We start from the raw sequence: 144179 nt of genomic DNA, 5'->3' as shown, positions 1-144179 counted from the left end.
CAGCACGGAATGTACCTTTTCACTGGTTCAGATGAGGATTTTGGCCATGAGCTGCTCAGTGATTTATAGACAGGTAGTGCAATTTTGAAGTTCTTTCTTTCAAAGACTGGCATTGAAGAGATCTGGGTTTTGGATTTATATGCAAGCTTTTTTCGGTCTTTGTTACAACCTTGGCAGCGTCTACCAGTTTGTCATAAGGGGACTGGTTGAGCACAGGCCTCTATGAGATAAGCCCCATGACTAGATCATGTTCTGATGTCAAGTCTGATTCTTGGATCATTGAAATTCCTCTGCAAATGTATCAAGGAAAAAAAAAGGATTTCGATGGAGATGCTTAAAAGAAGTAAGATTTGGAGAACTTGAATTCAGTCGAGGCCCTCGGTCCTAAATCACTCACAGACTTCAGGCTAAATTTCAAACAGATTTTCATGTACCTTCATGTAGCAACACATTGCTGCACTTTGATATTGCACTAAGTAAAGAACAATATAACAGGAACTTTGCCTGCCCATTATATGATTTGGTGCAACATAAGAATAGGGAACCACAGGTGTGGAGGTATAGACCAAAGTAGCTCCTGCAGCTGGTTGTTGGTTCAAAAACCGGTTGGAAAATCTTCTTTAGTTGTTAAGTATTTCATGAGGTGTGGCAGGGTGTGGGTGATCAAAGTGTCACAATGAGGATCTGAACTGCTCAAACAGCCAAAGAAGTTGGCCAAGATGGACGAAAGCTTTTGTAGCAACTGTGATCTGGACAGAACCAAAGCAGATTGAAATAAAAGTAAGGCTGTTAGTGCCCTGGTAAACCAACACACGATTGCCCAATTATTTCTAAATATTCAGCAAAACCACTCATGACACAACAATAAAGTTATATAAACCGGAAGAGCCAAAACAGAAAAAAAAGTTTGCAAAGTGACTTCTAGGGCATTTTGTGGTTTCTGACAGCACCAAGCTGTTACATGATATCAACAATCTTTCTATTCAATTCAATTCTTCACAGCAGTCACAATAGTGCAGTAATCATTCATATCTTTAAATTTCAGCTCCTCAGTAAATATTTCCGGAGATAATCCTAGCTATATGCATCTTTTACATGTGTACACAAGATAAATCAAAATCATCCTTTCATCAGCAGATTCTAGACAAATTATAATAGCTAAATCACAGAAGTTACTGGACTCTTAATCACATTTGAAGTATTACAAACTTAATTATGTTCGAGTTTTGCGTCAGAGTGCATTCCCCCGAGAAGGCAACTGATGCTGGCCATCTGCTGGGATTATAAAGTATCCCTGATGCTCCAGACATGTGCTTTGTACTGTTGATTGATGATGTTGCCGATGTGTTCTTCTGACTTGCATAATAGTAGATTAAAAAGTAGTCTAAGTTAATGGCCCCCTTGGTATCTGGCTGAACATATCCAACGATGGATATGGAGGTAAGGCTCGATCTTAAGGGCGGTTACAGTTGCTGTGGTGATAAGGTATAGAATAAGAGTCTTCTTCTTCTTTCGCCACAGCGAATCAACTTTCTCCATCTAACCCTATTCTCTGTATCCTCCTCTCTCACACCAACTACCTTCATATCATCTCTTGCTACGTCCATAAATCTTCTCTTTGGTCTTCTCGAGACCTCTTGCCTGGCAGCTCTAATTCCAGCATCCAGCTACCAATATATTCTCCATCCTTCCTTGGTATATGACCGAATGATCTCAGTCTGGCTTCTCTGACCTTCTCCCCAAAACATCTAACATGTGCTGTTCCTCTGCTATACTCACCCCTGATCCTATCCATCCTGGTCACTCCCAAAGAGAACCTCAACATCCTCACCTCTGCAACCTCTAGTTCTGCCTCCTGTCTTTTCATCATTCTATCTGTTTCTAGGCCATACAGCATCGCTGGTCTCACCACAGTCTTGTACACCTTTCCTTTCATTCTGGCCGATAGTCTTCAATCTCATAGTACCCCCCGACACTTTTCTCCACCCATTCCAACCTGTATGGAACCGTCTCTTGACCTCTTTTCCACACTCTCCGTTGCTCTGGACTGTTGACACCAAGTACCTGAAATCCTCCAACTTCTTGATCTCCACTCCCTGTAGCCTCACCGTTCCACCCGAGTTCCTCTCATTCACACACATATAGTCTTGCTGCGACTAACTTTCATTCCTCTCCTTTCCAGAGCATATCTCCACCTCTCTAGATTTTCCTCTACCTGCTCTCACTACAGATCACAATGTCATCTGCAAACATCATAGTCCATGGAGATTCCTGTCTAACCTCATCGGTCAGCCTGTCCATCAACATTGCCAACAAGAAGGGGCTCAGAGCTGATCCCTGATGGACTCCCACCTCCACCCTTGAACTTCTCTGTTACCCCTACAGCACACCGTACCACTGTCTCACAGCTAGCATACATGTCCTGCACCAGTTTAACATACTTCTCTGCCACTCCAGACTTCCTCATAAAATACCAGAGCTCCTCTCTTGGCACCCTGTCATATGCTTTTTCTAGGTTTACAAAAACACAATGCAGCTCACTCTGGCCTTCTCTGTACTTCTCTATTAGAATTCTCAATGCAAATACTGCATCTGTAGTACTCTTTCTAGGCACGAAGCCATACTGCTGTTCACAAATGCTGACTTCTGCTTTCAGTCTAGTTTCCACTACTCTTTCCCACAACGTCATTTTATGGCTCATCAACTTTATCCCTCTATGGTTGCCGCAATTCTGCATATCCCCTTCATTTCTAAAATAGGCACCATAACACTTGGTCTTCTCAGATGACACATCAAGTACTCTCCTACCTGTCTCCCTGATAAAACCAGCTGTTGTTGTCCAAACATCTGGGAGCTCACCTTCACCACCCAGAGCCTTTCTCAACTCCTCCCTGAAAACCATACAACACTCTTCCGTTTTCGTCTTCCACCACTTTGTCCTCTGCTCTGCCTTTGTCCTTTTGATCTTCCTTGTTACCAGAGTCATCCTACAGACCACCATCCTATGCTGTCTAGCTACACTTTCACCTACAACTACTTTGCGATCACTAATCTCTTTCAGGTTACCTCGTCTGTGCAAGATGCAGTTTACCTGTGTGCTCCTACCTCCACTCTTATAAGTTACTCTATGTTCCTGTTTTTCTGGAAAAAGTTGTTCACTACAGCCATTTCTTTCCTTTTTACAAAATCAACCACCATCTGTCCCTCTGCATTCCTATCCTGTGTACCAAATCTGCCCATCACTTCTTCATCCCCTCTATTGCCCTCACCAACATGTCCATTGAAGTCTGCGCCAATTACCAATCTCTCATTTCTGGGAATATTCTGCATCACTTCATCTAACTCATTCCAGAGCTTCTCCTTGTCTTCAAATTCACATCCCACCTGCGGGGCATAGCCACTAACAACATTGAGCATCACACCTTCAATTTCCAGTTTCAGACTCATAAGTCTATCTGACATTCTTTTCACCTCCAGAACATTCCTAACAAACTCTTCCTTCAAGATACCTCCTACTCCATTTCTCTTGTCAGTACCATAATAATACAACTTTAATACTACTCATAAGCTTCTAGCCTTACTACCTTTCCACCTGGTCTCGTTGACACACAGTGTATATCCACCTTCCTTCTCTGCATCATGTTGACCAACTGTCTACCTTTTCCTCTCATAGTCCCGATATTCAAAGTCCCCACTCTCAGTCCCAGGCTCTTTCCTTTCCTACTCTCTCGCGGCTTCTGAACACGCACTCCCCCTCTTTTTCTTCTTCTTGTTCTTCAACCCACAGTAGTCCAATTTCCACTGGTACCCTGTAGGTTATCAGTACCAATGGTCGTTGTTACAGGTATAAGGCATAGAATAAGAGTAATATAGAATAATTTAGAATATAGTATATAGATTAAGAAGTAAGAATGCAAACCAGAAAAGGAAGTGAAGTTGCTCAGAGGAGTTTTCCAAAAGACAAACACAATTTGTGTATACTTGTAAATAAAATTATCCAAACTTCCCTTCTAAATGTCAGATTGATCAGATGAGGTATGAAAGTTGTTTCTACCCTGTAATGACAAATGGAAAATAGAGAGACCAACTTCAAACCAAATAACCAGCTGAAATCTCAGCAAAGCCTTGATTTTTGGTTTCCTTGCGTTCAAGTTTCCAAATTGTCAGCAATAACCTCATATTGATCAATTGTACCGTTGAATATATTCTGAATGACTTGCATGTTCTGAGCCCTGGGCCCTCTTCAGAGGCTGCAGCTGAACAGGATTTTGTCATTTAGATTTAATATTTTTGAGTCAAGTGTTTACATGGGCCTGATCTAATATGAGCTGGTGTTTATATACACTAATTCAATAAGAAGAGCTGGTTTATGTCATTGTCCAAACACCACTATGGGAAAACAACACCTGGCAGCAACATCTGCTGAAGCTAACAATGCTAACAATAGCTAACAATGATAGCGGGGTGTAGAAAGCTACAACCCTACATCCACACTGAGTCAGCTGACCGATTGACTTCTAATGAATCTATACACTAACGTTATAATGAGATTTTGCTTTGTATTCAGCGTCCTTCAGACTTTTCCTGTTTTTTTTTTTTTTTTTTTTTTTGTTTTTATCCATCATTTTGCAGGAGTTCATGGTTTTGAAACATTGAAAGCGTTTCTCTCTTTTCTTCCATCTCGTCTTCCAAAAATCGTGCAAGTTCATAAGAATACGAATTAAAAAAAAATTTCCTTGGAGATCCGCAGTTTTATTCATACACTTGTTTATTCAATTTCTGTAAACAAAATGTCACTGCACACATTAAGTACAAAAGAGTACAGGCTTCAGAAAATAACACCAACTGCTTGTATCATATTGTTGAAGAAGGGATCCATATGCCTGGTGTGAAAAAGCCATTAGAGTATTTTCGTTTTTCTTCTTAAATGAATTCACAGACACCTATTGGATGTCATGACACCAGCATGTAATGTGTGTGTTAAGAGGTTGAGGTCATTTCCACAAATAAACCATTGATCATGGAATAGAAGTTACAAAATCTGGAAAAAAGGGGGGAAAAAAATTAAGGCCAGAAACATTTAAACTAATTCCCTCAGAGGGTAATAAACCTCATGAAATGTGTTGAAGTTATGAAATCCATGTGTTTGTCAGTTCCAAGAACATTTTGAAGGCTCAAGTGCAGATGAAAAGAGGAATTCTTTCAGTATTAAGTGCTTTTGGAAGCAAGCACATTGACGACTGCATTAAGGTTTGAAAGCATCCAGTGACTAACAGCGTGTGACAGAGCAGGGGTTGACTCAGCGTGCCTTCGTGTCAAGTGCCTAAAGCTTTAAAATCAGCCAAGAAAAGGATTCATGGGCTCATTGATTAAAATCACTCCAAACGGTAAAAGGGAATAAGGGATTAAGATTTCTTTGCATAAAAATACATAAAAACATTACATAAAAATTGAAATGAATTCTCATTTCAAGTATACTTAAACAAACCTAGATTTCTAAAAACCTCAGTGGAGAATATTGTGCTTTATCAATCCATCCATCCATCCATCCATCCATCCATCCATCCATCCATCCAAGTTTGACATGTCTGGAACACCTTACCAGGAAGGCGTGTAGGAGGCCTCCTAACCAGTTGCCTGAGGCACCTAATCCGACTTCTCTCCATGTGGAGGACCAGTGATTCTATTCTGAGTGCCACCTGGGTGACATATCTCCTCACCATGCGAAGAAAGCTTATTTTAGTCACTTGGACTCAAGACCTTGTTCTTTTGGTCATGACCCACAACTTATGACCAAAGATGAGGGTAGGAACGTAGATTGACCGGTAAATTGAGAGATTTGCATTTTTGCTCCCCCCTCTTCACCAGGATAGACCTCTGAAGAGTCTGCATCACTGCTGCTGCTGTACCTATCTGCCTTTGGATCTCCTGCTCCATCTATGCCTCACTCCTGAGCAAGAGTGCAAGATACCTGAACTTCTCAAATTGGGACATGACCTCCTGAGGGCACTCAGGAGGGCAGCCAGAAACACATCTGTTTCTGGCTGAGAACCATGGTCTTGGATTTAGGGATGCTGATCCTCACCCTGAATGCTTCACATGCGGCTGCAGAAATCCCGGTCCGATGAAGCCAACAGAACCACATCATCCGCAAAAAGCAGAGACCCAATCCTGAGGTCTTTAAACCAGATCCCCTCAATGCCCTGGCTGCGCCTGGAAATTCTGCCCATAAAATGTATGAACAGAATCTGTGAAAAAAGAGGAGTCTGTCTCACAACTGGCATTGCGGAGCATGCTCTGGCACGATCATGCAAAGACCAAACAGTCTGTATTTCAGGTCCACAAATGTCTTCTCCGGGTCCACAAAATGTTTTTATACTGGTTGGGCAAACTCCCATGTGCCCTCAAGAAGCCTGCTGAGGGTGGATAGCTCATCCTCTTTTCCAGGGCCAGGACGAAAACAATATTCTTCCTCTTGGATCCAAGGTTCAACGACTCATCAGACCCCAATTCCCATTATGTCTGAGTAGACTTTTCCTGGAGGCTAGGGAGTGTGATCCCCCTGCAATTGGAGAACATCCTCTGATTTCCGAGTAAGGGGTAATCAATATGCTCACACCTGTCTGCCGCCTCTCACTGGGGCCAACTCCAGAGTAGAAAAGACTCCAACACCTCTCAAGAGGGCGGGTTCTAGAGCCTGAGCCCAAGTCAGAGTGAGACTGACTATATCCAGCCAGAACCTCTTGGCCTTAAGCATTGTCTCAGGCTCTTTACCCACCAGAGAGATCCATGTTCCTAGAACCAGCCTCTGCATCCGCAGGTTGGAACGCCAAGGTCCGCTGCTCTGGCCACCACCCAGCTCACATTGCATCTGACTACCATGGCCCCTCCTAAAGGTGGTGAGGCCAAGGCAAGGGGGGGTCCAGGTTGTCCTTTCGGGCTGAGCCCAGCCGGGCCCTATTGGTGCAAGCCCAGCCTCCAGGCGCTCGGTATTGAGCCGCATCCCCGGACCTGACTCCAGGGTCGAACCCTGATGACCCATGACCAGGCAAGGGATAAACCAGGTCCATTTGTATGTTTAATAATTTTGGGGTCTTCTTAAGCAATATTTTGTCTAGTCCCTCACCCATGACCTCTTTGCCTGGGTGACCCTTTCAGTGGCACAAAGCCCTCAACAACATAGCTTCTGGGGCTTTCCAGGACACACAAATCCCTTCCACCAGGATAAGGTGGTGGCTCAAGGAAGGGAGGCAAGGAGGAGTCTTAATGAGGGGCTTTATGAAACACACTCATGCTCGACTTACAGAATAAAACCCAGGAGCTTAAAGACTTAAAGAAATGCAAAAATCACAGTGTGAGAAAGCCCAAGCATTCGTCATTAATCTCAAACTTACATTAAGTTTAAGTTGTTAAAGTTATTTTCATTGCTCTTCATAAACCATAGCTGGTTGTGAAATAAGCTTACATATATGTATATGTATATGTATATGTATATGTATATGTATATGTATATGTATATGTATATGTATACATAAATAGATGTATCGCATAATAGCTGGCTAGCTCGTTAGCAATTAGCAATCTATCTATCTATCTATAGATAGATATTTCATCATCCGTCTGCAGTCATTCAGTGCAGGTAATCTCAGCCAACTTTGTTCAAATCATAGCAGTTTGTGAATGAAATTGTAATCAAAGACCAAGGCAACAATCAGCTTGCAAAGCATCTAAAAGAACTTCCCTATGTGCAGTGACATGAGTTCGGTCAGTAGTGCCTCAAAATAATACACCAGGAAAGAATTACAGCCTCAGGAGGAGCAGAAAGATAATAGCATCTCATCTATAAGTCAGGTCCGTTGAAACGTAAATAACCTCAAAACCGAAGTTGGATTGTACTGGGAATGTTCCTTCATGGTTCAATGACATAATATCATCCCGGACCAGCTCCAATTTATTGGGAAATATTACACAATGGTCTAGAAGGTCATAAACATGTTTTTATGTAGCTCTAAATACCTCAGAAAAGCTAGTTAGCAAATAAATATGCACATAGTGAACACATTGTTCATTTTAAAAAATTCTGCGTTTGATTATTATTTTCCAGGACCTCAAGAAACCTCAGGAGCTGAAAGCTCTTTGGGGAGGACTTGGATCATGTCGCTATGCCGCGACAGCACAGAGAATCAGGTCCCTTCTCTTCTCGCTTGGCCTTCGCTGTTGGCTTGATTTACTTTGCCGTGATTCATGTAATTATTTTTAAGTTAAACTCATGTCTTGAAGTAGTGGATTTGTGTAAATACCCAGATAATGAATCTGGATTTTTTTGTATGTATGTTGGCAGCTTAAGCAAACAACCCCCCACTCCCTCTCCCTGCCACAAAAAAACAAGTCACATTTACTGATTTAGTGATGATTTATGAACAAAGTAGTTTGGTGTGTTTGTGTGTGTGTGTGTGTGTGTGTGTGTGTGTGTGTGTGTGTGTGTGTGTATGTGTGTGTGTGTGTGTGTGTGTGTGAGAGAGAGAGAGAGAGAGAGAGAGAGAGTTATTGCATGCATGCTATGGTTTCATCTGCTTCAGCCCACAGGAATTTGGAAGGGGAGCACAACAACTGAATTTTAAAAAAGAAACCATACGTTTTGGTAAATAATAAATAAATGAATAATAGCTATAGAAATGAAAACTGGAAATTTTCAAACACTAACCTTGAATTTGATGTTATCAGTGGGGTAGTCTCTTTCTCTCTTGAGCTTCCAGAATTTTCACATATTTTTATGTTTTTGTTTAATAAATGTTTTTTTGTTTTGTTTTGTTATGGTCACTGTCTTTTTATGCTGATGATATAATGTTATATATGATGTTGCTAATGTTTATTTTCTTTAAAATTTTGCCAGCCCTTTAAGTAATAACTAAGCCCAGATAGAGGGAGGGCTTAATTCATTACCAGCCACATTTTCATCTTTTCAGAGCAAGTGAATACATTAGATATATTAAAAAAGATAGACCAGTTTTTTTTGAGAATTTGAGGGAATTTGAACAATCACAACTGATCAAATCATGATCAAATAAGATTTGAGAATATTGGTGGATAAAAATCATTTTAGCAGAATGTCCATCAGAAATTAAATGTTGTTGAAATAAAGTTTTATTCAATTGAATTTCTCTCTGTTTATTTGTGTCTTTGGACCTCTTAGACTTCTTGACGCTACCTCATCACCACTGCCCTCTGGCCTGTGTGGCTGGAAGAACTGCCGAGTTTTGCAGTGAATGAGAGGAGGGGTTTCAATTGGGATGTCAGCTTTATATCAGATCCAACCATTCACTCTCAATTTAGTCTTCAATGAACTTACTGACTGTTTTTGGAACGTGAGAGGAACACAGAGAACCTGGAGGAAAACCAGAGAACATCAGAACTCCACACAGAATGAAACCCAGTCAAATGAGCCATCTTGCTGTGTGGTAGGGGCACTCATCCGTGCTGCCTATTGCATTATTTTCACTTTTAGTGGGCCTTTACCAACATGTATCTTCATTCATTTAAGTCTATTTAGTTTAGCATGGCTTCCCTATCTGATAAAGTGCAGCGGTAATTATTTCAGCCTGGGGTTCCGGCTGAAAGAAGGTGGACGTCTGGTAAAACAGCACAGGTGTCCAGAATCCAGGCTCAGATCCTGTTTCCAATTCCGAGCTCTTACATAACGCTCTCAGCAGACCCGACAGCTGCGGCCTGCGAGGGTTTTACAATTACAGAAGTAAGCTTGGATCTCTTGGATCTTGCTCCTTTTGCAAAGCGAGCGCAGAGAGGAGCATCAGAGTAGAGGTATTAAATAGTTCAAAGTTTAACCGCTTGCACATGGAGGGGTCACAGGTATCAAAGCTCTAATGTGCGAGTTGATGGCTCAGAGAGGATTCGGTTCCACCAGTCTTAATCTTACATGTTCCCCTGTAATACGGGGATCACCAACTTGGGGCTTTAAGTTATTAGTCGGATTCTTTGTATTCTTTTAGCCTCTCACATTCTTTCCAACACAATCATAGATCCTGGACCAGTGATACAGGGAGTTTTACTTTACAACGCTTCTCTGGTTCTGCCTATAAACATTGAGTTATTCCTGTGACATGACAGGACATCCAGGTGAAAATTTTTGCTCGGGGTCAGCAGACATTTTCATACTGTGAAAATATACAAAAAGATGAGAAAAAACATGAACAACAGTGATTATAGCAGCACCATATTTTTTCTATCAGCCTATCAAAAATAAAAAGAATCAAGAAATTTAAAAACAACTTTTTGATTATTTATGCCTTTCCATAAAAATATATAGCAGCTACTTATAACTCCTTGAATAGAACACTTTTTTGTGTTCTCTTCCAGGACATATGGCAATATCCTGAATTCCAGTTCAATGGTCTCAAGGTTTCACCTCCCATTGGAACTCGATTCTGGATCCAAACTCTGCCTTAAACTAATTTAAAAAGTGAGCACGAAGTACTGTCTCCTTTTCTGAAGATGAATTCGACATTCAGCGGTATGCAGCTGAAACATGTCGAAGTGAAGTCATAACAGACTTCTGGTAAAAGGGGCATCAAAGGTTTGAGTTTATTGATTGAAATCTGTTCAGCTGAGGTTTACCTTCCTCGCATGTACTGCCACCATCCAATCTTTGCAAAGTTATTTCCAATTAAGTTCATGTGAGATTCAGATTTTGGAAAGTAATTTCAGTTACCATTCAATGATGTAGCCCAGTCGGGGCCAGCGGGCTTGTGGTTTTGAGTACAAGGTCCAACTGAGGGAGAGAATCGGTGAGGTTAATTTTCATCTGGACCACCTAGCTGTACCCCTTCTCATCCTGGTCTGGTTCACTGTAAGAATCGGTCTGATCATTTCCAGAAAAAGCTTTTTCCTCCTGATTTTTCATTAGACACCAGCAGAACTGGTACTGACATTCCTGGTGTTATCAACGGGAAAAAAAAAAAAAAATTGAACAGAAATGTAGCTGCTCAACCCAGATTTGTTTTACCCACACTTTATTTCTATTTGAAATTGATTTATTAGTCCTCAACCTCATTCCGGTATTTTTTTTCGTTAATGTAATCTCTTTTGAACAGTGATTAACTTATTTCTGTTGATACTGGCTGGCCAGAGTGATGTCAGATATATTGCGAGGGAAACATCATCACTTTGGGGAAAAGTTTCTCAAAGTTCAGTATGTTTTTCTTGCCATGGTTACTATACTGCCATGGTAACTTGCACCTAATGTGCACGGTAAATTCAGAGTTTCATGGTACAAGTAAATGTGTTTTTTTAATGTACAAATTACAATGAAAACGTTGAACCCTCAATTAATAGCAACATAGTTAAAATTAGTTATGATAATACAGACTTTTGATAATATCTCCTAAAATTTACAAAAAACAGACTTGTGGGCCAGCAGGATTGGTGAGTAGCCTTCCAATCAGCTGATGGTGTCCAAATGATCTGTCTTGGTGTTCATTCCTATTTTAATTGGACAGTTAGGAGACGGCTAATTACTGGATTTACATTTACATTTTTCTGTTTGACGCTACATCCTGCATCCAATATACAATTTCTGTTGTTCTGTAAGGCGTTCAGTCGATATCAACATTGGGGATCATGTCCAGAGCCCACATCCTAGGGAATTTGTTTTACTGATGAAAATAAGGATTATATTATACGCTTTATATACACACTCTTATTCACACATTTGGGCAATTTCTCCATTTTTTTTCAATTAACTATCTGCATGTTGTTGAACTCTGGGAGGAAACCAGAGAAAACCCAAGCAGAGAACATGCCAACTTCACACAAAAAGGCCCCAGATGGGAATCAAACCAGGGACCACTTTGCCGCCCCTATTTTGCTCAATTCACTTATTAATTATTTACCTCTTCAAACCCACAGTTCCATTGAATATTCGGGGGGACTATACAGGTTACAGCACACTTCCTGTATTCATTTATTTGTTAGTTTAGACAGACTGAAGTATCGGCCATTTGGCTAACACCAGATGTAGAAACATGTATCTCTGGACCATGGCTTGCTATTTGTTCTTCATAATATATTAAGGTATTTTTTCATGTCCTAATAACTGATATTTTAAGAGGTATTAATATATTTAATAATTGAAGGAATATATTGAGTTGAATAAAAGCACCTCTCCCTCACTACGATAAGAATTTTTGTTTGACTTAAATTAGTTACTCTCTGTACATAATTGTGTTTTTTTTTTAAAGAGGGAAGACGCGTGTGATCATTCAAAGAAGCCGATGCCGAAGGAGTGTTTCTCCTCTGGGTCCTATTTCCTCCTTCTTTCTTTTGTTTGATCCTCCCTTCTAAAAAATGGCCAGCCAGTCTAAAGAGTCCTGGTATCTAGTTTTATGTTACAGAATCCACCAGGTGTTTTTTTTTGCTATGTTTAAGACCACTGAAATTCTCAGGCTTATAGGAATGTTTGCAGTTTACCAGCAAGGAAGAACCCACATTCTTATATTACAAAAGACGAGTAATCAAATTATATTCTACATCATCCTGGTAGTCTTTGGTGTCTTGTCTCCTCTCAGTTACTTTGTCTTTGATTACAATGTTTTTAATGCTTTGATTCTTAATATTTTTATTTTGAAAATCACCCATTTTTAGAAATATTTTTTTGATATTTTGGGCAGCCAAGGGTTAAAACATATGTCCAGTGTCAGTCTTTTTAGGAAAGATGCAATGCAGGTCATTTTAGTGGAAAGTTTCATGCTATTCATATAATGATGCTGGTAAGTTATTATATTTTCACTTAAGTGAAAATAAAAAAATAAAAAAATAAAATGAATTGTCCTGCTTTGACACAGTGATGTACCTTCAGCTCTTGGCAGTCAGAGAAATCTAAACCTCATTAGCATCTCGAGCATTGTGTTCTTGGAAAAAACAGTTTAGATTAATTATCTATGACTCCTGCTGATGCCTCGGATTTTTTCCAACAGTAAACCCCAGGGAATAGAACTGGACACAGGGACATATTTTCTAAAAAACATTCTGAGAGAGTTAAAACACAATGGAAGTCATTTTGAAAAGTTTATAGAAGCATGTGGGAAATTGTAAATTTTAGAGTCTGCGGTTTATGAGCAGAAAAGTCCTTATAGGAGGATCGCATTTTCCCACGTTTTGATTTGGATGACTTAATGGGAAGGATGGGGATCCGAGGAGGAAAACGATGGGAGGAGGCCAGAACACCGCAAACACAGCAGCACTTTACGAGGTAAAGGCAGGTCAAAAACAACCTCAGACTCCTTTGAACACATCCAACATTACTCAGCTGTTCATTTGGATTTGAAAAGTAAAGTCAAAATACTAAAATGCTAGACACACACAAACGCGCACACACACACACACAAATATATATATATATATATATATATATATATATAAGGGAAAGAGGCACACACACATATATATATATATATATATATATATATATATATATATGTATATACATACACTTGGGAAAAAGGGAAACAATCTGAAATGTCCTAAAATGTAAATCAGAAATTTGTGTTGGAATTAGGTTTGAATTTTTATTGTTACATATATTTAAAATCAATGAAAATAGGTGGAAACAATGTCAAAATAAACGTCTCATTTATAGCCTACTTAAGATCTTTTGCTTTATTTTGTTTTGGGTAACAGCAACAGTATTGCTATTGGAGTCTGCAATACTCAAAACAATTGAAACAAATATTTTGAATTCACTTAATAGTGATAAAATACCAGTCATTTGTTGATAGGCACATTCTCTATGTGAGCACTGAAGCCTTTTGTAACAAAAAGCACAGACTTGGCTTGTTTTCATTTCCAAAAAATCTTCACAAATAAATTTTCCAGTGGACCATTTCCTGATAGAGCCACATGTGTTTTTGAAAGTCTGGTGTGGCTTATGATGCGTTTGCTATTAGCCGTGGTTCTTCAGCGCATGTGCGTGTGTGTGTGAGAGAGGGAAGAGAAAACCACACCCAGCTGTCAAAACGGACGTTATCATCACCATGTCTGTCTTTCTGTGTTGTTGTTTTTCCCAAAAAACTCGTTAGTTTATGGTGTGTTACTGCAGTTCTTGTCTTTCTGCAACCATTTATTATTTAAAAAACTGTCAGGTATTGTGTGTGTGTGTGTGTGTGTGTGTGAGTGTGTGTGTGTGTTTCCTGCTTCCTGCTGTTTGATGGTCTCCCCGGGCTGTCTGTAAGGGAGATTAACATGCTGAGAATTTTACTTTCTCTTTCTCAATGCCCTCTCTTCTTCTCTGCGGTATTCCTGTCCAACTTCCTGCCATTGCTGACCTTGTGTCCGTCTTTTTGTCCAGCCATCAATCACAATCACGTCGACAAGCCGCTGTCTTTAGAGAACAAACTGGAGACAGACTGATACGGTAAGTATTTTGATCCGATACCAAAACAATGATCATAAGATGATATCAGTATCCAATAACAAAAGAATACAACGAATATCTCTTTAATCATGTCACAGTGAGGAAATTTCAATTCGGACACAGCAGAAAGTGTAGAGCGGTAGAGGTGGTAAATAATCACTAAGATATATAAATATCAGAAGAAATATGAAAATAGATTTTTTTTGTGAGTAAGATTGTGAGCTTGTGTGATAACAATACAATGTGATAACAAATGTCTGTGTTCACTGACATTTCAGCTTTGTAATTGTAAAAGGTGAAATGCAATGTTTTTCATGTCATTTTTTGGCTCAGTCATTGTTATCAATATTTAAGCATTAATATCTTTATCATTTCCCTCAATGAATCAATTTTTCATTGGTTTCTGGTTATCAAAAGGGTGATCACTACTTCTCAATGCCCAAGATGATGTTTTTAACTGTCAGCCTTCCACGGATGATAAACTTAATTTCGCTGAAAAGTAGTTTGATTAAAAATGAAATAAATAATCAACATTTTATCAGCCACCAATTTTTCAAGTTGACATTAGACATTGAAGTTCTGATACCTCCTTAGTACAAAACAAAAAACAGTCTTTTCTTCTTATTCTTCTTCAAACAAATTCAACTTGTGTGACAAAGCTGTGAGTCTGTGAACGGACAGGTTTCGGGGACATTTCCTGCAGTGGAGGTCGATATACAAAGCACGTTTAAAGATGATAATTTGTAAAGAAGAAGCATCATACATGCTGTCCTTTCAGCGATCTCACTGACTTAATTATTTAGCCTTCAAACAAATGCTTTTACCCTTTTTGGTATCTTTTTTTCCTGACCCACTTGAATTTATTTGGTCACATAAAAAAGGGGAAAAGGAATAACAAACAAACAAAAAAATTCAAATTTCAGTGTTAACACTTTTTTATTGGAGAAGCTAATTTAGCAATTCATTGAACTGGGAGGGACGGATTTCATTCTGGGCCTAAACTGGACACCGTGGCCTTGTGGAAGTGATCTCCTTTCACAAGCCCACAGAAAAAAAGGAATGGGAATTCAAGGGAACCAGGACAGCTAAATTTCAGAACAATCCATGGTCAGGTTTTTTGTAGTGGTTAAATTGTTGTTGCTTTTATCATATTCCCATTTGTAAAACAGTGTTTTCAAAAAAGAAAAATCTCCATCCATCCATTGTCCACTGCTAATCCCAAAGTTAGCCTATCCCAGCTGCATTTGGGCAAGAGCCCTGGACGTGTTGCCAGTCAACCGCAGGGCCACATATACAGACAAACACACATAAGGGCGATTTTCACAATTTTTTTCAAATTAAACTCCTACATGTTTTTGGACTGCGGGAGGAAATTTGAGAACCCGAAGCAAACACATGCAGACATGGTGAGAACATGCAAACTCTACACAGAAAGGCATTGTGGCAATCGAACCAGGGGTCCTTTGTTGTTGTGAGCCGCAAGCGCTAACCACTGCCCCACCGTGCTCCCAAAGTTCTCATGTAGCTCGGAAAAAAAAACAAAAACAACAAAAAAAACTAATGGTTTCCTTTCATTCCAAAGAGCACCAGAAAACCGAAGGCTTTTTGGTCCTGATTTTGAGAAACTACTCATTCTCAGAGGAATGTTGGGTATCTGGATATTATAAATTGCAAGGCTAGCTCCAACCTCCTGGTTAGTTGAGCCCCACTCTCACTTCTTCCATGATTGAATGTTACATATAAGTGGATACTTTCAAATATTTAGAGAATCAGCCTTAGATTTACTGTTGTGCCTTCGGAGATGATCCGCTCATTTTGATTTACACACCTGCCATAATCTAATATATATTCATTTTATTCTTTGTTACAGACAAACTGACCTTCATATATTTATGGTTCTCCCAGTGGAAATGCTGGCAACATATTTTCTGAGGAGCAGGTTCGTTCCGTGAAATTGATCGCTTATTTCAAAGGAACATTTTGGAAAGTTTGGATTAGTCAGTTTCACATCTTTGCACCCAAGCCGCAGTGGATAAATAACAATCAGACGTCTTTATTTCCTGTCAGGTTGGTATTGTGACTCATCCTGTTTTCATCAAAATGTTTCAGCAATATCAAAGACTGTTTGAGAAAATTGGCAAAAGATAAACTAGACGATATTTATTAACATTTTGCTACAGGACTGTAAAAAAAACATCGGACATCGCACAAGTCCTCAACAGCTCCATCATTGTGCCAAGTCAATTAGAACTCCTGCATCAGTCCGAGCAATTGCAGCCAAAGGAAAGACATCGGAGCTGCGAGAAACCCATTTGACAGGGTTGCACAACTCAAACTCCTAAGACCTCCAATTGACCAAGATGGGGCCCAATCATCAGATCGCACCAGAGTGACGATATCAGAAATGCAAAAATGCAGTTTGCCAGGGCTGCCCCTGTCCAATTTCACAGACTTTGTTGCACTCCATGTCCAGGTTAGACCTTGGGAGGTACAAGATACCAAAGCATCTCACCATTCCAAATCCTCACACGCCACAACATTGCAAAGCTTCATAGCTGCAGAGCTAGCCTGAGCTAGCAGGAGTTCAACGGAGTTCCAAGTATCAAAGTCATCGGAGCTTTTGCTCTAGTCCAACTCTGCTGCTGCAATCCTAGTCCTGAGAGCTGTGTTTGTCCACGTTTTTGGGATTTATCATGTTTAGATTAATGTAGTCACAGTGGGCTGGCCTCCAGAGGGGCTCCACATTCGTCACACACTCTGACTGTCTCTGTGGCCGCAGACTCTCTAACCCTTGCAGCCTTAAGTCGTCAGCCATTGAGTTAACACTCCTTTAATCGTTCGGACCAAAAACACACACACATCAGTAACAAATATGAATCACTAATATTTCAGCAAATGGCAGCTAAATTGATACCTTGCTCTCCACACGGCTTCATCCTGTTGTGCCAAGTAGGGGGTGGGAACGGGGGTTTTGGCACAGATCCCCCAACAACTGAGGAATTAACCTTATGTCTCTCTAAAGAGCTAAGTCTTTATCACTTTGTTCTTTACTTTTTTGTACTTAAAGGAAGCGCTGCACAATTATTGTTCAAAAATGCGGTCTTTTCTGTTGTCCAAGGGTCCTGATCAAGGTAGACGTTTATAGAAAAAACGTGACTCCTAGAGAAAAATCAACCGGTGAAAAAATCTTTCAGAAGAGAAATATAAAGGGGTTGAATCCCCCCCTTTTCACTCTCGCCAGGATTTCTATTCATCCAGAACACTGAAAGCTTTGTTCTTTCTTTTTACAAACTCCACATTCAGATACTAATTATCTTGGTGATGAAATATCGATTAGTTTGGTCAAATTCTGGCAAAGTATTTTGGAAAATGCGGGTGGAGGAACAAGAAGTTGGTAAGAACAACGATGAAGACCATGTGAGAAGAGCAGCTTCAGCAGTATAAAATCTAGATCAGGGGTTCTCAAATGTTTCAGGGCCAGACCTCATTAATTAATGGCCTGGAAATCCACTTTTTCTTGAATTTGGCTGAAGAAAACAGTACCCCTTTTATTAGAAAACTCCTGGTAATTTTTGTAATTTCTGATTTAATTCAAGTCTCGTCATGGTTTTTCCAATGATTTGCATTTTCTAACAGTTGAAGGCTAATCACTGATTGTGGATCTCTTTTGTACATTTTCTCAAGACAAACCATATAGTTACTATCTCTAATTTAGAGATCAGGATGGATTTTCCGGTCAAAAACACAATAATGGAGCTATGACTGGATCAAATGAGCCATATTTCGCCTACAGGTTGAAATTATAGGCAAAAGTCAGTTTGCCTGGTGTCCACCCCCACAACCCACAGGGATGGTAAATTAAAAAAACACATGATTATTCTTCTTAAAATGTCCTCTTTCTTCTCTAATTTATAATGAACCGTAACAAAAAAAATATTTTGCTGTTGATCCACAGTCAATAATTCTGCATCCTCTCCCAGTGATTCAGAGAGTTTCTTTGGACTGCCAGTTGTTTTTTGAGTCAGTGTTGACGCGCTTGAAAAAGTATGAAAGGTATGATTGGCTGAGTGATTGAATGTGATATGTTACCTCTTTTGATATGTGAGTGTGAAAAAGGAAAAAAAAAACTAAACAAAACAAGATAATTAAAAACGGACTTCGAGGAATAACATAGAGATCTTGCATATCAATAGAGCCTTGTTTCCTAAAATATGTTTGCAATTTTTTTAAGGGAGAACCCAAGAATTAATCCAGGGCCATTTTACTGTAAACCTTATCAATAAATCATGACAATTATTGTGAAATAATTATTTTCTGAGAATTTCACTAATTATATTGAGGATTTACATTTCAAAGATGCCAGCCCAAGATTAAACCACCTGACACATATACTGAATACATTACAACTGTAAGCAGATAAGTGTCTTTGTCCTGTCGACAGCCTTGGCAGGAGAAAAGTCAGGCTTTATTTAGACAATCTAAAGTTTATGGTCTAATAAAACATGCAATGCAGAGAAATGTTTAATCAATTCAGGTAGAGCAATCGTCTTTGGAACCAAACATTCCTGGTTTGATTCCTGGCTCCTCCGAGTGTGTCGAAGTGTTGCTGAGCAAGAAACTGAACCCTAACTGCTCCCCTGGCGCTGATGGACAGCAGCTTACTGTTCATCCTTGATGGGTTTGCTGCAGGGAACAAATTTCCTCACGAGGGATTACAAAGGACAAATTATTATTATTGAATACCAGCCCAAAGTTCAAATTAGGTCATTCTGACTCTGTCTGTGTTTTGAGAGGGAGGCTCAGGTGTTTTGGAACCATGCTTACATGATGATCCCTCTACCAGGAGGAAGATTTGACTTTTCCAATGAGCTCATAGATCCACATAGATACACACACACACACACACACACACACACACACACACACACACACACACACACACACACACACACACACACACACACACACACACACAATGATTACACCTGGATGAACAATGCAAATGCCCTGAAGGATTACCATAGTTAATACCTAATGTGAGCATGTAGCATGGAAGCAGGTGGATCGCTGGCAGAAGGCTAACTGGGTAAGGGCTAATCGGCTGGATAATGGTATGTTGACATGACTCTGAAGAAAACATAAGAAGAACGTCAGCCTAGATCAAGAAGCTGTGGATGAAGGCCCAGACCTGCAGGACAAAGCCAATGAAAAACATTTAGGAGACAGAATCACTCCAGGATATGATGGTAAAAGATGTGGACCACAGTCCCATTATTCTGTTGACCGACCCCTGCCTGAGGTGCCTCCTGTATGGATCTGAGGAGTTCAGGTGTGATTGGAACAATAACCACTCCATGCTAAAGTGAAATGGGACAACTTTCAAGGTAAAACATCACATGCAAGTGAAGGATGCAGAAGTGGGGCTAAATCATGGGAATAGGCCAAATTCTAGCACTACCAATTGAAAAATTATGCAAATAAGAACAAGAATAAGAACAACTTTATTTATCCCAAAGGAAATTGTTGTGCCAGAGTTTCAAGTAAAACATAACAATAATAAATAATAGTAGGAAGGAGGGAGAATAAGAAATACAAATAAAACTATAAAGTGTCAAAGTCAAAGGCTATAAAGTGTTTTAAGGTCTTAAAAAGAACAAAGATTTGAATATTCCCTTCGGCTGAAGGAAGAGGAATCAAAAAGTATAAATAATATAAATAATAGCTGTCATCAAAATGCTATATGCCTGAGATGCAGTAAGAGTCTGGAAATATGTCTGAAAGGACAACACTGCTCTGGCAGGGGAGCAATAACTGCCCATAGCATTATGACCTCCCCTTTTTAACGTCAAAAACAGCCCGGAGCACACAAGACACACGCTCTACCAGAGCCCTTACATTTCAGGCACAAACACAGCAACAGCAGATCTTTGAAGTAATTTTGTAATGATGAAAGACACTATCAGGGAATACTGATTACAGTGTTTTGGTCGGTGTTTTTTGTCGATGTAACATCAACGCAAATGAAAGAAATAACCTTGCCAATAGAGAATGGTTCATAACACATAACCTTCAGCATGTCCTTGTGCCTTGTGCTCCCACAGTAATCCATTTGATAGAAAAGAGGCATGACTTATCATTGCAACATACTCCATCTTTGATGATCAAATGCTCACCGTAGGTGCAGCAAACTGAGCCTTGAGACTCAGACCACAACACTCAACAAACTGTGGTGCACTTTCTTCTGACGCCTTTCGATCAGAACCAACATTGAGTTCTTCAGTCACTGAACCGTTAGATTAGCCCACAAAGAGCAGCCCGTGCTCCACACATGCAGAGTGAGCCAGGGTCAACCAACGACTTGAGTTGCAGAAGAGTCAACAGAGTTTGTGTTCAAAAAATGGACGGAGTGCAGTTGTAGGCGGGAAAAATGGCAGAAGTCAGCAAGAGACACGTAGCTTGGATTTATTGGGAAATTATGCATGAATGACCAGATTGCAGGATGGTTGGAGATAGAATGAAACACAAGGATCCACAAACAAGGATCAAACAAAGACTGAAACCGAAGTCAGGGAACCCAACTAAATGCACAATTGAAGACAGATACACCAGATGAGGACACACACGGAGCTAACTGAACAGACGCACCAACAACAGGAAGAGCTGATGAGGACTGATTTATTCAAAGGTGAAGACACTGGAAAAGGGAGGAATAAAAGTCAGCTGGGACACAAGAGGAACGGGATTTTCAAAATAAAACAGGGCATAGACAAGAGCCAGATAATCTTCAAAGTAAAACAGACGTTAAAATAGAGAGAGAAAAAAAAGGGAACGTGAGGAAAAACAGGAGCATCACAGAACAAAAATATCGCTGATAAAAAAAGAACAAAAAAAGGAAAGTAACAATCAAATGGAAAAATAAATCAGAGTCCAACATACAGAAACTAAACAGTCCAAAAAGAAACACAAGAGTCCAAAGCACTATTCTTTCTGAGAGACCAGATGCTTTATGTCAAACTGACAAATAAAACACACCGATGAATTGACAAGTGTACAGAAGCTGGACCAACAAAGGTGATGAAATCTTATCACAGCGAAACTAACGAAAACACACACAAATGAGGAAAACACAGCAAGGCACATTGAAAACTCCACAATAAAGGTTTGCATTCTAAGAGCACTATTTTTTCACTATTATTTCACCCAATGAAACTTTGTTGCTCCCCAGAAACTCCTCTGTGGTGCAACCCAGGTATCTTTTCACACTGCACAGTCTGATCTGTTCTTTCTAAAGAGGGATTAGGGGTTTATGAATCTGTCCTAGATAAATATCTGTCGGCAGTAACAGCCGCTGCAGTACAAACCCTTCTTCCTCCCTCATGATCCTGAACAAGGACTACGGCCATGTATCTTCAAAAGAATAACACTACATTTTTTTTCTGTCGTAGTTAATGGCGTTGTCTGCATCTGCAACAATATGTCAATATATGCCGCTCTGTCAGGATCAGCAAATTCTGCAGGATCTCTTCAACCCTTGGGGTTGCAGAAATATCAGCCAGACCTAATTCTTTGGCTGAAATGTTTTTACAACTTTCTCAAGTCTTGCTGATGGTATGGGTCATACAGAGGGTCAGTTATAAGCAGCCTATTATCATGGGACGCATCCTTTCGTTTGCCTCCTGCTTTTGCCCCCCCGTTTTCTATTTATCAGAATTTAAGGAATCATTGTGCTCTCCAGTGGGAGAAATGACTAAAGTAATACTGAATCTAATTTCTCATCAAGTCCCTGAAGAAAAATCTCTATTTGGTTGCTAAATAATAATTTAGAATTCAAATTATTCGCTTTTTGCCGTATTCCGAGTACTACCATGTTTAGGAAACTGCAGATAGATCATCTGGCCTTTTTAAAAATAAAATAATTGTAAATAGCAACAACTTACATTCTCATGGCCCATAATTTCACCTGTAAACATCAATAAAATTAATCTACATAATTCATGTATGTAATCCAAAGAGGGCATTATTCAAAGCAAGAAGAATCCACCAAGCAGATCTGAATCTTCCAGTATGGAGAAGTATACATTTTTTTAAATTAAATGCATAATATGTTTTGTTCCATTTGTGCAAGATATATATGCATACATAAACATATTATTTTGCAAAAATGTATGTACTTACAAATTTATTTTAATTATTATTTAAAAAATGATGTGTTGTTGATTTGATGTTTTATCATACAGATTATTTCTACAAATTTCAAGTTTGCCTCATTTGAAAAGATTAAACTCATTATTCTTCATGTACTTATTTATTTACATAAATATCTTGGGATTTTTTTTATTTCAGGCCATGAATTCACATTAATAAAGTGTAGGATGGTCCTTCAGAATTTCATCAACCTAGCCAACCCTGACCAAAACCCTAACCAAACCTAAATTAACCCCCAAATGCTTCCCTGGCGCTGGTGAACGGCAGCCAACTGCTCATGGTTCATCCATAATGGGTTCATTGCAGAGAACGAATTTCCACATGGGAAATCAATAAAAGATAATTTATTTAATTAATATTATTACATAAAATATTGTTATTATTGCAATAATTTGTCATATATATATATATAAACAGTATATATATACACACATACACACACACGCACACACAAACACATGATAATTGTTTTGTGTGGGTTTCTGATTTTTACTATTTTCCTTTTAATATGGAAAGAACATTCTTTGTGCTCACACTTGATAAGCGCTCTATAAATAAAGTTATTATTGTAAGATGATTGAATGCTCAGAAGCTACACTAGGAAGAAACACACACTCTCACACACAATCGGTGGTTAAATATGTTAAGGATCTCTGTCAAATTGCTGTTTTCACTGAATTTTCTGGATGAGAGATGATATACCATCCTTCACCAAATAATCCCAGAGGAGAAATGCTCACACGTCCTGATCCTCCAGCTGGATCAGACTCTAGTATGATCCCAGTTCCACAATCAAACACTTTCTCTGATGTCTGAGGTTTTTCCCAACAGCTGAGGTTCATTTATATTGACCCAACTAATTTTAACCCAAACATTTGTTTTATGGTGTGGGATGTTGAGTACAAGCGCTGCCCCTTTCCTTGACAGGGTCATGAATGTGTTTTATGTGAAGTGAAATTAATGTATTACTGAAATAGGCCTCTTGCCCAATGGCAGCTGGGATTCTCTCCAGCCAAACTGCACCCGTGACTGCAGTATCAGCGGTATAGACGATGAATGAATGACTGACTGAATGAATATGTTTATGCTGTTATAATTCTCATCCAAGAATAGTTTACATTATTTGTGAGGAAACATTTCATGGACAGACTTTTGAAACAAGACGTAAAGCATAGACCAATTGATTTTAGACAACTTGAGAAAAAAAACAAAATGTTTCGGATCCTGATAGTTTTGTTTTTTTCCGCCCAGAATGCAAAGACATACAACGTACACCAAAGCATGGGAAACTTCCATGATCAAATTTGGTAACCATATCAATTCTATCGTAGCTTCCATTAAAGCTCTAATTATCACTTTTGTACATTATGTAACCATAAAAAACATACCAAGGACACATGGTGGTTAAAATGGTCAGATTTTATACCTGCTGTAGCTGCTCCACTGTCACTGCAAATGGCAGCCCACCACGTATTCATCAGGGGTTTGTCTCTTTTCCTGTGAAAATATGTTGCAGAGTTTTTTTTAGTGCTCATTCCCAAATTTGTATAATTAAGCACATTGATTCTAACTTGACTCAGGTAGGAGCTTTGCAAGGGACTCCAGATGTCACTGGCATGCTGAGATAGCATCATTGAACTGCTTCTTGCTGTTTTTGTCCTGGTTCATCTCATCTCTGAAAAAGTATCATCATTTGACAGAATTTATTTATGTTTTGTAGTTATCTGTGCCCATTTTTCTTTTCTTTTTTTGTAAGAAGACTCCAGTCTGTAGAGAGCGACTGTCTGGTCCGATGCTGGTGACAGAACAAGAATAGTAAAGCTGATCTTCAGCCATTCTCCAAGAAATAAATCCACTATCTAATAAAATAAATGATAAAGGACCCGGTTAGACTTTCCTTTATGCACGAAGTGTGATGGTGCCCATTTTTAAGAATAAGGAGGAGGTGCAGAATTGCGGCAACTATAGAGGGATAAAGTTGATGAGCCATACAATGACATTACGAGAAAGAGTAGTGGTTAGCATTTGTAAACAGCAGTATGGCTTCATGCCTAGAAAGAGTACTACAGATGCAGTATTTGCCTTCAGAGTGCTAATAGAGCAGTGCAGAGAAGGCCAGAGGGAGCTGCATTGTGTTTTTGTAGACCTAGAAAAAGCATATGACAGAGTGCCAAGAGAAGAACTCTGGTATTATGTTAGGCAATCTGGAGTGGCAGAGGAGTATGTTAGACTGGTGCAGGACATGTATGCTAGCTGTGAGGCAGTGGTGCCGTCTGCTGTAGGGGTAACAGAGAAGTTCAAGTTGGAGGTGGGTATCCATCTGGGATCAGCTCTGAGCCCCTTCAGTGGTGATGGACAGGCTGATAGATGAAGTTGGACAGGAATCTCCATAGACCATGATGTTTGCAGATGACACTGTCATGTGTAGTGAAAGCAGAAAATAGGCCGAGGAATAACTGGAGAGGTGGAGGTATGCTCTGGAAAGGAGAGGAATGAAGGTTAGTCACAGCAAGACAGAGTATATGTATGTGTGTGAATTAGGGGATCTCAGGTGGAACGGTGAGGCTACAGGGAGAAGAGATCAAGAAGTTGGAGGATTCCAGGTACTTGGGATCAACAGTCCAGAGCAGCGGAGAATGTGGAAAAGAGGTGAAGAGATGGGTTCAAGCAGGTTGGAATGGCTGGAGAAAAGAGTCAGGGGTACTATGCGATAGAAAACAATCAGCCAAAATGAAAGGAAAGGTGTACAAGACAGTGGTGAGACCAGCGATGCTGTATGGCCTAGAAACTGTTACAATGATGAAATAGACAGGAGGCAGAGCTAGAGGTTGCAGAGATGAAGATGCTAAAGTTCTCTTTGGGAGTGATCAGGATGGATAGGATCAGGACTGAGTCTATCAGAGGGGAAGCACATGTTAGATGTTTTGGAGAGAAGGTCAGAGAAGCCAGACTGAGATGGTTGGGTCATGTACAAGGGAGGGATGGTGCATATATTGGTAGACGGATGCTGGCATTGGAGCTGCCAGACAAGAGGTCTCGAGGAAGACCAAAGAGAAGATTTATGGACATAGTGAGAGAGGATATGAAGGTAGTTGATGTGAGAGAGGAAGATACAGAGAGTAGGGTTAGATGGAGGAAGTGGATTCGCTGTGGCCACCCCTGAAGGGAAAAGCTGAAAGGAGAAGAAGTAAAAGAAGAAGAACAAGAGCAAGAACTTTCCATTATACCCAAATTTCCTTTAACTTCTCACTAATTCATGTTGCAGCGTTGCAGTGACTGATCCCCCTATTATGTAATACAACTCAAAAATTAAACAACACATTTTTCTAAAATCCTGTACATTTCATAACATCTGGATATATATTGTCATATTCCAAGACGCTCTTTTTGATTGTTAGGGAAACTCAGCAGCACCTCATCTTTCTTTGTATCCAAACAAAGATTGAAGCAAAGGCGGAAATGAAATCTTTGTGAAACACATATAGATGAATTTATGCCTGTGGGGCATCCATCTTGATTACATTTTTAAAGCGTTGTCTACTGGACACTGAGGAAAAGTACCTTGTTCATTAAAACATCAAAACATACAAGAGTAGTGAGGACCAAATGAACACTGGTTACACAGAATCAAGAAGAAATACAAGTGATTTTCCTCTGAATCCCCAAATGGTTTTACTGTGGTGGTGGATAATACTAGTTCTCCTAAGTGTACTTTGAAAAGCACATGGCAGTAAACACTTACAGAAAGTACTACTGAGGTGGTTTTAGTTAAGACTTCAAATAAGCTCTTTGTCAAGCTCCTATTATAATCACATCATCCTGTCAGGCAGAGAAATGTATCTGTCAATCTGGATTTGGTTCCAACCCATAATCTCTCCAAGGGTCAATGCGGGCTGTTTTTCCCAGAAATATTGAGAATCAAAAGGCAATCAAGTTGTTTTCCAAAAAGTTTGGAAATCAATGAAGCATTCACCCTCCATAAATATATATACCATTGTGATTTGTTATGTGTATCTGAATTTTAAAACCTTCAACTCGATTCTTTTCTAGAAGGAGATCTGTTGGAATGTGGAGCATCACAATACGCAGCAGGAAATCTGCTACATGGTGTTAAACATAGATGAACAGAGGCACCGACAAAATGTTAAACTGAAGTAAAAACCAAACAATGATGCAAGAGGAGACAGGCGGGTGACTTAAGGTTATAGAGACAGGAACACAGGAGAAGCAGGACAAGGAAATGAAAAAAAGAAAAACTGTGGGAAAAGTACGAGCACAGATTGGATGAAAGAACGAAAATGGTTGTAAGTCAACTGAATAAAACAGGAAGTTCAATTGTGCATGCACACTCTTGATTTCTTAATCAACAAATTTTAGCCATATAAATAAATATACACATCAATGAAAAATAAAAGTAGAGTCAGAGAGACGCGGCGGGTGAGTATGTAACTTTTATTATTTCCCCCGTTTCGAAAAGAGAGTTAACCAAATGCACTGAAGTTGTGTTTAAACATTTATTTACACAAACAATTGATATCTTTTAAGTCACTGTGTCATCTTGCGGGTAGACGGTGGCGGCGCAGCCGAGCCGGAGACAAACGGTGGAACCAGGAGCATCTCTGTCTCAATTCCTGCAATTCCTGGGGTTTAGCCCTCCAGTAGCCGTGTGTCACAAGGGAAGTCCTAGAGAGACAAGAGGAGCAGTTTGATCAGATTTCCACTTCTCTAAGAGGATGGACTTTATACTTTTTGGAATACAAATATATAGATATACATAAATATGTGTTTCAAAAGTGCATAACCTACTTAATGTTCTATAAACTAGCTACTGATGTGATTTTCATTTTGCAGCCCTCAATGCAGGTGAATCTAACAAACCTGATTCAAAATAAGAACTGGGATATCTTGAAAAATAAAATTACAATTTAGATTTAAAATAGTGAAGATTTCCGCTGCGGCTGGGCTGGTCTGTACTTTCCTCCTCCGTCACATTTTGAGGGCTGGCTAATTGATTTTTTTTGCTTTTTTTTAAATGTTGAGCTGATTTACGTCAGATTTCTCATGTCAAATATCTTCCTTTACAAAACATTGCTTCCAGCAATAAATCCACACAAATCAAATCCTGTTCACTGTTTTTCTGATGTGCACGTCTTTGCTTTCCCCGAGTCCCCTTGAGTTGTATTTGTTGGTTTGGAAGGGTCTTCAAATGGCACAAGAAAAATCTTCCAATGAAATCAGAAGCATGAGGGGTTTCCAAACAGAGCCAGATGCTTCAGTCCACCTCCTTTACAAGACAATCCCATTTAAACCTTTAAACATCACTGTTTCATCACTTTTTTTTTCTTCTTTTGTGTCTCCCTCCCTACTATGAGACAATGTTTACTATGGCAGCTGTGAGGATTTACTAGGGTCTACTGTTTTATTTTTTCGGCTATTGCAGTATCTGAGAAAAGAAGACCTACGGACAGAAACAGGCCTTTGAACATAATTGCGGAGGCAGTTTATGTAAAGAAAATGCATCTTTCAGCGGTGAGTGGAGTCCATCTCTGGCGACATGTGACTTCTCGGAATGATCGGGGTTATAGGTCAAAAGAAATCCACGACAAATGATTTTATTTCATTTGTTAAAAACGCCACAAAATGAATGAACTGTCTCCTCTACGATATAAGTTCAGTCTCTCACTCTAATGGTTGAAATATAAAAACAGTGAACATGCAAGAGGTTCATTGAAGACCCTCAATTGCACAGATTAGTGAATGAGGGTGAACCCTGTCTCTCACCCAATGACAGCCGGGATAGATTTCGGCCCCCTGCAACCCTGATAAGTGGTATGGATAATGAATGAACAATTCCTAAATTTAAATTACCAATAAAGGCTCACTGAGGTCATTATCGGTATAGTTACAAAATCCCTAAAATAGTTACATGGCTGTTAAAAATAAACTGAATTGCTTTTGACATTTTTTTGTTCTAATAACACTTTTAATTAAATACCTGTTTCAGATAATGTTTTATGCATTTGCGTTCATGTATATGTTTTGTATGTGTGAATTTATTTAAGGTTTTCCATAATTTCCAAAGTAATAAATTCAATATGTGAATAGAGGGATTTATAGGCAGCAGTAAACAAGCACAGAAATGAGACCTGCTCACATTCCCTTGTAAAAATAGCATGACTTTTTAAAATTTAAGGAAAAAGCAACTTAAAACCTCCTATTCCCTGGGGTCGACTGATGACCTGTCCAGGGTGTAGCCCGCCTTTCGCCCAATGGTAGTTGGGATAGGCGCAGTGATGTGCAGTCAGTAGAGGCAGGGGAGGCCAGGCCTCACCTGTCATAATGGAAAGAAAAAAATGCAAAATGAAAAAAATAAAATAAATGGTTATATTTATTCAGTGATTTGTGGTATAAAGTTATTTTCCACGTAGCTTCACCATTTTTTGTTATTTTTTTTCCAAAATCGCTAAAAAAGTCACATTTACAGTTCGAATATGAAGAAGAGACGTGCGGTGACGCTGCAACCAGCTGATCCCAATATGAACTGCGCAATGATCCTGCTAACTGTGCTGGCATGCTATGCACCAAGACCATAGTACTGTCTCTGTGGATGCCACTATTAAAAAACACTTAATATACTAACTAAATATCCATAGTTTAGCTGATGTGTCTAATGTTTTTTGTAAACAACTGTAACGTGTTTCTCGTAATCATAGAACGACTGCAAAGACATGTTAAGTGAGGCACGCAGTGACTGTGCCTCATGGTAGGGGACACCACTGATCCCAGGGATCTTTCTTACTACTCGGCTACAGAGTAATAGAATTAGCAATGGCAAGCTACAGTAAACAGTTGCGTCAGCATCCTCACAACCCTGAGTGCCAGATAGTACAAGGTAGTACAAGATAGTGTCTAAGTGGTCAATAATGGATAGAGGGAAAACCTCCAATAAAGTGTGTTAGCTAGAATTTAAGAAAATAGGGAACATTTGCAAGAAAAGAGGCCACCATGCATTGATACTCGAGTGATTGATCAGAGTTCAAACTAAATTCCATAACATGAAGTAAGACATTTAGTCATTATATTCAAAGACAGGCTTGTCCGCGCAGCCAAAATTGCAATATGGAAAACTGACAAAAAAAAAAAAATCACGACAAATCAAGTTTACTCTGAAAGCTACTCACATACTCTGTTGGTGTCAGTGAATGAATCTTTCAGGGGGAAGTACTCAGACTCACATCACATGTGGGTAATTACACACAATCTGATATTTCTGCGGGCAATAACAAGTCATAATAAAACAGGGAAATAAATCTCACAGGATTACACTCATAACAGACATCCAAAAACCAGAAAGTTCAAAAGGGAACCAAACACTTTTCCAAACATTTGTGTGACACGGTTCCAAATGTCACATGGGAGGACGTTTGAGTGAACGCTGTATTGCCATCATTTCAATTGAGAAGAAACAGAGCCTCATCAACCAGCATGAGACGAGGGGCTCGTATGTAACTTCATCCTATGTTGTCGACCATCCAAACAAACTTCTACAGAGGGCATAAAACACATGCAGTGCAGAGCTGCTGGTATGTCGAGCCCCTTCCCTGCCGCCAAATTCGACCCAAATCTCCACATGGGACCCCATTAACCACGCAGCAGGTCCATCTATGCAAGTCTCTCCAGCAGTCCCTTTATTAGCCAGAGAGAAGCAGAGAGCGAGTGGGCTTATGAGAAAAAAAAGGTGAGAGAATAAACCACGTCTAGGTTTTGCGGCATGAAAGGGAGGGAGGTGGTGAAATTGCCGCTCTCCACGCTGGCCATTTAATTTGTATAAATTGAAACCCATAGGATTTAGGGAGTGGTAGATGGACTAATTACTGGATGCATCACTGAAATTTTTTCTTGCTCCTTTAACTATCCGCAACCAAAGCTGGATAATCCGGTGCAGCAAGAGGCAGACAATGACATCAATTCACATTCATCTATGTTATTATAACTTAAATACTGAGAATTTAGTATCCTGCAATATCTAGTTCAGGAATGAAGGTGAGCTGCAGTAAGACAGAATTTAAGTTGGTGAATAACAGTGAAATTATAAGTCTACACTGGGAGTAGAGATAAAGAAGGTGAAGGATGTCAAATACTTCAGTGTCAACATTCAAGAGCAACAGAGACTGTGAAAAAGAGGTGAAGAAACACATTCTAGTAGGCTGGAGCAGGTGGAGAAAAGTTTTGGCGTAATGTGTGATAAAAGAGTATCAGTTAGAATGAAAGGAAAGGCATAGACAGCAGTGAGACCAGGGATGTATGGTTTAAAGACAGTGGCATTGAGGAAAAGACAGGAAGTAAAGCTGGAGGTAGCAGAGATGAGCGAGAAGCAGAACATGAATGAAAAACATTTTTTCCGTTCATGTTATAGAGATGTGTTGCTTTTCTGTTTTCATTGATTAAGCCCAGCGATACCATTGAGGTTTCTCATATTTCCCCTTGTAAAAATGAAATGTCTACCTCTGGCCCATAATACTGATCCGTGTCACTAGCAGCACTATCTGTGTATGCAAGATCTGATTAGGGATTTGTGAAAACGTTCCTAGTTTTGATGACTCATTCAGAGCCGCTCGTATGTTTTTAAGTTGTGTAGTTAAAGAACCAAAATCCAGCATCATCCAAATATCTGACTAATGATGTCAATTTTGTTTTATATCCAACAATGGCTTTAACAGTCATACTGACTTTTATTTTCAACTAGATCAACTAGAACATCTTATAAATGTCTTTTAAAGGTGACAGAGATTTTAACAACATCACCTTGTGACATTAACTCCAATATGACAATATTTTAATGTGGCATGAATTTATAACAAAATAAATCAAAATGACTTATACTTCCAGAAGTATAAAGAAAATCTGTTTTTATTTCACATAGAAATACTGAATCTTTTCTATGCCTGAGTAGATACAGATATACAGGTTGTCAGCAGATGATGCAGCCTTTCAATAGACCCAAGGTGACTTCCCCCAGAGGGATGGGAACAACACTCAAAGACAAACACAAAAACAAAACAGCAATCTTAAACCTTCAAAAGCAAGGATTTAAGGGTTTGAGCACTTCAATGACACAACCCTGGAGATCCTGTGCCAAAGGAACACAAACCTGTTTTGAATTTTCCATGTTCCTGCAAGGCTGTCAAGAGTCAAAGTGAGATTATTAGCTTAAGGACAAAAAAAAAAAAAAAACCTTCTCCCAAAGAGAGCAGAGCATCAAACGCTCAGCAGCAGAAGGTGGTGCACTGGGAAAGAATCCTAAGCATATAATCACAACAATTTTAACCGCATTATGTTACTTAAACATCACAAAGAATCCATCAATCGGACAGTCCCAATAACTTTTTGACCTGCTTTGAACAACACGCGGCCCGTGTACTTCTACCTACTAAAGATATTAAGTCAATGTTTTCCTCCCTTAGCAGCTGCTGAGGGGCTGCAGCTCTGCTGGCATTAAATCAAGAAAATAATCCATGATAAAATGCCTAAAAAATTGGGTTGATTAAAGGAATACATCAAGGCTGCGTCACTGGGCCTGTTGTAATTCATTGAAAATGATTTAGGCCTCTGGACAATCTGGACACTGTCCACAAATATTAAAGGAGCTAATGCAGTTGTAGACTTGATGCAAGGCAAACCAATAAAATGAAGTTGTTAAATTATGAAAATGTATATGAATGGAATAGCGACCGATAGGCTCAAAACGTTTGTGTCTTCATGACGTGAACAAAAACTGAAAAAAAAAAAAGGGATACCTATCCTTCTCGCAAAATGGATCTGATAATTTCTTGGTACAATACAGTTGGATAGCTATAGACAAAACAAACTCAGAAACCCCTGTATTCTAACTATCCCCACCCACATCCAAAACATTACATAATCCTCACTGTCTTGTCAAAATACTTCATCAACTAGCTACGCCTCTGGACTGGAACCTGCAACTGACACAAGTCATCGTCAATTCGTTTCACACAAAACAGTGACTGACCAGATTCCCATTTCATGGTGTATTTTTTTTTGTGCAACATGAATAATTACCTAACAATAACCATTGTTGAACAGAATACTTAGAAAGGAGAGAAAAGTATTACCATTGTGTTTTATCCTTTATACTCTTTTAAATCATTTTTGATTGATTTGTAATGTATACTGTGGTATATAGAGTAATATTACATGGGTGTGTTTTGGACTGTGAAATAACCCCATTAGCTTGTCTGAACATGCTGTTGTCTGTGGTATTATTTACAATTTTTGTACTTTTCGACCATGAGCCTGGGAGAATACGCTATTTTAATCCTCTATATGTGTGAAACGTGTCAGAATTGACAATAAAGTTGACTGACCTTGACATACTTTGTCATACATTTGTATAACACAATAAGTAATTATATTGAATCTGTAATGGAGTATAATGTATGATTACATGTCAGGTTTTAAAAGCACTTTCTTGCGGAAGCTATCACTGTTGTCATTTGGCCAAATTGTTGTTGTTTTTTAAATACATTTCTACATTTTTTTATGATTATTCTAAATTATGTTTAATGTTACTCACAGCTGGTGGAAATTTTTAAGGAACCACTATGTCTATTTTCATATATTTTTTTCTATATTGAAAAAAAAAAAAATATATATATATATATATACATATATATATATATGATCTCATAGATTGCAATGCACCTTTGTCGTGCTAGAAATAAAGCTTATTGTTGTTATAATTATAAAATTCTCAGGATGCAGATTACTATTTAATATTCCTTCATCTGCAAATTCTTATGCTCTGAATAATTTGTAAAAATACTAAAAAAATTGAAGTGGAAAAGTCTATTTGAACCATAACTGCTTGAGTGCATGGAATCAGGCCAACCATGTGCTACTGACACTTTTAAACCATCGCAACAGAGAAAGTATTTAATGGGCAGCTTCATAACGTACATTTGTAGAGTGTGACGCAACCCTGTCTGACAACTCTGCCATCAATCCCGCTTTTATTGAGCCCTTTCTCGTTGTTTTATGATCAGAAAGTTCATAATTCCACTTTATGTGTCTGTGAGTGGCATCACAGCAAGTTGGTTTGCTGCATCTGCAAACACACACATACACACACACACACATATGCACACACACACACACACACACACACACACACACACACACACACACACACGCACGCATGACAGACAAAGACACACATTATCACCATCGACTCTTCAAGGGTGTGTACATTGATTGAAGTAAACTGGTTAGGGAAACAGATCCTGTCAGATGAAGTGACAATTTGTTTGTTATGATGCAGTAATGAGTAAAGAGTTGGATTTTGGTCTGATTTCAAGTGTTAATTACAGCACACCTAAATAGAGCTAGATATAAAAAAAAATTGTAAAAAAAAAAAAAACAAAGTTGGCCTCTTCATTCCATCGGAAATGTCACTAATCATCTGCACTGTGTCTTTCCTAACATAAGGGATTAAATCACATTATTTAAATGAATATTTCCAACTAATTTAAATTATTTCTTGCTTTTTTTACATATCTGTAATATTTTTAAACCAATTTCCTTGCATACTTTTTTTTGCATTGTGTTTTATTCAATTGCCCCCAAGTTTGGACATAGAAACTGTCAATAGTTTCATAGTTTCTATCCAATAATGTTTATTTAGTAGAAAAAATTTTCAATTCAGTTTCTGCATTTTCCTACAAGTTTGCCTGACAGTGCCTCACTAATTCTTTTTTCCTTTTTCTTTTATTCGTTATATTTCAGTGTTTCACTTCTCATTATTGGACTTCAGCGTTCAGGTTTAATAGTCCAGCAGACTAATCAATTTGGATTTACTTAATGCCTGATATTGCTGTAAAAAACAAAAAAAAAGCGGGCAAGGCGGTATTTGCATTGACAGAGCCCAGATTAAGACGGCAGTGCATTCAGCAGGCCTCTACGTGTGTTTCACAGAAAACAGCTGGTGAACCGATCGTTGAGTTCGACTCCCTGACATCCACATGTTGTTGACCGGCACCATGTGGCACCACGACACTTTGTTTTTTCCTGTTTGTGGCTTATGGGAATACTGTCGAGAACCGGGGTTTGGAAATAATCTCTTCATTTTGGTTTCTTTATATCAAAAACACTGCGAGCATGGAGATGAAGAGGATCCCAAGTGGCTCTTGAAGCCTGAACAGGATCTGCATTAACCTATGCAATTACTTTGGAATAAATGTTTAGCTATAAGTCAGGTTGTGCTAAATTATATTCAATCTGTGCCAGATTTTGGGTATAGTCATAAGATTTTAGGTCATTTCATTTTTAGGCAGAATTATCCTATGTCAGCATCCAAGGCCTCCACTCCTCCCTATATCCACCTCTCTCTGTAATACACACTCATTAGACACACACCAATGCATGCTCTTGTGGACACACACCATGTGGTTGTGGGGCTCATCCTGCGTGTGCTCTCCTTCCTCTACCTCCTCGTCCTCTTCGCCCTCCTCTACTTCCTCCGGCCCCTCGCTGTTTAGTCTCTGCTCGTCTTCGTCGTCCAGGTCGGAGCTGGAGTCCCGGCCTTCCTGCCATGCCTCCTCACTCTTACACTCCTCTGCTTTCCTCAGCTCTTCATCAGCGCACACTGGGGAGAAGAGCAGGGATCTGACATGATGCTGAGAATATCTGCACTCAAGTTCACAACTTAATCAGAATTAAAGATGTGATTTCATCTTTTTTTTTTTTTTTTTTTTAGAATAACAAAAAATATGTGTTATTTTTGTTGAAATCAAGGTGAGGGTGAGGATTCCTTTTGAAAACACAAACATATTGAATTCATTCAAATTCAAGAGCTCTGGTATATGTTTGGATGTATTTTGTGGCAGATGGAAGAAATATTTCTCAGTTCTTCCCTTTTTTTTCCATCTCTTCCTACTCTTAATTCTTCCTTCGGGTGTCAGCGAAACACATCAGAATGATTAACGCCTGGATCTTTTTGTGGGATTTCAATTTTCAGTTTTCCTTGGGAATCAAGTATGTGGCTCTAACAGCAAACATGAGGATTCTATTCTGCTTCTCTTCTTCATCATCATGTTCTTCATGTTCTTCTTCTTGGACACAGTGGTGGGTGTGTGCTTTTTTTTTTTTTTTTATAAGAGCATCTTTTATAAATTTTTCTAATTGTTTTTGAAATGTTCAGATGGTAAAAATATTGTACAAAATCCTCTCCAGAGAGATGTAAATGTCCAGAAAATGTCTCATTTAACAAAAAAACAAGAAAAAAGCAGCCATAGGAAGCTAATCCTAATATGTGTTTATAATAATATTTATTATGACTATTGTTATCACTATTATTATTATTCTTTTGTACTTAAAGGTCAGAGGCAAATAAAAGTCCTGCATTTAAAAGTAAAGTGATACTCATCCGAGTGCTTGAAACAAACAAATTGAAAAATTGAAACATAAAAAGCATGAATTGACAAATGGTTTATATAGATCAACCTTTAGCTGGGCACCTTTGAAGAGGGTGTATAGTGTTAAAATGGCGGAAACACCCTATGAATTAAACGCATGCTACTGATGATGTGTTCCACAATTTATATCTTTTCTGATAGTTTCTCACTTTGCTCTAAATATCCCTCATGTAAGTGCATTCCATCTACTGGCACAACGGACAGCTTTACATCTTGTCCCATGTTTTTATGATTCAAACCATATATGTAACATTTAAATTTAAAACTAATTTGTGTTTTGATTCAAATCAAAAATAAATACAATTATTTCCCCATATTGTTACATTCATGATGTTTTGAAGCAATTCAAATACAAACAGGAAGAATCAGAGATGGAGCATGATTTAGTGTCAAGTCTTGGGCACATTGCTCAATATTTAATGAAAACATTAAGTTGTTTCACATATCTATTTACTGTTGTTTTAAGACTTTGTTTCGATCCCTTTCAAAAGAAGAAAAATGAGCTAAGTGCCTTGTACAGTACCTTAAAGGTATTTGATAGAAACCTTTGACTCCTGGATTTTTGCGCTTCTGTTACCCCTTAAAGGTGAGCATTTCATCTTTTGAGTCAACAGCACAGTCATCAAGAATAAAATGTTCTGAAAAATCACTGAGACAAATAAAGTCATAACATCACTGCCAGGAATATGTTTCACGTTAGCATTTCTGGGAGGCGGCTGGTGCGGTGATGTCTCCATCGCGAGAAACCAACTGTGCTTTACACATGAAGATGATTTTTCTCACATTTAGGAAAACATAAAAATCACTTAATGAATATATCTTTTCTGATTTCTGTTTTATTTATAGACAGACAAGCACCTGTCTATAGACGTGTGTCTTTGTGTGTGTGTGTGTGTGTGTGTGTGTCACCTTTGGCAGTGATGTGTGTGTCTTCAGTGATTTGCTCCAGTCTGCCCAGCAGATCTTCAATGTTAGATTTGATCTGAGTCAATTCGGACTTGATGGCCTGAAGCTCCGCCCCTTTCACTGTCGAGTGAGAGAGAAACCGAAGTAAGCTGAAATGTTCTGATGAAAGCAGAATTAACAGGAAATCATGTAAAGAAAAGTAACCTGATGTTTTTTTATTTTCACAAAAGTTGAAAATGATTTCATGTCAAATGCGAAAATTAGACAAAATGTCATGTAAATTGACAAAGCCGACAAACACCGAATCAGCAAGCAATTATTTAAAGAATATACTTTCAACAATAACACAGAAATCCAATTCAAGCAAAATTCATGAAAAACATGTTAAGTACAATTATAAAATGTATATGTACATACACATGAATCCATGTAAAACACTCCTTTTTCACACACAAGACAACATAAACATAGCCATCTGCACACTTAGCATGCTATGATGACATTTTATACATAATGTATATAAATACTGACATTTTAGCATGACCCTCTCAGTACACTTTCTGTAAACAATGTGTATGTGTGTGTGTGTGTTTGTGTGCATGTTTGTGTAAATATGCAAATTCCTGTTTTCTCAAAGAGCCAAAGAATAAAACTAATTCTGAGTTTCTGAGGAAAGTAAATGGCAGATGCGTGTTTTGTGCTCATGCATTTTGTTTATGCATTTAGCCTGAGGGGAAACTGCATCATGTTTCTCGCCACAAATCAGGAAGAGTTCTGCTTATTTATTCAGAATTGTTATTAAGACACCCTGGGTCACTGGGTTTCCATACCATATTTTCATTCTTTTTGAAAATGGTGGCCAGTAGGAAGAAATGATTACGTGTGAAAAAAGCTCTTGTGATGTGGTTGATGAAAAACTCATGATGGCATCATGTGTCCCACAAAATCCAAAAGAAATACATGCAAAGTCATGGAGACATGTGATCCGAGGAAAAAATACTGTATTTGAGAACAATAAGCAAAACTTTCTGTTCATCGCAGGAGATTTCAGGAGCTGATAATAATGCAGTAACAATAAAAACAACAATAATGATAATAATAATAATGTAATTTACATGTTCCACCAGTTGCACCAGAAATCCATTTGATGTTGTGCTTTTAAATGTAGAAATATGAAATGTTTAATATCTAACATCTTAACTGTGTTTTTTGAATACCAGAAACAGTGGTGTTACATTACGTATTATTATTCATAACATTACATCTATCTATCTATCCATCCATCCATCCATACACAGACACAGACACACACACACACACACACACACACACACACACACACACACACACACACACACACACACACACACACACACACACACATATATTGCAACACTACAAAGTCCCCACCTTCAAATTTGAAAAATGAAAGGTCAGAGTTGTAAAAGAAATATCAGGCAAATTATATTGAATAAAATCATACTTGACAGTCAAACACTTTTGCCCCAATCGCCCCATCCAATGAAATTTAAAGGAGAACCACAACAAGGAGGACAAATTGGCATAAATATGCTTTACATTCTAACATGGTTGTGCCATTGTTTTACTAGCACAATGCATGCTGGGCTGATGATGTAAATAGGTTGCATTGCGGTAACATTAAATTTTTTGCTGGTGTAAACCTTTGCTGTACAGAATACAGTAATAATGCCAAATTGCGCTGCTTTTGGTTGCAGTTTCTAGCCAAAGGGAAACAAACAGACTGATGTAAGTCTACACAGCTTTCCAAGGGACAAGGAGAGAAGAAAGAAGTGGGTAATTGCTTCTGAAAGTACAAAACTTCCTGGGGAACCCCTCTTTGCCCTTCTCTTTGGATGCATTTAGCCGAACTAAGCTGCTGAAAGAGCTCACAGGTGCTGGTAGTTTTAAACAGACACTAAAGCCAAATACGTTGCCTTGAGTTTTCTTTCACAAGCAGACAAAATGTCCTCTGAAAACAAGTGACGCCCGCTCAAAGAAACGCCATAGGCTGGAGATGCTGGATATTGTCCTGCAAGGATGTAAACAAACTGCTCCCACTAATGTAGCCTTTGATGACAACAGACCGGGCTCCCTCTCTCTGTTGGCATAGGAACGCAAACCGACGGCTTTGGCCTCTTTGCTTCTTTTGTTCATTATTTCTTTCGATTTTCATTTCTGACTTTTGTCATCAGTGTAATCATCCTTACTCAAGTCAAATTGGAAGGGTTGCACGGATGACAAGGTTTTGCATCTCAGGATAAAATGAATGGAACGAAGCCCAGACAGCTTTGTGACAAACAGTAATGGCAGCCTACAAGTTTAAATTTTTTTCAAATTTTATACAAACTAAGATATGTTGGGCGACATTATCGTTTTAATGTAGCCGGTACAAATATTGATTGAATAGGACAATAACGTCTTGGTAACCGGGGATCCTTTTAATGCTTAGGCAATGTTCCTGTCCAGCTGTAGAATTAAAAGACTAGCCAAGGCAGTAGCTTCTTGAAAAGACATCTGTGTCAAGTCCCATGTCTGCAGCGCCTCACTGGATCAGTCTGATTTGGAATTACTTCATCAAAAAATCTGGAGGTTCGGAGATGAGGATGGAAGAATAAAAACTTGTGAGAAAGATTAGAGATCATCTATCCTTCCATGGGCCCAAGGGCTGCGGGGGGTCATGCTGTTTTCACAGCTACACCTGTGCAACACTTTGGCCCTACTAGGGGCGACGACAGGAATCCCGGAAAACTTGGAACACCAACACTGAGCGGATGTAGGTGTTTGATGGATTCAGTTCCAGACCATTAAAAGTTACAGCGGTGACATTTACGAGTCAATGACCTGGATGTGTTTAAGGGTTTTAGCAGTTTCTGCAGAAAAGACGAGTGAGTGATTTTTTTTTTTTTTTTTTTTTTGAGATCTCTTTCCCAAAAGCCACTGGATATCTGCCGCGTGTTTTGGCCTACTTTACCATTCGCAGTGGGAAGATTTGGTGCATGAAATCCATTTTCCATGGAACACTACAACACACACACACACACACACACACACACACACAAGTAAATGTTTCCTCATAAAGAGGATTTTTCTGTATGACAGCATAAATGAATAATCCTATTTAGAGAATTCTGATATTTGTTTCAGAAAGAAAAATCTAGTTAATGGTGTCCTGAGAAATTCTGTCATAGAGATCGACAACATTTTTCCGAGGGAACTGATTGATTCTTGTAAATGTGATATTTCCTCAGCTCTGCTGCTGGTACTCACTACATGTGGAATTACCATGATGCGTGTCTTGCTAAAGAATGCATTCAAGTTGTTAAAGATATATATATCATCAAAATCCAGGGCTCAATTCATTTCCTCTCTTTGTCAAGTGATGAAAATACTCACAGCCAGGATTAGTGGTTAAATCAAGGAAATGGAAGAAGAAGAGCACTGGACACCTAAGCCACCCACATAGGCTACACTAGTTCCACAGTGGTGAAACTATATATATATTTATAAAACAAAATTAAATAAAAAGTAGTATCTTTTTATACCTTCTACATCTCAATGTAAATCAATGAAAAAACAAACAAAAATGTTGGTCTTTCCACCCACTAACCCACTATTTGGCTACTTGTAACATCAGTCTTCACACATATTATGTAGCCTCTACTTGGTTAATTTTTGTTTTAGATGTCAGGGGTCAGAAACTTGACGTATAAACACAGGTTTGTTGTGGTTGTAGATGTTTTTCTGAGGAGAAGGAGCAGACCTGGCAGGAAAAACTGCTTCACCAGTGATCCTGATTTCTGTCCTTCCCCCTGAAACCAGCGTAGATCCTCCAAATTGATTGGATAATGCCATGTGACTCTGATTATGACTTATCATGACAACTATTATTAATATCAATATCAATATGATGAATAATTTCTCTGTCTGCTGCCGCATCTTCTGGCTGATTTGATATGTTGACACTCTTTTCTGGAGGCCAACGGTCACCCCCCCATCCCTCAGCGTAATCCTCCATATTAAGGCCACATACTGTTTGCCCGTTTTTACTTTTCAGTTCTTGTTATTTACCTTGGCATGCATTGTGTTTTGCTTGAGTTGAGAACGGGTGCAGAAACTCAACAAGAAATCAAGATCCAAAGTGCAGACTCCAGAGCAGGTGGAAAACATTTCTATAATTTAACAATCAAACAAACATAAGACTTTCTCTATATGTCAATAAATCCCGTAATTCCACCCAAGACATCCAAAACAAACAAAGTCCAACTGGTGAAAAGCCGAAATAATAAATGATTCCAAACACAAAAAGTTCATGCTGATGAGTCAAAGAAAAAATTTAAACCAACCCCGAACACAAAACAGACTGAGAGGCAGAAGAGGAGCAGGGGTGTAAACATGGGCGGGTAAACACTAAGTGGACGAGTGAAACACATTCAACAATTTGTTTAGACAACCATAAAAGACCAGAAACTCCTAAGCAGAATGAGTCACTTGCAAATGGCAAGAGATCGAGACTTTCTTTGCCTTTTATGATTTTTTTCTATATTTGTTGTTCACCATCACAGGCCACGACAGGACTTCTTCTAATTTAATGCAGATGAAGAAAATGTAAGTTTTAAGTTGTAAAAATATCCCTAATGTCACGTATACTCATAGTATTTCAGCAAACAGAGATGAGGGGGCCTTTTTAACTAATTATGTTTCGTTCATGTCTTGTGTTTCTTTTTAGTACATTGAATACAAATAAATTAATAACTAAACTCCCAATAACAAAAAATTAAGACATAATCAGGACTGCAAATCGGGTGAATGTTAATATTCATATGAAAATCCTAACGTTTACTTCAGGGACTGGGAAGTTGTTTCCATTGTGTGACCTTTGCACGATTATGAGGGATTGGTTATTTAGATCTTTCCAATTTTCACATTGTATTTGAACCACAATAGTGTATAGTGAATATGTTGGTAGACGGATGCTGGAATTGGAGCTGCCAGGCAAGAGGTCTCAAGGAAGACCAAAGAGAAGATTTATGGACATAGTGAGAGAGGATATGAAGGTGGTTGTTGTGAGAGAAGAGGATACAGAGAAAAGGGTTAGATGGAGAAGGTCGATTCGCTGTGGCGACCCCTGAAGGGAAAAGCCGAAAGAAGAATTTGAACCAGAATAGTGGGTGAAATACACGCCTTATAATGGTGAGTTGTTTTGCTGATAATGTAAATACTAGAACAAGACCCGAGTGTATTTACTGATGAGTCCCAGAGCACTAATTATTTCCCGTTTGTTCTAGTCATTGGATAGCCTTGAATTATTTCAGATCTGTTACTTCAAGGAAAAGTTCCAAGTTTAAGTCATTAAACTCCTTACCGCTGAGTCATTAGCGTTTTTTCGATGCACGAAAAAAAAGTCTTTACTCTACTTACTATAGTTTGCATTGCCATGGTTACCCCAAACATCGCCAAAAGACATCCAACAAGCAGTTCAATGAACATATTGGGTGTTTGTGTAAAGCCGAAGGAAGAGGAGTTTAAATCACCTCAATCGTTGATGGTTTTCGTGAATTTTTTTGATCATTTTTGTTTCTGTAGTTCACCAAACTGCACCAATAATGTCTCCATTGTGTCCAAAATCAAGACCCACATCTCAACGTCTTCATTATTGTGATCCACGTTAGGCTGCGGGAAGGAGTACTCGGCTGCTCATGTAATACTACATACATGTACCGGATTCTGCGTAATCTAAACTGTCAGGAGGTCGTTCAATTCCTACAATAAAAACAGGTAAGTGGAATCGGGGGCGTAATGACAGTTTCACAGACCACGGTTTCCATATAGTGTTGCGTTGCAAGTGATTGACACGGAAAGGATCTTCCCCTTAGAATTCCCGGGGCCCCATCCGGGACATAATAGGTGTCAGATGCTTCCTCTGCAGGTTTGGCTGTCAGTCCAACGATTACCTTTCCATCAAAATTTAGCAACACAAAGACTCAAGCACAGGTCCACTTCCTCCCGGTGGAATAATAAAAGTCAGATGTTCCACATTCTGGAGATGAAATTATTCTTCTCAAGGCTTCAAATGATTGTGAGAAAAAGAGTGAAGGGAAGATTTGACTTTTGATGTTTGACAGTTGTAAAGTGCTCTATGTTCTGAGGACCACCCAGCCAGTCAAAGGTTAGAAGGGGGCAGGTCTGAGGGCTTGTCAAGCAGGAATCGGATGCGGGTTCGGGTTTGTCGCAAAAAAGATGGTCATAGATGTCACGATCTTATGGTGTCAGCCTGATGACTGATCCACTTTTTAACTGGTTCCGTCTGTCAGAGTCCAGTGAAAAATGATGGATTGGAGATTTGAGTTTCTCCTATTCTTTCAGGGCAGCGAAACTCAGAGGCACCAACAAGTCAATTCACCCATTCAGCTTACTTTATTGTAATTATGAGTGTTTCAAGTAGCCTTTTTTTTATGACTAGCATACACACACACGCACACACAAGTGAGCAAACCAATAATCAAAATAACTAATAAATTTTCTAATCACCAGCTACAAAGTCGAACAACCTCAGAGGATGTAAACAGGTCATTGGGGATGAAAATAGTAACTTCTTAATCCTCAGTGCACCCGTCTAAAGCAGCTAAACATGCTGAACTGTTCAAGCTACCCTTGAACACATCCAACCTCAAGGGTGAAGTGTTGACAGGAGGGGGGGGTGCAGGGTTTCCATCAGTCAGTCTATGGCCTCACAGCTGTCACTGTTTATTTAACCAGAGCTCAATGCTCTGCCTCCAAACTTCTATTGGTGATATCACACAGCCAGCTCCCTGCGAGCGTCTCAGACATAACATAACATAACATAACATTGACGAGGGCTCAACTCTCACCTGGCATTTATGATAAGATTTCTGGAAAAAAAAATAGTGAAACCTTTTTCGTGCAGGAACCGGCTCTATAAGAGGATTTAAAGAAAATAAAGAAGAAAAAGTATCAATCCTACACATATATCATGTGAGCTTTTGTGAGCTTAACTTAAGTTATTCTCACTAAATCTGAAGAACTGACAAAAACAAAACACATCATTTCTTCAGTTATGATAGGAATGAAAAATATGAACTAAACCTATGACCAGTGAAATATTTTTGTATTATCTTATGACTGGATACTAATACCACCACCTCTACTACTACTTCTATGACCTCTATTTACAACAAGAGACTTGAAAATATTTTTCTGGATTTTCTGTCAATAGTCTAGATAATCATTTGGACAAAATGCACTGTTAGTGCCATTTTCCATTTTTTGTAATTTAGTCTCAGATTTGGATATAATATTATTGCATTATATTTTGGTGATTGTTGATTATAGCATAATTATTTATTATTACTTTATTGTATTTAATTTTGCTTTTTTGTTGAGTACATGCTTGTTCATGGAATATGTATTTATGTTTATGTTAACAAAATAAGGTTCGGAGCGGGCGCTAACCTATGACGTGATCAGTTCAAATGAGTAAAAAGGTAAAACTGTTGGATTCCGTGTGTGATTCAGTAAAGGACGGAGCGAACACACTGTTTTCTACCGTTGTCAACAGTAAACACGCGTAGAGACTCGTTCTTTCCGTCTTAGAGTGGTTAAATGAGTGAATACTTTGGCAAATACTTAGAGGGAACTTTAGCCACGACATGCACAAACAGGACATTGAATAGTTTAGTATAGTAAATTTAAAAATTCAAATCTTTTGATTAGCATGCCATGGTCACTTGTAATATAAAAAAAAAGAGTCTCAAGATTTTAATTATTTTCATTTTCAGGTTGCTTATTGGTATTTTGTTACTGATTTTCAAGTTATTAAGCGGAAATTTTGAATTTTCTTTATCTATGTAAGTCAAAATAAAACCGAACCTTTCATAACTGCTAACACCTGACACAACAGCCCCTATGAGTAATCAAAATCAAATGATTAAATGGGGCAAAAATTGAATTGCGATGGAAAATGGTCAAAAGGATGATGAACAGATCAAAATCATCTAATCCATCTCAAGAGAAACAAGGAATATTTACCATAATCTGAATAATCCAATTAAAAAAAAGAAGCACACTCCAGAGATCCAGACACCTCATAATTTTCTGGTCCTTTGAGGCTCAAACACACTTCAAAAGCCCAACAATCAACAAGTCCAGTAAATTGTGCCTCCCAGTTTGACGGAAAACGAGGGGCGGCGGAAACGCTGAGTCGTCGTGCTTTGACTCCGTCACACACAGGTGGGATTTATTGCGCTGGCCGCTGCAGTAAAGGCGGCGAGTTTGCCTTTGACTTAATGGGACTCATGAAATAAACTGTCGCTCATGTTATTGCCTCCATAAAATAAAACCTGAGGTAACATGCAGAAGAAGAACAGGCATCCAGGAGCAGCTGCAATCTTCATCTGAGTAGGGCCTCTTGCTTCCATGCCACTGGGGGGGCCGGGGTCCAACCGGCCTGCTGCTGATCAGGGGCGAATGTATCACAACAGGACTACATCTCAACCTGCTGAAGGACGTGATCAGCATGCACGGTCACTCCATAAACCAATGTTGGGGCTTAATATTAGGCTAGCATCTCTAAAATGGGAGTACAGCAGCAGCCGATGGTTGTTTTCAGCAAGGCAGCCATGATGCAGTCTGCAACATGGGCCTCGATGCTAGTTCATCCATCCCTGGATGGGCTGTTTAACTTTGTTTTGTTTATAGGGCACTAAGTACCTCAAATGATTTGTGTACTTTGAGAAAGCATGATTCACATATTACAAGAAATTGAAAAATAAATAAATTGTCATTGAAATGTTTGAACTCACGTCTTTGTTTGTTGCCATTGCCGGTCGAGAGGACTGAGGCGTTTCGCGCCAGCAGTTTGACTGGTAGAGATTTGACCCGTCGTAGCAGAGGCACCGCCACCCGCGGTCGCTTGATCGGTACCACACGAGGGACCGGAGAGACTCGACCACGGTGCTCAAACAACCTGAGGAAGAAGAGGTAGAGGGAGGCAGTTGATAGGGACATGAGATGGAAACAAAAAAGAAATATACAGTATCACTTAACTGATGATTTCTTTTCTTATGCTATCTCATCTTGAAATACACTCGTCTCAGAGTGATAAAAGCACAATAAAACCTTTTATGGTCACTGAGGTGCACTCAGATATCAGTTGAGGTTTGGAGGAACCACACAGTTTGACGTCAAAGTACCACTTTTTCAATGTAAGAGCTCCTCGGAGGCTAAAAAACAACTGCAGTTACAGTTAAATAAACCTCCGTAATCTGTCAGGAGGGAAGAGGAGCCCATCTGTTTTCTCTGTATGTGGTGCAGATATACAAATCTGGCAGAAGTGTGTGAGCAGGTAATGACTCTTTGCAGAAAAAAGGAAAAGTGCTCAGTAAGTCCATCTGAGGGTCATTCTGTGAAATTATCCTTGTAATTCCTGTGTTCCTTTCCTTAAAGTACCGAGGACAGCCTGCATTAGAATGAACAGCAAAGTAGTACCGCAGAACAGCAATGTCTCTTCTTTTAAATTGAATTTCACAAATTCTGTGTTGGGACCAATAGTTTCTTAGTTTTTAATAAAGCTGCTCTCACATGGCAACTTTAGTCCAAATACCAAATCTCCTCAAATCACTAGACCTTTGCAATCACTTCACCGGCCTGGTCAGCAATTCCTCAGTAGCAAATGGCCTGTTGTCATATCAAACCTGCCCCGCATCAGATCACTAGCTGTGATAGGCCATGTATCCACAAAGTTTTCTGGAAAGTGAAATGAATGGGCGTAATGTCGAGAGGATTCCCAGAGTGAAATCATGTTAGCTCAGCCGTATTGTCCGGTTGCCAGGCTGCGGCTTCCTGTCTCGAATGTAACAAAGTCAAGATGCTAGTATGTCATCACGTATGTCATAACCCTCTGTTAATCCCTTCATCGTTGCATCGATCCCAAAAACAGTCAAAATAACTTGTGTTCTGAAGGATCTTCACTGAAAAAGAAAGGCATTCATGGCTTATTCCCTGATTTTGAGAAAATCTAATATAGTAAGTGGATTTTGGCCAAAATTAGCCAAAAGACTGGAATGTTGTGTCACATCTCCTCTTTCCGTACGAAGTCCATTCTCAGTGTTCTGTTGGCTCACATCACAATGGTCAACGGCTGTCAAAATTTACACCTGGAGGCCCACCATTTAGGGTGTTCACAGAAACGGGCAAACGTGATGGTTCTAATCAGTTAACCCTCAGTCGGGAAACTAACTGTTGTCAAGTGATTTGCGTGCAAGAGAAGCGCAGTGAAAGGGGTAGATGTTGACAAGACAGTCTAAACAGAGAGCCAAGAACAGTGAGTTTGATAGAGTTTGATCCCAGCGGGAAGCTAGTCACGGCTTTCATCCCGTTATAGTTCAACAGAAAATATAACCAGATACATAAAAAAAAACAAAAAAACGCAACAATGCTCATTACTCTACCTGCTGACTAAAGACTTTCGTTTAAAGGTATTTTGAGCAGCTGTACAGCAGACAAAGAAGGAAAGGAACAAGCATTCCAGATCACACTCGGGGGCGTGAATCGGCGCCAACCTGGTCCGTGTTTCACATCTGTTAACACAGATTCCAGAAAAGCACAGCTGTCTGGGGCTGATTTGGGATGCAGGAATAAAAAAATAAAAAATAAAAAACTCATCCAGCTCCGCATCGAGATTGGACAATCACACTGACAATCCAGTGGGATCCGTATTTGACTTTGGCCAGTGACAGGGAGACGCTGCTCCAACGGCCATGACAAACACTGCTGTCGACAACAGCCCCCACCGTTTTCACCATGTATTCTGCTCCGGAATGTCGGATTGAAAATGTCACTCGGCCACGAGACATGCTGTGGGATAGAGGTATGAGAAAAATCCCTGATTTTTTATTTTTTTTTATTAATCTGATGCCTTAGAAGTATAAGAACAGATTTTGCTCTCCTTTATTTATAGCAAGGGACAACTTTTTTATATTCAAGTTTAGTTTATGTGAACTTGTGTTGACTTTTTCATTTCATCTATATCAGGGGTGGGCAACTTATTATTACAAGGGGCCACATAAGAAACTTGAATGCCGTTGGAGGGCTGAATCTGTTACGGGTGATTCAAAGACTCAGGTGCGGAACAACAAGACACGAGCAGGACTCAGAATTTAGAAATAAATATTTAGCCAAAATACAAACAGAAATGAAGCCAAACAAAAACTGACTAAGGGACAAAGGACAACTAGCAACACTAGAACAGGTCAACTAGAAAATCTAGTGAACAGGTTAACAAACTGAAGGCGACTAGCTTTAACGCTAGTGAACAGACCTAAGTGGCGATACAAGTAAGGCAAGGATTCCTGAACTAAACGATCCTACGGTACTCAACTGGTGGGAAGGCAGTGAGTCAAGCAGGGGGTTCCAGGTAGGCAGAGCACGGTGTGTGGCGGTGGAGTTGGATGACGGGGTAGCAGACCGGTGGAATGGTCCAGGGGTTCTGACAGACAGAAGCTGAGCTGGCGAGGGGGGACTAACAAAACCGGGCAGTCGCATGTGTGACCCGGTGGTCGTCGTTGTGGAATGTAACGTTCCGGCGATTAGACATCCGGTGTGTGCGGCTTTTAAGCTGCACAGGATGGGTGTGGCCAATCAGCTGCACCCTGTTTGCTGATTGTCAATTGTTTCCACCTGTCTGCCTCACCGCCACACGACGTCACATGCCCACCTAGAATCAGAGAAGGGAGGAACAGGGAGAACACAACAGACATTGCTTCTAGCGGACATTCCTAGTGGACGTAACGGAATCGATGATAACAGTAAAGCAACGCACTTGTGTAACATGAACGGAATACATGTTTTGTCATTGTCTGTGGAGGTTGTCAGTCATCCAGGTCATGGTGAATTCTTATCGAAATCTTCTTGTGGTGGCAAAGAAGAGCTTTTGGGGATTACCCAATCCAGGCAATCGTTAGCATAAGAACCCCCTTAGCAACACAACAACACAACAAGCCACCATAACCTAGACCCGCCCAAAAACCTAACAGTTGTATTCGAAAACTCCCAACAGGTCATTACAACTGAAGCCTCTCGGATGACGGCTGAAACGTCTTCAAGTTAAAAAATTCAAGTTCAGCTACAACGACAAGAAAATTTCCACAATGTTTAGTCATTTATGTTCTGATCGACCCCACGCAGGCCGGACAGGGACGCCAAAAAGACCATATGTGACCCCCGGGCCATAAAATGCCCATGTCTGATTTATAGCGAACTTAATTTGCAAAAGCTTAGCCTTTCATCCTAATATTAATATTGAAATTCTGATGTATCATATCAAAATAGATGATGATGCCCCTTATGGTAAGGATGAGTCATGGTTCTCTAATGCTCAGCTCTTACGTTTTGTGGACTTTATGTGGCACGAAGCACTGTGTGAAGATCATTTATTACAAACGGCAATATAAGATTAACTGCATAAAGCTTGTCTTCTATGGCAGAAGCAAAGAGTCCAGTGGATGTAAAGGACAAATATTAAAATTAGCAAGTCTATACAAACAAATTACTCTTCCTCAAAATCCCTCCGTACAATATTACAGTATTACAATATTACAATATTGTGGGGGAACGGGATGAATATGTAGTTTTGAAATGACAAAGGTGAAACAGTTCGTATTACAGATAATGGTTGTGAGGCATCTTTAAATGAATAAAGACCAGCCTCCAAAAAAGGTTAATTAAATTGACAATTTCCAAGCATCAAAAAAAAAGAAACCTGGCCTGCCCTTAAGTTAATCTTTCAAACGTCTATTAGATCTGAGACCCTCAGGAGGGTTTTTAACCCCTACAGATTTAGTGATGATGTCATTACTCCTCCTTGCCATTGGGTAGATTGTCCGCCTAGCTGGCTTTAAGCAGTCCGTTCCAAACGCAGTACCTTTTCTGCACTTGGTCGATGATAATGTTTGCATTGGCCTAATCTAACCTCCACACTGAATCAATAGGAGTGGAAGCTAAGTAGCTAAAGCTGACAGTACGATTGTGCTTCAATTGCCTTCCTTCCAGTGTGTATGCATGTGTTATGTTTAAGAGAAAGTGTGCGCGTTTGTGTTTGTGTGGCTTTGAGTTTTGCATCTGCCATATTTACATGCTTTCAGTATCTTGAGCAATATTTTTTGTTGTATTAAATGAACACACATCACATTAATTAACTAATTGATTGATGCCAAACTGTCAACAAACAGTATGTTAAAAATATGCAATAAATGAGGGTCAAAGTTGGCATCTAACAATCAGAGGCTTAGTGAAAACATCCCATACTTGAAAGGAGCCAGAACCGTTCCCCGTGTGGCCCCTGTGCTCAGTCTGGTCTGCAACACAGGGGCCCCACAGGGAACAGTCCCTTCCTGTTCACCTTGTACTACATGCACAGTTCTGACAACCTCAACCTCAGACTCATCAAAGATGATGATGACACAAAATACAGGGAGCTGGTACAGAACTTTGTGGACTGGTGCCTGCAAAACTGCCTATTGCTGAACACAGAAAATACCAAGGAGCTGGTGGCGGGTTTCCGCAGTAACAGACACGCCCCAACACCGGTGAAGATCCAGGGGACGGACATTGAGAGAGTACTTGGGTGTTCATCTGAACAATAAATTGGACTAACAACATCGATGCGCTCTACAGGAAAGGTCTGAGCAGACTGTACCTGCTGAGGAGACTCAGGAAGGAAGGACCTTCTTCAACACTGTAGTGGCATCAGCCATTTCCTTTGAAGTAGTCAGCGGCTGAGGAGGGCTAGCTCAGTCTGGTGGGGGAAGGGGGTCCATGGACTCAGTGCAGAGTGCAGGTGGGAGAGAGCAGGATGGCAGCTAAGCTATTAAGCTATCATCTCTGATGAGGAACAATGCGTCCCACCCCATGCAGAACATCATGGCAGCACTGAGCAGCTCCTTCAGCGACAGACTCCTTCATCCCAAGTGTCTGAAGGAGAGATTCCACAGATCCTTCCTGCCAGCTGCTGTTCGACCATTTAGCACCCAGCTCTGCTCTCAATAGTCATCTCATTCATTCATCTGCTCAAGTGTCCATTTATTCACTCTCCCACACATCCACTCACTCGGATACCATAAGTGTTACAACTGTGCTGGTACCACTACAAGTATTGCTACTGTTTCCTGCTGGTAAATTTTTGCACATGTTTACACTGTTTATATATTGTCACATTGTTTGGGTGCAACTTCTCAATACAATCTCTACCTATTTATATATATCATCAACAGTTTATTCCTTATTCTTAGTTCTTCTATTTTTGATAACTTTTCTGACACTGTCCACTTCTGCTGTGTATGATTGAAACTTCCCCAATGTGGGATGATAAAAGCAATATTCTATTCTATTTTGTTCTATTGTAAATATCACTCATCTGAACTGGAGTCATGTAAACCAGCGGGCAAGTTGGATGCTCATGTATAATTCATGGATTTAAGGGATATAATTGTTTATTTTTCTCCTCTTGGGACAAAGTGACCCTGATGAGTTGTCTATGTTTGGGCATTTTCTAAAAATTTCCACTCAAAGACAGTTTAATGTGTCGGAATGGCAATCCATTTTCTAACTTTGAGAAACCCTGATGTGGAATGCTACAGAAAAGCCCTGTGTTGATGTTTTTCGGTTAAAATCCAAATGTCCGTTCTTCAATTGCAGCTGAAATACTTGTTTGACAGCTGGGATCAAAAGGAGGCACAGCAACTGACTTATTAGATATGGATCTAAACCCAAGAAAGAAAAATAAACACCCAACCCACCCTCCCAAGCTAATGAAGCTAATGAGGCAATCTTGCTTCGGCAGTTGCTTCTGTCTTTAAAAAATTCATGACACGACAAAAACCATAAGCCTCCAGTGTTTCTTACCGACCCCCCTCCAGTTGGGCTAACAGTCTGGCGCTGGCAAAACTGTTGCAAACATGAATGAACAGAAAGGCGGCCGGTATGGGGCGAAAAGTGACATTTGCCCATGTCTATTTGCATGGTTGTCTGGCGGGCACTTTTGACTCGACCAGCCCTGTGGAGCGGACGTCCTCATGTTATGATCGCTTTTTCGTCACAACACTCAGCAACTTTCCAGCCGCCGCTAAGTGCAATGGGTCTAAGACAGTTGTATTTGCGCGATCAAGGTGTAAATGGTGAATACAGAGCTGAAAATTGAAATCGAACATGATATATACTTTTTATTGGACAAAGACTACCGCTTCTGGATTGCAGAGAAGCGCCAGTATGATTTAAAAATCTGCTTAAATATAGTCCAAATATGGATTGAAAAATTGTACTTTTTCATGACGGCTCAGTTTTGGCATCTGTATATTTTCAAATTTATTGAGGAAAAGATTCGGTTATGATCCGTAACATCTCATCGAAGGCAGCTAAGACACACAGAACTGACTCCGAGGACTTTATTGAATAATGCAGAATCCAACAGCGGACACACAGATCGTTGTCTTTTAACTTGACTGTGCTGAGTGATAAATTCTCTATCTTTTCCAAGTTGGCGCAGAATGTGTTACCGGCGATCACAGAAGTTTGCTATAATGTGAGCAGTGTTCTGCAAAGGGGGGGTTCAGCCTTTCGTTGCCCGTCCCCTGGTTTCTCACCCACGCCACTTACATTTTGAGTTTCAGTGTCACGACGTGAACCATTAGTGACTAAACCTGTGTTAATGCTGGTAACTTTGGTAAATATTTGTATCTCTCTTCCAGTACGAATGCCTTTATGAGATGCCCAAACTGGGATTTAAATGATGTAGCGAGAAGGATTTTCATTAAGAATGGAAAGTAACAGAACAATCGACTAGATCAGGCAACACTATCATTTATCTATTAGCTTGTCTTTTGATTTTATAGGCGCCTGCAACATATTTGAAGCGGTCCACTGCTGTGGCTGGGACGAGGTAATTCAACCCATTGCCGACTGTTCCACATTAGCACTGAAACACGAGTAAGACATTTGCAACTCTGACGAGCGGAAGGTTCCAAATAATTTAAACCTGTAAAGGATTAAGCGCACAAATATCCTCTAAATGATTTTACACCACTATGGGATATATTCCAGTGGAAGCAACTTGACAGAGATAATGTTTTAGGTGTTCATCAATTCCAGTTTTGTACATGAAGTCAGATGCTTTGTAGGAATATCTGGCATTCGATTGATGGATTATTCGTCATCATGGCAGCTTTGGACTGCATCCTCTCTACTTAACAGGGAACCGGTACATTTTTCTAATATTGACCAAGGCTAGATCCAAGACCAAGTAAAGCGATCCGGTCTTAATCTACTTCTATTTTAGAATCTTTAAGCCTTGGCTAAAGCTAACCCACCAGCTAATGCTCCCAAGATGCAACAACCCTTGGTTTGCCGCTTGTAGGTTCAGAGAAAAGCAAATCACCAATATACAATTCAGTTGCTCTGGGAAAAAAGAAGAAGACAGAAATACATGCATCCTCTATTTTGTCCTTTTTCCATTCTCCATGTGTTAACAATAAAGATTCCCATGAGTCGCCTCCTTATCCACTTTGGTTGTTATACTGCTGTTTTGCCGACCACTTCTCCTCTCTTAAATTGGGTTTTTGATTCTACTATTTCAGTTTATATTTCATACAAACTGTATATTCGCACTGTGAGCATGCTAAATGCTCCTGTGCATTTTTTATGCATTTTATAATCACCCCAGACCAACTACTAACCAATGTAACTCATCCTAACTAATAGGATGATTCAAATTTGGAGGAGAAAGCTGGTGGAGAATATTGGTGGAACATTCTCACCTGTCATAGAAGTCTTCTCTGTAGTAATCATAGTCAAACTCGTAGCCACTGTGGGGGGAGAAGAATTTTTAATCATGTGGAAATAACATAATCAATGACCATCACGATCAGATTTATTTCAGGAACATTTAAAACCAAAAATAGATTAATACAATTTAGGGAGTGTTTCATGATAATATAAAAGCCGTGAAAACGCGTACGCACAAAGAAAGAAAAGGCAATAAACCCATACAAAGAAAACATTGTAAAAATAAAAAATGAATAAATTGATACATCAGTACTACAACAATTATAATAATCATTATCATGAAAATTATTATAGTAATCATAATCATAATAATAACTGTCAACATACACTGTGTGCACAATTATTGGGCAAGTTATTATTTTGACCATATCATCATTTCATCTAATTTCCAACTCAGAGCTGTACAAACTTGAATGCATATCGGGTCATGTGTATTTGTGTGCATAATTATTAGGCAGATTCTTCTCCTTGGGAAAAATGGGCCAAAAAAGAGATTTAACTGACTCTGAAAAGTCAAAAATTATGAAAAGTCCTTCAGAAGGATGCAGTATTTTTGAAATATCTAAGATATTGGGGCGTGATCACAGAACCATCAAACATTTTGTTGCAAATAGCCAACAGGGTCGCAAGAAATGTGTTGAGAAGAAAAGACGCAAATTAACCCCAAGAGAAGCGAAGAGAAGAGAAGAGAAGAGAAGAGAAGAGAAGAGAAGAGAAGAGAAGAGAAGAGAAGAGAAGAGAAGAGAAGAATCAAATATGAAGCTACCAGGAACCCATTAACCTCCAGTGCTGCCATATTCCACAACCGCAACCTACCTGGAGTGTCAAGAAGTACGAGGTGTTCAGTTCTCAGAGACATGGCCAAGGTAAGAAAGACTGAAACCGGACCACCTCTGAACAAGACACATGAGTTGAAATGTCAAAAATGGGCCAAGAAGTATCTGTAGACAGATTTTTCGAAGGTTTTGTGGACTGATGAGATGAGAGTGACTCTAGATGGACCAGATGGATGGGCCCGTGGTTGGATCAGTAACAGACACCTGACTCCACTTCGACTCAGACGCCAGCAAGGGGGAGGTGGGGTCCTGGTATGGGCAGGCATTATTAAAGATGAGCTAGTTGGATCTTTTTGAGATGAAAATTACCCAAAACAACTCTCAGACCGACTGCCAATTTTTAGAAGACACTTTCTTCAAGCGGGGGTTTAGGAAAAAGTCTGCATCTTTCAAGAAGACTATGATTTTTATGCAAGACAACGCTCTATCACTTGCATCAAAGTAGTCCACTGTGTGGCTGGCCAGTAAAGGCCTTAAAGATGAAAAACTAATAACACGGCCCCCTTCCTCACCTGACTTAAACCCTATTTAGAACTTTTGGGTCCTTCTTAAGCAAGGAATTTACAGTGAAGGTAAACGGTACACCTCTCTGAACAGTCTGGGAGGCTGTGGTTGCGGCTGCACAAAAAGTTGATTCTGACCAGATTAAGAAACTGACTGACTTCGTGAATGGAAGGCTTGTGACTGTTATCAAAAAGAAGGGTGGCTATATTGATCACTGAGGGTTTTTTTTTTTTTTTTTGGAAATTTCATAAATATTTATTTGTAAATTTTGAGTTTGTTTATTATTCTCACTTTAACAGGTGAAAATAAACAAGTGAGATATAGATAATGCTGTAGATATAGATATTCTCTTAAGAAAGCATAAACATCACTTTTACTACTTAAATGTTCAGGTTTGAGCGTTTGTATACATTTTATATTGACCAAGAGCACTGTACTTGTACAATAACAAAATGAATCCTAAAAAATACAACTTGCCTATTGATTGTGCACACAGTGTATATAAAATAGCTAATAGAGATTGATTCATTTATAAAAATGTAATCAAGTAAATATGTTGGAAAAGAATAAATATTCCTTTAATTAAAGAGTCATTATATTCAAGTACAAATCACCATTTCACAAGAGTAACATATTCTGCCTTTAAGACATTATTACCAGAACCTATAATCCCATTCTGAACACCGGCCTGTATCAAAAATCGGTCCACATGAAGAGTTTCCACTTTCAAAGTGACAGTATTTAGTCCAAAGTTTTGGATCGCAGCAAAACAGAATTGATCGATCTTTGTATATTGTTCAAGATGAGATGAGATGCAATGAGATGATCCTGGATGTTAATCCCGTGACAGAGACATTTGGAAACTCCGATATCTGCTCCACTTTCAGTTTCCGAATCCTCATTTAATAGTATTTCGCCAAGTATTTCTTTCCTCGAAACCTAATGGATGCACCCGTCGAACCCCAACTGAGAGGGAAATCGGCGTTGTTTGTGGATCCAGTGGATCCTCACTGTGTCCATGGTGATCCAGTAGAATGCCTCTGACAGAGACATGACTGCATCTTGTCTGAAAACATGGTGTGGAGTAAAGACAGCAATGAGCTGTGGCCCACTGTGTTTTCTAAGTGTTTCATTTTTCTTTACTTTTTAATGGGAGGCAGTGAGGATAGTAGCCTAAAGCTATTGGGAACAGACAGAGGTTTAAACTTGTCAGCCGAGCCAGAGCCACTGCATGTTTAAAATGAACTGGGCTGCTGCCAGATTACGGGATGGTGTTTATAATGGAGACCTCCAGCGGAAAAACACACCAACACACAGCTGTGAATTTTTTAGATGCAGTCACAGGTAATGGAAAAAAAAAAAGATAATAATAGCCGGGGATGGAAGACAGTTCAACGCAGTTCGCTAGAGGGATGAAGTGAGCGAATTAAAGTTTGACAATCGAATTGGGAACGCATCTTTAACATGGGGAAAATGCTAACCTTATTCTCGGAGGAGGGAGAACCACTGCCAATATCTCATTTGAATCCAAAAATGTGTCCAAAAAGTATTCTTAATACCACTAAACTGGAAAAAGGACAAAATTGATCAAAACATGTTTCCTGATCTGATGTTTTAAAGATGGGAATAAATAAAACTACATCTGATCGATGACCAATATTCCAGGCAAGGTCACCGTCAGAAAATTAAAAAAAAAACACTGAATGGATCATGGACTCAGACATGAGACTTGAGAACTCCTGAGAGAAAAAATAAAACTACAAACTAGGAAACGTTCTCATAAATTCTCCAAAACAGAACGAGATGGTTCTAACAGCAGAAGACCTCTTTTAACTTAAACACAGAATGTCTTCAAGTGTCTAAAATTAACTCTCGCTTTCCTGAATCCAGCTTTTCCTAGAGTTTTTGGGGTAGATCGAGGAATAGGAGGACAAGCATCAACGCCTTGCACTAACTGACTGCCAGTTGGTGTCCCAGCGGACGAAACCGGGACAGCGACTACATTGCCCTCTACTGTCCAGGCTGGGAAAACACATGTTTGCGTTTTCAGGACACACATCTGCTGAAGGGGTAAGTGCTTTACCTGCTGTTTGGATTAATAGTCCAGGTTTAAGACAAGTGAAAAGGTTCACCTATTATTTTGGGTCATGTCCAAACGAAAAAAAGGTGCTGGGTCAGTGGGGGACAAAGACTGGAAAATAACGAATTGTCACTAGTTGCAGAATCTTCGTTTTCCTCAAACTGTTTATTTGGTCTGTGTTACTGCTAAAATAAACATGTATTTAATACTGTAAATAAAAGTATGTTCCAATGTCAGTATATGACAGAGTTGACAGAACAAAACTGATTCCACAACGGAAAGGAATAAATGCCACAGTTGTAATTACATATGATGAGAGTGGGAGCTGCTCTTCATGCAGCTGATATTTACAGTCTATACGAATGAAAACAACACAATAAAAGGAAAAGAGAGAAAAAACAAAGGCAGAAAGAGACAATAACAAAGTTGGAGCCCGTGAAACCACAAAATACTTTACAACGCCTCGAAACACAAAACCAACAAAGGCGACAGAGAATTCAAGAAAATCGTGTACAACATGTTTAATGTTTACTGACATGTAGATTTATTATTTTTAGCACACATGGTGTGGATAAAGAGATGCTCCAAAAAGGGAATATTTTTCACATTCCCAAATCAAGAGGAAAAAGCTTGATTGTAAGAACCCGGAAGAGTGAAACATCCTCTGAGCTCCGTTTTACGTAGCAAACACTCTTCACTGATTAACATGATTAACATAAATGGTAAATCTGGTGACGAAACATAATGTTTGTTATCGAGATGCAAAGCCTGCGGTTCTTCAGACACTGGTCCCTACAGAGAAATGAACATTTACTACCTGTAGAGTGAGGTGGCTGATCGCTTCAGAGCTTTGGGTCTGTTTGGCCTCGGCTCTCCTGCCATGTTGATATCTGATGGGGAAGAGGGGAAAACACAAAAGGGGAGACTTTAGGAAAGGAAATCCAATTAAATCTAATTTATCCGGGAACTCGAAAAACACTGGCTTTTGTGATATTTTACTAAAAAACACTCAAAAAAAATTTGCATTGCAAGAAATTGTGTGTTTGAATTATAGAGGTGAATAGATGATGGTGGCCATAGTCATGATCCAAAACATTAGTAACCCTTTCACCCCGAACATCTGACAAAGAGACCGTAAAGGAGGGAAAAACAAACCAATCAGTGGTGAGAATGTATCGGGAGAATGAGCCAGAGCGCCGGAACAGCTGCTGGGTGTAATACTCTACTTCTGCCACTGCAGGAAGCTCTTGAGCCATTTTAGAAGAACCTCAGCTCTGCCTCCTCAGTCACAACCATAATAAATCTGCATTCAGATTCACAACATTCACGATCTGATCTGAGAAAGAAGAAAATTGATCTTTTTTTAAAAGTTGGTAAAATTGAGGTGTTCACAATTACCATTATTATCTTAATTATTTTTACTTTCTGCTGCATAATGTCTCCATTATTAAGCAAATCAGCAAACTCGAAAAATTAGCAGTTTGTTGAGTAAACGGACTAACATCTTAGCAACAAACATTGCTCTGTGTGATGAACACAAACAAACCAACAGGCACACACCAAGTTTTTTCATTCTCATTTCCACTAAGGAAAGATTCAAACCATTCTAACATTAAAATGATGTAAATTGTTTTTATTTTATATATATATATATATATATATATATATATATATATATATAATTTATTTATTTATTATTTATTTATTTATTTTATTTTTTTTCATTATTTTGCATCACATCATGACATGTAGGTATCAGTTCATCACAGCAATAGTTCAACCAGTCAAGTCAGTAATCTCCGAATTTATGTGCCAAACGTCCAGAGTGTGTGTCAAGAGTGTATTAAGTTTCTTCAGAAGGATGACAATGTTTTATGCCTGAAAAGTGTGAAGATGAAGAGGAAAGGAAGGTACCAAAGGATGAAGTTTTCAGCAGGATTAATAATTCTACACGGTTAACTCACACACACACACACACACACACACACACACACACACACACACACACACACACACACACACACACACACACACACACACACACACACACACACACACACACACACACACACACACACACACACACGCCTTAATCCAACCAAAGCTGGGGCTGACCTTCCTCTTCTTGACCTTGACAAAATTAGTTCAAACACACTCAATCACACTCTAACACACATGCACGCACAAGCACGGGCCCGTACACTCCACCTGCTGCTTCACAAGCCTCAGCAAACAGTCTCTATTCTGAAAGGGAAGTCCCTGAAAGTGGAACGCTTATTTGACTTGTGTGCATGTACGCGCACACTTCACGCACACACAGCCAGTGTGTCAGTCCCAAAAGGACAGATAGATAGATAGATAGATAGATAGATAGATAGATAGATAGATAGATAGATAGATAGATAGATAGATAGATAGATAGATAGATAGATAGATAGATAGATAGATAGATAGATAGATAGATAGAGAGATAGAGAGATAGATAGATAGATAGATAGATAGATTTCTGGGAGACTGTATAATGCCAATTGTTACAATACAAGAATAGAACAGTCACTACCCAACATGAAATTGATACTATTGTTGTGTCAGGACCTCATTCCTGCAGAAAGGGTAGGAGTTCTATTGTTTGACGACCACAGGTAAGAGAGACCTCCTGTGGCGTTCTGTGGGTGACGGGAGTTTCCCCTGATAGTGAGCAGCTTCCTTAGCATCCCTCTCTCAGATACCTCCACCAACAATTCCAGTTTTATTCCCTGGACAGAATGGACAGAACCAGCCTTCCTGATGATTTTATTGAATACTCTTTGAATAAGCTGTTCCCACAGCTGGTTGGTTTTTCCCCCTAATCAAAGCAACCATTCTGTAAGCGGGCAAAATCAGGTTTTGCGGTTAGTCTGGATTTCAAAATACTACGTTGCATTATGAATGAAAAACGGTGGCACTCGTTTCTTTGGTGCTAGGCTACTTCTACAACTGTAAACACCAAGGGGGTTTAGAATGCTGGAATCTTACATCAAGATCTGATCCGACTTGTCGTACTGTCCTACTGATCGGTCAATGTTTAAGAACTAATAGTTTGGCTGATCTGTTTTTTTGGTTGTTTTTCTTCAAAAATTTGGATTTTTTCTGAATATTCATGTTTTATGTGCTGATTCAACATGAAGTTTGACTGAAATTTCTGATTTTATCTCGATTGTAAAAGGGTAACAAAGTTACTGCCAATTCACTTACTCACTATCTTATTTCTTACTTCATCCCTACTGCTAATTCTGCATTCAGGGTCAGAGAGTGAGGAAGAGGTCACTCTCTCATTGACTACCTTGGCAATTTAGCATCTTAAATTAAGCTACTGCATGTTTTTGTGCTGTGGGAGAAAACCAGAGAGCCTGAAGGAAGCCCTCATAGAAGGGGGGAACATGCAAACTTCACACAGAACGCTACCCACTTGGCCGCCACTTGTCCAATTAGATCATTGCCTGGGAAAAAAAAGATATCCATATCAATTCAACTTTAAAAGAATACAGTGTAACATATTCACATATTCGCCTGAATCCAGGTCAAATGTCTTCACTTCACAAATGGTTATGTTCTGGGTTTCATATTGATAAAAATCCTTTGATGCTTGCAGAAGAGATGGAGGTAGGAAGTTTTAGCAAGACAGAATTTATGTGTAAGAGGGACCCAAGTGGAATGCCGATGCTACGGGGAGTGGAGATAAGGAAGGTGGAAATTTTACGAAGGGTCAACAGTCCGGAGTAATGGTGAGTGTGGAAAAGAGCCGAAGAAGCAGGTTCAAGCGGGTTGTAACGAGTGAGGAAAGTGTCAGAGGTAATGTGTGATAAAAGAATATCAACAAAAATGAAAAGATAATAATACAAGGCAGTGATGAGGCAGTGGTATTGAGGAAAAGACAGGAAGCAGAGCTGGAAGTAGCAGACATGAAGATGTTGAGGTACTCTCATAGGAGCAGGAATGAGTCCATCAGAGGGACAGCACATGTTAGCTTGATGCTGGGGTTAGAACTGCCAGGCAGGGGGTCTAGAGGAAGACCAAAGAGAGGATTTATGGATGTGGTGAAAGAGGATGCGCAAATAGTTGTGGTGAGAGAAGAGGATACAGAGAATAGTTTTAGATGGAGGAGGCTGATTCGCTGTGGTGACCCCTGAAGGGAAGAGCCAGACTGGTAAAAGGCCTACAGTGAACTGATGTCAAAGTGGTTGTGGAAGAACAGCAGTTGAAGCGGATTCAAATGGTTTTCAACCTAAAACCGGTCTCTTTGTTCCATCTATTTTCATATGTAACTGAATTCAGTTGGTCTTCAAAGAGGTGGATGACCTTCTCTTCTTTTTTTATAATTGAGATTGTAGGAAAGACAAGCACAGCGGCCGCCTATTATCCAAATACAGATAATTTTGTAGGAAAATATTTTCTCACCACGCACACACACACAAACACAGTCTCAGCCATCTGATGACTTAAGAATCTGTTACTTTTTTTAATGTGTGCATATTTCCTGGGTGCTTGTTGGTGAAATAGAGGAACAGAGGAACCCTCTGCACCTGCTTGCAAAGGCAAACGCATTTTTAGAGCAGATGCTATTTCACGCAAACAAACATGCACATCAGGGATAAAGACATTCTTATATTCTTATAACTCTGTCACACACACACACACACACACACACACACACACACACACACACACACACACACACACAAACACTGTCTCCCAGCTGAGAGAAGCTATTAAAGAAATTTGCTGTCAGTTCTGCGGTGACTGAGCATAAACAAGTTGAGCTCTTCACACAAGCAGACCAACAACTCCTCTCTGCTGAGGAAGATGAAGGAAACACTACACCGACTCAAAGGGAGCCCTGGCTGTCCTCTTTCTCCTCCTCTGATGCTTTAACGCACAATAACAGAAAGTCTGTGAGGACGGTAGGTGACAGATGTAAACGTTCACTAAGTAGATGCAACGGCGCTTGCAGATTACGGAAGGTCCTTCAGACATGTGAGCTGAGAAGGTTCGAAGAACCCAACACTGGTTAGTAAAAATACATAGATAATAATTACATAAAGGCATTTTATAATTAGCTATGGACTGAAAGTAAAACTAGATTTTTCTGCAGAAAAATGCCGCCGGAGCCTCTTTTGTGTCTACATTCGGCATCATTCACTACATTTATTTGAACGCAATATTCCAGTTATGCCCAATTTTCTTTAAACAAAAGGGGCTTATTAAGAATTACCTGTTGAAATGACTATTATTATTAATGCTTAGTTGAAGAAGTGAAGAATGAATAATGATCTCATAAGATTTAGAGAGCTACAGAATTCCTCTTCATTGTCTTTTTCTTTTTTAAAGGATTTTAGCTGTTTATTTTTATTTTTTTCTTCTTTACAAGCGGGAGTCAAGGTTCCTCAGTTGTGCGTGTACAATGTTCTGCAAGCTGGGCTTTTCACAGCTGCACGTGGACGGACTCAAGCGCAGGCAGCACATCCTTGATTCAAGGATGCAAGGATTCAAAGGATTCAAAGTGTTGATAGTCATGTGCACAGTCAGGAAACGTGTTTCCCCCTACAATGTAATTCACACTTTGCTGTCTACATGGAAGCCAGATAGTTTGCCAGGTTCTTAGCAGAAGACAAATGGGTAAATTAGTGAGAACGGAACAAAAAATAAGAGGCATGATAAGAACAGTATAGGATGTTCAACTTGAACTCTGGATGCTCTTCAGAGAAGTCAGTGGTGATCTTCTGTGCAGAGAATCCACCAATCACTGCAGGTGTTTACAGTCTAAAGCAGTCAATTGTCACAACAGTACGACGATGCACCGGGTGAAGAAGCTCTCAACAATGCCGCCGTAGAAGTAGCTGGGGCGATATGCCAAACTTCCTCAGTTTCCTCAGGAAATACAGCCACTGTTGAGCTTAACTGCGTGATATCCTCACTGATGTGAATGCCCAGGTATTTAAAACTGCTATCCTGTCTACTTCAAGCTCACACATATATAGTGGCTGGTGAGGCCCCTCTCCTTCCTAATGTCCAGTATCATCTCCTTGATATTGCCCATGTTGAAGGTGAGGATATTGTCCTCACACCATGATATTAGACTGGCCACTTCCATCATATAGGGAAGGATTTTCTTAAAAACCACAACTTATAACATATATTTTAACCTACGTGCGCAGCCATTGTTCCACTTGCATGCCAGGTTGATGAAGTATACAGGTTGCTTGTGTAAAATATGACATATACAGCTTGCTTGTGTAAAGTCTGAACTTTCGCTCGGTACAGTTTGGTAATAATGCCACATTCTGCTGCTTTAGGGTGCAATTTCCAGTCCAAGGGAAGCAAAGGGACAGCTAAAGCCAATCACTGGGCCTATAGTTTTCTTTCACGAGCATACAGAAGGTTCTCACAAAACGATTGAAGCCCGCTTGAAGAAACGCCAGAGGCAGGAGACACAGGATATCTGTGAGAATGTCAACAACCCTGCTGAAGTAGCATGACCAGGCACTGGCCGATCACGGAGGAAGTTGACGACAAATCACCGAGTCAGTCAACACAGCGGTCCATAAATCGACAGTGAACAGTGGATGACAAAAAGTGGAGCCCCTTACAACAGACGGTCTCTCTCTTTTAGCATAGCAATGCAGTTGCCGCGAGCACAATGACGACATTGGCAGCCTCTTGCCTTTCTTTATTTCTTTGTTCATCTTCATTTTGAAGGTCATTTTGATTTCTGTCTTTAGCGTTATCCTCCTCGCTCACATCTCTCAGGATCAATGTGAAGGGTTGCACAGATGACATGCTTTTGCACTGGAGGGTAAAGTGAGTTGGACCAAGCCCAGTTCAACCTAATGACGTCACTACCCAGATAGCATTGCGACGTAAACAACAATGGTAGCATAAAGGGTACAAGTTTTTACCCAGTTTTATATAAACTAAGATATGTTGAGAGATTTTCTTATCATTTTTATGTACCTGGTACAAACATCTTTGTAACCGGGGATCCCTTTAATCAGAAAATACCCGGTTCGCCATCAAGCCAATCCAGACACATGATGGCTACATGAAATGTAGCATTCATTCACTGTCAATACGGTTTATTAGGAAGATTTGCAGATTCCTCACGGAGGATACAGCGCAGATACTCATCCAGGCTGTAGTCATCTCTCGTCTGGACTCCTGCAACTCCCTCCTTGCCGGTGCCCCAGCGGTGACCATCAGGCCTCTGGAGCTTATTCAGAAAGCGTCAGCCCACCTGGTGTTAAACCGTCCCAAATTCTCCCACACAACTCCCCTTCGTATGTCCCTACACTGGCTCCCGGTAGCCGCCAACATCAAGTTCAAGACCCCGGTGCTCGCCTACCAGACAGCGAATGGGACAGCCCCGTCTTATCTCCAGGATATGGTCGAGCCACATGTCCCTACCCGTCCCCTCCGATCTGCCACCTCTCGGCGACTGTCCAACCCGTCCCTCAGAGCCCCTGGCTGCCGATCGAACCGGTCTCGGCTCTTCTCGGTCTTGGTTCCTCAGTGGTGGAACGAACTCCCTAAAAAGGTGAGAACAGCGGGGTCGCTGCCTATCTTTCGCCGTAAGCTGAAAACATATCTCTTCACCAAACACTACCCCACTAATCGCACTTAGCCCCCAACCCCCGAGAACCAAAGCAGAAGTCTGTGATTGGAATTGAGCCAGGAGCCTACTTAAAATCCTACATCCCACAAATCGGGAGTATATCACAAGTCTTACTTATGAATGAACCAAACCATTAAGTATAGATCAGGATGGATGTGAAAGGGTTGCTAAAAATAGTGTGGTGAAATACTATCAGTACAACAGCAATATAAAACGCTGCTACTGCCAAATCTGTGAATACTCCTGCGCCTCTGTAATAGTAAATTGACTGTCTTTATATTCCTCCTTTGTCTTCTCCTGTTTTGGATGCAAACATTAGCTGAAGTTATGAAATGTGTTTTCCCGAAAGCCCCTTTTGTCTCACCTCCATTCACCTCCATTTTCCTCAACCCTTTCTCATACTTAGTGTATGTGTGGTTGAGTGTGTGTGTGTGTGTGTGTGTGTGTGTGTGTGTGCGTGTGTGCGTGCACGTGTGCGCGCACGTTTCTGTGTGCTTTCAGCTAGTGTCAGATAACATGTTCAATTTGCCTGCTGTTTTGCCTGAGTATTTCCTCATTAGTCAACTCGCTGAGCCTTGTAACTTCACCGGTGTGTTTATTTGTTTGTTCTTTTAGTTTCTCCATTAAACACCAGCTCATTACCTGCCAGATGCTTTTTCTCCTGCATCCACAAACCTGACACCTCTACAGGCAGGGCTAGAAGGTGGCGGTTCATCAAATTAAAATCTCTCTGACAGTCTTGTTTTTTTTCTTCATCATGCATTATCACCTTGGGTGTTCTGTTGGTTCTGTGGGCTCGCTGAGCCATCTACAGGCCGCAGGCAAAAGTACACAGAGGGATTTGAGTATAACTTACCCTGGAGTTAGTACAGTGAAACTACTCGAGCGATGAGCTGATGCTAACTAAGCAGGAAGAGGTCATAGCAAATATTTTTCTCTTGCCATTCCACAGAAATGAAAGATTTGAACCCCCCGCTTTCAGAAAAACCCTTTGAAAAGAAAAGCAGTACTAAATAGATGCACTGATAATATAAAAAAGAAAGATGAGTAAAGAAACAATACAAACAACACCAAATTTCTGGGGGCAATATTTTTTGGTTTGTTTTTAAATGTAACTGCATGTTTTGCATGTGTGTCATTCAATTATTCATTCATTTATTCATTCACTATCTTATTTGTATCCTGCATACAGGGTCACTGGGATGTAAGTGGGCAAGAGGTAGCCTTCACCCTTGACTGGTCAGCAGCAACAATTCACCCTCTCATTCCCACATCTGGGCAATTTTGGGTCTCCCCAAAACTGACTGCATCTTTTTAGATAGTTGGAGGAAACCACAGAACCCAGAGTAAATCCACACATACATGGGGGAACAGACTGTGGGAATCGAACCATGGTCTTTCTTTCTGTGAGGGAGAAGCGCTGATCAGTACCGCCCTTCGATGTAACGTATATTCTGCACTATAAGGCGCACCTAAAAGCCTTTCATTTTCTCAAAAACTGACAGTTCGCCTTATAATTTGATGCACCTCATATATTGATCAATATTGGTTAATTACGGCTAACGTAGTCAGGGGGAGTCGCCGAAGTAGCAGCAGTAAAAACGGTTAAGGGAAATTCCAGTCCCACACCGCTTGTGTGTGTATAAAGACCCCAAAATGGCACCTTTCAAAAGACACGCTTACGGCACAGAATTCAAACTCAAGGTTATCAGTCATGCAGTAGAACATGGGAACAGAGCGGCAGCGAGAGAATTAAACATTAATGAATCAATGGTACGAAAGTGGAGGAAGCAGCAAGATGACCTGAGCGAGTAAAGAAGACTAAACAGAGTTTCCGAGGAAACAAATCGAGATTGCCACAGTTGGATGACAAACTCGAACAGTGGGTTATTGAGCAGAGAGCAGCAAGTAGAGGCGTCTCTACAGTCACAATTGGAATGAAGGCAACAGCGCTAGCTAGCGACATGAACATCAATGAATTTCGAGGAGGTTCTTCTTGTGGCTTTCATTTTATGAAAAGCTTTGAACTGTGACAAATAGAGCTGGAAAAACATTGCTTTCAACGAAGGCGGCGTAAATAAGAAGCTACTGGTAAGCAAGAGCTACCGGTACATACGGTATTGCAAATGCACTAACTTGTTTTGGGAGTTTCAAAAAGTTGGTTTGTATTCTATTAATGAAGTTTGACTGACTGACTTATCTGACTGTTTTCTTGAGATTCCCTTTAGCGCAGCTTCATCTAGTGGATGCATAATGTAACCCCACTGCAGTAGCTTCTATTCTATGTGCCTTATAATGCGGTGCGCTCTTTACATGAAAGCAGTTTTAAAACAGGCCATTCATTGAAGGTGCGCCTTATAATCCGATGCGCCTCATAGTGCGGAAAAATACGGTATGTTTAAATCAGTGGTTCTTAACCTGGGTTCGATCGAACCCCAGGGGTTCGGTGAGTCAGTCTCAGGGGTTCGGCGGAGGTCAAGACACACATTGGTGATGACATCACTGGCTGCAGGTGATCACGCAACATAGCTTGGCCTATCCGTGCTGCAGGGATTTTGGCACGCTCAGTTGTAGTAACTTGTGACTGTCGTGATGGTACGTCATGTGATTTCTTTCTTAATATTTTAATCCCTTCATACTAATTATGTCGGGCAAAAAAAGAAAGCGGTCGGAAGAATACGTACAATACGGATTCACATGTATGACGGAACGCGATTGGAATCGGTGTCCTAACTGCATGATTAGCAAAGACAAGATGAGCAATTCTAGTCCAGCACCGGCAAAACTAAGGGAAGGCTTCCTTCAGCTGCATGGAGATGGGAACTACAAGAACATAGCGCTTGCTGAATTCAAGGTGAAGGGAGCCAGATTCGATGAAAAGGCTACTCTGCCTGTTCTTTATACCCATCAACGAAACGATCCTCGATCCAATAAAGAAGGGTTCGGTGAATGCGCATGTAAAACAGGTGGGGTTCAATACCTCCAACAAGGTTAAGAACCACTGGTTTAAATGTATGCAAATGGACTCTCGAACTGTGAGGATGTGAATTTGCCTCACCCAGTGTCTGTCCTGCCAGCAGCCTCCCATTCTCTCCGATCACAGCGCCCCGGGCGTGTCGTTCACTGGCGTACTGGACGAAGGCATAGCCCTTATGCACGGAGCAGCCGAGAACCCAGCCATACTTGGAGAAGATGCTCTCAATGTCCGACTTTTTCACCACCGCCGTGTTCAGGTTGCCGATAAACACCCGGGAGTTGATGGACTTTGGGTCTGTCTTGTTGGTCACGTTGCTGGTCTGGACCTTCAGTGACATGCTGGAGAGAAGGTGGGCCGAGACAGATGAAGAATGGATGGGTAGAGAGAGAGAAAGAGGGATAGAAAGAGAGAGAGAAAGACAGGGATCTGGAGAAGAGACAGACAGCAGATAAGCGGTGTTAGTCTGAGAGTGAGTCCTTTGCAGCTGCCGTCCCTCAACTGTCTTTCTCTGACCAAACAGAAAACACAATGTCTTCATCTGGGCTCCAATCACCAAAATTAGCCACCAGTTCCTATAAAATAACTAAATACCACTTTAACTGACTTCAGCTTCAGGATGTAAAAAGGATACTTTCAGAGTTTTTCATCCTTATTTCTACTTGCCTGAATACACACACAAGGAAACATTATAGTACAGGAATATATGCTTACCACCACAACCACATTTGAATAAATGTGTTCCCGTTTTTATAAAGGGAGCTCCTTGAATAAATGGCTGAAAAGGTTGTCATATGTTTTTTGTATTTTTTCTGATCATGTGGATGACATCGCCATTCACTTACATAGTTTTACAGGAAGCTATGAAACACCTGGAGTGTTTTCTGGACCAAAAATAAATCATAACAAATCAAAAAACAGAAACTTCAGACATTCTCCTAGTTTACATTTTGGTAAATGCAGTTCCCTCATACAAGCAGACACATTAGCCTCAATAAGCCATGCACGCTGTATTTACAAGACTTAAAAATATCAAAGTGCATTATAACAAATAAGAAAAATTCAAGTCTGGTTGATGTAAACGCCAATGAATATTTGCTAGAATTGCGTGAAACCCTGACCCTGCAGAGTGAAGATCATAGATTCAATTAGTTGCTCTGAACTGAAAATAGTTGATAGTCACTAATAATCAACTCCACACTATCCATTTTTGATTTGTTTCTTGTAATCAGTACTGTTCACTTAAACAAAAAGAAATACAGGACCAAATGTTAAACAATTACATGAGTAGGGGCAGAGATTCTGATCAGAGGATTTCAAGACACTCCTTTCACTGTCATTTATGAGAATGACCTTCACCAGTCCCCCTGGAGCCATTCAGCCTCATTCTAACTCATTTATGTCTTTTTTAATTGAAAAAGAAACGACGGCACATTGGGCAAGTGCTAAATGCGCAGGTTGATGGAAGGTTGATGGTAGCAGTTTGATGGAAGCGAACACTGATTTCCCGACAGAACAGAACAACAAAATAAAAAATAAAAAATCTGATCAAACCCATTGATCAGTTTTAGCAATATTATTCTATTATTCTCATTTGAAAAAAAAAAATCCCTGCGGCATTTATCAGGGAAATTAGAAGTACAAATGTACTCATTTGCTAAAATGTCTAGATTCACTGTTTAGAAGAAAAAAGCTCACAAAAGCAGAGTTGGGGAAAAAATAAATCTTGTTGCACTTATTCACAGATGGAGAGCAAAAGCATACAACTTTGTCCTTTCTGCCTGACCTTCTTGATGACAGAGCCATCTTAAACCTTAGTAAAGCTCAAATGAATCAAATTGAGCATGGTCCCAAAGAGGTGTACCTGTGTGTGTGTGTGTGTGTGTGTGTGTGTGTGTGTTTGAGAAAGAAACGCCAATTAGCAACATTATCTCTATTTTATAGGTCATCTGTCTTAACAAGACTTCGAGGTGGGACGGCGCTCTAACGGATGAAACACTCCGACTCGGAATCTGCAGAATTCTGGAATTTACTTGTTAGCGGGGGATCGATGAGTTGACGTGAACAAAATGACCTTGCTCATACCGATCCACCCATGTTTCTGCATGTCACCACTCAGTTTGCGATTTGTTGCATGTATCCTGTTGCCTGTTAACACTGATTTTTAAAAGAGCCTCACCCCGATATTTGTAATGACAATCTTTTGACTCTTACATGGATCAATTAACCTTAAGGCTTGGATCAGGGCTGGGAAAGGAGATAACCAATCTGATGTTAAAATATGAGTAAACAAACTGAAGCAATGGGGCAATTAATATGCTGAATTGTCATATTTTAAATTAAAGCACATTCATTGCCAGCGACTATCTGATCTTTCTGCTTAAATCGAACGCGGTGCTCGATCTCCGATTCATATCAACGTTATTTCCTTATACAGGCGAGGCCAGCAGAGCCTCTGCTTTATTTTCCCATTACACTTTCATGACAACTGGAGGTATTTATAAATACATTACAATATAAATAAATAAGAAACATAATAAAGAAACATATATGTAGAAATGTTTTTGTATAATACTAAAAGCCTTGTAAAGACTTGACATTATCCCCGGCCAGCTGGCCCTGTAAACATTAGGATAATTGATGGAGACAAATGGCACTAAGTTGAGTTTTAAGCCTTAAAGAAAAAGAGCAACTGGGAAGGTGCAAACCCGGCAGAGGCAGGAACGGAGAGAATCATTCTGTGCTAACACGCATGGAGCAGGGGGGGGGGGGGCTTTGGGACAGGACTGATTTTCGCAGTGTCTGCTTACAGGTCGAGGCGATGATGGGGCGATACTAGGACTCGCCGTGGGCTTCCTGTCAATATTCTTCCAGACAGTAATGCTGAGGTTTTACCACCGAGGCGCTAATATATTCACACAGAGTGCTGACCTGAGCTTCTGAGGTTTGCATTGAAAAAAGTCTTCCCCTTGAGGAAAGACCTGGCCCGAGGCAGATGATGGAAACCATGAAAACCGGCATTTTACAAACGGCAAATGTACCAAATGCGATTTTAAATATGAAAAGGAAAGACCACATAATGGAATATTAAGGCTACAAAGAGAATTTATTTCTACATCAAAGTTTCAGGAGGATAAATTTTTAATGTAACATATACGGGGGAAACATTTTTGCCATAGGTACCTTACAGTGTGAATGGAATAATGTCAAACTATTAAACTAAAAAGTCAACCGATAGAACATTACTGTAAAAATATGTTTTATGTTTCAAATACAGTTTTAATATTAGAGCTGTTTTTCATTCAATCATGGTCCTCAGGACCCAACCAGATCCTGAACCCGAAAGCACTGGAGGCCCGATGACTCCGTGTCAACTGAGGGAAGACCCAACAATCCTCAGGTTGTGTGTGTGTGTGTGTGTGTGTGTGTGTGTGTGTGTGTGAGAGAGAGAGAGAAAGAAAGGGGGACAGCGTGCAGGCTTCAATGTGTTTGCTGAAGATAACGAGACAACGAGTAGCCCATTTCCCTCCCAGAGAAAATTAGAAAGAGAGAGACTAATTTGGAGCTGCATGCAGGCTAATATGTTTGCTGTTATTATCATGGCGTTTGGGTTTATAGGTGAATATTTGACCTTCAAGGAGAGCGTGGTAATTATGAAACTCCTCTCCCACCCACTCCCGACACTATATCACCCTCACTGGGGTTTGTTCTGTCAACCTTTAAACAAGCGGCATACAGTGGAAAAGAGTCGCTGTAATCTATGATATTTGAAAACACGATCCTCAAGTTCGTGTGCGTGCGTGTGTGTGGACGATTTTCCTGAAAATAAACAAACAGTACATTTTTGTTCAAAAATATTGTTGGATCAAAAAAAAAAAAAAAATCACTCATTAGTTTCCATTGTGTCTCAAAGTCTTGTGTGATTTGTTAACAATGACCGGACCACCACTTAGTGACCTTCCTTGCGGAAGTCCCCCATCGTCTTCGGTATTAATGGAAAGATTCACTTCAGCAACAATGTTCCTTTCATTTCATCCCATTTTGTTGTTATTTTCATGCGGCTGAGCGGGTGCCACAAAAAGCCTTTCATCATAGAATCACCGCCAAAACACTTTGAACATCAGCGCGCTGATGTGAGTAATCACGCAAAAGCTGCTTGGTTTCTAACCTCCGAACCCAGCTTTAAAAGAATAGCCATCTCCCGGGAATGTTCATGATATCCACATTGTGGAATTGCATGTGTGGCGTCCAACCTTTGACCCCAGAACAGTGTTTCCACACCACACTTACAAAGTGGAGGAGGCTGCTGAAGAGCCTCAACCTGTGAAATGAGCCATTTAAATGTTCCCATTTTATTAATTTAGTCTTATCTCCATTCATCTATATGAAGGTTAGTTTTCATTTGTGGAAGAAAGCTCGAATGAAGCAATAACATGGAGGAATTTACATGGAAACTACTTAAGACACTGAGTTTAAATCTATTGTTAAAATAATAATATTTAATAATAATGATAATAAAAAAAACATCAATATTTACCTTGCACTTATTTTTGTCCAAGTGAAATACAGTCATATTTAGAGCTCAGGTTAACACTTCGTACTTCATTCTATATAGTATTTGTGATGATTATTTCAGGTCAGTTAATTTCAGTTTGATTTGTTTCGACTGTGTTAACGCAATGTTGTGCAAGTATTCCCACCGTGGTGAGCAGGTAGAATATCTGAAGTAAGACAAGAAAAGAGAAAAATGATCAGATACACTCATGTCTGTTTCATGCCTCATTTGTACATGGAAACAAATCCAATGTAAAACAAACATCAGACAATATCTCACTCCTCGGTACAAACAATTTCCTTCAACAAATCCCCATCTTAATAACTCCCCGTGCTGCCGCCGCCACCAAAGACAGTTCAGGCACGTTGGAAGTAAATATATACTTGAGACCGAGGTAGCTTATATATTTCAATTGCGTCTGTTTCAGTCGAAAATTGTTTCCAATTCAATAGGCTTGGTTACTTTTCATTTCTAGCTTTGTGGAAAAAGATGATGTCTTCTCATTTTCATGCACACAAGCTTTAAGAAAGCGCAGATATGGATATCAGAGACGATCTATAGCATAAGCCGATAAAAGCCGACGTTGGAAATCAATCGAATGTAGGAACCTAATCAGACTAGAGTCTCAGCACCTCCGGAGTAAACGAAACCTCATTCTTTTGGTTTCATTTTCTGTTCCTGTATAATATCGGCACCGACATCACAACCTCTCCCTTCCGCTGCTGGTGCATGTGGACTACCAATACAGCCTCCAAACGGTCAACTGGTTCTGAGGTTCAGAGAACAACTGGATTTTCATCGGAGACACCTGGACACCTCCGGGCCCGTGGTTTACACTTGGCTTCCTCCTCGTCAGTTTGAACCTTCACCACCGCCTCTACAGGTTGCCTATAAATCACTGCCACCCGGGCCAACAGGCAGTAATAGAGACAGATTGTCTCTCTTAGTCTGCATTAATGAACTGTTGTTCTTGGAATCGGGACAGAGAACCGGCAGATCGATACCACAGTGCTTTCTCCTCCCCGGCCCCTCAATGCTGCTCCCCTATTAGCCCGGGTCGGTCGTTAATGAAGGGGCAATTTACCGAATCAGAAATTAATTGCATGCTGATTTTATAGATCCTTAAGAATGGACTCTTCTTCCTTTATTTTAGCGATGACCAGACGGAAGTTGGCGCTGGAGTGGAATTTCTTTGGACCAGGATCAGATACAAAGGAGACCCAGTGATTAGCAATGAATGGATGGATGAATGGCAACAGGTGCAGATATTACATTGAGTTGTCTATAATTCAGCTCCTTTCGACAGTTACAAGGATTTGAATTTCGCTCCAGGAGAACCTTTTAGTTTGTAAGGGACCACGGGAGGGATCGGTGTGATAGAAGCATCTACAACATGGATCTTAACCACCACAATCCAAAAAAGCGAAAGAAGAAAAAGAAGAGGATGACAGAGAGATTGAAGTTACCACACCAATTGTGTTGCGTGTGGTGATAATAACCATAATTATCAAATAGGACTAAGTGCTTTTATTTTCTCCTTGCACTGCTTCCCTGTGCAAAAAAACCCTGCCGTTAACTCACTTATTTTGGCCTGAATGTTCTGAATCTGTGACAGAGAAACCTCTCTTAAGCGTGGCAAGCCAGAAGGGCTTGGATTTCTTTATGGGTCCATTTCTTGTTTGTTGCACGAAATTGCCTGACCAGTGACATCAATAGATTTCGAAAATGGCGCACCGCAAAAAGTATCTGGCAATGGGCGTGGCTTACGAGTTCCACCAATCAACAAGCGCCTATGACTTCCTATGGAACCACAAAAAGACCATCCCTCAAAGTAGGAGCTAAAATGGTTCTTGGTGCTTGGGCCCAGGGTTCCTGGTTCCTGTGCTATTCCAACGTTATACTCCCTGAAAAGTTTCTCGGAACTGGAAAAAGTTCCTACAGTGCGAAATGAGCTAAAGACCCGTTGTCCTCACATTGGGACACCACTATTGGCCGACTGAAATTACACCAATGAAATGGGGGAAAAAAATTGAATCACTCTGCAGGGTACACAACTAAAGGAAGAAGAAAATAGTTAATTATTAGTATTATTACTTTTTTTCTCGGTTGGATATGAATGTAAATTTGAAAAAAGTTGCAATGAGGTTGATTAGAAAGTACGAGTTTGAGGATTCGCGAGTGGTGGAACTTAATGATTTAGCCCCTGCTGACGTTCAGGAGCAAGATTTTTTAATGCGTAGAAAATTTGGCAACGCAAGTGAAAATATATCAGAGGAAGAAAAGTCTGAGGAACTTCAGTCCCTGTGTTTCTAGCAGGACAGGAGGTGATGGGATGTCCCTCCCAAATTTGCTCTCAGTGGATCTGATAATATAAAAAACACACATTCACAGTGTTTCTTATAAACCTTGAGGAAATGCCAAACAATATAGTGACATGAAATATAATAGATCTCTGAAGAGGAAGGTTTACTCAGTGGCTGGACTTTGATACCCTGGCTCTATTTCCATTTTCTACAAGTTTTCTTGCATCACTCCATTTCCCTCCTCACTTTTCCTCTCCTTCAAACACCAAACTTCACTGTCCACCCTGCATCTGGTCCACCTCTCTTCCACCCCTATCATCCGTACAGCTTTCTACACCCTGCACTCCACTTTCCAGGCTCTCCTGTTCCGACGTCCTCTTTCCTCATCATCGGTCTTTCCCTCTATCTTCCTGCCCTTCGTCATCTTCACTCTCTTCTCACTTCCTCACTCGGGTTCCTTCTTTCCTCTCCATCTTCCAATCATTCCGAGTCAGCATGTCAATTCCTCCTTTTCACTCCCGTCTCTTTCATTTCCTCTTCCCTTCCCTCTTCTCGTTTGTTGCGCAGTTTCACTTCAACCCATCATCCTCTCCTCCACCCTATTCTCCACCTTTCCCCTGGATCCACAACCCCTTCTTCCCCTCCTCCTCCTCCTCTCCATCATACTATTTCCTTCCTTCCTTGTTCTCCCGATGATGAACGGCTGGTTGTTGCACTCATCCATCTAGTGGGCAGCCTCATCTATCTGCCCAGCGCCCACACAGACAAACAAACATACACACATAGACACACACACACAAACACACACATACACACAAAATAAAAAGGCGCAAAACAGACACAGAGAAACACATAACAGCAGTTTGGTCCTCCACACACACTCAAGGTGTCCATAGAGAAAAAGATGAAGTGTAATTTGATTAGGTGTTGGCCTTCGCACACACACACACACACACAGACGCACACACACACACACACACACACAGTGTGTCAGTGCAGCTTCTGATTAAAGAGCCTCTATAGAACATCAATACCTCCTTCATTACAGCTTCACTTCTCTCTATCCCCTCACTCCACCTCTGTCCCCTTCTCTCCATCCAGCTACTTCCAATTTCCACTTTCTCTCAGTGTAAGATATTATTTATTGCAGAGGAAATATTGTGTATAAGACACAATAAATCTAGGGCAGAAAAATGTTTTGTGAATAAACACAAACTAATACACTGTTTCACCTGGGTTAAGCGGTTCAGCAACAGAACTGAAAGGCCACCATATGAAGGGTTCCAATGTTCAAACATGAGAGGAAGAGCAGAAGTCCGTTCAAAAAATCATTCCTTTCGACATGTGATCACTTGTATTTAAGAATAAGAACAACGTTATTTATCCCAAAGGAAATTGAAGTGCCAGAGTTTCAAGTAAAACATAACACTAATAAATAATAGTAGGAAATTGTATAAACAGTATAAAAAAAGGGGAGAGAATAAGAAATACGAATAAAACTATAAAGTGTCAATGTAACAAGTCAAGGCTATAAAGTGTCTTAAGGTCTTAAGTAAAAAGATTTTGATATTTGTATAAAAGGAGGTATTTGTTAAAAACATAAAATGCCTCCTGTCTTCAAACACAGGTCTCAGGAGTGCAAAGATTTAATATCAAGAACTTCCCCCAATTGAGACAAGTTATTAATTTTCTCACTTGGTCGCATACTCCCATTTCTATAACATTTTATCGATTTAATGTCATGTTTAATACATGATGGTTCATAAAGCTTTTAAAGGAAGACTGTCAAGAATAACTTCAACATAGGAAAGTTTGATGTAAGATGAGATCGCCTGAAATCATGAAAGTAACTAAAGATAAATAAGAAACTCACCATAAATCAGCAAGCTATTACCCAAAATATTGGCCAGATCTTACTCTTGCATAAGGAGGCTGTACTTTTTTGTAAACAATTTTTATAATGTGTATGGCGATGCTATTAAAGAGTTAACTATGACATACTGATGTTGTCCACAAATTGTAGCATCGTAATTGCACGCATCAATCGGAGTAAAAAAAAGGAAAAAAAACACACACATTTAAGATTCTCCCCTTCCAGCCTTTAATAGTGTCTTATAGATTTGTTGTCTCCAAATCAGCCGCTGTGTCAGGCGGGATGGATGACCAAGATGGAAAAGATTTCCATGTTAATGACTTGCAAGTTCATGTCATCCAGATGGTTGATTACTACTATGGCGGTATGGGGAACGTCACACATCAACAACACGACGCAATACGCACACAACTTCTGTTTAATTATGGTGAATGATAGCCTTGTTGTTGTCTTCATCTGTTTGTTTTTAAAGTCCCTCCATGTATCACTCGAAAGATGGGTGTGAGGAAATTAGCTTCACGTTTGTAACTGTACCGTTTCACTGACCAACCTTAGCTTAGTCTCGTGCTCGGCTCTGGCTTTCTTCAGCCTCTGCAGCAACATCTCTGAACTCTCTTAACTTTCTTTCTGACCGTGATTTCATGCAGCTTATTTCTTAACAATTATTTAAGCAATTTTCGATTACATTGATCATTTTTTGAAAGTTTTATTCATTTCTTGTAACTAGCGGTAAATGAAGTGTCAAAGGCACAATAAATATTTTACAGTTTAATTTTTAGGAATATTTTACTTTGATATTATGTGAGTTTTATACAATATTTGCCTCGGCTAAGCTACAAATCTGCAATGAAATACCCATCTGAGTAATTTGGAACCACACAATGAGTTGTGACTGTCCATCGGGGGCGGGGGGGATTAAAATAAACACTTATTTAGGTATAAAAGCTCCGAACTGTATTTCCATACAGCTGCTGGCAGTGGGAACACAGATTCAGTCAAATGAATAAACCAAATCTGAATAAATACAAATTAATTCTCGAGGGTCTCATTCAAGAGTCGGGGCTGGTATCAGGTGAAATATAGGAGAATCACGTTTAATTGCATGGGCTCCTGTTTTTCCGGCCCCTTTGTTCATCCTGTTGCATAGCACGTTGAAATAGGCGGATTATGGGATGAACACTTAGGGCTAGAAAATGGCAAGAATTGAAAGAGGAAAAGGGACTATAACACACACTCTACCTTAACCCTGCTGTGTTTATGTGTGTGTGTGTGTGTGTGTGTGTGTGTGTGTGTTTGACTCATTTTCCAAGCTGTTAAAATGTGTCCACCCCAGCTTTGTTGTTAAACTAATGACTTCATGACTTCTGCACACATGCTTAAATAATGGTGGAGTGCACTTCATAATGATTTCTTCATGTTTGCAACTTGATTTGTTCATTTTTTATCTAGTTTTTTGTTTTTGTTTTGTTTTAATTGAAAATGTGTGTAGTGCATTAAAACGAGTTAACATTTAAACAAGTGGATTTTTTTTTGAGCTGCAGCTCTACAGTAGCTGTGTATTGTACTGTAGGTGAAAAAAAAAATCACCACTACTACACCTACTTCTACAACTATTACTACCACTGTTATTAATATTAATGATAATAATAACAAACACAAAAAGATGGTTAACATGGAAAACTTCCCAAGATTAAGCCTAGCGATAAACTGATTTAGTGGGAAATTTTTGAGAAATAAGCGAATAAAAAAAAGTATGAATTGGTGGTCTGACAGACACAATTAAACAAATAAATAAATACCAAACAAAAACCCCATCAATAGGGATATCATGAAAAGAATTGAGGGACATGTTACCACATCAAACTAGAACAAATCACCTGTTTCACTGTATGTCTGATTATCAGTATGTAAACATGGTATGGTGGTGGTCCTTCTGACTTGGAGCTCAGAGAGATGAACTGGTGTTGACATGAAAATATCCTGAGGCTCCAAGACTTGCAATATGAAACAGGAGAGTAGCTGATTGGGTGAAATATTGGAAAAACTACTAACATAGGTAACAGGAAAATTGAAAAATAATAGGAAAATGCACTTTTTCTTATGTCACTACAATTTTCTGAGCAATTTTGCACTATCCTTGGGCGTGCTTTGAGTTTTATGTTATTTTACATGCTGCTGTAAGAAAGTGAACAACATAGGACTGCACCAGGAACACTGGAAGATTAATGAGGTATAAACCCTTAGAACGTAACGTCTATACAATCAATGCAAAACAATACACTCACACACACACAGGGTGCTTGTGTGTGGTGGGGACATACATGTATGCATGTCACATGGGAAAAACACTGGATTTTATCTACCCCGATACAGCAAAACACACACACTCTCCCAAAAGTCATGTTTCGAAGTCCATTTCAGCAGGAGAGACAAACCGGATTGTCATGTGAAGGCTTGAATTATACTGGATTAGAGACTAGAAATCCAGAGCTAACTTTGAGAATTGTTCACAAAGCTGCTGCTTTGTTCAAAGACGATGCTCTTATAACTAACTAAATAAATAAGTAAATACTGACAGTAATATGCTTTTGAGAGCCAAAATTCATAAATATAAATTAAAGCAAAATTAATCTCATAACTCAATTTAAGCTCCACTGGATATCAAATTTACAAAGGAAATAAGTTAAGTTTTGGTTGTTGTGTTTGTCTATGATAATTTTGTTATGGTTTGCTTCCTACTCAGACGCACTCACACACACAAACACACAAATATTTGACCATACTACTACCTTTGGCGTGATTTACAGAATGAATTAATTCTGTTTACAAAATGATTCGACAATATCGCCAATGAAGCAAGTAAGAGAGTGAGGGAGGTTATATAAACAAAATGATCATTTTTGTTTCCTATGAAAATGCTAAATGGCTTCTTGTTCTGAGCTGCATGATGGTGCTTCACATTGATGACAGATTGTTATTTCACATCATGCGATAAAAAAAGTATAAATCTCTCAACCCCTTTCTCCTCTTTTACTTCCCATTTCTTTTCCTTCTTATCAACTCTCTCAACACCCCGATGTCTCTCCCTCTTTCTCCTTCTCTCCTCCATTTCTTTCTCCGCCTCTCTCTCGGTTTGTCTATCTCACACCCAAGCCCAACGATCAGCTCGGCGGTAAGTGGATTGTCATTGGCAGGAGGTTCCCTCTTGTCCCTTCTAACCAATTCATTTGTAGTCCAGTCCAATCAGACAGGGCCAATCCGGACGTGCAGTGACCGGGCAGCTACAGCGGCAGAACGCCGCACACAACTCTCTCCAATTATTCTCTAAATTGAGCTTGTTTTTGAGACCAGGGTGACCGGCCGCTGGGAGGAATTAGAAATTTAGCTCCGACTGTGCTTGACTCGTAGTTGATTCAAATATGCAGATGCAGATTTAGATAATGACAAAAGAAAAGTATGTCCGTTCATATCAACATGTCAACCAGCTGGGATGGCACTTTCAGAAGTCCTATTATTTCTCATTTAGGAATAGCAAAGCCTTGAATCATTATAATTCCAAACACAAATACACCGATAACCAATATTTTGTCTCTGGTCTCCATAATAAAGGGAGGAATCCATCCATCCATCTTCCACCGCTTATCCAAAGTCAGGTCACGGGGCAGCCCTGACTTCTCTCTCCCCAGCCACATGATCTAGCTCTTCTGGGGGGATCCCAAGGTGTCCCCAGGCCAGCGTACGGATACAGTCTCTCCAACATGTCCTGGGTCTTCCCCGTGGCCTCCTCCCAGATGGCTATGCCCATAATACTTCCCCCAGGAGGCGTCCAGGAGGCATCCTGACCAGATGCCGAAGCCACTTCATCTGACTCCTCTCTATGAGGAGCAGCGACTCTACTCCAAGCCCCTCCTGGTTGGCTGAACTTCTCACCCTTTCTCTAAGGAAGAGTCCAGTCTGGAAAAAAATTAATTTCGGCTGCTTGTATCCACAATCCTGTTACTTCATTCACTACCCACAGCTCGTGACCATAGGTGAGGGTGGGAACGTAGCTCAACCGGTAAATTGAGCTTCGCCTACTGGCTCAGCTCTTTCTTCACCACGACAGAGTCAGCATCAGTCAATGCTGCACCGATCCGCTTCTCTATCTCCTGCTCCATCCTTCCCTCTCTTGTGAACAAGAGCCCGACATACTTGAACTCCTCCACTTGGGACAGGACCTCTTCCCAGACCCAGAGTGGGCACTCCGCCTGTTTCAGGTCGAGCACCATAGGCTCGGATTTGGAGTTGCTGATTCTCATCCCGGCTGCTTCACATTCGGCTGCTAACCACTCCAGTGAGAGCTGGAGATCACGGCTTTATGAAGCCAAAAGAACCACATCATCTGCAGAGCACAGAGATCAAAAGCAGAGACTCGATCCTGTGGCCACCAAACTGGATCCCCTTGATGCCCTGGCTGTGCGTTGAAATTCCGCCCATGAAACTTATGAACAGAATCAATGAAAAAGGCGGAGGCCCTGGTGAAGTCCAACTCTCACCGGAAACAAATCTCACTTACAACCGGAAATGCAGACCAAGCTCCGACACCAGTCATACAGGTACTGAACAGCCCATATAATGAGGTTCAGTACCCCATATTCCCGAAGTACCCCCCACAGGATTCCCCGCAGGACACGGTCGAATGCCCTCTTCTCCAGCCGTGGATCAGACTGTCAAGGTCCGGTCGACCGCCCGACCCCCTTGGCCCTTGCTATGGGTGGTGAGCCCAGGGGAAGAGGGACCCATGTCGCCCTTTTGGACTATGTCCAGCCAACCCCCTTGGCCTGCACCCAAGGGGGGCCACCAGGCGCTCGCCATGAAAAGGTGCCCGCATCTTTACAGGGGAAAACTGGGTCCAATTGCATCCTTTATTATAAGGGTTTTTCTGAGCTGCGCTTTGTCTGATCCCTCACCTAGGACCTGTTTTCCTCAGGTAACCCTTCCAGGGGCATAAAGTCCCCGACAACATAGCTCCTAGGATCACTGGGATGCGCAAAACCCTTTACCACAATAAGGTGGCAGCTCAAGGAGGAGTAAAGGGAGGAATCTGGGAAAAAATATACTGCAATAAATACAAATAAATCGAAGAATAAATGTCAAAGTGAGAAATGGATTGGAACAAACTGGCATGAAATATTTTAAACTGTAGTGACAACAGAGGCACCTTTCTTATCAAACATCCAAAACACTAAATCTGACAGAAAAAAAAAAACAAAAGAAAAGAGGATAAAATCACGAGATTCAAGTTTAGGAGTGTAATTAACGTAAAGGAAGGCTGTGACATAGGAAGTCAAGAAGAGAAGCATTCAAGAAACTGAGTAAAAGAGGAAGTGAAAGGAATAAGAGCAGACACAGACATCGATGAAGAGCAGCACTGGGTGAATGTTATGAGAGATCGAGATAAGAAGGATTCAAACAAATCAAACTGACGCGGGAAAAAAGCGAGAGAAAAAAAAAGACAGAGGGAGAAAACTACGAAAATATAACAGGAAATGACAAAAGCACAAGGATGACCCAGGCAAAGACACAGGAAACAAAAAAATAAAATGGCACAACAACATGGGATAAATGAAACAAAACAGGAAGTGAGGAGCTTATAAATTGACAGAGAGCAGGGACTTTCAAAAAAAAAATGTTAAACTGAACTACACAAAATAAAAACCATCATACAATTGACGAATGATGCTTAATATTTCTAATTCTTAAATCATGTACAGTATCGTTTATTGATATTGATATATTGATTTGATTTATTCAACATTTATGAATTAGTTCTTCAAATTTATCCCAAACAATCAGAGAATGTTCAATCTGTGTTTTTGTCCATTCCCCTTTATGACAACATGTTTATATCTCTGTCCTTCGTCTTGATCTGTCCCTCTCATGCGGGCGTGTTTCTCTCGGTCTTTCACTCCACAGGAAGCAGAAAAAATAAAACACTGATATACCGAGACAGAACAACCTGGGCTCCTGCCAGCGGCCGCACGCTGGCATTTCAGTTGATTGGCACCGCAGGCGTTCGGCACTGAAGCTCATACTGGATGTTAATGTGAACCACAGCCCCGAGACACACACACACACACACACACACACACACACACACACACACACACGCGGGTCGTGTGGCTGGTTTGCATTGTGTTCATGACTTGTTTTTCCAATGGTGATTGAAAAACTGAGTGAAATGTGTGTTTGGATACGATCATTTTTATATTAACCCCGTCCCCCTGTGTGTTTGCGTGAGTGTTTGTGCATCTATATGAGAAATTTAAAGAATTATGACAAACAAATATCGCAACTTAACTTTTACTTCCTTTCCTTTTTTAATGGGTCGTCCCACCGGATCTGGTCACTTGAATCTGATTAGTTAACATCCCCTGTCTTGTCTCCTATAACAGATTTAAACTCCGCAGTTCATTCATCCATTCATTATATATAGTGCTTATTCTGCACTCAGGGCTGGAGCCTATCCCAGCTATCATCAAGTGAGAGGCCGGGTTCACCCTGGACTTTCGCCAATCAATCACAGGGCCACATATAGAGACCTACAACCGTTTAATCTCATTCACACATCCAATGGTGTGACTGCATGAACTATGGACTTCTTGTATTGAGGCAAAAGCGCTGACCACTGCACCAAGGTGCCCTTAATTTATGTGTTCATATCTTCAGTTGCCGAGTTACAGATGTAAAATCAGAAACAGGTAACATTCCCTGAGACCTATCTATACAAAAGTTAATTGAACCTAAATTGAAACTGAATCAACGCATCCAACAGGTGCCTTTGCCAAACCTGGTGTCTTTCACAGATCTTTCATTACATTGCAACTTTAAAATCAACATTACACAAGTCATAGATGCAATTAGCTCATTGTATCAACAGTATATTCCAAACTGCGCAGCAATGGTTCATAGTTGTGAAAATATTCCAAATTCTATAGTAGAGCCATCTTTTTCTTTCCAGCCTAATGTCATTATCAGATGTGAAAATCCTGAATTGATCACCTTTTTAATAATATAAAAGGAATCTGATTATGTATTTCATTCATGAGTGCTGAAAAATTGTTCTCCCCACTCACTATTTTCTCCTGAACTAAAAAAATTACATCAACCAAACTTAAAAAAAAGAAAAATAGTCATTTTGAATTTGTCTTGATATTACACATTTTAACCTTGGTGGTTCATTTTAATTTAAAATGAAATTACCTGCCGACAGATTCATGTCAAGGGGTCTGAGCTTTCATTATTAAAAGAGGTTCGGAAAAACTTGAGGAGTAGACAAGAGCTAGACTGCAGAGGTTCTTCAATTAAATATATGTATATGTGTGTGTGTGTGTGTGTGTGTGTGTGTGTGTGTGTGTGTGTGTGTATATATATGTATATACATATACATATACACACACACACACACACACACATGTATATATATACATATACATATATGAAGTTCTGAATATTTTGAAGACCTGGTTTAAGTTCTGACTCTTTCCAACTCTCCCTCCCTTTCTCTAACGCCTATCTTGAATTAGCTCAATATGAAGACAGGCAGAATGGAGAATACAACAGACTAAATAAAAAAGTTTCATACAGTTCAACTATAAAAAAATTAATGTCTTGACCTCTCATATTGATTTTTACCTGCTTTGGAGGAAGTTAGACCTCAAACAGAAGTTGCCATGGTGACAGGTTCTAATAAGGGCCTTGGGTGATGCTGAAAAAGATGTCATTTATCCCCATGTATAGATGACCACTCAGTTATTAATAAGTAATTCCATGAAAACATGGTTAGTTTTGGTAGTTCTGCAGCAATGACTAGCTTTGCTTTGTAAAAAACAATGTTGCTGAAAAAAATGTTGGTATACTGAACTGGAGCAGCAGCAACTTCCAAGACAATTTCTAAGTTTTCAAACAAATGTATCGTCCCTGCATTGGCCCATTTAGTATGAACAAGCAGTGACACGTTTTGTTGGTGTTTTTGTTGCATTTTTGGTTTAAAAAAGATGAAAAAAAAAAAAAAAGTATGAAAAAAACAGGATGGATGTGATTCTTCTTTCTGTGCTGAGTTTATTCAAAGGATTGAAGCAGTGAGTGAACAAAGTGTTTGGGGTGAAGCAGGAGGGATTTACTTATTCAGTACTGGTCTTACTAAGTAACTCTGAATTTAGGTCCATGCAGTCACACAGTTACAAGTTAATAAAAGGTCAAATGAATAAATACAATGAGTTTGCTGGTTTTAAAGTCCTGATGTTCTAACTAGATCTGTGTGTAGAACCGCATGAGCAAATAGTTATAGATCAGTTTGTGTTCAGAATCTGTCAAGAGAAAAGGGGGGAACGAGAGTACCGGGATGGGAAATAAAGGGAGAGACATTGATTTAGTTGAGTCAAACAGCCTGATTGACATTTGACATCAGCTGACATTTCCATGGAGAACAGGTTACCACATCAAACACGATGACTGAGGATAGAAAATGAACAAGCTGACTGAAGAAGTATTTTATGTTTTTTTCCATCAACATTATTTATGCCAGGTACTTGGTGTCAACAGTCCAGAGCAACGGAAAGTGTGGAAAAGAGGTGAAGTGACGGGTTCAATCAGGTTGGAATGGATGGAGAAAAATGTCAGGCGTACCATGCAACTGAAGAATGTCAGTCGGAATGAAAGGAAAGGTGTACAAGACAATGGTGAGACCGGCGATACTGTATGGACTAGAAACAGTGACATTGACGAAAAGACAGCAGGCAGAACTAGAGGTTGCAGAGATGAAGATGTTGAGGTTCTCTTTGGAAGTGACCAGAATGGACAGGATCGGGAATGAGTCTATCAGATGAACAGCACATGTTAGATGTTTTGGAGAGAAGGTCAGAGAAGCCAGACTGAGATGGTTCGGTCATGTACAGAGGAGGGATAGTGAATATATTGGTAAAAAGATGCTGGAATTGGAGCTGCCAGGCAAGAGGTCTCGAGGAAGACCAAAGAGAAGATTTATGGACGCAGTGAGAGAAGATATGAAGGTAGGAGGATAAAGAGAATAGGGTTTAGATGGAGAAGGTTTATTTGCTGTTGTGACCCCTGAAGGGAAAAGCCGAAAAGAGAAGAAGACATAAATATTATTTTTGCATTTTTTTATTGGAGAAGAAATAGTTAAATATAAAAAAAAATCTCACAAAAAAATTATTGAAAGCTCCTTATCTTTAAAGTAGCAATATAAGATAGATTAAAATGTGTTTTTACTTAGTATTAAGTATTGATTGGACTATACAATGCAGGGGGTAATTCCTGGTCTCCATTAAAGGCCAACTGTAACAGGACAATTCTGACACTGTTTGGTTCAAGTGTGGTGGTGATTCAGAGAAACTTTACAGGGGAGGATAGTATTTCCTTCTTCTTTTCCTTTTGGCTTGTACAGGCAGTCCCTAGCGATACTTAATGTATCAGCAAGCACACAAAAAAACCAAATCAATAAATAACCTTGATTTACATAATGAAATGTTGGTCCTTATGGTCAACAATAATTTTCCAACTGAGGAGAGTCAGGCCAGAAAAGAAGAAATTGCTTTAAAAAATCCTTATTTATTTCCTGCTATATTTTCCTGTATTTTCTATTTAGGTGAATTTCACACTTTTTTCCCATCATAATGTTTCTTGTCCTCGACTACTATGACACCTTTAGTCTTAGGGTGTCCTCTGGGACCTCGATATCCGAGTGGCATCGACAGAGATGCCAGTGAGGGGCATTATTAGCCTTGACTTTGACACTTTATAGTTTTATTTCTATTTCTTATTCTCCCTCCTTTTTTTTTTTTTTTTTTTTACTGTTGATCCAATTTCCTACTATTATTTATTATTGTTACGTTTTACTTGAAACTCTGGCACAACAATTTCCTTCGGGATGAATAAAGTTGTGCTGATTTTTATTCTCATTCTTGTTACTGGCTGTACAATCTCTGCCCTGGCCACGAACATGCTTGTGAAGTCTGCAGAAGTGAAGTGCAGAAATCTACTGTCCACGATTGCAGCATTCATGGGCTTCTACAAGACCTTGATCAGCTCATTACTTGGGCAAGAAGGAATTTCAAGTCTGAGAAGTCTGGACCCTTGGTTTAAAGGAAGGGTGACTGGGCAGTTCCGCTTCATGCTGGTAGACACAAGAATTCCATCAGTGTCAGAAAAGCCAGTGAAGAGCCTGGGCAAGTTCTTCACTGGCAACCTGAGGAACACTGCCATGCGGCAAGGCAGCAGCGATGACACAGTTCCATGGCTCTCAGCAGTGGGCAAGTCAGGACTTCCTAGTAAGTTCAAGTTCTGGATTTAACAGGATGGCATCCCCCCTCATCTCATGTGGCTACTGCAAATCTACGAAGTCCCAATTACCACTTTGGAGGGCTTTGAGTGGAAAGCGTGCCAGTTCCACCCATGATGCAGTGGAACAGGCAGAGGCAGGGCTGCATATTTCATTTTTCATTGTATTCATATGTCATTGTATTTCTTGTTCTTCCTCCTTTCTACTGTTATCTGTTGCTGTTGTGTTTGTTGCTTGAAACTCTGGCACAACAATTTCCTTCGGGATTAATAAAGTTGTTCTCATCTCATCGCTCATCATCTCAACTAAGCGCCCTGGTGGGCACAGTGGCCAATGGTTGAGCTGGACTGGGAAGCAATCCTAAACCACGCTAGAGCAAAGAGAGAAGGAGAAGTGAAAAATTAATCCGGGAAAAGGTATAGGCCGAGGTGGAAAAGGCCACTTCCGCAAAGTGATGGGCATATCTAAGCAGGGCCATGGAACAAGTGGGAGCAGACAGCTGGTCGCAAGATCAACTGTGCAGATCTCGGGAAGTCGGAGTCACAACAATTTAATGTCCTGGTGAAATCAGTGTCTGATGTTTTCCCCAGCATTGCCAATCTGTTCACCTGGGGCCTGGTGGACTCACCTGAGTCCACATCCTCAGTTGCTGCCAAATGGACTTGGGAGATTGGGGCTATCATTGGCGCCATGACCAGGTGCAGTAGGCACTGTCATCAACATCAACAGGCAGCAACACCCAGCAAGGTCTACAATTGTTTTCGTCCAAACCGGGGAGAAGCTTCAGCCCCACAGCAATTCCCAGGGGGGGTTGCTTGCAACTGCAAGGGAATGGTCGACCTAGGGAGACAGTTGAGATTGCAGCAATGTCACCAAGCAAGTAGGTGGTGCTGCTTGACCTGATTGTTCCATGGAAAGATCGGGTAGAGAGATCCCAGGAAAAGAAGAGGGCGCGAGTTACGTGGATCTGGTGGTGCAGTGTCGGAGGAACGGGTGGAAAGCCCGCTGTGAACCTGTTGAAGTGGGCTGCAGGGGTTTCACAGGCCAGTCTCTACATGGGGCCCTGGGGGTCTTTGGTATTTGCGTGCTGCATTGGTGGAGGTGAAGGTGAAGTTGAACCATCAAACACCCCGAGAGCTGCTGAAAAAGCTTCACCGTAGCTCTGGCTAGGCAGAGGGGAAACATGGCATAGTGCACTATCAGGGACTGGGCGCCCCTGGCTGGGTCGCCCGGGTAAGGGTGTCTGATTTAGAACCAGAAATACCCAATGAGCTTGGGAACATCAGCGACGATATATCCAGGTTGCACCATAAGGTGTCTTCAAGGGTTAGAAAATAGGAGGTGAGAAATAAGTGCTTGTCACAATGGGGCAAAATAAGAACAGTAAAAGGAACCTGCATCTGATGCTCATAAATGGACCGGATGTGAAATTGGAATTGAAGATGTTATGACAGGAAAATGTGCTCAGATCAAAATTAGACAATGATGGGTATGAAATATATACCTGAGCCAAATAGCCATAATACATTGGAAAAAATGGATCAAAATATATGCACATTTAGGAATATGTGAAGTCAAGTTCATTTTTCTTGGCTAAAGAACTGAAACGTTAAAGTCAAAAAAACTGCTGCGAGGGTTCTAGTTGTAGAATAGCTGGGATGAAATGTTTCAGGCTTTTCTTATTTTTCTTCCTATCTCATTCTGTGTTTCAAAGGTCACCCCATATTTGCTCGAGTGTTTTCTATAAAGCTGTCAGCAGTGGGATGAGACCTCATGTTGTCGATCAGTGTATGTGTGCATGTACACCGCTTGCACCTCTTATGACACCTGTCTGTATGTGTGTGTGTGTGTGTGTGTGTATAACCGTGTCTTAAAGCAGTGTGCAGTATTTAAGATAATGGTGTTTACACCCACCGCAGCATGTTCACAATGAAGATTTTATAATGCTAACACTTTATTTGAGGAAGCCTCTTAGATGGTCTGTGCATGCGTGTCTGTTGTCAGCAATCTCAGGGATATAGTGACTTCAAAATATAAAACCTGAATCATAATTGACCTCTGAGAGTATTAAAGGGTGCATGTTTATGTTTGAGTGCATTTATATGATCCTACAACTAATATAGCAGTTTCTTCTCCACATCATAAACCAAACTCCTCGGATGTCTCACTGCTCCTCGCAGTGCTCCTCCACTTGACCGTAAGTGTTTGAATAAAATGATGGATTTGATCTTGGACAAAGTGATTCAAGCCGATTGCGTCGGCTTGATTCACTCTCACTTGAATCACAACACAGCTCCCTCTTATTTGGGGACATCAAAATGTATCAGATTGTCTACTTACAAAAACAAATCCAAAAATGTTAGAAACTTAAAGTGACAAAAGTAAGAAAAGAACACTCACATGCAAGTATTTAACAAGTTTAAGTACTAGTTGAGCTAAAATGTATATCTTCTTATTTTAGAAACAGAGTTCAGACTAAAAGAAGATAAATTTGCATTTATCCAGATCAAACTACTACTCACTTTTACTTTTAGCTAAGATCCTCTCAAACAGTGCTTTTGAAATTTTACACAAAAATGACAGTACTATAAGAGATAAAACCAATCCTTATCACTAAAATGTTCATACCTGAGTAAAGTTCCGATAGCACTCATTAATCGCAAATGACATCTTTATGTTTCTTCCTCAGAGTTCCTACCTGAAATATTGTGATTTGTACTAAAATTTAGATAAACAAAAACAATCTCTGTTCCCACCTGCACAGATCCGTAACTGAAACCCAGAGAATGCTGCTAATGCCAGCGCCTTAGCTCCAGTGATTAAACAGGGTGCTTTTGTATCTACTCATTAACCATGCAATTGCGTATTCAAATTCTAACTTTGGTAAGTCCCTGGGTGCTTTTATTGGTACCTCTGTTCCCCCCCTTGTGTCTTCATAAAAAAAAGTTGCCTTCTCTTTTATTTAAAGTTAACTGAATATTCCCTTCCAGTTTGGAATAATTTACTTGGTTGTATATTTTCAAGACAATGGTGACTTTGACCTCTGTCAGGCAAAATGAAGCTTAGCAACAGAAACAACCAAAAGAAGACTAATATACTGAAATACCATAAACATTATGAAATGGCAGAATATGTACGAAATATACTGTGACTATCAACTGCTTTAAAAGCAGTTGTAAACACATTAATTGGTAAGAAATGGGCTTCTGAATTGAATATTCACTTAAATCACATTTGCAGCCACAAAGCAGAGACAAAACACAAACACAAGTAGGATGTTATACGAGATGAACACACGCATATGAACACATATGGAAGTGAAATATGCAAGTGTCTGCGCCTTTCCTGAATTGAGATGCCGGTCATAAAGAAATTTAAGGTCTTATGTGGATTAACACACACACACACACATACACACACACACCAAGGTCTTAACTTTGTGACTATATCAATCCTGTACATTGAAGCACCCCTCAATGGTGCTTCATCATTCTGATCACAAGCATTAACACTCATTCACAGACTTGATACACACATACACACACACACTCACCCGCATGTCAGCAGTGATGCCAGAGGTGTCAGGATGATTGACCATCCCATAAGCCACTCTGATACGAGCCTCGACTGCAGCCAATCACAGGGGGGCAAGCGATGACATTGTTGCGTAGCAGCATAGAATTGAGTGTACGTGACACCGCAGACCAACACTTGTGAAATCAAATTCATTGTTATGTGTCATGGCACCGCAATTATAAGGCTGAACCCAAGGCAAAATAGTTGCCATGGTGATATCAGGCCATTGTTTGCTTTGTTAGGACAGTGGTGCCATGTCTGCAAAGATGCAGGCAGGGGAACTGCTGGATCCTCACTTTCCTTAACTGTTTACTCCACAGAGTAAGCGGAATGACAGTTGGGGTTATGGGGGGATGTTGCCGATTGGAGAGTGTGTGTGTGTGTGTGTGTGTGTGTGTGTGTGTGTGTGTGTGTGTGTGTGTGTGTGTGTTGGGGGGAAGGGGTATGACGCATTTAGAAATGCATGAAATTCACAGTTGGGATTTCAGGTAAATTCATGAGATTAGCCAAGCTGGTTAATAATAATAAGTTCATAAAATAAAATAGTTATTTAGTTATAGTTATAGTTATAGTTCTGAAAATAAATAAGTTACAAAAAATAAAGAAGCTACTTTTACATAGCTTAATTTTTCAGCTGGCGGTTGCTGTACAGCCTTCTTTTAAATTTGTGTGACAGCTCCTCAAGCTTTTTACAGCGCTGAATATCCTTGTCCTGAGCGGCATTTTATCATTTCCTCTCAAAACCTGTCATGTGTTATTGCTCCAGGACCAAGGACAAGCTCTGAGAGTTCATAGTGGTTCAACAGGGTCATCAGATTCGTACTTTTTTTTTTTTTTTATTTTACATTTCAAACCCCAAAGTAGCGTCAATCTCTAGTTGAGACACTTTAACCACTTAAATCCCACATCTTTTGTTCCAATCAGAACTCCGCCACAAAGCATGCGGATCGTAAGCTCGAGTTGCCAAACCCTAACAGTATCTCTGATTAGTTAATAGTAGTATGTAGTATATACTCATAGTAGTATTAGTCGTCTAGTATACTACTGATTATTTTTTCGTTGTTTTCGTTGTGCTATTTTGGCATTTATAGCTCTATAGTTGAAGTTGGCCTCAGATGTTCTTTGTCTGATTCGCATTCATGCGGGGAAACTCCATTAAACATAAACACAACGTGGTGCTGTTCATAATTGCCAAACTTGTAAATGCTTCTTGTGAACATAATAGCTTTAAAAGTATAATAGTCAGAAATAATAACACATTTCTGCTATGGACTTGATTGAGCCCACACTCATGTTGTTGACTAGACAATAAATTGAGGAGCCATTTTAAATATTGTTCATTTCCAAAAAAATATTAAATTAAATCTAAGAAAAACATGACACTGCGCCAACAACAATCGCAGGAAGAGTTAATGAATTTTTTTCTTTCTTTGCAAACATTGACAGACCCTATTTATACCACAAACCCGCTGTTTAAGACAATAGTTGAATCGCAATCAGCATTTGACAGAGCTCTGCTTTTCACAGACTGTTTTTCTTTCCGCCGCCCGCAAACACTGCCAGCTCCTTGCTGTGGCAATGACGCTTTGCAGGTTTGAGATCATTTAATCTCAACAACCTTGTTTATGTCTCTATGACAACAAGAATAACAAAAAAAGGCAATAACAGGGCTCATTCAAGCAAGGAAAGGCAAATCCGGAAGGAGGGTGGGTTTACCTGTCTGTTTGCTGGTGCACTGAAGCGAGAAGGCGTGGAATCATAGGTCTAACGCACACACATTCTCTTCCATGGACACGCTAAAGAAAGACAAGAGGTGAATGTCTGTTAGGCTGCTCCAATTCCGGGGCAGGCCACCCTGCTTTCTCATGCACTCCCCTGTCAAAACATTTCATAACACATGGAAAACACACAGTTCTACCCCCCCCCCCCATGCAAAAATGAAGTCTGAACATCCTTGACACAATTAATACTCTTCCCTTTTGTTGACATTGCTCTGTTTCTAAGTCTCCCCTAATCTCTGTAAACAGACTCTCCACATCAGTACAAAACCGGTAGATTCAGGGAAAACCATGCCACGCTGGGGGCGGGATATCAAACAGGAGGTGATGCAGCGATGGTATGTCTTGGAAAAAAATTTCCAGCATCAATGCTACAAATTGTGATTATTCTTCCAGTGTTTGCTCCTTTATCACAAAGGTGACATTTTTGCATCAAAGAATATCAGATTGAAAGGTAACTGAACCCTCCTCGTTATTGGTGTGTACCAGGTTCCATATAATAATAATAATAATAATAATACATATTTTAGTTTTCGTTTTGTTTGTTTGCAGACTGAATCTGCAGGCAACCTTGCACGCTGCAATCACAGCGGTTCCATTAGATTCCAACAGAGATGCAGAGTCATGGCCAGAAAAAAAAAAAATCCTATTATCCACTGATACCGCTTTCTCCCATAAAGGCTTTTTCTGTCAATATTTCTTCTCTCAATCAGAGAACTACACAGCTAGACTCAAAACTGCTATTCCTTCTATGTTTTATCTAATTTCAAGCTTGATGTAAATGGCTATTGTCACAAGGATTCAATTGTGCTGGTTTCTTTTTTTCTTTAGCCAGCATTACTCCATTTTCAAACCCTCCTGGCATGAAGCTTTTGAGTTATAACTCCTATTTTGCCAAAGGTTAATTTCTTTCATTTTTTTGAGGCAAACGAGAGCCTAAACGAAGCAGTGTCACCCTGCTCCTTATGCCTGCATGGAGTGCTCAGTTCCAAAATCACACAAAACATGGTACCTGCACCACCCCGCTTCACCCTCTCTTGGTATCTGGAATTAAATTTTAACTGCTAATCGTAGCTCTTGGTAGCTCTGGCTGTCATAGGATGAATGAGCTTTACAGTATTTTAATATTAAATTTCTCCACTCCCTCTTATTCCTTAAGTCAGCACAAATCAAGTAAAAAAATACTCCAGACAGACTAATAAATTTAATGGGACTGCACTAGTTTGACTTGTCTCGTGTGTCTTGTGTGTACGATTGAAGAAATACATTGGATGACAAATTTGCACTTGTGATATCAACAATAAAATCAGAAGTGGATACGAAGAACTGTGTGCAAAAATACAGACCAAGTTTACCAAGACAATAATTGCAACACCAAACTTCACAACTGCTGTGAGTTCTGTGGCACCTCAGGGCATCATTAATTGTAAAAGGCCAAAAATGGAAGGGGAATACAAGGAAGAATAATTCATCACTGTAATTATTCTAAGCCTTCAAAAAGAAAACTGGAAATGTCCAGACATACTCCTCCCTGTGAAGACAGCACAAAGATGGAATGACAGAAATGAGAATATATTTCACCAGTTGGCAAATCAACACAGCAATATGTGCACGCACCTGCAATATCAGGCGGGATTGTGAAAATATGACAAGCCACAGAAAGACAAAAAGTGAAAAGTTAAATAAAAATCAAAAATCATTCAATGACATTTGTTTTACAAAGAATATACACACACATACATTATATGGCCAAAAGTATTTGCTTACCTGCCTTGACACAACTCACATATTTGCGAGGTCACACACTGATGTTGGACGAGAAGGCCTGGTTCTCAGTGTGCTCTCTAATTCATCCCAAAGGTTATCTATCGGGTTGAGGTCAGGACTCTGTGCAGGCCAGTCACCAGACTCTTTATGGACCATGCTTTGTGCACTGGTTCAGTCATGTTGGAAAAGGAAGGGGCCAGCTCCAAACTGTTCCCACAAAGTTGGGAGCATTGTCCAAAATGTTTTGGTATGCTGAAGCTTTCAGAGTTCCTTTCACTGTTACTAAGGGGCCAAGCCCACCTCCTGAAAAACAAACCTTACGCTAGAATCCTCCCGCCACCAAACTTCACACTTGGCACAATGCAGCCAGACAAGTACTGTTTTCCTGACAACCGCCAAACCCAGTCTTGTCCATCAGAATGCCAGATGGAGAGGCACAATTCGTCCCTCCAGACAACACATCTCCACTGCTCTAGAATCCAGTGATGCCTGGTTTACATCATTGCATCCGACGCTTTGTATTACATGTGGTGATGTGTGGCTTGGATGCAGCTGCTCAGCCATTGAAAGCCATTCTAGAAAGCTCTCACTGTTCTTGAGCTAATCTGAAGGCCACATGAAGTTTGGAGGTCTGTAGAGATTGACTCTGCAGAAAGTTGGCGACTTTTTCGCACTATGCGCCTCGGCATCACCTGACCCCGCTCTGTCAGTTTACGTGGCCTACCATTTTGTGGCTGAGTTGCTGTCGTTCCTAAACATTTCCATGTTCTTATAATTACACTGACAGTTGACTGTGGAATGTTTAGGAGCAAAGAAACTTCATGACTGGATTTGATATACTGTATGTTCAGGAGACCAGGTGGAAAGGTAGTAAGGCTAGACGCTTCGGAGCAGGCTTTAAGTCGTACTATCATGGCACTGACAAGAAGCGAAATGGAGTTTGAGTTATCTTGACGGAGGACTTTGTTAGGAACGTTCTGGAGATAAAAAGAATGTCAGATAGACTTATGCATCTGAAATTGTAAATTGAAGATGTGATGCTCAATGTTGTTAGTGGCTATGCCCCACAGGTGGGATGCGAATTTGAAGAGAAGGAGAAGTTCTGGAATGACTTAAATGAAGTGATGCAGAATATACCCAGAAATGAGAGAGTAGTAATTGGTGCACACTTCAATGGACATGTTGGTGAATGCAATAGAGGGCATGAAGACGTGATTTGGTGTACAGGAATGCAGGAATGTGTGTGAATGAGAGGAACTCAGATGGAACAGTGAGGCTCCAGAGAGTGGAGATCAAGTAGTTGGAGGATTTCAGGTACTTGGGGTTAACGGTCCAGAGCAACAGAAAGTGTGGAAAAGAGGTGAAGAGACGGGTTCAAGTGTCTGGGGTACTGTGCAATAGAAGACTATCGGCCTGAATGAAAAGGAAAGGTGTACAAGACGGTGGTGAGACCAGCCATGCTGTATGGACTAGAAACAGTTCCAATGACCAAAAGCCAGGAGGCAGAGCTAGAGGTCGCAGAGATGAAGATGTTTAGGTTCTCTTTAGGAGTGACCAGAATGGGCAGGATCAGGAATGAGTCTATCAGATGAATAGCACATGTTAGATGTTTTGGAGAGAAGGTCAGAGAAGCCAGACTGAGATGGTTGGGCCATGTACAGAGGAGGGATAGGGAATATATTGGTAGACGGATGCTGGAATTGGAGCTGCCAGGCAAAAGGTCTCAAGGAAGACCAAAGAAAAGATTTATGGACGCAGTGACAGAAGATATGAAGGTAGGAGGATACAGAGATTAGGGGGTATATATATATATATATATATATACAAAGAATGTAATAGAACTATATAGACCAACAACTGATTTACTATAAGTAGTTATTAGAGAATATATTCAACATTTTTGGTTTTGGCAGCCAATTGAGCTTTGCATGTAAGATAGTACAAATACAGGAGGATATTCAGTCTTTTCATGATTATAACAATCCCTTTGATAACTTTCAGTTCAATTCAAGTCATTGGGCTTTATAATAATGTTATCACGCAAAAGATCAAGACCAATTTGTAGAGCACGTGGTATAGTAATAAACGGAACTGGAAAGAATTTACCAACAAAATTATTGGAAAATTACCAAGGTATAGCAAATGAAATACTGAAAATTGGCAAAGCATTACAGGTAGACGTGCCATCCCGAGATGAAACCTCTATTTGAGCAACAGCAGCCCAGCAGGAAAAAAACTGCCAGAACAAGATTCCAGATTTCTACTGTTTCTGGGCCACAGAGAAACAAGTCTTACTCTTCAGGGTCTCTTCTCCTTGTTTGCGGTGGTTTATTTATAAAATGTGATGACATTCTAAAAAAAAAAAAAGAGGTACCTGGTGCAAATTTTTACTGCAAAAAATAAGCCAGGAAGGTGGCAATATTGTTATATTTATGTCATAAATGTTTACTATATAAAGTTTTTCAAACTATCATTCTGTCAAGCATCAGTCCAATGTGAGTCTGGCGCACAGTTTTTAAAATCAATTGATAAATAAATAAATGAGTTCAGCACACTTGCAATGTAATTCAGTGACTGTTTATTCATCACTTTGAGCCTGGAGGATCTGTACAGTGCAGTGAAACACAGATAGACTTGCGATTTTTTTCTCAGCCCTTGCCATTGCAGCCTTTCAGTGAAATTGTAGCTCTGATAAATGAATGAAATCTCAAAGACAGATCCTTGTAATGAGCAGCCAGTCATTTCACAAGCTGACAATTGTTTTGACTCATAATGTATGATCCAGTGACGTGAGCCAAAAACCCCTATTGATTATATCAATGTGTGCACTTTGCATTGACTTTGCATCGGACATTTGAATTTCAATAAGTTTTCAATTTTCTCACTATATGCATTTTAGCTCTGTGCTTAACTTGCAGTCCATTCTGGGTGAACCCTGCCTACAGCCTAGGGTTGCACCCTGTGACCTGTGCCGAGGTTAATTAACCTTTTGGATATTATATGACATGACATTGACCTTCTATTGGTGTGAGATGTAAAAACAAACTGTCTATATTATATAAGGAAGAAGGATGTGAAAAAGCCTTTGAATTATTATTATTATTATTATTATCAATAAGTCGCATGTCAACTTTTTTTTCTGAGATAATTATTTCCTAAATGGTAAAGTAATTAGTTATTGGCAGAAAATGATACTAATCCACAGGATATGATGAAATTACATCAGTGGCCCAGGCCGCCAGGGGCCTGGACAAATGAGAAATGATCAGCTCGCTGAAATTAAATGGACACTGGTTGCCTGACTGAGAAGTTGTCTCAGTAATTCAAACATTTCCAATATGGCATCCTTGGATACAATATAATTTCAGATTCCTCACACATCACTTTCAGGTATTTTGGCAAACAGCGCCAGGTGATTAAGGATTACCAATGCGAAAAAGTGGACAGCCTGGTCATTCAGAATATTTATATTGTTAAATGAGTTGGGTAAGTTAGCGAGCTAACCAGCTAACCAAGCGCTATACAATAGAGATCGTTTGACACTGTTCCAAGCACATTAAAAAACAATTAACCTTTAGGCAGTAATACTTCACTAAATGTTTGGCTGGGATGACCAACTTCTGACATGGCATGGGGGGGAGGGTTACTGCTGGACATCTGGGCTGCTCTATTGAGCATGTGACTCTCAAAAATCCTGATAAACAGGGGAGTTGGAGCCGAAACTCTTGCCAAAAATAAGGAATCTAAATATATAATATGTGGGTAGAAAGCTTCAAAAAAACAATCCCTAAATCAAGCAAAATGCCAAACCTCCTAAGCACAGTCCGGCTCTCCAGGCAGGTCACTGCAGGACAAACTACCATGCTTGTTAGCGTCCGCGCTCAGCTTCTATCGGGCTTTTGAAAGTTGAATGTGTAATAAATTTTAATAAAGCACATTTCTTTCTCCCAGCCCCCAAACCTCAACCCAGCTTATGTGTGTGAGTAAAGCCAGACTAGATGAAATAAACACACACACACATACACAAACACACACACACACGCGCGCGCGCGCACACACACACACGCACGCACACACACACACACACACACACACACACACACAACAAAACATGTTCAAAATATTAAGCTGTGTAAAGAAAGGGGTGTTTCAGGTGAGATCAATTTGAAAATAACTTTCCTGGAGGCATAAGATGCTGAAAACAGGGATAGTGGTGACTGTGTGGCTGGGAGCACCAGAACCACTGGAACCCTGGAACCATTAAAAAAAAACGCCATTCCAACTTTTCAATATCATCAGTATGTAATTTAAACTCTGACTGTTTATTGATTGTGTTGTATGTAGCTCAGTGGTAGAGCGCATTCTTCGCATGTATGAGGTCCTGGGTTCAATTTCCACTGTAAGCTGCTTTGGTTAAAAGCGTCTGCCAAATGACTGTAATAATGTTATAATAAGAATGATCTATACAGGTTGGCGAACCAGAGAGATAAAAATGGAAAGGATGTACAACAGGTCCAGGTGCTTAAGGATAGAGGGGGAAAAGTATTGACAGATGCTAGAAGAGTGATGGGAAGATGGAAAGAGTACTTTCAAGAGCTGGTGAATGTGGAAAATGAAAGAGAGGCAAGGGTAGAAGAGGTGATTATTCTAGACCACAAAGTAGCACAGATTAGTAAAAGTGAAGTGAGGAAGGCATTGAAGAGGATGAAGAGTGGAAAGGCAGTTGGTCCTGACGATATAACTGTGGAGGTGTGGAAGTGTCTAGGAGAGGCAGCATTAGAGTTTCTGACACAATTATTCAACACTCTTAGAGATTGTTCACTCTCATAGAGAGTTATAGATGTCTGAAGACTGGAGACTAAGTGTGATAGTGTCCATTTTTAAGAGCAAGGGAGATGTGCAGAATTGCGGCAACTATAGAGGGATAAAGTTGATGAGCCATACAATGAAGTTATGGGAAAGAGTACTGGAAACTAGACTGAGAGCAAAAGTCAGCATTTGTGAACAGCAGTATGGCTTTGTGCCTAGAAAGAGGACTACAGATGCAGTATTTGCTTTGAGAATACTAATAGAGAAGTACAGAGAAGGCCAGAGGGAGCTGCATTGTGTTTTTGTAGACCTAGAAAAAGCATATGACAGGGTGCAAAGGAGGAGCTCTGGAATGGTATGAGGAAATCTGGAGTGGCAGAGAAGTATGTTAGACTGGTGCAGGACATGTATGCGAGCTGTGAGACAGTGGTGCGGTGCCCTGTAGGGGCCGTAAAGGTGAGGGACAGGCTGACAGATGAGGTTAGACAGGAATCTTCATGGACCATGATGTTTGCAGATGACATTGTGATCTGTAGTGAGAGCAGAAAACTGGTTGAGGAAAATCTAGAGAAGAGGAGGTATACATTGGAAAGGAGAGGAATGAAAGTTAGTCACAGCAAGACAGAGTACGGTATATGTGTGTGAATGAGAGGAACTCAGGTGGAACGGTGAGGCTCCGGGAGTGGAGATCAAGAAGTAGGAGGATTTCAGGTACTTTGGGTCAACAGTCCAGAGCAACGGAGTGTGGAAAAGAGGTGAAGAGACGGGCTCAAGCAGGTTGGAATGGGTGGAGAAAAGTGTCAGGGGCACTATGAGATAGAAGACTATCAGAATTAAAGGAATCAGAATTAAAGGAAAGGTGTACAAGTCTGTGGTGAGACCAGCAATGTTGTATGGGCTAGAAACAGTTACACTGACGAAAAGACTTGAGGCAGAGCTAGAGGTTGCATTGATAAAGATGCTAAGGTTCACTTTAGGAGTGACCAGGATGGAAAAGATCAGGAATGAGTCTATCAGAGGAGCAGCACATGTTAGATGTTTTGGAGAGAAGGTCAGAGAAGCCAGACTGAGATGGTTGGGTCATGTACAGAGGAGGGATAGTGAATATATTGGTAAACGGATGCTGGAATTTGAGCTGCCAGGCAAGAGGTCTAGGGGAAGACCAAAGAGAAGATTTATGGACGCAGTGAGAGAAGATATGAAGGTAGGAGGATACAGAGAATAGGGTTTAGATGGAGAAGGTTTATTTGCTGTTGTGAACCCTGGAGGGAAAAGCCGAAAGGAGAAGAAGAATGCTTGTTCGAGTTAAAAATCATTACACATGGTTTCATGATCTGTAATTAAATTTGTAGCCGCCTAATTGTCAGATTCCACTTAAAATAACTCTTAATTTCCATTTTTTCTAAACTGGACTTTTCACAGTAGGTACTCCTAATATTCTGTGAGTGAAGCTTATTGTAGTACATTGCTATTTTTTGACAGAACAAGTTTAATGTATACTCAATGAAACGTAATACATATATATAAAAAGGAAAACCTTCTTAAATATATATAATTGTGTCATTTTTTTTCATGCCTTACCCGATTTTAGAATCTTTTTCCTCCCCTTTTCTATTCTTAGGCCTCAATCACAACTTTTAAACACATTGCGAATTAATGAGTTTATGACTTAAAATAATTCTCTATTCTAACACATCTAATGATTAACTTCTCAACTGGAAAATATCAAAATAAATGAGAACTGGTCTACTTTTGACAATAACTGTAGAGAATATTTCATTTCTTTATCCCCAAACATTTGCCCACATTTGCATAAACCTCAAACATTTACCCAAATTTGCATAAACCTTTTGAATCCCACTTCCTAAAAAATTCTGAACAGCTTTGTCAGGAGGCAAGTCTGAATCTGTTCCAATTTCAATGTTTGGAAAATAAAACCTTTATTAACTTTTTGATTCAGAAAAAAATACCGTCGTTCAGAGTAACGAGTAAACATATTCATATTGCCGAGATATAAAATCATCACACATGTATTATTAATCCAGATTATTTAATTATTGCATTAATATTATTCATTCATGTCAGATCTTAAGTTCTTTCTGTTCTTGCTGGTGCTCAGGTAATTTCTGAAGGATTTAAGGTCACTAATTTCCTCTTTAAACATGTCATTTTCAATTAAGGGCAAAATGCAAAGGTTCACGCAGTGCACCTGATTATATCAAATATAAATATTTATAACTACTACAACAATGATTGCTAAGAGGGTGTAGATGTTACAGACTATACACCACCATGCTATTAGCCCCATCACTTTTTATAGCCGTTTAAAGCCCTCCATCTTTTCTGAACATCATTTAACCTTTCTATCTCCGTTTCATCTCTCCAAATCTTTTGTCCTAATTCTCACTTCTCCCTTTCAAGTATATCTTTACCCCGAAGGGCAACACGTTTTAATTACCCTCCCCCCACTCCCTTCTCCCCGCGGATGAGGCCACTTCATCACTAGCAGCCCAACCATTCCATGTTACATAAAGGATCAGCGGGAGTAAAGAACTTCCGCGGCTATTGTGAATTGGATTAGATTTTTCCAGACCAATTTCCCAATGAGCTCATCAGTGTGTGTGGAATCACGCCTGGCCATTACTTTCACTTAATGATCTTAATGTCCTGGACAACTAGGTAGAAATCTTTAAATGACGCTCTTCAGAATTCCTTGGAAGCGGGGAGGGGAAGGTAGGCAGGGGATGACTTTTTGACCTCGAAGTGATGGACTCTCAGGATTAGGCCAAGGTGAAATAGTGAAGTGAGGTAAAATAAGAAAGGGGAAAGAACGGGCAGAAATGTGTGCATATTGATGTACGTGTGGGTGTTACAGAGACGGAGGAAGAAACTAATAAAGTGTGTTTGAAGGAGAATGTGTGCGTGCTGCAGAGAAGTGTGTGTGCTGCGTGGTTAGCATGCACAGATGTGAACCTGAAAAGGAACCCGCCCACAGGAACCCAGATGCCATCAGATGTGCCGGGAAATCGTACTATAAGGTGCTTTAAACCGCAAAAAAGAAAAATCTTTGTGACGATGAGGAGTCAAATGAAATGGGGGCAATTTTTAGCTTTGTGGCAAGCACATCTGCACAAAAAAAGTCTTGATATCCTGTTATTACTACATTTCTTTCATGCTCTAACCATCCCTATTTGTTGTTCATTACAAAGATTGCGACTATTGTTTCCATGGCAATGTGTCCTCATTCAAGCCAACACTTACATGCCGTGTCCATTTTAAGCTCGGAGTAAGGTCCAGTCACATTCATGGGGTCCATTTGAATCCCGACACATTTTAATCGATTTCTCTTTCACCACTGCCCATTCTGTATCTTTTTTTCTTTTTTGGGTTAGTGGCATAATAACAAAGATCTTTAATTTTGCCACGCCTTTAAAGATGCTCCAGTCCTTCCCACAACATTCAGCATTTCAAGCTGTTACAGAACATCAAAATATTGAAAACATCAAAAATATCAGCGTAATTACTGTTAGGATTCAGCATGGCAAAACAAAAATACACAGGTCTGCTTTTATTTTGAAACACCTCTTGGGATTATAAGTACACACAAGGAATATTAATGCTTTAACTTTGTTTTTCATTCATAATTCTATTAACTTATAAGGCATATTTCAGCAAATGCATATAAACATAACTGATTGTGATCAATTGCCGATGCAAGTTGACTTGTTGAGATATTGATCGCCCATAGCCAGAAACTCAGCAGGATTATTAGCATAATAACTGAGTTTTGTGTTAGATCTGTTCTTGTGTTGAACAGATGAACTGATGTTAACATGGTGAACAGGCTGAGGCCTCTTTAATGTTTTGCAAAAATGAAATTGCTTTTTGAGAATGTCAGACACGGGTGAATGAGGTTGGACAATTGTTTAACTCACTTTGTAAAATAAAATAAACATTTCTGTAGTCACAACAAAAGTATGGATTAGCTTCTGGGCTCAAAGACATCAGACATAGGAGGGAAGTAATGCATCGCCTAAATCAGAAAACTCGCTTCCAGTGGTTATAATATGTGTCATGTTTTGCACGCAATTTAGTGAAAGTCAAATAGGGTAAGAGAGATACCTCAGACTTCAGGTGAGCTGGTTAAGCCAAAGGTCAACTATCATAATTTCCGGACTATTGAGCGCACCTGAATGTAAGCCGAATCAGTTAAATAAATCGATAAATATGTGTACATACTGTATATAGGCAGCACTTGTCTATAAGCTGCAGGTTTCCGGCTGTAACATGAGATATTTATAGAGAAAGATGTTGCACAGAAACATTCTGTTAACTTAAATACATACCGGTAACATCCACCAATACATACTGGAAATACTTTTTTCAAAACAGTGCCTGTAACACGGCTGATGAAAAAGATTAATCATAAATAACACAAGGAAAAATTTTCTATTTCCACTTTGTCCTACTCCAGCTGATGGATATCTTGGTCTTCCTCCTGCGCATTATTCCATCTATTTTTTTTTTTCTTGCACATTTAAACCATTAAAGTCTTCTTCAGTGTCGGAATTGAATAGCGTCAGAATTTCATGGTAGTTTCATTGGTCCAATGTGATGGGGCTAAATGTTTTGGCAGCATGAAGCTAAACCATAAATTAACCGCATCATTGTTTAATCCCCAGTGTTCAAAGTGTGTGAAAAAGTAGCGGCTTATAGTCAAGAATTGAATTTTTCTTCCATTTTTCAAGTCACCGCTTTCTCAGTACCACCTTAAATTTACAAATTGTAAAGAGCAACATTGAAATTTTCCGTTTGTTTATTACTAAGTCAATAGGTGATCCCAACTGTCATCAAGCGAGAGGAGAGGCTGTTATTCACAATAATTTTCTTAACTGCTGCTATTATTTTTGTCAGTCCTTCTGTCTTAAAAACTGTTATTTTTGTCAGTATTGCTGCCACTGTAGATGGCATTGCGGCTCCTGTGATATTTTACGGCAATTACTGTATCAATGAAAATTATTGACAGAATTAGCATTGGGAGGTTGTGATAGGAATCCTGAACTGAGTATTACTGGAATATTTATTTTAAAAGAAATACATGGAAGAATAGCTAATGCAGGCAACATATTCTAAAAGTATGATAAAAAAAATCAAGCATATTGAGTTCCAGGGAGTTTCACCTTCTCCAGCTCTTGATGCATTTCTTTGAAGAAAAATAAATGGAAGATAATCATGGTTGAATAATCCAGGCTGGCATTTCAGTGTCTGAAATGTTTAAGGGAAGTCCTTTATCTCCCCCAAAGTACAGATTAATTAGCACAAAACTGAAAAACATGCTATGGGGTTCCACTCTTTTACAATTTCATTAATTCCTGCCAATTATTTTGGGATATAGCATGATGAAGGGGGTGCAGAGATAGGCAGGGTTTTATTAAGAAAATAAATGAAAACAAAGCAAAAGGTAATTCGAATGCTGACGGTTGGACGAAAAGGCTAAGGGGATATTCCGCCCATCCCCATCTGACTGTACACAATAGACATTTACAGTTTGAGTGAAAATGGGTGAGCCAGCCAATGATTGAAATTCTATGCACAATTATACGGCATGCAAACAGGAAGAAGCAAGCAAACAACAGAGCTAGTGTTTGCTGCTACATTTCTAAAAAATGTGTTTAGGGACAAAAAACACTTGCTTGCATTAGTCGGAGTCCATTTGGTCCTCGAAAAAGACAAAAACTGAACCACTAAAAAGGACAACGATGCTTGTATGAATGATAATTGTTGGTGGCGTCAATATGTGCTCTTCTGTTTATCTGGATTTTTTTTAAGTGTCAGTAGTGATTGTTTTTTTTTTTCTTTTTTGTTCATAACATCCAGACACTTTTAAAACTCAAGAGATGAAAGCGAGTGATTTTCATCCTGTTATTGTATTTGTAGTGTCTGCTGTGTGTTCGTGTGTGTGTGTATGTGTGTGTCAATGTGCTTGTGCAGTTTGGCATGTGATGATATGTCCTGGCAACACACATGAATCCAGACAGTTTCTTTGGGTGCTAAGGACAGCTGGTAGGAAAAGGCATGCAGGTTTAGCTTTAATTAATTTCAAAAAATAAACACTGCCCTTCATTGCCTTTAAGTTTAAGCTTTTTTTTTGTTGTTTGATAATTGCAGTTTGATGCATCTGGACCAATTATTTGCATCTTTGCAGAAAAAAAAAGGCTTTTGGAAGACACATACACTTTCTTGTAATGAAAGAATAAAAGGTGTCTTCATTTTGCTGATCTTTGTAAGAGTCAATTAAGGCACACAGCTGCTCAATGCTACTCTTCCTCCCTTCACTTTTGAAACACAATATGAAATCCTTGTTGTTTTTCCATCTGGCTTCATTGCAGGTGATACTAAGAGGAAAAAAAACGGAAAAATGCCTCAGCTGACTTCCTTTCCTCAAAAGAAATGACTTTTCAGTTCGAAGTTAACTTACATCATTAAAGCGTAACTGAAAAGTGTTATTTCCAGGTTTTTAGCGAGGGAGGTTTTAAGCTGAAAGCAAAGAGAACAGACCTGGACGTCAACCAGACGAGTGGTCCGCAGTTGTTCCCGTCATTGCTGACTGAACACAGAGTCATACTGGTTTTGTGTCACGAGAATTAAATACACTAGTGCAACATTTGTTATACAATATTAATCTGCCGCACTATGTTTTAGTTGTGAACAAGCAGATTCACTGTAAAAATTCTGCACTAAACTAAAGTAATAATAAAAATAAAACCGCTTCTATTACCACTTTATATATATCGGTGGTTCGGTTGTTCCAAAACAAATGCAGCATCAATAAAGGCAACTTACGTGAAGAGTGTCCACCATAACTGCACTAATTATTCATCATTTGAGATCCAAGCTTAACTTTAACATTAATTTTTATTTTTCCGTATTTCAGGTTGGGGGGGAAGGGGAGGATATTAACAACTTAACTCCATATGTTTTTGAACATGTAATTAAATGCATTCATGTATATGTGTATGTGTGTTTGCACTTTATGTCATTAGTACTCATGTTTGCACTAAACACCAACGCCTTTTAACTGGAGATCTTAGAAATGGATCATGTTAACCGTACATTGCGTGTCAGTAGAATAAAATACAAAACGTGCAGAAAACTCTAAATCTCATTTCCATGTCAGAGGACTTTGGACTGTAATACAGATGCCAGAAAATGACAACTGGTACACCTGGCAGTGATTTACACCAGGCGGAGGATCTTGGTTTACAGCTTCAGTAGCATTCTTTATGCTTATAGTTGATCTCATTACCGCGACAGTCAATCTAAAGCCCCAGCTGTTGTGTTTGCGTTTATTGCTTTTTCAGAAAAGCCAGACGAGCATTATGAGAGTGAACCTCAGTTCCTCTGCTTGCGATAACCTTTCAAGACATCTATGTCTGTTCTGTCTCCTTGCTGAAGCTGCATCACCAAGTGAAACACATTGGAATTTTGTAAAGAGTCTGTAACTAAGTAACTACTAACTTATTCATAAATGCGATGGTCGGAGGATCTTTGTGTAACAACAACAGCTCACACGTGCATGCAGACAGACATACTCGCTTCAAACAGGAATCCCTGAGCTAAACCGCACAGGTATTGCACACAGGCTTTAACAAACAATGAAACCGGGACGCCTTATCGCAGATCGCACCGTGGAAACCACATTGGATGGCACTGGGAATGAAATGAAAACGCAGCCAACCCAAACCCCACGATGAAACCTGCGAAAGCTCTGAAAACATTCAGTTAGGGAAACAAATATTTCATGATGATTGTCTGCACGCAATTTTCTTTTTTATGAATATGTAAGTAGAGGTATGAAGATATAGGTCTTCCAAGTATTTTGAGCAAACGCTAACCATCATGGCTTGATGTGAAAACCCCGGAGGAAATGGGATGATATAGTAATCGAAACATCTTTGAATATGGGAGCCAGCCGGGTTCAATTTAAGATCTTTTGATCCTGATAAGATTGGAGCATTAACACCAGCAACATGGCAAGGGGGTTTACAAGAGATGCGCTCTCTGAACAAAAATATACCGAAGTTTTTATCCTCTCATCCAGGTACAGTTCTTTTCCAAATATGTAAATAACTCCTGTCTTAGAACAGCCCGTCCAATCAGAGCTTACTTTATTAACTTGACGTGAATAAACCCCTTGTGACCCTAAGAGGGGTCGTCTTCCCAGGAAGACTTCCAGTTGAGGAAATCTTCCTATCATGATGTTACCACCTTGCTGCTGCTTGCCAAGGATTGTGATCTATGATAAACACTAAATTATACAGCGGTTTAATCTAACACATATACAGAGGGTTACTGTATTTTTCCCATTTCATTGCTAAACTAGTTCTTTGCAAGTGGACATGTTTTTTTTTATTCGCAGCGAAACGGGATCAATGATTTGTGCTTCTACGACTGCTCGTCTCATCTCCAGTCAACAGACAGTTTGATGGGGCTGCACCGACCGATAACTCCCCCGAACTACATCTCTGTCAAAATCAACAACACTATCGACATGGTAGCAATAAGTTTTCGTCCACCTCCTTTCTGTTCCCCCAATGAAAATTGCCACTTATTTTGTAGCCTTTGCCATGATATCTATTCTGAGGAATTCCACTCTAGATACTAATTCCTGAAAGCAGCAGTACCAGCTATATGAGAGAGGCTGCAGATACTGAAACTGTTAGTTTGAGTAGAAAATGCTGCTTAATGTTGCTCTAATGGCTCTTACCCTGGGCGGACGTGCCTCTTGTAAAAGTTTTCAAGAAAATACGTGCAGGGCTCATACGAGGTCCTACTAACAGGCAAATGGGGGCTTTCATATAACCTCTGCAAAAATAATGAAATAAATAGATAAATAAACAGCAGATTTCTGAGCATTTCCTCCTGTGACATCAACCTCTCCCGCATTTAATGCAATGTGAGAGCAGGAAACGTCCTCCTGCGCCCGGCTGAGCCCCCCCTCCCCCACTCACATCTGAGCGGCATTCAGGCAGAGACTCTTGTCAGCAGCAATGTCAAGGCGACACATACATATGCTTACAACACAGCAGGGAACATCTCATGAAGGATCCTCATTAAGAGTCTCTGCGTAACGTAACGTTCTCAACCGTAAAAAAATGTGGTTCATGAGTTCAGCTGGATCTTGATACACGATGGAACTTTGACAACAGAGAACGTTGAATAGCTCGGTACCTCTGCGCCAGCGCTTGGCTCATGATCCTTCCTGATTACAAGGACTGTCAAGGACTTGTGCTACATATCAGCATTATATCAGCTATTACCATTTCATAGTATACCTGAAGTAAGATGCTATTTGATACTGAGTTTTGTGCTATTTGATTCAACTGCAGGTCCAAACGGGGACAAAATCCCTGACCAGATTGGCAGCCAAGAAACATCCATCCTTAATGTTGCGTACATTGTTAACCCTCATATTATGTTAAGGGTCAATTTGACCCATTTCACCCATTGACCCAATGGGTCAAGTTGACCCTTAATATAATATGAGGGTTAAGATCACTCCAGATTATCAACTGTAAAAAAAAAAAAAGATTATCATGGGCAGGAAGTTACCAAGCTAGCGGTTAATCGACCAACACGCTAAGTTGAGGGCTCAAAGACTGAGGGTCTCCCACCTTGTGCTAATAATTGAAGCCTCTGGAGAATTTTTGTCAAAAAAAAAAAAAAAATACACACACACACACACACACACACACACACACACACACACACACACACACACACACACAGACACACACAGACACACACACTACACACACAGGTACATTAATTTTTTTTCTCTTAAGGTGATGCTGCAAGTTCTTGACATACAAGTTCTGGAACATCTTGTTTTCATTTCACTTCATTTATTCAGGCTAATGGTTTTGGAGAACTGCGGATTTGTGCCCTTGTCGCAACAGAGAAATGACAGAGGTAATATTAATTCAAAAGAAAATTAAATTTTAGGTTATTAAACTTATTAAGCTCAATTTTGATATGTATTTCAGTAAATATTTAGCCACTTGGTGCGCATTTTTCATTTAAATGATGGGAAAATACTTACAAAAAAAAATGAAAAATTCATAAATACTCAATAATGAATTGCAGTGAAGGGTGACACTGAATAACTTAGCATGATGGGGCGACAACACTGACTTATTAGTGTGTTGAATGTGTCGTGTTTTTTTTAAATACATGATTATATCTTTTTTGTTCAAGCACACATTTGAGATGGGTCATTGACCAAAAAAACACAACGAATTTCAGACAGTTGGTGACTCTTGTGTGAAAAAAGGTCCATTCTATTTGTTTTGTTCTCACTGTTCAACCCCGGACATTTCCCCCTGCACATTAGTACAAGACATAAACACACTTTTGATTAAGTGAAGCTGACAGTAATCAGATGCATCCAGAAAGGTCAAGGCCTTCCCATTTCCATAAGGAGTCTTTCACTGCCTAAACACATTATGCGGTGGATTAAATCCAATAACCTCATCCACACAAACACACACACGATTGAGCAATCCATATTAACGCTGCTCACACTATGACCTCCCTTTCATGTGTATTTATGATACACCCAGCTCGGTGGCAGCTTGTGTTAAGGCATGTGTGTGTGTCAATTTGTGTGTGTGTGTGTGAGTGTGTGTGTGTGTGTGTGTGTATTCATGTGATCTGAGCTTGAACTTTGCTTGCTAACGTATCAAGATGAGATTTCTGAAACATTTGATGACCATTATATTCCAGTCGATCAAAACAAACTTCTGATGATTTTATAACAAATCAGCATCAAAGATTTAAAAGTATGGAATTTTTTATGTACCTTTTATAGGTTTCCTGCCGACGACTACATCTGATTAACGTCAATAAAGGCATCAGAACTGATACACACTAAAATCTGTGTGCCTCTACACACTGACACAAGAAAGAGGAGGAAAAAAAAATAATAATAAGCAGAAGAAAAAGACATATATATAAAAACATTGTGTATATGTGGTTGATTCATAGCTTTAGGTATGTTTGTGTCCAAGTCGATCGGAATCAAACGTTGAATTCTTCACCTATTTCATCACCACTCATATGTACTCTACTCAAAATGGTCAACGTTCAGATTCATTTCCAATCTCATGAAAGTCCTCCGCGTCAGTTATTTTTTTTCCCCGTGGTCTCGCTCAGACAGCAACTCAGGCAGCATTAATGGGACCTGGTGGCGTACGATAGGGAGATGCTCTGCATGCATGCGTGCCCACATTTTCACAACAACAGGAAAACAGCGGAGGGATACGCGGGCGATGGACGTTTAACGGCAGGACTCTCAAACTGCACACCGTTGAACTTCAGTGACTATCACGCTGCTTAAAATTTAAGGTGGCAAAGCATGGGGCATCAGAGGCCCTCAGAAATATGAAGGTTCGATATTATTGTACAGTACTTTTTTGCACTTCACCACTTTCCTATTTTTCTTTTATGAAAGCCTAAACACACGTACTCTCACTTATCAAATGGTACCTTCTGCTCTCTGTTCTGACCTTTCAGTTAAAGCCAGCCTCTTCTAATCTTGTCAGAGCCGTAGGACCAGGTTCAAGGACAGAAATGGCAAAGATTTTTTTTTTTTTTTTTTGAACATCTCATTTATATCCAAAACGGATGATACAAACCTACATATGCGGCATCCCCTGTGACCCATTAAAACAAACTCTGAAGAAGAGATCACCAAACAATTTGTAGCTCCATGACGCCTCTCAAAATGCTCGGGGAACTTTGCAGAACATTTTGCATTTTGAGGTCACTGAACTTGTGGTCAGAAATATTCAAGTTGTGAAAAATTAAGGCAAGACTGTTGTCTGATACAATATCAGTTCTAGGATGAGCATAGAGGCAAATGATACAGTAAACAAAAGACAAAGGATAATCAATGGCTTTTTCAGCAAAATGGAAAAAAACATACAAAAAAAAACAAAAATTAAACTAGGATCTTGCTGAGAACAAGATCACGTCACAAGGGGTTAGAAAATATTATACCTGAGAAAATTTTTTACAAACATGAATGAAAGTCAGTTAACAGTTTTAATGTTGATAGTTGTGAACAAGAAAACTGTCAGTGCCACTGTGAGTTTGATGCCATAAAGAAAAGTGAAAACACACACACACACACACACACACACACACACACACACACACACACACACACACACACACACACATATATACATTGATAATAAAAACAATGTTCTGCACAAAATGTCACCAGAGTGGAGAAGAATTTTTATACTGTGTGCTTGTGACTTTGAGGCCTGGCTCAGTCCCTGCTACAGTTTCAAATTTAGGAAATTATTACAGTTGAATCTGCCTTCATTTTGACGGCAACATGTTTATTCCGTATGCAGATTTGTGATGTCACACGGTTTTGCCATATAACTTACAATTTCTGGATACACTGTCTAAAGATCTTTTTTGCAATATATTTTTATCCTGTTGCCCTGTGGTTAACATACACATACTGCTATAAATCAAGAAAGTGATTAATTTTGACAAGCCTAAGATCCATAATAGTCTGGAAGGTCAGAAAATCTAATATTTATCTCCATTATAGGCTCCAGTGACTTCCTTGAATCGCAGATTTGTTTTCAGAGCACTGATGGAACAATGCCCAGAGACTAAAAACTATTCTCCCTCTTCCAAGCTGAAAGTGCATCTCAAGAATGCAAACTCCTCTTGAACCTGTCTGCCCTCTCTGGTCTCCACCGGAGCAGGCGGTGGATTTTTATTGGAAAAATCAATGAGGGATCACACAGTGGCATGATTGACTGGGTCTGAGAGTCTAGTTAGAAAAACCCCTTCAATAAGAAACCCAGCAAACTTTGCATTGGTGCCTCGGTTTGACCTTTCATCCCAGTTGAGCATTTGTGTGCTTAATCTCTTTGTTAAGTGCCTCGGGGGCTGAGGCTACCAATGAGACCCTGGGTAAGTTGTGAAGTACGGAAGCCATGAGAGGAGCGCGAAGGAGGTCCGAGTGTTCAGAAACGTCTGCTTCGCATGAACCTACGACGGTTATTCCTCAAGAGTTGTGGGTATCAAAAGGAAGTAATAATATTACACAGAGCTTCAGGATTCCTCCACTGAATTACATCGCATTACAGCATGCTTTGATTGACAATACAGTGTCACTTGGTTTTGAAAATACTTTAACCATATATTTAACTGTGTGATGGAAAATACACATATTATTTCTTTATTTCTGCTATTGTGCCACACTAACAAAGTTCATAGAGTACAGTCTTAAAAAAAAAAAAATACAACAACAAAAATGATATTGTGGGTTTTGGGCAAAAGTACTAAATACTGCTAGTCTTGCCCTTCCATGTGTACAGATATACAGAGATATGATGGGATCAGATTGAAACCTTTGTCCATCTCTAAACAACAAGATTTCATTTATCCTTCAGACAATGAGAAGAAATCTCCAAGTTCGTGACCTTGCGTGTCACCAAGTTGATGTAATTTGAGTTACTCATTGGCTAAAAGTGTCAAAGTTTAAAGGAAAGCATACATTAAGTACTTCATTCCCCTCATTATCGCTATTCATTTTAACAGAGGTGTTTTCAATCCAGCTCAAAGGTGCAGCGGCATGTTAATCAAAAAGCGTCACCTTTAGTATGGCTGTGCCACATGGGCTGAGAGCCTCAATGGTTTTCTGTGTATTTTAAATTGAAATGTCACAACAGGGATTTACATTTCACATCAAGTGAAAGGCTGCCAGTAAACGCTCGAGTGAAATACAATCTCTTGAAGGCGCAACAAGAGATAAACACAGAAGAAGTTTTCCCTCAATTCTGGGACATCAGCTAAAGCGAGCAAGGGAAAGGAACCTTCCCTGTCTTTTCTTTTTTGGTTTTTCAAATTAACCGCCATCGAAAAATGGCCAGCAACAATTTTATGATAGTCATTTTATTTTTTAATGACTCAAAATGCGGGAGAGCAGATGTGTATTTTAACTGGGTGTCATTTGGTCAGATGACTGTTAACATTCACACCCACAGTTGTCTGAGATAAAGCAGTTACTAACAGTAATGCACCAAATGACGTTCAAAAGTCTCTCTGTTTCTGTTGCTTAGCAACAAAAAGTTAATAATCGGCATCGGACTTAGACAGTGCTGGATTTGAGCACCTACGTGATAATTTTAAGGGAAAACCTTGCAAGTGGTTTCAACCCTCTGAGTTGCAACATGCATTTCCAGTTGCTCCACATTGCTAATTTAGCTGGTTGCTGGTTGACTCTGCTTTGAAGGAGTTGCAAGAGCTGAGTGATAAATCAGAAATTCAAATAAATCAAAAGACATTTTGAGGAAACGTTTGAATGTGAACAGTCGCATCTCCCCTAAATTTCAAAGAGCAACACATGCAAACAACCACAAGTCTCATTGCCAACAGCTAGTGTTTTACAAACTGCTGCTTGCTATTTGTCCAATGTCTGCGGCAAATAAATATTTCAGAAGACAAAATCTCTAAAAATGGGCTAACGCTGAGTGGGTAAACGTGTCCCACCACCATCTAAGGAGCCAGTATATAGGGGGTTAGAGGAGCTGCCAGAGTGGAGAACAGAGCCACAAAAATACAAAAACAGACAGTATAAGAAGGAGCGACTTGGGTGGGGAGACAATGGAAGAGAAGACGAGGCCTGATTCATTGACCTAACAACGCTGAGCTCGGCAGCAACATGAGGGAAATACAACATCTGACACATGAGGGTGAATATTGACTTGTATGAGATGTCAGACTGACTCAAGACGGAAAGGAAAAAAAAAAAAAAAAAAAGACCAAACACACGCTACCAGACGCTACCAGAAACCAAACAAAAACCTGGAAACTCTAATTTTGGAGGGAAAATTTGCAGGCTGTGAAAGGAAGGGAAGGTCACTTCCTCGGGTCAGACGGCATTTAACCTCCACATCTTGATGCCCAGTTCTAAACTGCTGCTTCCATCTGATGTTACCAACCACCTGCTAAACTCTGGTTTTAAGAGACAACCATGCATTTCATATTTACCAAACATTTATATTTGTAAAGATACAGAAAGACTTGCACACAGAATCATGACTTTTTTTCAGTAAACTGATAAGTAATATCTGATCCGCCTGGTAACTGACAGGTTGTGACAGCTATTTACAAATCAAATGCATTTTCCGTTTATGTATTTCATCCAGATCTGCAATGCGTGGGCAAAAAAAAAAAAATTATTTCAAAAGCGTGTGTTAAGGTGGCAGTGGGAAAACCTCGACAGAATTTGAACAAAACATCTGAGGCCAGACTGTGAACCGCAACCCCAACGACCCGCCTCCTGCGACCAATCACTCCCGCCTTGTCATCCCCGGCAGTTTCACAAACATTCATACGCGAACTCATGCGACTCCCACAACTTCAACTGCTGCCGCGTCGGGCTGGGAGGAGGTTAAAAAGGAGTAGAAGAGGAAAGACACGAACTGAACTTGGTACTGACAAGATTACTGCCGTCTGGATGGATAGTGTCAGTGGAGCTGCATCCGCAGAGCCTCCAGCAGCACCATTGCTTCTACCCGGCCTCATACAGCCTGGAACAGATAAGTCAGAGAAGAAACACAACCTAGAAGAAAATGTGAGCGTGTTCTATGATATTTGATAAATGGTTAATTAACATTAACTTGAGTTTTCTGTAGTTTCCTGTTATAGGAAGAAAAAATGTCACTTTTGTATATAAAAATAACCCACTTTGACTACAGAACATCTGTTATGACACAATTTATAAGTTCACTATGAATTGCAAATGGAAGAGATTACTTTTCAACTCTAATTTAATATTTTTGACGAGGACACTCACTGCTCTGTGTGCTGTTATTCATCTATTTGTATGGGGAAACACGTTGCCTTTTTGCGCATCTGACAGTGCATACTTTCAAAAACTTCGGAGCCACTGAGGAAGGTTGTTTTGGATGCTATCCTGAAACTGAACATCTGATAGAGTAGCTGTTGATCAATGTCATTCTGATCATTTCCCTCTTTTCCCCTCCTACTGAGTTGCTTCAGCCTTTCAAATGTACAACATTGGTCACATTTTCTTCATACACTATATGCCCAAAAGTATATGCGTATGAACTCAAATGACATCCCATTCCTAACCCAAAGGGTTCAAAATGACATTAGTCCAGCTATAACAGCATCAACTCTTCTGAGAAGGCTGTCCACAAGGTTCAGGAGTCTGTTTAAGGGAATATTTGACCATTCTTCCAGAAGCACATTTGTGAGGTCACCCACTGATGTTGGACAAGAAGGCCTGGCTCTCAGTCTCCACTCTACTTCATCCCAAAGGTGATCTATTGGGTTGAGGTCAGGACTCCATGCAGGCCAGTCAACTTTATCCACACAAGACTCTGTGATCTATGTCTTTATGGTACTTGCTTTGTGCACTGGTGCACAGTCAAGGTGGAAAAGGAAGGGGCCAGCTTCAAACTGTTCCCGCAAAGTGGAGACTATTGAATTGTTCAAAATGTTTTGGTATGCTGAAGCTTTCAGAGTTCCTCTCACTGGAACAAGGGGGCCAAACCTAGCTACTGAAAAACAAAACCCACGCTAGAATCCCCCCTCCTCCAAACTTCACACTTGGCACAATGCAGTCAGACAAGCACTGTTTTCCTGGTAACCGCCAAACCGAGTCTCGTCCATTAGATTGCCAGATGGAGAAGCACGATTTGTTACTCCAGACAATGTGTCTCCATTCTCTAGACACCAGTGGCGGCGTGCTTTACACCACTGCATCCAACGCTTTGCATTGCATATAGTGATGTGTGGAAATCCATTCTATAAAGCTCTCTGCACACTGTTCTTGAGTTAATCTGAAGGCAACATGAATTTGGAGATCTGTAGTGATTGACTCTGCAGAAAGTTGGTGTCCTCTTCACACTACGCACTTCAGCATTCACTGACCCCACTCCGTCAGTTTACGTGGCCTACCACTTTGTGGCTGAGTTGCCATCGTTCCCAAACATTAGTTTGTTCTTATAATACAGCCGACAGTTGACTGTGGAATATTTAGGAGCATGGAAATTTCACAACAGGATTTTTAGCACAGGTGGCATCCTATCACAGTTCCACGTAGGGATTCACAGAGCTCCTGAGACCAACTCACAAATGTTTGTAAAAACAGTCTACATGCCTGGGTGCGTGATTTTATACACATGTGGTGATGGCAGTGATTGGAACACCTGATTCCGATGACTTGGATAGGTGAACGCATCCTTTTGGCCATATAGTTTACATTACAGTAACATACATTCATTCATCCTATATTTATACCGCTTATCCTGTACTCAGGGTGCGAGGGGCGCCTATCCAAACTGTCACTGTGTGAGAGGCGGGGTACACCCGGGTCTCAAGTCAATCACAAGGCCATATAAAGAAACATGTGACCATTCCTTCTGTCATTCTCACATTCGGGCAATTCAGGGTTTCCTGTTCGGATTGTGGGAGGAATTGAAGCAGGGAGTTTCTTTTTTTGTAAGGCAGAAGTTACCACCCCGCCCATATTTGTAGCTGTGAAAATGTTTCCAATTTTTTCCTTTTGTTTAATCACTACATTGTCACATGTAGCAAATCATGCTACATGAGATACGGTTATTGTGCAAACACACACAAAATAATTCCATCCATAATGGAAAGGAATTGTCTGATCTGTCCAATTTAACGATATTCACATTTGGAAAGAAACGGGCCATTAATCAAGCAGGCCCATAATCATGTCGGAGGAAAACAAAAAAAAGTAAAAGTGTTTCATTTGCACCGCTTCCAATAACGGCTGGCTACAATATTGAAAACCTCAACCAGACCTTCTTCCTGTGCTGGTTGACCCAACACCTGGATAAAAAAACAAAAAAGACAGACCTGATGATAAAAAAGGCTGGTCAGGGTTGAATTTGCGACACCACGTGAGCCTCTAGCATGGAAGCTCAGCGCTGGGCTGGTGTATTCTGCTGCTTCGGCACTCGCGTCGAACAGACGGATCGATCTTACTATCCTTAGGCTGTGTTCAAACTCAAAACAGCACTGCATTAAAAATGTAAGAGTGTGTGCTGGCAGGGCTGTGTGCTCCTGATGGGGGTGAGAAAATGATCAAATATACTTCTAGGCTCGCCATTAGAGTGATAGATCAGGATTCTCCAGCCTTATCAAGTGCATTCATTTTACAAACTTATCCATTAAAAATTAACATTCACATTTTTGAAAGAACTTTTTCTGTAGGTCTGTTTTTCCTCCACTCCACGAAAACTCCAGCAAGGCTTTGCTTACAAATCTGGACCACGTTTGATTCCTCTTTAGGAGTGTCTGAACTTGATTAAAGAACCGCAAAGGCTCAATATTGTAAATAAAATGATTATACCTGCATTAAATGGCGGCCCCACTAAAAGGCACCTGAGCAAATATTGTGAGTGTTTACTGTACATGGATATGAGGATAATTGTCAAATTACAATTCCTATTAAGCTTTAAAACCTACTTTCTGCTCCTGGGTAGCATTTGAATAAACCAGTCCATTAATTTGAGCTACATTGATGATTGTAATGATTAAATATCAACTTACTGAAGAGTAAAACAAAGTAAATCGCTTTGTCTCTTTTCCTCTCAGACACTTTTGCCCCTGGACTGTTAAGAGATAAAATATTGACAAAGCACTGGAGTTGAGTAACCTTTAATTTCCGTAATGTCTTCATCAATCAGGGTGGTTATTACAACTGAATAATTGACTCAAGTATCTGCGTCCTTGAATCAGTGCTTATCTGTGACAGGCTTTGCTGAACCTAAATAAAGTCTAGCCTTTTTTCACAGTCATTGTTTTTGCAAAATCCCTGTCATTTGCTGTTAAGTGATCTGAATAATGATCCCCATCGGCATTTCTCTGCTGATTTTGCGTTTATTTTTTTTTTAGCTAACCGATCTGATTTGGCGTATTTTTGAAGTTTGGCTTCAAATTTTTCGAGGTAAATCACCGGGATTTCCCCTTAAAAGGACACAATCAGAATTGCTTGCTGCAAAATATTGTTTTGAAAAATAATCCAAGGCACAGTGAGAATGCCATGAAATCCATTTTCACACAAACACACACACACACACACACACACACGCATGCAAGCACGCATACACAGACAATGGCAGAGTTGCTATGCAAGGTAATAACCAGACCATTTGGGACAACTTGGGGGATTTGGGGACCACTTGCCCGAGAACTCTTCGTTAAGCAGAGAGTAGGAGTAGGAATCTGACCGCCAACTTCCGAGTCATATTGATCATATTGATCCCATCATTCAGTACCTGCAACACGGGTGTTGTGTGACTGACTGACTGTGGGCCTGATAAACATCAAGAACCACTGTAGACTAATGTAACCACAGCCATGTGTCATCCCAACCCCCCCCCTGCAGCCAGACGTTATCCAGTGTTGGTGTTTTTATCGTCCCGTGTGAAATGTGGGGGTGGGGTGGGAGGTTTGAAGTGGGGAACACACACCCCGTCACATAAACCCTCATCCTATATGATCACTTTGCGTGTGTTTGAGTGTGTGTGCGTGAGGTGGTGTCCAGATAGCGGCTGAGATTTGTGGAGCTGTTTTCATGGCAGGAGGCTGTGGGAGCAGATTAAGCTATAACTCAGCACTGCGTTGCGTGGAGCTGCAGGGGAGATATGCATGAAGCATGGCAGCTGAAAGCACCTATCGAGTTCACACATCTGGCCGGGAGAACGCCCAGCACTCCCACTTTAACAGACTTTCCAGAGGAAAATAACACTTTTATCAAAACGTATTTTTCGGTTGTTTTGTTTTTCCTGTTATTTCATTTCTTTATTCTGGGTTATTACAGACATCATTATAACATAGAACATTCCTGTTAATTTCCTGTTCATTTCTTTCTGATTTCCCAGATTAAATTTTTAGATTTTGTATTGTAATTTCTAAGGAAATAACATACGTTTTTCACGAATTGCTCGGACACTTCAAAGTCATTTGTTTATCAACAAATTCTTATGTTTTTTTTTTTATTGGAGTTTTTTTCTTACCACAGGAAATGAACTCCGTTTATAGGGTCTCCTACTTCCCCTTTTCATCCTGCATCAAATCCCACCTCCTCCTGTCCTTCAGCGAATGCTAATATAATGTATAAATCATTGCAGCCAAAATGCAGCTCAAGCAAGGTCCAAATTAACAACTCTGTGTCTTATAACTCATAAAATGATCAGCATGATGCGTGTGCGTGTGTGTGCACACGCAAACTTGTTGTGGGACAATTGTGCTCAAGGACAACTATTAATCACCAAGGCATTTCATTGATTTTTTTTGTATCCTTAAATATCACTAGAAAGCTTGAAGTTTCTCGACTGTAAACTAAAATAAAAACAACCAAAAAAAATACACTTTCCTTTGTGATACATTGGCATTGGATAAGTGAAAAAAAACAAAATCACAAATGCTTTGACAGCTGGTACTCACCAAAGCATGTCTTTACTATTTATTTTATTTACAGATCCCTTGGATTTTCAATCACCAGCCATTTATACTTAATAAGACTAAAACATCTATTTGCTTCTCTTAAATAAAAATATTTCAGATTATTATAATATATTTAATTTAACAAGAATTGACCCCCAAAAAAGCACAGAAAGAAAGTTACCAGACATGACCAGGCATTACAAAAACAATGTTACATGGATGTGTGATTTTGTCTTATGCTAAAGTCACCAGGTTGTAAATATTCACTAAAGGAATTAATTCTATGCCTTTTTTATTATTTTGAAAATGTTAGGCAATCGTTTTTTTTGCTAATTTTCTCCATAAATTCCATCAATCCTTGAAAAGATGTCACGGGTTATTCAAAGAAAATGCTGAGGCTGAAAAATGGGCATGAACGTCAGCAGAAAAATAAACAATAAAGTAACCTTATTGCCAACGACACAACCACAAAGTCGATCAAAGAACTGTGGCCTAAGGTGCATTGGTGCCAAGTGCACATATGGACACCTTTATGCCTGAAATTGGTGTTTGTTAAGGACAATCCGTGACGAGCATAGAAGTCCAATAACAAAACATTGCTCGGATTCAGATCCGGGGGGCAGCTCCTCCCAATCATGCCATTCCAAGTTGCACTGTTGTTGCCCAAGTGAGTGTTGAAGTGTCCCAGTAGAACAAGGGAGTTCCCAGTAGGAGCGCTCTCTAGCAGCCCCTCTAAGAACCCCAAGAACTCTGGGTAAACTGAACTTCTGTTGGGTGGATAGCCACAAACAACAATCAGAACCTGTCCCCCCCAAGTGAAGGCAGAGAGGCTACCCTCTCATCTACCGGGTTGAATCTGAGTCGGGGGGCAAATCAATATACCCAGACCTGCCAGGCACCTCTCACAAGGGGCAACTCCAGAGTGAGAAGAGTCCAGCCCCTCTCAAGAGGCCTGGTTTCAGACCCCCCACTGTGCGTCGAGGTGAGTCCAACTTTAACTAGTCAGAATCTCTCAGCCCTGCACACCAGCCTGGGCTCCTTCCCCTCCAAAGAGGTGACTTTCCATGTCCCTAGAGCCAGCTTCTGCAGCTGAGGATCAGACCCGCTCTGGCCACCGCCCAGCTTGGACTGCACCCGACTCCCTTGGCCCTTCCTATGGGTGGTGAGCCGAGGGGGAGAGGGACCCATGTCATACTTTCAGGCTATGCCCAGCTGAGCCCCATTGGTGAAGGCCCGGCCACCAGGTTGTCGCCATTTAACCGTAGAGCAGAAAAATTGATCCAATTCCTGTATTCATCGAGCCACGGTTTGTTCTGTCCCTCACCTGGGACCTGTTTGCCTTGGGTGACTCTACCAGGGGCATAAAGCCCCTGACTACATAGCATCTACATTCATATATAAATGAATCCCATTAGCTAAACAGCATCCCACAACCAAATTATGGGACAAGGCTCCAAACGGATGCAGCCGGCTCCAGAGAGGTTGAAAAGGGATCTGTCGTTGCTAGGGTGCACTTGCCACTTCCTTCAGACTTCGGTGCGAAAAAGGAGCAGTGTGCTGACCCGTTGTTATGGAATTCACATACATTTTCAATTCAGCCTCTCAAGGACTTATTGTCTGGGTTGCTGCATAAAAAAAATAGGGTTTACGGATCTCATCAAATCTTGACCTTGTGGAGACATTTGAGTCGAAAAACACACCCACACAAACATGCTGCAACTTTCCAGTTGTTTGTTTTTACATACATACACACACACACACAGGCACAAACACACACACATACAGACACATAGATGTCCGCTGTCTGAGTAACATGACAGATGGAATGTTGCAGATAAACCTTGAGGGCTTCCTAAGAGAGCGAGCGAGGAGTTTAAGGAGCAAATGAATAGATGATTGATGGAGAGGAAGCGGCCAAGGCTGGTTGGCAGCTGCCGGGATGCGGACCCGAGCACTAATGCAGGCAAATCGGAGGAGCGGACAGGCGGGGGCTGGAGATAAAATAACTTCCAACGATGAGAGAAGTTGATAATTATCATCATTTACAAGCAACACTGCGCCCCCCTAACCCAACCAAGATCGCGGGAAAGGTCAGGGGTACATCTTGGAAATTCCTTTATTGGTTACGCGCAAAGATCAGCTATCAATTAAACTGGCTGTCAATTGGCAATCGCTAGGTCCCTGGAGTGAAGTGAACAATACTATTAAGCAAATCTCAAATAAATCTCTTGTATTAAAGTTAAAGGCTTAAAAAGTGATAAAAATGATGGCTCAATTTTGGTCAAAATAGAATTTTGAGATGTCAGAGTTTCGTGAAATAGAATGAACTGAATAGAGTAATCAGTAAGTAAACCAAACAGTCTGTTGACGAAGACCATTAGAAAGCGGCGCTTGGATTCTGAATAAAAAGATCAGTAAAAAAAAAGTGTAGATTCCCTTCCCCTCCCCTTTGTGCTCCATCGCTGACCCCCTGACTGGAGCCCGTGTTTGCGTTTCCTCCGGATGGTGAGTTATGTTGGTAATTAAGAGTCTCAGAGTGAACACGTTCTGCACGCTGACACGTCATTGGTTATGCAAAAGCAATAAAAGAGCAGCCACTCGGATCAAACAAATTAGTTAACACTGTATGGCGGAAAAGTGAATGATGGCAGCTTAAGCCTTAAAACTATAGGAGGGTAATTTGCGTACGGGAGGGGCGGTCGGGGAGGGAAGTTCAAGATTTTCTGTTTATGTTCTCCCTGTCTCTTTTTATTACATCATTGCCAATTTGTAATGACTTGAGTTTTATTACTATTGTTATCTTTTAAAGAGGCATTGCTGTGTTTTGCCAAATACCGGCAGAGACCTTGAAATTTCACCACACTTATAAAAGTTAGATATCCTAATTCAAAGGGTTAAATTGCCACACCCCATGCTAACCCTATCCCTCCCTCTTCAGCCAGTCTAAAGATGTTTGACTAATTTCTGGACAGCCTGGTAAAATTTTCATAAAAATTTCACCTCGGCACCATATATAATTCATTTCCAGCCTTCTTGTATCAGTCATTAGAGATTCGCACACGCGAACGTGTGCACGTTGAGATGTATGAATTGAGTCAAAGTAATTGTTTTCATGCATAATATATGATCCAGTAATATGTACATTATTGCACTATCTCCATGTAATGAGTGTCATGTATAAACTAAGCTGTTGAGTTTTTTCAATTGATAGATTTCAATCAAAAATCAGATTCCCTTCGGAGTGACATCCGAGCCACTGCTTTTTCTGTTTTATTTTAATAAGCTACCAGTTCATGATTGGATGATTAAGATTACAATATATGAACATTTTTTTGGACAAGTTCACATCTTAAAACCAATAATCAGAACCAATCAGCACCAGGCACTGACTTTTCACAAGCTGTTATATCCGAAGTTCACATCAACGATTCATTGTTCATATTTTGTCTCCAACAGATGAACAGGAATTAGAACAGGGCCAAGATCAGGCTCCGGAGAAAACACGTGAGTGTTCATTTCAAAATAGACAAATTTCTGACATATTCCCTTCCTGATGTCAATTTAGGTTTAAGAGTCAGCAGTAACAATAAGTCCTGGCAAAATATTTAAGTAAGATGTATTTACATTGAAAATAGACCAGTCTTTGAAACACTACTGGTGGAACCGTTGCTCCTGTGTTTGCCACCTGCTGCCGTCCGTCAATGTTTTGTCTCATCCGAACCACTCAACACCCGGTACCTTGCACGAGAGTCAAACCTTCTTTGATACAAAACGCCAACTCGCACAAATCCATAACTCTCCTCCTCTGCGAGTTGATGTCCACTCCTTATTGTGATTCTACTGCGGCACCTCAGACTTCTCCCACATGGACTGAGCTTTTTTTTTTTCGGAGCGAATACATTATTGTCACATCGCTGTCAGTTTGCTGCTAGAGACTGGAGAGCCCGGGGACAAGATTCAGACTCATTTCTCAAACTTCTGCTATGGATTTAATTAAGAAATGTATTGAATGCACACTTGATCCATAATTTAAGAAATGGAAACGTTTAAAATCTTCGCGGGTGGGGGAGGGGGGGCCCGTACATTTCCCCCTCCGCCGTTTGAACAGTTTTGTATCAGATGTTCTTCAGCTCTGTCTGTCACACTAATGAAACCAAGGAATTTAATGCAAAGTGACAGCAACATTATCTGAAATGAATTACAAATGAGAAAAGTACAGATGGAGGGAGGCGGGGAAGGGGTGCAGAGGAATAGGCGGATGATTGCGAGCGGGGGGAGAGGTTTCCATCTGTTTCCGAGTTTTTGCTGAGTCAGCGAGGTGGCTTGGTTTCTAAATGTCAGGACTCCGAACTGCGCACGCACACACACACACACACACACACACACAAAGTTAGTTAGCATTAATGAGAGTTTAGTCGAGCCAGATTGAAGCTAAGAACAGAGCCGAGAGAGAGGCAAAGATGCTGACAGAGACAGTAAACAAGTCAGTCGGCCGTCAAGCCATAAAACAAGCCGGCAGTCAAGTACAACATCAGTCAGTCATGCAGCTGCAGAAAGTTTACAAGCTCCGCTGTCAGGAAAATCAAACGCCCGAGACACCTGCAAGCAAAGAGGGCGAAGACACTGGCGGAAAAGAAACTTGTAGTTTGATTGATTCTAGCTACCGTCGCAGTGTGTGCATGTGTAGTAGCTGCCAAAACATCCGTTGATGCTACATCTTCAAAAATAGGTGTGAGACAAAATATTGATCCAGATACTTCCTCTTGCGGTATGATATCTATATATCTTTATCTGGATCAACGTAATCTAACATCACAGACACACACACTCAAAGATAAGCCCTGACCCGGGCCAGTATATAGATTAATAGATCCGGGTTGTGCACCAATAAAACAGGACAAATCCTAGCCACATAGATTCCAAACTAAGAAAATGAAGTCAAGTCTGGAGTCCACTTGGATTCATGAAGGCTGCTATTGCAACACATGATCCCAGAACTACAACACCGTGGAAACATCCTCAGTGTCGCAGTCTCGTTGTGATGCGTGGCATTGTCTTACATTTCAGGTCTGTATTTTTTGAAATCCGGTAGCAGAATTTAATATGGGGATCAGTAAAGTTCACCCTTGCATCACCAGAGCTACAGGCCTGAAACGCATCCAAAACAAAAGCAATGGACAAATGAAAACTTGCAACTGTATTGTATTTTTATCAATGGTAAAGTCAAAAAAATGTTTTGTTTTTTCAAATTCCTCTGTAAATCAGCAGATCAACACAGACGTACGTTCCACTTTAGCTGTAGCCCTGGTGAGAAATAAAGCCTTCCCTTAGTTGATTATGAATACTGATGTTAAGAGAACGTTTCCCTCTTGAGAAAATAGAAAAGGATATGGTTTTACTTGTAATACATAAATGAATGAATTCCAACCAATGCATTAGTATGTGAGTTAGTCAGTAATTTACGCATATACCACCATGTAATGTTTATGTATTATTTATACATAAACACTCAGGGATGCTGCGCCTCTGTAAGCCTCTTGAAGTCAGCCAACTAGAACATGGGAACAGTGCAGCTTTTCCTTTCTATTGTTGCGTGCAAAGATATAGAAAAGTCCATAAAAAAATTTTACTTGATAAATGTGGTGTGTCATTTTGGTGATATCCCATAAATGATTTGCCTTGTCATCACAAGTATCTGCAATAACTCCTGACACTGTACATATTGTACATATTCTGGCTGATAATGTCCATTCAGAGTTTTATAATATATATTGTATATAACCACCTGTTGCAGCATCTGAGGCTGCTTGGTTGAGACTTAAATAAATAAGACAAACGGCGGTAAATCTTATAAAGGAAAATACAGTACTATGGGGGTTTTCTTTCTTTGTGTCCATCCATCCATCAATCCATCCATCCATCCTCTTCCACTTATCCAAAGTCGGGTCGCAGGGGCACATCTGGAGCAGAGAGGTCTAGACTTCCCTCTCCCCAGCCACATGGTCCTGCTCTTCTGGAGGGATCCCAAGGTGTTCCCTGGCCAGCCTAGAGACAGTCTCTCAAGTCCTTCTTGGGTCTTCCTTCTTGCCTCCTCCCGGATGGACATACTCGGAAAATCTCCCCCGGGACACGTCCAGGAGGCATCCTGACAAGATGCCCCAGCCACCTCATCTGACTCCTTTCTATGCAGAGGAGCAGCAACTCTACTCTCTAAGGGCAATCTCTAAGGGAAACGCTGGCCACTCCGGGAAGAAAATTCATATCGGCTGTTTGTATCCAAGATCTCATTCTTCCGGTTGCTACCCACAGCTCGTGACCATAGGTGAGGGTAGGAACGTAGATCGACTGGTAAATTGAGAGCTTGGTCTTCACCACAACAGACCGATACGGAGTCCACATCACTGCGGACGCTGCACCGCTCAGCCTTCAATCTCCCGCTCCATCCTTCCCTCTCTCGTGAACAAGACCCCGAGATACTTGAACGCCTCCACTTCGGGCAGGACCTCTTCCCCAAATCGTCTGTTTCCGGTTGAACACCATGGTCTCTGATTTGGAGGTGCTGATCCTCATCCCACCCACTTCACATTTGGCTACAAACCACTCCATTGAGAGCTAGAGAGCTTGACACCCTGGCTGTGCTTAAAGATTCTGTCCATAAAAGTTTTAAGCATAATTGGTGAAGAAGGGCAGCCCGAGCGAGTCCAACCCTCCCCAGAGTCCAACTTACAACTAACAATGCAGACCAAGCTCCGACACCAGTCATACAGATACTGAGCAGTCCGTATAACAGGGTTCCCACAGTACTCCCCACAGGTTTGCCTGCAGGACACAGTCAAATGCCTTATCCAGATCCACAAAGTACGTGTAGACTGGTTAGGCAAACTCTCATGCTCCTTCAAGGACTCTGCTGAGGGTATAAAGCTGGTCCACTGTTCCACAGCAAGGACAAAAACCACACCGCTCCAGATCAAGATCCGAGGTTCAACGACCCAGATGACCCTCCTCTCTCGCACTGCTGAATAGACCTTACCAGGGAGACTCAGCAACTTCAGCCCTCGAAATAGGTTGGTCTGCTCCAGAGCCCCCCAGCTCTGCCTTCTCATTGAAAGACATTTCGACGGGATTTAGGGGTCTCAGAATTACTTCAACCGATCTACAATGTCTCAGGTGAGGTCAGCAGCGCCCCACTCTCACTCTACAAAGTGTTGATGGAGCGCTGCTTCCCCATCCTGAGCTGCTGGATGGTGGACCAGAATCTCCTCAAAGTCCACCGGAAGTTGTCCTCCCTGAACTCTTCCCACACCTGAGTTTTTGCCTTGGCAACCACCAAAGCCGCATGCCGCTTTGCCTGCCGGTACCTGTCACCTGCCTCCAAAGCCCCACAGGCCAGAAATGCCCAATAGGACTCCTTCTTCAGTTTGACAGCATCCCTCACCACCGGGGTCCACCAGCATATTCGATGGTTGCCTTCACGATTTGTTTGGGTCTGCCAGGTCTGAAAGGCATCCTCCCCCACCATCTGAACCAGCTCACCACCAGGTGGTGATCAGTTGACAGTTCCACCCCTCTCTTCACCTGAGTATCCAGGACGTGCAGCCGCAAGTCCTACAACGCAACCACAAAGTCGATCAAAGAACTGCGGCCTCAGGTGCGTTCATGGCAAGTGCACATATGGACACCTTTATGCCTGAATATGCCGTTTTTATGGAAAATCTGTAACAAGCACAGATGTCCAGTAACAAAACACCGCTCAGTTTCAGACCCAATCACACCCTTCCAAGTTGCACTGTCATTGCCCACATGAGCGTTAAAGTGCCCCAGTAGAACGAGGGAGTCCCCAGTAGGGGCACACTCTAGCAGCCCCTCTAAGGACACCAAGAAGGGTGGGTAAACTGACCTGCTGTTGGGTGCATAGCCACAAACAACAGTCAGAACCTTTCCCTCTCATCCACAAGGTGAACCCTAATGTACAGGTGCTGAGTCGGGGCGAAAGAGACCCCACACTGTGCATCGAGGTCAGACCGACTATAGTCGGAATCTCTCAGCCTTGCGCACCAGGCTGGGCTCCTTCCCCGCCAGAGAGGTGACATTCCATGTACCTAGAGCCAGCTTCTGCAGCCAAGTGTCAGACCACCAAGGTTTTTAAAAGTATCTTAATATTTTAAGTATGTAATATTTCTTTAAGTATTTTAATTCATAATAGTTTTTAAGTATTTTTCTGTGTCTGTTCCTGGTCAATAACCTTGAAGCTATGACAGGACCAAGTTTTTCCATTTTTCTCCCAGTTCTTCTGTTACTTTAGTTACTCTTTGTAACGGAGAATAACGCAAACGACAGCGGCTTCATTGTCTCCCCATGAGACCATCTGATGAGTTGGGGATTAAGTGGAGAGACAAACAGACAGTGGGGTGGGGGGGTGGAAAGAGCTGATCAGCTCTTTTAGTTCTTCAATAGATTCAACGCTCCATCTGTAATCCCCCAACACATCCAGACCCTCACACATCCACTGGAACCATCAACTCCTTCTCCTCCTCAGACATCTTCGATACCTTTTCCCTACCCCTATCCAATGAGGACACCGATATCCCGACCCACCACTACTGACAACCCACTGAGGTTATTGTTCCAGGTTCCCCATCCCCTCTGTGGCTGTGACCACACACCAGGTCAGGAGACAGCTGGAGACACTCTATTAACATAAGACTGCAGGTCCTGATGACTTGTCCCTCAGGATTTTCAAGACCTGAGACACCTCGACAACCTGAGCCTGAGCCAAAGGAAAGTACCAGTTGCACTCACATCTCATGTGATGTAGAGCCATGCCACGTACAGAAATTATTGTATGACTCGGCTGTTGAAGAGTGTATAGGAGGGGGAGGGGAGGGGGAGTACAGGACGCTGGTAGACAGATTTGCAGATTGGACTGAACGGAACCACTTGGGAGTGAATGTCAGCAAGACCAGGGAGATGGTGATCGACTTCAGGAGGAAGACGAGCACGCCGGCAAAGCCTCTACTGATCAGGGGTGAGGTTGTGGAAATGGTTGAGAACTATAGATTCCTGGGTGTTGTGATTGACAGCAGACTGGATTGGAGATACAATACAGAGTCTGTGTACAGGGAAGGAATGAGCAGACGTTACTTCCCCAGGAGTACAGCGCAGATCATTTAATGTATGCGGCAAGATGTTGGAGATCAGTCTCTTGTCTCCAGGGTCATCTTCTTCACAGCTAAACAAAACTAAATCAACAAACTTGCTTGTCAGTTTCCAAATCATGTATTTTATTGTGCATTCAAATGGCATAAACAGAGGAGAACTGTCTTTGGAAAGTGACCCCCCCCCCCCCCTTATCTTTATTTAACACACTTCGCAGCAAACCATCATGTCAGCAAGAATATTTATCATTAAGATTCGTCCGATTCTAAATAAAAGCGTGTTTGGAAACATATGGACTTCGAACCCGTTTTGATGAATGACCATGTCAAAAAAAAATGTACTTCTGCCACCATTCCACTTTCTCCCACTTTATAATTCCTTCTGAGACTTTCTGTATCACGCCTATGTTTATATTTATAGCAGCTGATCTGAACATAACTTTCAGTCGTTCCAATGACATGCATCACTTCCTTGAAACACTTCCTGCCCCTTTCCCCAGATTCAAATTGCAGCTCCACTTTTGGACACAAGCTCCCTCTGCATTAATATAAATTGTTGGGGCCCCCATTGAAACTCTTTACAATCAGAAAAACTGATGAGTTCAATCCTTGTGGTCTCCACTCCGCTCAGATTGCCCCAAGCGCCCAAAGTACTTGTTGGCTAATCAACAAAACTGAGATTATTTAAGCATGTAAGATGGGCGGCCTGCACTGGTGACAATGTTTTATGGATTTGTAACAGGGCTGGACAAGTGAAATGCTCATGAATATCTATTGGGCTGTTTTCTGTGACTAAGAATGTAACCTATTAAAATAAATATTTTTTCCAAAATATGGCATTGACTGAAAATAAGCATAACTCCACAAAAAAGTCAGATATTACCTAAAACCTGTCAGGAAGTTTAAACTACGAAATATTTGTAAATCTGCAACAAAATGCATTCAAAAATAAGTTATTCTTTTAAAAAAAAAACTGAAAGAAATTATATGATAATGTTGAAAATTGATATATTAGACAACTTCTATTAGATAAAAAAAAGTTTTCACCTCCTTATATATATTACCAATAAGATTCTTCAAACTGGGCTGAAATGGATTGAGTTGAAAAGTTGTGAACTTTTTTTTAACCAGAATAAACATAAAATAATAGCAAGAAACCAAGCAAAACTAGAAAGAAATGGAAAAGAAAAATCCTAAATATTCTGCTCAGTTATGTCTGGGAATGAAATGACTTCTTCAAATATCTCATCGATTTTTCACCCTATTTTGGGGGGTTTAAAAGGTTATTGATAGAACTGTTGCAGATTTAACCCAACTTAGAATTTCAATCTGAATCACAGACTTTCATACCACTTGAAGTTCATTAAGCGAGACGCCAGCCCAGAGGGGAAGAACACCCTCATCCATTTGACTCAAACTGTGATTTGAAATCCAAGCGGCGTCATTACATCTATCTGTGATGTATTACAGGAACTTCTGACATTTAAGTGTCACTGTTGGTAACATCCCGGGGTCGTAATTTCAAGTGGTGAAGTGAAATTTCACAGAGGATCCAACTCGGTGATGAACTTTTCCCGCCAAGTGTGAGTTTTTTCATTATATTGTGCATTCACTACTGCGGTGCACTCGATCATCTTGCCTAAACAAACAAGCTGCGACTGAGGATACGTCAAGATTTGAAAATGTTGTTATGCAATGTTAAAGATATGTTAGCATAAAAATTATGAATTTTTAACTATGTTGGTATACGATGAAATACAATGTTAAGGTCGAGCAGGATACACTCCAGGACAGCACAATAGAACTGAATAAGATAAAATGCACTGAGATATAGCCTAACCCTCTATGCAAAATAAAACATTGTGATGAAATAAAAACAAGGAGGGAAATTAACAGTATAAGGAGGACAGACTTCCACAAGATTCAACTGCAGTAAAAACACTTCATCCCTAGATCAGTCAGTATCCAAAATCATTGACACTGGATGAAAACTCATCCTGAAGTTAAAAAGGCAAGATTTGCAGGTTTACTGGCACAAATGAGTCAGGCTTTAGAAAAAAAAACAGCATGGGCAGCTTTTAATTAAAAAGGCAGGTTGTCATATTGTCAAAGGATGGCCGTTGATCCTCTCAGCAGCTGCACAGGAGCCCTTTCAGAAGCAGTTATGTGAACAGCACATTTCTTTAAAAACAAACCAAAAAAATAATCACACAAGCCATTTAGCCCCACAAAGCACATTTCTACAGTCCTCTTTTAAAACTAAGAAAAACAGACAACCAAGCCAAAACACTTACATAAATATAATCTTTCCCCTTTGGAAGAGGAGTATAAGTGTGTTAGCTCTGCAAACACCAAAGGCATGTGTGCATGTGGTGTGTGTGTGTGTGTGTGGGGGGGGGGGGGGGGGGGGCTCAAGTATGTTCAACATGTTTTAGTCCAGAAAAAAGTGAGTGAAAGTGTTACAAACAGAGCAGCCAACTGCTAATTCCTTAAAAGCTTAAGGACATGATATTTTAAGGGCCAAAAGTGGCATCATTAATGCTCTTTTAAACAGTGCATTTTATTTACTTTGTTTTTTATGATTTTGTGTATCAGCAGATACAGCTGAAGAGCAACTTAGACTTATTAAGGCAGAATCTATTGCTTTTGTCAAATTATTTTTCCAGTACAAATCAGAGGACTCGTTTCTGGGTAAAGTCACAAGTGTATTTGTGTTTTTTTGCAAATTTTGACAAGTCTGAAGATTTCTAAATGTGCGACCTGAGGCTGAGGAGAGTCCGAGTCATGTGACCAGAGTCCAGACCGCTGCAGGTTTGGGCTACAAGAGTTAAACAGGAGGAACAACACATCTTTTAAAGATGCAGAAGAAGAGGGAGAAACAAACCTGTCAGCTGCTCCTCAACTGCGTGTGCATATGTGTGTGTGTGTTTGTGTGTGTAAAAGATCTCCCACAGAGATTATCATTCGGGCAAAAACAGCAGTTCCAACAGACAGGAGAGGAGCAGCTCCAAGGATGAAGGATAAACTGTTCGTGAAAAGCCAGTTCATCATCATAACCATCATCATCACTCACATCACCATCACCATCATCCTCCTCGATGGTCCTGACATGCTGCTCACGTGACATCCAAGTTTAAGAGACTTTTAAATCCATAAAGGTTTTCATGGAAAAAAAAGTAAAAAAAAAAAAAAGAAGAAAAAAAGTAAAATCAAAACAAATTTGAAAAAAATAGGTTTGCTGATATATATATATATATATATATATATATATATATGTATGTATGTGTGTATGTGTACGTGTGCGTGTGTGTGTGTTCAACGCAAGGGATAATATACAAATAAATAAATACATTCAAAAAAAGGGGTAAAACGGAAATCACCTATAAGAAGTTTCCATTCCGAATCACAATACCGGATACCGATATACTGATACCAGGGAAAAGCTCCGGTAAAGAAACGCAGCAAAAACAAATGACGTGAAAGAAGGGAATCGTGAAAGAAAGAAAAAATAAGAAAAGCAGCAAAGACGTGGAAAGAGGGTGGAATAAACTGACCTGTTTGACAGGAGGAGGCAAAAAGGAAGCCGGCAGAGGGAAGCGGGCGGCGGACTGACTCCGGTGTGCGCTCCGCTCGGTAACCGTGCAGAGGCGAGGCGGTGACTGCCCGCCGCGCGGCGATCAACAGCTGCAGACCGGAGAGCGGAGCGAACCACAGCACCGGCGGGGGGAGGGGAGGGGAGGGGAGTGGAGGGGAGGTACGGGGGGCTGCACGGTGACTGACGGCCCGGAACCTCAGTGAACGTGGCGAGCCTCAGGGAGGCGTTTGGAGTCCGTATTCAGTCGGACATTTCGGTTTCTCCTACTAAAAATAAAGAATAAAAAAGAGAGGAGATGCTTAGGGAGCAGGTGAGGACGCCTGTGGTAAAGTCCACACAGCCAAGGAGACAGGAAGTAGAAGTCCAATTTGTCCGACGTCCGCTTTCTTCTTCTTTTTTTTTTTTTAATTATTTTTTTTTTCTTTTTCTAGTGAAAAACTGCTTTTATTTCACTGACATGCTTATTCCAAAAAACACACGTACAGTTTAAGGCATATATTGCACAGACTATTGAGAAGGTTTTTCTTTATATAAAAAAAGGGACGTCGTCCCAACCGACGTCCGCTTTCAGATTTGACGTCAGGTGAATCTAAAACACCTGTTTGTTTTGTGTGTGTGGATGTTTTTTTTTTTTAATGCATATTCCAAAAACAAGTACCCGGGCATTAAGCTTTTACTAACAGCAACAATCTGTGTTTGCCCAAAGATAAATACATTAAAAAAAAAAAAATCAAATCTTGGCCCAGCAAAGCGGAGCGTTTAAAGCCTCAATCAAAATGAAAACAGCAACAATAATGAAAGCTGTGGAAAAATTGCAATGCCAGTGTTAGTTGTCCGCCTGGTTTTCATATCAGGCTAAAATGTAACCTTTGTCAAACACTGGGTCCATCATCTTTGTGGCATTTTAAGCCCTCCCCTCCTCCAGATGAATGTTTGAACCCAGCACCGCTTCCTGAAAAGTCTGAACTGTTAGCAGAATTTGGCCACAAAGACACCTTGCCCACTATAAGAAGAGAGAGGAACGACTATTTGAAAAAGAAAACGTACAAATGTACACAGAACCATATAAACAGTTACAATATCGGTGACATTTACCGAAGCAGTCAGCAGGTTCGTTGAATTGTCCGTCGGTGAGAATTAGAGAGTGAAACGTTGAATGTCTCTGTATGTGGCCCTATGATTGACAGGTGAAAATTCCAGGTTAAAACTTGCCACTCAGCAGTTGTCAGCCAGGATTGGCTTGGGCACTGCTGTGACCCAGTGTGACAAATGAACAGTATAGGCAGTGAACAAATTTTTTTTTTTTTTTTTTTTGTCTTTTTTTTTTCATAAATCATCATGTCTCTTGCTGATTGGATCTTTATTCCTTTATTTGCTCAGAAGTAAAACAGAAACCAAGACGGGCAGCGGCTGTTTTGTGTAACGATATCAGCAGAGTTTCCCTCTGACTACTTGAGGTTCACCAAGTTAAAGCCGTCAGCACGAACATTCTCTCACACTGCTAGTTAGGTAGATGGCGTATTTATTATTTAAATGGCGAATTTATGATTTAATAATGACAGCAATCTTTTTTGAAACCTCCGCCTGTTCTCCAGATGCAAAAACCTGTTATGAATTATTGAAGAGAAGTAGCTGGCGGTGAATCTGTCAGTTATGTCCAACCTGTACATCTTTATTCTGCAAATGGAAAACCCCATTTTTCAGGATTCTCATTTAATATGTTTACCATATAGTCTGACGTCATCAAGGAAACAATTGAATATCTCTAAGCTCGACATTTATTTTGCAACTTGAAAAGGGTACTCGCAAAATTACCTTACCTATGTTCATCATGGTAAAATATAACATGTATATTCATTCTGGGATGTAACATTTTATCCAAGCTTTCTTTTAAAATCATTTTTAAAAGCAACATGAGACTCACTGCAAATGAGATACCTATTTTTTTTTTGTAAAACTAGAAGTATATGACCTTAAAAGAAACAATGTAGCTCACAATCACATGAAAGTGCAGAAAATAGCAAGGCTATTGAAAATGATAAACAATACCATATGAGGGTAAAATGAAATTGGGTTTTTAGACATATAATCACATTTTGTTTGTTTCTCTGTAAACTTTTTTTATGTCCCACCCCTACAGGTACATGTTTTTCACAGGATATGAACTGAAACCAAGACTAAACCTTGGTTCAGTCTGAGAAACAATTACATTTGCACTATTCTTCTTTTACACAAAATTCAAAAGGAGTCAATCTGATAAAGAGGTGTTGTTTGATTGTTTTATTTTAACAGAAAGGTGAGTTATATGGCATGAGAATAGAGCTGATACTAAAATATGGCTCCTGGATATATTTCATGCGTTAAAAACTGTTGAATTTCGTCCAAGAACATAACCCTGATGATATCCTTAAGTTCATATTTATAAGCAAAACTTTCCTACCAATGCCAAATCAGTTTCTAGAATATTGAATTACAGTTGAACAAGCAGCAGTGAGTCCAGGCAAGAAAGAACACAAGATAAGGAAAAATCAAAGGAAATAGCTAGCAGCTTTCTGATAACTCATATTTGAGTAAATATGGCTGGCACAACAGAACATTGTATTGACTTCTTGCTCACAATATTCAGAGCTACGAGCATGCTGAGTAAATGTTGTTCCATTATTGTCATTTGTCTTCACGCCTGCCATGCAGAAATACCTCCATGAACTTGGAAAATAAAGGTGTTCTTTTTTCCTTAATGTTTGTGATGTTTGCCCGGGCTTCTCAACATTTATCAAAGAGCCAAAAGTCAGCCTTGTATACACATACACATTTTTTGGAATAAGAAAGTGATTCAAAAGAGACGGCAGGACACAAAGTGTGCTGCTGTTTATTTAGTTATTTTTTTCCTGGTTTTCTCCTTCAAAGGAGAAAGAAAAAGACGAGAATGTCGAAAAAGACATGGTGGCAACGAAGGAGGAGTGAGGGAGAGGCAAAGAAACGATACAGACCCGCCGATCAGAGATGAAGAAGAAACAAAAACCCTGGGGGTTACCGCAGCCACATCCAAGAGTAGAGACAAAGCTGGGAACTGTTATTGGGCTGACGGAGGCCCAATATGACAAGCAGATCTCCTGGTGTGTTCGTGGTCCTGTGGGAACAGCCATCGCTGGGTCACAGCAGCATGTATAACAGCAAAACTCCATTCAAGCCTCGGTAGGAACATTGACATTGGAGTCTCACCAGGGCAGAGTACTATTGGGGACAAATATGATCCATTTCTTTTACTAGTTCATTTGTTCCATAACCTTAATTCAGTCTTAAAACTAGTCCTCACAACATTCTCTGGTGCCCAAGAGTAGCTCTGATTTGGATCAACACCTGAGAGGGTATTTAATCCTTCTCTGCCACTAAGCTGGGATGAGTTGGACCAAAATTTGGCCCTTTACTTTTGATCAGCTTGATTTACAAAGACAAACCACTGACATAACCTTGTCAGGACATTGGCTAACTGATGGCCATCACATTTCACTACTTTAGGACCAGCTAAAGTCTGAGATGGAACATTGTTGCATTTAGCTTGACCCCTAACTATTTGTCAATCCGACATGAGTGGAGCTTTTAGAGATGACTGATGAAGCTCAGTGCATATAGGTGATCAAGGGACAGCTCAAAGGGCGAATTATCCTGTGCTCAAAAGGTCTCGGGAAGGTCATCTTTGCATCAGCCAGTTGCGGAACTTGCCACTTTAACAATGCTGAAAATTGTAACAACACTGCATCCCTGTGGAATGATCAGGACGGTAAGACCCTGAGGCTCAAGAAAATTACCCTGCTTTTTCTTTGAATAAACCAAATTGGCAGGACAATAAGCGTCCCGCCTATGATTTCCACTTCCGCAACTATACAGAAACATTTTGACAATTTACGCTGGCAATCCTCTACTGTTGCCAAATAAAAGGAAAAAAAGAGTAAAAGAAACGATTGGCCATGGCAAGGCAAAGAGAAAACAAACAGCACACTGCGCTTCCACATTTTGAAATCTGAAACACCTCAACTGTAATGTGCTCATTTCAGCACCAGGAGCTGTCCACACACTGACACGTCAAATCTAAACCCAACTAGCCTCCTTTTGCTCTCCATGAGGGATTAAAATAGCAGTAAACTTGGAATAGTTATGTAAATTCACACTTCCCCATTGAACTCCTCACACACACAAATTGACAAACAATCAAGATCAGAGATGTCTGGATTTTATTTTATTTATTTATTCCAACTTCCAATTTTATCCACAGCAGCTTAATCCAAAAGATGGTCCAACTGTGCGTGTTTTTTTTTTGTTTTTTTTTAATTTCAATTCATTTTTTTTATCCTTTGCTCTGTTGTTTCATGTGTATTGTGCTCAGATCGACAGCAGTGTTTTTTTTCTCTCCTATGCATTGGAAAGGTCACACACTCACTCCACATTCACACAGTTAGAATGAGCTCCATTACAGCGAGTCATCTGGGGCTTTCCAGCTGATTTCTTTGTCCTGTTGTTTATGGTAGATTATTTGCTATGGGATGTTCACATTAGCACAGAAATGTCTCTACTGTGAAGTTTTCTTGTTCTTAAGCAGAAAAATCACAATTAAAAATCTTTAATTTACTTTTTTTAATTATAGACATCATGGCCTTCTGCTGCCCAATCAATTACTGCAGAACATTTTTAGTTTGATAAAACCTGGAAGGTGAAAGAACAAGACTGACTGCCAATTTGACTCACTGAATTTAGTATTTAATTGAAAAAAAAACTTCCCTCTTTCAAATGCATACTTAGCTGTTAAATATTTGGTGTTTACCTCCGTAAGTGTGTCCAAGTTTTAAGTTCCAAAGGAACATCTCATACATGCAATTAAACTATAATTACATTTCTTCGGTTCTTTTGAACAGTCTCAGACATGGTTTTACCATGATATTATATCAGGCATTGATTATATTCAATACTGAATTCATATCTGAGAAACAAATTCTTCATCTTTCTCATTACAATATACACATTTTATGTGTCTAAATCGAGTGTTGAAGAATGGTTTGGAGAATAAAGTCATATAAAATTTGATCATACAATTCAAGAAAGTGTCAGCTACTTATCGACCATTGCCTGAAATAAAGTGAAAAAGGAATGATCAAAACAACAGCAAAGGAACATTAACGGGGTAAGTAGTAGCCATAAAAAATAAACATAAAAAATCAGAGTCATTTTAAAATCTACAGAATATTGATAAAAAATTTAAAATAACTACTACTAAAATAATTACCAAAGTTTTAGGATCAAAAATTGGCATGAAAGCAAGGGAGAAAGTAAGCATACAAGACACAAAATCCCCCCAAATGAAAATTTATTACCTGACAATTTTATGATTAGCATGGCACAGGGGATAGAATGATCATCATAACATTCCTGGTTCGATTCCTGGTTCCTCCTAGCCTGTTGAAGTGTTGTTGCGTAAGACACTGAACCCCTAACTCCTCCCCTGGCGCCACTAGATGGCAGCCAACTGCTCATGGTTCATTCATGATGGGTTAAATGCAGAGGAATTTTCCGCAAGGGATTAATAAGGTACAATAAAATGTAAAGAAAAAAAAAAAGAAAAGCATCAGAGGAAACTGAAATAAACGAAATATGCACATTGATCTCATACTAGTAATAACAGTAGTGCCGACAGTTACATGCTAATATTATATTTGACATGATACATTAACCCTCATGTGGTATTAGAGTCAAATATGACCGTTGGCATGCGTAAGGACAGAAAAAAAAAAAAAACTTTTTTTTTTTTTCAAAAGTACGATGACTTTTCTGAAAGTGACATCCTGCTGAAAACCCCAGACTGGCTGATGACCTCAGCAAATAGTTCGAATAGCATCCACATGTCTCACCCTTGCAAAAGGACTACCCGCAACCCCTCCTCAAACTAACGGTCTGTGAGGGGAACGTGTGTCGATTGTTCCTGGAAGCCTCCAGGACCTGACTCTGTGTCACTCTTCTTCCTGTGCTGGCCAGCTGGCACCCATCTTCACCAAGACCTTCAACCAATCCCTGGGGCTATTTGAAGTGCGCTCTTGTTTCAAATGCTCCGTCATCATCCCTCTGTCCAAAAATCCCTCTATCCAAAAAAGCCCTCTGTTTGTAGTCGTGATATCCTTCAAGAGAATGATGCTGAGCCAGTTGAAGGGCATTGCTGAATCCCCTGTAGTTTGCTTATTGGGCAAACAAGTTGGTGGATGATGCAGTCAACTACATCTTGCGACACCTCGACAGCCCCCGGACATTTGCCAGGATCCTGTTCATTGAGTTCAGCTCGGCCTTCAACATCATTATCCCTGAAACCCTCCACTACAAGTTCACCAGGCTCATTCTGCCTGCCTCCACTTGTCGGTGGCTCACCAGTTTCCTGTCTGACAGGCTTAGCTGCTGACAGGACAGGCTGGGGAGCATTAAATTAAGTACCCGGACCATCAGCACAGGTGCCCCCCGGGGTTGTGTCCTGTTCCTGCTGCTCTTCTCCCTCTACACAAATGACTGTACCTCGGGGACCCATTGGTGAAACACGTGGATGATGAGGAGTCTGCTTACAAACAGGAGGTGGAGCTGAACCCACTCAAGACTATGGAGATGACAGTAGACTTCAGAAGACGTCCATCCACACTCTCACCCCCTCAACAACATAGCGTCTGCTGTGGACACTTTCAAGTTTCTAGGAACCACAATGTCCTGGAACCTGAAATGGATCTCCCAGATAGACAGTGTCCATATATATGCCCAGCAGAGGTTGTACCTCTTGTGACAGCTCAGGAAGTTCAACTTGCCCCTGGAACTGGTGATCATCTTCTACACTGCAGTCGCACAGCCATCATTGTTTGACTTGGATTGGCTTTCAACCAGTACAGGATCCGACTGCAATGGACAATCAGGTCGGCGGAGAGAATCATCGGGGCCAACCTGCCTTCCAACCAGGACCTTTATTGGTCCAGTGTCAGGAAAACGGTCAAGCACCATCTCCGTGGACCCATCACACCCTGGTCAAAAACTGTTTGATCCCCTCCCCTCTGGAAGACACTACAGAGCACTGTATGCCAAGACCATCAGGCACAAAAACATTTTGTAACCCCCAGGCTGTCACTCTGATGAACTGCAAATTGTAAGGAAGTGTCAGGAAATAAAAACCAAAATACCCATACTGTACATTTTGTTTCAACCCTGCACTTCACTATTGCACATTATGTACCTATTTGTGTTTTTATATATACTCGCTATTTTTTTCTCCTTATTTCTATTTATTTCATTTTTTTTCTTACCTAACGTATTCTCTTCCCTGTACAGTGAGCAATGCCAACCAGGAAACAAATTCTTTGTTCTTTTCAATCCTGGGGAAAAATGGTCCTGATTCTGAAGTCCGAATCTTCTTCGTTTTTTACTTTTGGCTTCTCCCCTTCGGGGTTGCCACAGCAAATCAACCTCCACTGTTCAACCCTATTCTCTGTATCTTCCCTAACACCAACTAACTTCATGTTCTCTTTCACTACATCCAAAACTCTTATCTTTTGACTTCCTCTAGATCTTCTTCCTACCAATTCACTATCGAGTCTCTGTACCTTACCAAACCATCTATGTCTGGGCTCTCTGTCCTTATCTCCAAAATATCTAACATTTTCTGTACAGACACAGGTTCAGATGATTTCATATAAAAATAAATACCTCTTTAAGTCATTGTTTAGTGATGGGGATGGTCATTAGAGTTTATAAAGAGGCTGCAGATGACAGTACCCTCAGTTTGCACTGAAGCCATGAATACATCTTTCAAAGCCAAAGAGGTCATTGGCCAGATTTTTTCAAACATGAGTAGCCCGGATTTGGATCAACACCTGAGAGGGTATTCAATTTCGGCTTGAGGCTTCTGCCACCAAGATTTTTTTAAACCAGGAGGAACACAGAATCAGGCGTGTTGAAAAAAAAAACAATGGTATTCGCATACGAAATTCAGTCTTTCTACACTGTGGAAGGAGAAAAGTCATTTACTGTTGTGTGTGGTGGGTAACAAGTCATTCTTTTATGTAAAAACAGAGTTGGGGTTGAAGGTAAAACTAAGCTGCTTTATTTCAGAGCTTATGTACAATATTTGACCCTTAAGACCCCAACTCTAGGCAGGAAGACTGCACAAGGGTTAATAGTTTTCATATTAATATGTACATATTTCATATGTGTGGGGTTCCCGCCCAAAGGTGACAGAATCTATGCCACATGATTGGCGATGTTATATGTGACAGAGTAAATGCCGCTGACACTGGGACAAAGAGGAGCTTCCTCTTGGTGAATCTTGGGAGTCCATAGATGCAAGGCATGGTTTCTCCTGGGTACAGTTGATAATAAAGTGGTTTGTCTATGACCGCATACTTTTCCAGATGCTGTAGACAGCTGACCTCTTTCCTCTTGTATGTATTGGTAGGGTCCAATTTCAGGGATGTTGTTATGTCCCCAAGAAGATTGTCCATCTTTGCTTGGTAATCCTTTTTATCCAGAACCACTGCACATCTACCTTTGTCTCCTGGGAGGATGGTGATACTCTTGTCTTTCTGGTGTGAGGAAAGCACTGTCTTCTCCTCAGGTGTCAGATTGGACAGGGGTGGTTTGTCATTGGAGAGTGCTGCTGAGACCTTGAGTCAGATTTGCTCAGCTTCTGTATTGGAGATGTGGTTGCTGCGTATGGCTCTTTTGTTGCGTTGATTAGGTCTACTTCTGGGATCCGATCTGGGATGACTGCAAAATTTAGACCCTTGGACAGGACGTCAACCTCGTCAGGGTTAATTTGGTGGCTGGATGAAGTCCAACCCAGTTCTTGTTGTCACTGTTGGTGGTATTGTCGTTTTTGTTCCATGTAAGAGTCCTGTTCGAATGAGTCCTATTCTTCTGGAGGGAGCATAATTTCTGTTTATTCTCTCCTTGCTAATGTTGTGTTGAGCCATCTGTGCCTTCTCTACAAACCTGATAACCTCTTCCATGACCAAACCAGGAAAAAGTGATGTTATGTGTGTTCCCTTATTTGTGTGAGTTTGGCTTCCAGAACATCTATCATGAAGTGCGTCTGTCTTATCCTTTCATTGGTGGATGCCCAGCAAGACCCCTATTGTTGATCAACCACACCCCATGGGAACCTACAAAATAAACATATCTATGCACAAACTTTTTTCCCCAAAATAGTTTCATGCTTGAGAAGGAACAAATGAAAACTACAAGACACCAGTCTGTGTTCTCTCTTTACTCGATGGTGAACAACCACCACTAGCCTGTTTTCATGTACCTTATGGAGAAAGACTGACAACAACTCCTAATTATGATGAAGGAGCCTCCTCACTACTGGGTCTAGAAGCAGGTGTGCTTGATATTTATCCAAACATCGTTTTGGAACCTGCCCAGGTGATGTGACACTGCATGTCCAAATATTACACCTTCAGCCATATACTAAGAAGAATCAGATTTCTGGCATCTCTTAACTGCCACGGATCTGACTGGATGTGTATCACATATACGAAAATACAAATCATTTGGCGAAAAAGTCATTTTATGCGCCTTATCAAAGATCTGAATCCTGTCTAAACACCTTGCAAAGAAATTAGAAAGCTTCCTACTGGGCTGGATTTACTGAAAAAGCCTGAGAAATTTCTTTAAATTGTAACATCATCAAAGGTTTATCTCCTACAGATTCCTGGCAAAGAAAACATTCTGTCTCTCATGGGTGCAGCAAAGTAAAACAGTGCTATATAGGCTATAAGAGCCTTTAGGGTACTTTTTAAGAATAAAAGTGATAGTAAGCTTTTAGCCCCTTTCACAAAGCAGTTCATAAGTCATAAAAATATACAAACACTAACAGTATGAGCAATAAAAGCAGAGGAACAATGAAAACCATGCTCATTTGGGTTTATTCATGCAAAAACTTTTAAATCGTCAACCAGGAGATAATAGTTTAAGAGTGTTGTTGGGAAAAAAAAAATACAAACAATAAAATCAGAAGCTGGGAAGCAAAGGTCAATTTTACGTAGGAGTTTTGGCTTCCAGCAGAGACACAGACCAGGGGAGAGACATTCTTCAAATGCAACTTTACTTTTTCTTTTCAGACTGGAGCAGTTAGGAACCATCCTATCTGATTGACATTTACAGGCCAAAACAAGTTAGAACCCGAACAAGCAAATCTTAAAACCATCACATAGGAAACAGGAATGGCATCATACATAACTATATCCACGCCGACAACCAAGGAGAGCATTTTAGACAACCAGTAAAGTCGGAAAACAGCAAGTAGAATATGAGACACAAAATAACAGCAACAATTCCCCACACACAACAACTGCAAAAATGGTTATGATAATGTCAATATCAGTTGAATCAATACATACATGAGAGCCTTTTCCCAAAAGCAGGACTCTGGTTCTAACCTAGATTTTAAAAGTTTTTTTCAGCGTTATACCCCACCAAAAAAAAAAAAAAAAAATTCAGAACCACAAGGTAGTTCAGAGGTGGAATCAAGACCAGAATGTGGGAAAACAGGGAATTAAACCCAAAGGCCAGTTTCCACACAGCTAATGATGTGGAGGAAAGATCAGGTCAGATCAGTCAAGAAATCTCACAGCCTCTCCGTGCAAATCGTTCAGCAACGTTTTTCACTTCAGGGATAAAACTACACAACTTTTTTTTTCTGGGCTGGGACCAAGCTCTCACACCTCTGTTTTTTCTTTAAGGCGGCCTCCAACAAGTGTGTTCACTGACCTTCCTTTCGGTTTTCTGAGGAGTGAATTGTTAACTTACAAGGTCAGTCGTCCAAAGATTGGGTCCCTAATTGGTGGGTTTGGTGCCTAAGCAATTCCATTCAATTTATTTCGTCGTAGAAGTTCCAGTGGGCAAAATGGTTGTTGTCTGTTGACTAGTAAGGCTCTATGTTTTTCCTCTAAGTGTTCAGCGCTGTTTGCCAGCCCTACCTTTTCCTGTCTTTTCCGTACCTGCCCCTGAGCCTTAGCGAGCATTTTTGGTCAATTGTCGTCTTAGGCATTTGGGCTTAATCATACACTGATCAAGTTTTGGAGGGGTTGAAGGTCACAATAAACCTAACCTCCAATCAGGGGTTTCCGAAAGCTATTTCATCCCATCCCAATAAATAAAAATATGATAATAAAAAAATAAATAAATAAATAAATATAATAATATATTATTATTATAATATATTATATATATATAATAAATATACAATAAAAAAATATGAAGATGTCAGGGGTCAAAATCAGATATAATAATATAGAGTAATGTATAATATATTATATATACAGTATAATAGTCTTTTGTTTGTTCTGAGGTTGTCATCGGGGGAATGTCACAGGCAGTCGCGTGACATCAACTTCAAAATGTGTGGACTGAATACTGAATTTTGATATATCCTTCAAATGTTTCAAGGTGAAATTCACATCCTAATGTGAGCGTCTGCATCCTTGGCAACCAAGCAAGTGCTCAAAGACTAATTCATGGCTTCATCAATAAATAGCATCGCAAAAATCAACTGAGAGCTGTCATTTACTGCCTAAGAGTTAGCAAAACTGACAATTTTCGAGGACATGAAATACATTCCTGGAAATTAGCCATATTTACCAATATCAGTGTTACAAGACAAAACACATCAAACAAAAGCCAGGATCTACTTATCAACTGAAGTCGAGGTGCCAGAAACATTATTTTAAAGTATTCTGTAACTCCTGAAAATGATGAAGCCTTGCATCTGAAAAAGGAACTTGACAGGATTCAAACTGCAGGGTTGCGTCGTTCATTGTTCTTAACTTTCTTGCTGACCTCCTAGTGAAGACGGTTTTGTAATTATGTAACTTTAGCATCTCAGCCCTGGTCAGATGTTTTATTGTGAAAAGTATTTTAAGGTCGTAAAATAC

The 144179-nt window shown here is 40.3% G+C and overlaps 1 protein-coding gene across 1 annotated transcript; it reads right to left on the bottom strand.

The window, feature by feature from the left end:
• Positions 1-27073: 27073 nt before the first annotated feature.
• Positions 27074-132313, bottom strand: raly (RALY heterogeneous nuclear ribonucleoprotein). The gene is made up of 8 exons (XM_086148877.1): positions 132194-132313; positions 68025-68369; positions 58136-58208; positions 53871-53918; positions 45867-46030; positions 37030-37146; positions 35089-35291; positions 27074-27313 (listed from the first exon to the last, which is right to left on the bottom strand). The coding sequence occupies exons 2-8, from the start codon at positions 68278-68280 to the stop codon at positions 27278-27280; spliced, it is 897 nt and encodes a 298-aa protein (XP_086005003.1). The 5' UTR covers positions 68281-68369; positions 132194-132313; the 3' UTR covers positions 27074-27277.
• Between the last annotated feature and the right edge of the window lie 11866 nt (positions 132314-144179).

This window comes from Fistularia commersonii, chromosome 7 (assembly GCF_037954325.1).
Source record: "Fistularia commersonii isolate RoL2024-O1a breed Wild chromosome 7, RoL_Fcom_v1.0, whole genome shotgun sequence".
In the NCBI taxonomy this organism is placed as follows: Eukaryota; Metazoa; Chordata; class Actinopteri; order Syngnathiformes; family Fistulariidae; genus Fistularia; species Fistularia commersonii.
The sequence above is the reverse complement of the archived record's forward strand: the minus strand, read 5'-3'. Positions and strand labels throughout refer to the sequence as shown.

What these genes read in the sequence shown, in the direction of transcription:
- raly (XM_086148877.1), bottom strand. Translation starts at nt 68,280, where the DNA reads ATGTCACTGAAGGTCCAGACCAGCAACGTGACCAACAAGACAGACCCA. An exon ending in GCTGGCAGGACAGACACTGG is followed by an intron (nt 58,209 to 68,024) that starts GTGAGGCAAATT and finishes CTTCCCCATCAG; the next exon opens with ATATCAACATGGCAGGAGAG. An exon ending in ATGAGCCCCACAACCACATG is followed by an intron (nt 27,314 to 35,088) that starts GTGTGTGTCCAC and finishes TTGTCTCTCTAG; the next exon opens with GACTTCCCTTGTGACACACG.